Here is a 108,589-nt window from a genome sequence, read left to right as displayed (position 1 = left end):
GTGCTAGTGCTAGGATCTGGGGAAAACATTCTCTCCTGCCTCTCAAGGCTTTTCTCTGGTCCTGTCCCTTTCTTGTTTTGGGGACACACACAGCGATACTCAGGCTTGTGGCCCTGTCTGTGTCCAGAGAACACTCCTGGTGGTGCTGGTGGGATCTTATGGGTTGCTGGGATGGACCTGAGTTGGCTATGTGCAAGTAGCTTACCAACTATAATTTTTCCCTCAAATCTTTCTTTCTCCTTTCCTTCCTTTCCCTCTCTCCCTCCTCCCCTTCCTCCCCCCCTTCCTCCCTTCCTTTCAGGTGGTGTTGAGGGGCTATTCCTGGCTCTGCACTCAGGAATTACTCCTGGCACTGCATAAGAGATGATAATGGGTGTGGGAGATCAAACTTGAGCCCACCGTGTATACTATTACTCCAGCCTTAACCCTCCCCTTGTTTTGAAGTAAGTAGCCACCAATAAATATCTGATGCTCTTAGCAAAAATGCATAATACTGAACTCTCCTTAGTTTGGAATTTTTCTGTGTTCAGGGATCATTCCTGGTGGGGTTCTTTGAACAACATGAGTGCAGGGAATTGAACCTGGGTCAGGTGGTGCGGGGCAAACTCCCTATCCTTGTAATATCACTCCTGGAGTTCTTTTAAAATAACTTTCTAAAAATAAATAACATAAAATAACTTTCTAGGGGCCGGAGAGATAGCATGGAGGTAAGGTGTTTGCCTCTCATGCAGAAGGTCATCGGTTCGAATCCCGGCGTCCCATATGGTCCCCCGAGCCTGCCAGGAGCGACTTCTGAGCGTGGAGCCAGGAGTAACCCCTGAGCACTGCCAGGTGAGACCCAAAAACCAAAAAAAAAAAAAAAATAAAATAAAATAAAATAAAATAAAATAAAATAACTTTCTAGGATGGACTGCAGTTCGATCCCCCCTAGTCCCATATGGTCCCCCAAGCCAGGAGTGATTTCTGAGAGCAAAGTCAGAAGCAACCCCTGAGCATCACTGGATATGGCCCCCAAACCAAAAATAAATAAATAAAATAACTTTTTTTTTTTGGGTCACACCCAGCAGTGCTCAGGGGTTATTCCTGGCTCCAGGCTCAGAAATTGCTCCTGGCAGGCACAGGGGACCATATGGGGCGCCGGGATTTGAACTGATGACCTCCTGCATGAAAGGCAAACACTTTACCTCCATGCTATCTCTCCGGCCCCCATAAAATAACTTTCTAAAAAAGTTAAAATAGGGGCCGGAGAGATAGCACAGCGGCGTTTGCCTTGCAAGCAGCCGACCCAGGACCTAAGGTGGTTGGTTCAAATCCCGGCATCCCAGGAGCAATTTCTGAGCAGATAGCCAGGAGTAACCCCTGAGCACTACCGGGTGTGGCCCAAAAAACAAACAAACAAAAAAAGTTAAAATGGGGCCGGAGAGATAGCATGGAGGTAAGGCGTTTGCCTTTCATGCAGAAGGTCATCGGTTCGAATCCCGGCGTCCCATATGGTCCCCTGTGCCTGCCAGGAGCAATTTCTGAGCACGGAGCCAGGAAAAACCCCTGAGCACTGCCGGGTGTGACCCAAAAACCACAAAAAAAAAAAAGTTAAAATAAAATAATTTCCTGGGCTGATCAGTCTAAACCCAATATTTAATAAGCACAGACATTTCAATTTCTTTTTTTTTTGTTTTGGGTCACACCAGCGACACTCAGGGATTACTCCTGCCTCTGTGCTCACAAATCGCTCCTGGCAGGCTCGGGAGACCATATGGGATGCTGGGAATTGAACCAGGTCCCTCCAGGGTAGGCCGCATGCAAGGCAAACGCCCTACCACTGTGCTATCTCTCTGAACCTACTTTACTTCACAGAACCTACAAGTATTTCTGTTTTATTTTTCTCCTCATTTTGTTCTGAGTCACATCCTGCCATGATCACTCTTGGCTCTTGCTCAGGGATCACTCCTGACCTGGTGACTAACTACACACACAGTATCATTTGAGTACAGGACAAGCACCTTAAATCCTTTTACAGATCATCTCAAAGTCTGCTCTACCTCCTTCAATACAAATTCTGTAAGAGGATTTCTTTTTTTTTTTTTTTTTGGTTTTTGGGCCACACCCGTTTGATGCTCAGGGGCTACTCCTGGCTATGCGATCAGAAGTCGCTCCTGGCTTGGGGGGACCATATGGGATGCCGGGGGATCGAACCGCGGTCCGTCCTACGCTAGCGCTTGCAAGGCAGACACCTTACCTCTAGCGCCACCTTCCCGGCCCCAAGAGGATTTCTTTTTTTGTTTTTGTTTTGATTTTTGGGCCACGCTCTCGCTCCATCCTAGGTCAGCCGCATGCATGCAAGGCAAACGCCCTACCGCTGTGCTACCCCCTCAGCCCCGGATTTCTTCTCCTTTCGTCAATTTCCTTAGTTGCTCTATCCCAAGGGGCGTGTCCAGCACTTGAAAGAATGAATGAAAGTGAAGTACTGACCAACCAGTAGGGGGCGATAACTGAACGGAGAAATGACCGGATATTATATTAAACGACTTCCCAGCGCGCGGCAGGCGCTGTCGGCTCAGTTTGACCTCGCTCGGCCACCGTCGCACGAGGACTGATCTTACTCGGCCACCGTAGCACTGAAACCGGAAGAGAGCGGCACTTCCGATTTCGGCGGTGCTGTACGACGGGCGAGGCTTTGGGCTGTCGGAACCGAACCACTGTGCTGAGGCTGCTCTTCCGCGGAAGTCCGGGCTCCGGCCCAGGGCCCCGGGCCAGGGGGGCCGGCCCCACCGGCGGCGCGTCTGCCGGGGCATCCGGGAGCGGGCCGGGGCGGCCATGGAGACGCCGGCGGGGCTGGAGCGCTGGGTGCAGGACGAGCTGCACTCGGTGCTGGGGCTGAGCGAGCGGCACGTGGCCCAGTTCCTCATCGGGACCGCGCAGCGCTGCGCCTCGGCCGAGGCCTTCGTGCAGCGCCTCAGGGACACCGACACCCTCGACCTGAGCGGGCCGGCGCGCGACTTCGCGCTCAGGCTCTGGAGCAAGGTGCGGCCGGTGCGCGCGGCTGGGGCCAGACCCGGTTCTGAGCCTCGGCTGGACCCTCCTGCTCAGGGATCAGGGCCCTGGTTGGTGCCTTCCTTCCTTCCTTCCTTCCTTCCTTCCTTCCTTCCTTCCTTCCTTCCTCCTCCCTCCCTCCCTCCCTTCTTCCTTCCTCCTTTCCTTTTTATCTCCTTTCCTTTCCCTTTCCTTTTCTTCACACCCATCGGCACTCTCCCGGCTCTGCGCTTAGAAATCCCCCCAGGATGGGGCCCAGAGAGATAGCACAGCGGTGTTTGCCTTGCAAGCAGCCGATCCAGGACCTAAGGTGGTTGGTTCGAATCCCGGTGTCCCATATGGTCCCCCGTGCCTGCCAGGAGCTATTTCTGAGCAGACAGCCAGAAGTAACCCCTGAGCACCGCCGGTGTGGCCCAAAAACCAAAACAAAAAAAAGAACACCCCCCCCCCCCCGGCAGGCTCAGGGGACCACATGGGATGCTGAAGATCGAACCCAGCTCGGTCCTGGTTGGCTGCATTTAAGACAAATACCCTACCACTGTCCTAGCATTTTAGCCCCTTTTGGATAGTCTCGATGAAAGAAAGCAAAGTGACAGATCCAAGACAAATCCAAGACCCCATTTGTCACACACAGGAGCAAGAGAAGAGGTGGGACTACTATAGATTAAAACAGCAAAAGAAATCACAAAATGGGGACTGGAGTGCTAGTACAGCCTTGCATAAGATGCACCCAGTTTCAGTCCCAATTCCCTTATGGCTCTCTGGCTTTTTGCTTTTGCTTTTGCGGGTCACACCCTGCAGCGCTCAGGGGTTATTCCTGGCTCTACGCTCAGAAATCACCCCTAGCAGGCACAGGGGACCATATGGGATGCCGGAATTCGAACCACCGTCCTTCTGCATGCAAGGCAAACGCCTTACCTCTATTCTATCCGGCACCAAGAATGACAGTTTTTATAGGAATGAGTTCATTGCTGGAAAGAACTGAGGCTGAGCAGTTGAAAATGTGTTTGAGGATGTAAACTATAGAGAGCAGGACTTTTGGTCTTTTATTTATTTTGGATTTCTAGTACCGGACAAGTACCTGGTATGTGGGACTACATTAAATCAGTTCAGAACCTGAGAGATCCCATCTAGGCTGTCTTAAAATCAAGACCTTGCATACATTTGATCCATGTTCGATCCTTGGCATTCCATATGGTCAGTCTCCCAGGCCTGCCAGGAGTAATTTCTTTTTTTTCTTTTTTTTTTTTTTTTTGGTTGGTCGGTTTTTGTGTCACACCTGGTGGCCCTTAGGGATTACTCCTGGCTCTGCACTCAGAAATTGCTCATGGCTGGTTCAGGGACCATATGGGATGCTGGGATTCGAACCACCATTTTTCCTGGTCAGCTGCGTGCAAGGCAAACGCACTACCACTGTGCTATCTCTCTGGCCCCATCCCAGGAGTAATTTCTGAGCACAGAGCCAGGAGTAACCCCTGAGTGCCATTGGTGTGGCCCCAAAGCAAAACCAAAAATTAGGTCCTTGGATCAAGAGAGCTCAAAGGGCTGGAGCATATACTTTGTATGTGTTAGACCTAGGTTCAATCCCCAATACCACACAGTCCTCTAGATCCCTTAGAAGGATCTCTAAGCACAGTACCCCTGAGCACTGTGTGGTGTGGTGCAGCGACTCAAGTGCTGCAAGGCTCGCAGGGGCCCCTGAGGCTTGGCTGCTGGTTGGGGGTCTCATGCCCACTTAGGGATGCCAACATGTAGCAACCACCTGCCTGGGACTGAGAGAGAGAAATTGAAGCCAAGTATACTTTGATGGTAATTCACTGGTCACCTCTGGCAGGGAGGGCCTGGGTTCAAAGAAGAAAGAAAAGGGAGTACAGGCAGCATCTCTCCAATGCTTTATCCTCCCTCATCCTCCCCTGTGGACCGGTGGGCACTGCTCTGGTCACTATTCTGGCCCCCCCTCCAACAGTCCAAGATTTGTTTACCCAGCATGACAGAGGTGTGTCCAGGTTCAACATTCATTACAGTTGGAGTATCCAAAAGGTGTGTCCAAGTCCAACTCCCATATAGCGTGACCTAAAATATAAAAATAAAAAGATGAAGTTTTCTAAGCCCTTTTTTTTTGTTTTGTTTTCTTTGTTGTTGTTGTTGTTGTTGTTGTTGAGACACATTCAGCAGTGCTCAGAGATTACTTCTGGCTCTGCACTTAGAAGTTACTCCTGCAGGCTCGGGGGTCCATATAGAATGCTGGGGATTGAACCTGGCCAGGAACATGCAAGGCAAATACCCTACCCACTGTGATATCGCTCTGGCCCAGTCGTCGTCGTCTTTTGTATTTAAGAATTATGAGAGTCCTATAAAGAAGGAAAATTATAATCCTCTTAGCTGGTATATGGGCAACTCCAGAAAGGAATCCTTCAGATCATTTAATATTTTTTTGGCTACACTTGGGGGTACTCAGTGGCTACTCCTAGCTCTTTGTTCAGGAGTGGCCCCTGGTAGTGTTCCTGTGGCTATATATGGTGCTGGGAGTTCAGACTGGTCTGCTAAATGTAAGGCAAGTGCTTCACCCCTATACCAGTGGTCCTCAAACTTTAAATGGGGCCAGTTCACTGTCTCTCAGACGGTTGGAGAGCCGGGCTATTGTGAAAACAAAACGGGAACAAATATGTGGCCCGTAGTTTGAGGACCACTGCAGGCCTATACTTATCTCTGACCCCATGAGTTTTTCTTTTCAGGGGGAGGTTTCTGTTTGTTTCTTTGGATCATCTACCCAGCGATTCACTATTCTAGAAATAGGGTCGTAGATAGGCAGAAGTCAGGGGTAGTTCACATCTTTTTGTTTGTTTGTTTGTTTGTTTATTTATTGGTTTTTGGGTCACACCCGGCAGCATTCAGGGGTTACTCCTTACTCTACGCTCGGAAATAGTTCCTGGGGCGGAGAGAAAGCACAGCGGTGTTTGCCTTGCAAGCAGCCGATCCAGGACCTAAGGTGGTTGGTTCGAATCCGGTGTCCCATATGGTCCCCTGTGCCTGCCAGGAGCTATTTCTGTGCAGATAGCCAGGACTAACCCCTGAGTGCTGCCAGGTGTGGCCCAAAAGCCAAAAAAAAAAAAAAAAAAAAGTTCCTGGCAGGCTTGGGGGATCATATGGGATCAGATTCAAACCACTGTCCTGCATGCAAGGCAAATGCCCTGCCTTCATGCTATCTCTCCGGCCCCATTTTTTTTTTTTTATCATTTTATTTTTGTTTTTTTGGGCCATACCCATTTTACGCTCAGGGGTTACTCCTGGCTATGGGTCAGAAATCGCCATTGGCTTGGGGGAACCATATGGGACGCTGGGGGATCTAACCACGGTCCTTACTAGGCTAGCACTTGCAAGGCAGATGCCTTACCTCTAGTGCCACGTCTCCCACCCCCTATTTTTTATTACTTATTTATTTTTTTGTTTTGGGGACACACATGGTGACGCTCAGGGGTTACTCCTGGCTATACGCTCAGAAATCGCTCCTGGCTTGGAGGACCAAATGGGACGCTGGGGATCGAATGGAGGTCTGTCCTGGATCAGCCGCATGCAAGGCAAACACCCTACTGCTACGCTATTGCTCCGGCCCCCTTTTTATTTTTTATATATATTTTTTGTTTTGTTTTGTTTTTTGTTTTGTTTTGTTTTTTGGTTCACACCCGGCAGTGCTCAGTGGTTACTCCTGGCTGTCTGCTCAGAAATAGCTCCTGGCAGGCACGGGGGACCATATGGGACACGGGGATTCGAACCAACCACCTTTGGTCCTGGATTGACTGCTTGCAAGGCAAACACCGCTGTGCTATCTCTCCGGGCCCTATATTTTGGTTTTTGAGCCACGCCTGGTGGTGCTCAAATTACTCCTGGCTTTATACTCAGGAGTCACTGCTGGTGGGCTCAGAGTACCATATGGGATGCCGGGGATTAAACCTGGGTTGGCTATGTGCAAGGCAAGCGCACAACCCACTGTGCTATCACTTCTGCTCCTCACCATCTTTTTTTTTTTTTTTTTTTTTTTGTGGTTTTTGGGTCACACCCGGCAGTGCTCAGGGGTTATTCCTGGCTCCAGGCTCAGAAATTGCTCCTGGCAGGCACGGGGGACCATATGGGATGCCGGGATTTGACCCGATGACCTCCTGCATGAAAGGCAAGTGCCTTACCTCCATGCTATCTCTCCGGCCCCTCCTCACCATCTTTTTAATTCCCCTCTGCCCACAGGTACCACGGAAGGTGGTAGTAGAAAAGCCAGCTCGGGCAGCTGAGCGAGAGGCCCGAGCTTTGCTGGAGAAGAATCGATCTTACAGGTTGCTGGAAGATAGTGAGGAGAGTGGTGAAGAGACTATAGGTAGGGCTGACAATAGTCAGCAGAAGAAGCGGAAAAAGCGAAAACACCTCAGGAAGAAACATCAGGAAGAGGAGGAAGAAGAGGAGGAAGAAGTCAGTGAGAAAAAGAAGAAGACAGGGTAAGCTGAGCAGGGAAAAAGGGTGGGGCAAGTAGCTGATGGGTGCTGAGCCTTCTGAATGCCCTTATTGCTCCCTCTGGGCTGCAGGGGGAATGCTCAGCAGACAGAGAAGCCAGAGTCAGAGGATGAGTGGGAGCGGACAGAGCGAGAGCGTCTCCAGGACTTGGAAGAACGGGATGCTTTTGCTGAGCGAGTTCGGCAGCGTGACAAGGATCGAACTCGCAATGTCTTGGAGCGATCAGACAAAAAGGTGTGTAAATCCCAGGAAAATCCCTGGGTTAAGCCATGGGTTAAGAGGCCAGGTATAATGCTCAGCCTGGGTTGGAATCACACCACCACCAAAAAAAAAAAAAGAAAAAGAAAAGAAATTGAAATTGTGCATGTTGTGGATTGTGGTCTTAGAAAAAGAAAACCACCTATAAAAATCTGGTCGTCTCTGTGCATCCTGTAGCCATGTAAACTCTGCAAAACCTATAGTTATAGAGAATAATAGCACAAGAAGGACTTTTCTTTGTGCTTCTAATTGGGAGATGGTTGTAGGTATGGGACTTTTGGCCTTAGCCCTGTCTACACTTAGTTTCTTCTCTTAGGCTTATGAAGAAGCTCAGAAGCGCCTCAAAATGGCTGAGGAAGACCGGAAAGCCATGGTGAGTCCTTGTACCTGAGAAGTCCTTGGAAAACGTGAAGATCAACTTGTGGTTAGAGGAGGAGAAAAGTATTCAAAGCAAGGGTATGGGGGTGCTACTGCTTGCCAGGTCTCTGGAGGAGGGTCTTGGGGGCCTGAGAGTTGCTTTGAAAGCTACTACCGAGGAAGGCACCACATTTGGTCTGCTAAGCTTCTCCAGAAGTGATTCCTCAGCACAGAGCCAGTTGTAGGCCCTGAGCACTGCTGGTGTGACCCAGAAACAAGCAAACAAAATAACCTCAGGGCTTTTTTGATTAATTCATCTATGTCCCAACTCACAGAATGACTATAGCCAGAGACTTCTGAGACTTCTCTCAGTGCAAATATGTTCTTATTTGCCTGAATTTAATTGTTATTTTTCTGTCATGACTTTTTCAGTTACACACATGGTCCTTTTTGGGTTACTCCTGGTTCAGGCCCAGAGTATACAAAGTTTGTCGTCTAGCTCTTTGAGCCATCTCCCTGAGAACAAAAAATGATGGTCTTTTCTTTTTTTTTTTTTTTTTTTTTTTTGGTGGGGGGGGCTTCTAGGCAGTGATCAAGGAGGTCAGGGATACAGTGCTTGGCCAAGGACGCAATGCCCTGTAGTGCCAGGAAATTCCCAGGCCACTCCTGGCAGTGCTTGAGGGCCTCTAGGACTATGGTGATGTTTGGATCTCCTTACGCTGTGAATAGAATTGGGTTTTTCCCTATGCTGTGTATGTGCCTTAATCCTACATTATCCCTCTAGCCACTATGTGATGGTCTTTTATTTATCCAGCATATACACTCCTAAAATGAAGACATTTTTCTCTAAAACTACAGTATTCTTTATCACATCCAATACAAAATCCTTTTTTTTTTTCCTGTCTCACATCTGGAAGTATACTGGATCAATCAATATGCAATATGCCTTGCATATCCCTGGAGCCCCATTGGTTCCCTTGATTTCTGAGCATAGAGCCAGTAATAATGCTTGACTGGCCAAAAAGAAAAAAGAAAAATAGGGAAAGAAAAACTTGGCCTTCTTGGGGCCAGGGCAATACTAGGACACTTATCTTGCATGCAGGTGATCCAGGTTCGATCTCCAGCACCCTTTATAGTCCCCCAAGCCTCCCCAGCACTTATCCCTGAGTGAAGAGCCAAGGGTAAGTCTAGATACAGGGGTCCTCAAACTTTTTAAACAGGAGGCCAGTTCACTGTCCCTCAGACCATTGGAGGGTCTGACTATAGTAAAAACAAAACTTACGAACCAATTCTTTTTTTTTTTTTAATATAATTTTTTATTTTGAATTATAAGAACAAAAGATGCAAAGAAAGAGGATAAGGTAAAGTTACAGTGGAAGGACAATCACCCATAACATAATTATCAGAAGAAGTCCCCTTGCTGATATCTTAACTTTGAACTTTCACCAAAGAAAGTTAAGATAAATAAGACAGAATCCATGTGCAATTACTTTGTCCCTCAAGTCCCCAGATTGTAGCACATTATAATATTTCTTAACAGCACACAAGGCAATCTAAAGCCATCAAACTTACATAACTCCTTAAACATTAGAGGCATAGTATTTTTTACATTTCCATGTACATGCATATTAGCTTAAGTTAACCTCAAATTTTAAGTGGGTGCGTTTTAAGGATTAGAGTCAAAGGAGCACAGTAAAAACGGTGTTAGAGTGGCAATTGTTGTTTGCATAGGCCCACCAAAATATGAGAGGCATGGAAAGGAATAACCTTGGCCTAAATACAAAGAGATCCTACCCCTGAAGTTTCCTGGCATAAGACCAGCTCTAGGCCTCAGGAAAGTTATCGTTCGCTCCAAGACATTGAACCAATTCTTATGCACACTGCATATATCTTATTTTGCAATGAAGAAACAAAACAGATACAAATACAATATGTGGCCCGCAGACCATAGTTTGAGGACCACTGGTAGAACTTCACCGCAGAAAAACCCTGGGCCTCCTGCATACAGAGCATGTGCTCAGCCTTTTGAGCTATCTTCACAGTTCTGATACATAATATTCTAAAAATAAGTTTTCTTTTTATTGTCATAGTGTGCAATGCTCAGGTTATTTCTAGTTCACACTCAGGAATTACTCCTGGGGGTGTTTGGGGGATTGTACTGGGGATTGGATGCTAGGCTGCTGTGTGCAAAGTAAGTGCCTTACCCACTGTACTTTCTCTCTAGACCAAGTTTTTAATATTGAGGTGCTGTGTTTATAATACTATTATGATACTTCGATGCATACATTGTCCAAAAGGATACCCACTACCAGAGCGTCCACTGTCCTCCATCATTGTCCCCAGGACTCTCCTCCATCTTCTTGGCCCCTCCTCAGCTCTGTTCTATAGATAAACTATCTAGTTCTGTGGCCTTTGATTGCTTGTTGCTCCCTTACTGTTTCTCGTTTTCTTTTTTGTTTCAGTTTTTGGTCTACACCCGGTGGTGCTCAGTACTTACTCCTGGTTCTGTGCTAAGATCACTCCTGATGGTTCTTGGGGACCATTACTATACCCAGATACCCATATGTAATTCTGGGATGGGATTGAACCTGGGTCAGCTGCATGCAAGGCAAGCACCTTACTCACTGAAGTATCTCCAACCCCCCCTTTTTTTTGTTGAGGGGTCACACCCGGTTACTCCAGCTCTGTGCTCAGAAATTGCTCCTGGCAGGCACAGGGACTGACCATATGGGATGCTGGGATTCGAACCGGGGTCTATCTGTCCTGTGTTGGCCACGTGCAAGGCAAACACCTTATCACTATGCTATTGCTTTGGCCCCTCTCCAATCCCTTTTTAATTTTTGTTTTTGTTTTTGAGCCATACCTGGAGATGCTCAGGGGTTATTCTTGGCTCTGCACTCAGGAATTGCACCTGGAGAGTTTGGGGGATCATATGGGATGCTGGAAATCAAATTCAGATTGTGTGTAAAGCAAGTATCTATCCACTATACTTTCACTCAGGCCCCTTTTTTTATTTTTTAATGGGTAGGACTATAATGTTTGTGTTTTTATTTATTTTTATATTTTTGTTTGTTTGGTTTTCTTTTTTTTTTTGGTTTTTGGGTCACACCTGGCAGCGTTCAGGGGATACTCCTGGCTATATGTTCAGAAATCGCTACTGGCAGATTCAGGGAACCATATGGGATGCCAGGATTCGGATACTCCTGGCTATGTATTCAGAAATCACTACTGGCAGACTCAGGGAACCATATGGGATGCTGGGATTCGAACCATCATTGGTTCTGGGTTGGTCACTTGCAAGGCAAGCTGTGCTATCTCTCCGGCCCCATATTTTTATAGTTTTGGCCACATCTGCTCAGAGTTTACTCCTGACTCTGCTCAGGAATTACTCCTGATAGGGCTGAGATAACCATATGGGATTCTAGGAATTGAACCCAGGTCAACCATGTGCAAGGCAAGCACCCTACCTGCTGTACTCTTCAGTCTTTATGTTTTTAATAATAATATCTTTATTTAAGTACCATTATTATTTCTTCTTTTCTAAATTTAGTTATTATTATTATTATTATTATTATTATTATTTTTGGTTTTTTGGTTACTCCTGGCTGTCTGCTCAGAAATAGCTCCTGGCAGGCATGGGGGACCATATGGGACACCGGGATTCGAACCAACCACCTTTGGTCCTGGATCGGCTGCTTGCAAGGCAAACGCCGCTGTGCTATCTCTCCGGGCCCATATTTATTATTATTGTTATTATTGGTTTTGGGGCCACACCTGGCAGCGCTCAGGGGTTACTCCTATTTTTTCAATTTAAAAAAACATTTTTTGAGCTGTTGGGGACTTGGGGACCATATGGATTGAACCTGGGTCAGCTGTGTACATAGTAATTACCAGCTGCAGTATTGTCACTCTAGCCCAGGTTCTCCTTATTTTGTGATATGTCACATTGAACTCATAATTTTGTTTTTTGTTTTGGAGTCACACCTGGGTGTACTCAGGGCTTACTCCTGGCAGGCTTGGGGAACCATATGAGATGATAGGGATCAAACCCAGGTTGGCTGCATGCAAGGCAAGCGTCCTGTCTGCTGTACTTTTATTTTGGCCCTAATCTCAAATGTTTATTCATTTATTTATTTGGTTTTTGGGTTACACCGGCAGCACTCAGGGGTTACTCCTGGCTCTACACTCAGAAATCGCTCCTGGCAGGCTTGGGGAACCATATGGGATGCTGGGATTCGAACCACCATTCTTCTGCATGCAAGGCAAATGCCTTACCTCCATGCTATCTCTCCAGCCCCTCAAATATTTATTTTAAAATATTTTATAATTGGGGCTGAAGAGAATGTACAGCAGGATGGGCAATGGTTTTTCTGGACTGTATTGGACTAGATCGAGCATTGGAACATTTTGCCATTTTGCCATTGCCATCACATCTCTCCTGGCTTTACACTGAGGGACCCAGACCATCTGGGATACGAGTGATTGAACCTGGGTCAGTTGCATGCAAGGCAAAGACCCTCTATACCTGGGGTCCTCAAACTTTTTAAACAGGGGGCCAGTTCACTGTCCCTCAGACCATTGGAGGGTCTGACTATAGTAAAAACAAAACTTATGAACGAATTCTTATGCACACTGCATATATCTTATTTTGCAATGAAGAAACAAAACAGATACAAATACAATATGTGACCCGCAGGCCATAGTTTGAGGACCACTGCTACTAATTGCCTGGCCCCTTGAACAATTGTTGTTGAAGTAAAAATAAGTTTTATTTGAAATTCTAAGGAATTGGGGCAGTAGAGATAGCACAGTGGTAGGGTGTTTGCCTTGCACGCAGCTGACCCGGGACAGACCCAAGTTCAATTCCCGGTATCCCAGATGGTCCCCCAAGCCTTCCAGGAGTGATTTCTGAGCTCAGAGCCAGAAGTAACCCCTGAGAGCTGCCAGGTGTGGCCTAAAACCAAAAGAGAAATTCTGAGGAAGAAGATGGAGGGGAAGAGAGAGAATACAGGCCTCTCCAAAGTTTGAGAGAGCCTCAATATATGTCCTAATATTAATGTATGAAAGTACACATCTCGAGAGGAGATGCAAGGGTGAAATGTGCTTGGGTACCTAGTATCCAGGCAACACGTGTGCTTTTTGTACAGTTTCTGTTGTTTTTGGATTTTGGGTCACACCCAGCGGCATTCAGGGGTTACTACTGGCTCTGCTCTCAGAAATTGTACCTGGCAGGCTTGGGGGACCAAGCTAGAAATGAACCTGATGGGCTGGAGAGATAGCATGAAGGCGTTTGCCTTTCATGCAGAAGTTCATTGGTTCGAATCCTGGCATCCCATATGGTCCCCCGAGCCTGCCAGGAGCGATTTCTGAGCGTGGAGTCAGGAGTAACCCCTGAGCGCTGCCAGGTGTGACCCAAAAATCAAAAAAAGCAAGCAAGAAAGAAATGAACATGGGTCTGTCTATGTGCAAGGCAAGTGCCCCACCACTGCTATCACTCTGGCTCCATTTTTCTTCTTAATTTGGGGGTCACACCTGGTTCTGCTAGGGTACCGAAAGTGTTGGAGATTTGCACCATGTAACCTGTGGTCCAGCCTTTTTTTTAGCCATCTCTCTGGTTCAGGTAATTTGGTTGTGGACTGACCAGGATGATAATACAGTAAATAGGTATGCCTTTCTTGCAGCCTCCTATTTTGCCAACTTTTTTTTTTTTTTTTTTTTTTTGGTTTTTCGGCCACACCCGTTTGATGCTCAGGGGTTATTCCTGGCTAAGCGCTCAGAAATTGCCCCTGGCTTGGGGGGACCATATGGGATGCCGGGGGGATCAAACCTCGGTCCTGATCCTTGGCTAGCGCTTGCAAGGCAGACACCTTACCTCTAGCGTCACCTCGCCGGCCCCTTATTTTGCCAACTTTGCCTTGATTCCTAGCACCCTGTATGGTCCCTTGAGCCCTGCTAGGAGCAGACCCTGAGCACCACTGGGTATGGTCCTCCAAAAGAAAAAAAAATTTTTTTTGTTTTGTTTTTGGGTCACACTCGGCAGTGCTCAGGGGTTACTCCTGGCTCTACACTCAGAAATCGCTCCTGGCAGGTTCGGGGGACCATATGGGATGCCGGGATTTGAACCACCAACCTGTATGCAAGGCAAATGCCTTACCTCCATGCTATCTCTCTTTCCGCCCCAAAAGAAAAATTTACAAATAATTTAGTGGTCTTTTTGGAGGGGCATCCAATTGTCTCTCAGGCTAGATGGTACAAAGTTAGTCTGTCAGTTGCAACACTTCTTTGGCCACCTCTGCATTGCTTGGAACTGGAGATTTCCCCTTCTTCTGTTGGCACATATAATGATTTCCAGTGTGACTTTGCAGACAGAAGGTGGTGGATACTCCAGCTCCAGCTTCTACTCAGGGAACTTGCTGTTCTTGCAGGTGGGTTGGGAAAGGAGTTGCTGGGAAGATGTGACCATCCTGTCCTGAACCAGGTCCCTGAGCTGCGGAAGAAATCTCGCCGAGAGTACCTGGCTAAGCGGGAGCGGGAGAAGCTTGAGGACCTGGAGGCCGAGCTGGCTGATGAGGAATTCCTTTTTGGGGATGTGGAACTAAGCCGCCATGAGCAGCGGGAGCTCAAATACAAGAAGCGAGTACGGGATCTGGCCCGGGAGTACCGTGCAGCAGGAGAGCAGGAGAAGCTGGAGGCGACAAATCGCTACCACATGCCGGAGGAGACTCGGGGACAGGTAAGGGTCTCCCAGCCCAGGGAGAGAGGACCATGGTGGGTTGGGTTGTGTGCTGGTCTTTTTCCTCGTACTGCCTGGCCTAGTAGCCCAGGGAGTAACTGGAGGCAGGGTCCGGATGGATGACAGCCTACGCATCATGGGTGCTTCTCTCTGTAGCCAGCACGAGCTGTGGATCTCGTGGAGGAGGAGTCCGGCGCCCCTGGAGAGGAGCAGCGGCGCTGGGAGGAAGCCCGGCTGGGAGCTGCCTCCTTGAAGTTTGGGGCCCGAGATGCTGCTGCCCAGGAGCCCAAATATCAGCTTGTGCTGGAGGAAGAGGAAACCATCGAGTTTGTTCGGGCCACTCAGCTCCAGGGTGATGAGGTGAGTGGGCGGGCTTTGGGACATTCTGAGAAGCTCGGGGAGCTGTTCACCCAAAGAGTTCACCCCCTTTCTCTTCAGGAACCGTCAGCTCCACCGGTCCCAACCCAGGCACAGCAGAAAGAGTCCATTCAGGCTGTACGCCGCAGCCTCCCTGTGTTCCCCTTCCGTGAAGAGCTCCTGGCTGCCATTGCTGATCATCAGGTCCTCATTATTGAGGGCGAGACCGGCTCTGGGAAGACCACCCAGATCCCGCAGTATCTCTTTGAGGAGGTACAGCCACCTATACTGTAGTATAGGATTTCTGGGGGGTCTGGGTTGCTGAACTTAGCCTTGTCAGAGTTCTTTTACTTGCTATCAGTAATTACTTACCTCCTGTACTTTTATTTTTTGGGGGGGTGTTTTTGGGCCACACCCGGTGACACTCAGGGATTACTCCTGGCTATGTGCTCAGAAATCGCTCCTGGCTTGGGGGGACCATATGGGAAGCTGGGGGATCAAACCTCGGTCTCTCCCAGGCTAGCGTGGGCAAGGCAGACGCCTTACCCCTTGTTCCACTGCTCCGGCCCACCTCCTGTACTTTTAATCATTTAGTTATTCTACCAAATCATGAAGTTCTGTTTTTGGTGTGGTTGGTGTTCCCAAGTGTTTATGATGTTTGGGGTTCCCACTGGTGATTCTTGGCCAACTGTTCAGTACAATAGTCCAAGAAGATCATGCAACTTGGGCCTTGCAGTATGAGGATGTCTGGTCTAACTCAAAAGTGCTTGGATTCTTCCAGGACTGCAGCCAGCAATGCTCAGGGACATTGTGGTTGGTGGCAGGAATCGAACCTGAGTCAGGTGCATGCTAGGATGCATCCTAACCACTGATTACCTACTTCCTGGTCCTATGAGGTTATTTTTGTTTGTTTTGGGCTTATGCCAGTAGTGCTCCAGCTCTTCAGGGATCCTTATGATGCCTTGGATTGAGCTCAGGCCTCATTCATACCAAGCTTGTGCTTAGCCCATTGAGCTTGTTTTCTGACCCAAGTCATTGGGTTTCTAAGAATAAGAATTATATTCTTAGGTCAGAGAGATAACACAGCGTTAAGGTATTAACTCACATATGTCTGACCCTGATTAATATCTGGCACTGATACCATCCTTTGAGCCAGGAGTAAGCCCTGAGTATTGGCAGTTGTGGTCCGTGTCTGTGTGTACACCAGTCTCTTATCTCTGATTGTGCTCTGGTCATTCCTGGTGATACCAGGACCTGTACTGGGATTGGCCCCATGAAAAGCAGATGATTTGTAGCTGGAGAGATAGCATGGAGATAAGGCATTTGCCTTGCATGCAGAAGGACGGTGGTTCGAATCCCGGCATCCCATATGGTCTCCCGAGCCTGCCAGGAGCAATTTCTGAATGTAGAACCAGGAATAGACCATGAGTGCTGCTGGGTGTGACCCAAAAACCAAAAAAAAAAAATGTATCCATGGCTGGAGTTATAATACAGTAAGGTGCTTGCCCTGCTTGCAGCTCATTTGGGTTCAATCCTTAGTACCCTATATGGTCTCTTGAGCCCTCTAGAAATAGTTTCTGAGGGCAGAGGTTGAATTACCCTTGAACATTGCCAGGTGTGGCCCCAAAACAGAATAATAAAACAAACAAAAATATTCTCCCCTTCTCTTTGTTGTTGTTATTACTTTGATTTCTGGGAGTTGCATACTTGATTATGGCGCATAGGACCACATTTTTGGGAGGTCCATACCTGGCATTTCTCAGGTCTTATTCCTGGCTTAGGGATCATTTTTGGTAGAGCTTGGGATGCCAGAGATAGAACCCAAGTTGACTACATAAACAGTGAGTTCTCTACCCACTATACTATTTCCCTATCAAAGGGTCATATTTAATATGGTCACAAAATATCATTTATTTGTTATAGCACCTGGTATTACAATAGCAGTGCTAAGAATTATACTCAGTTAGGTGAGTTCATGCTACAGATCAAACTTGGGACCTAATACTTACAGAACATTGGGTGATCTGTTACTGAGCCAAATCCCTTGACCCCAGTAATTTTCTTTCTTATTATTTAGGGTTATACAAGAAATGGTATGAAAATTGCCTGCACTCAACCCAGGAGAGTGGCAGCTATGAGCGTGGCTGCCCGAGTGGCCCGGGAGATGGGTGTGAAACTTGGGAATGAGGTAAGATCTGTATGAATTTAGTGGTGAATGGAGTCCCACTAGGGTCAGGTCTTGGTTCACATTATTCTCAGGGTTGTACTCTGTAGGTCTGGATCTGTCACATCCTCTTGCTCCATTTCCTTTTGGAAAACCAGCCCAACCTTTATCATTCTTGCTTCCATTGACAGGTTGGCTACAGCATTCGTTTTGAGGACTGCACGTCAGAGCGAACTGTTCTCCGCTACATGACTGATGGCATGCTTCTCCGGGAGTTTCTCTCTGAGCCTGACCTTGCAAGTTACAGGTGTGTACAGGGAGCACTTGCCTTTATCCCCAAAATCCCAGATGCTTCCTCCATCCTCCTGTCCTGTCGCAGTGCCTTACTCAGGGTTATTTCTCATCTCTGGACTGTTTCCCCTTTCTTTTTTTCTTTTTTTCTTTTTTTTTTTTGGTTTTTGGGTCTCACCCGGCAGTGCTCAGGAGTTACTCCTGGCTCCATGCTCAGAAGTCGCTCCTGGCGAGCACAGGGGACCATATGGGACGCCGGGATTCGAAACGATGACCTTTTGCATGAGAGGCAAACGCCTTACCTCCATGCTATCTCTCCAGCCCCTGTTTCCCCTTTCTTCCCTTTATTTTCACACATCCAGTTTGGCAATTATCTTCTGATTTATCTACTTTTTTTTTGTTTTTGTTTTTGGGCCACACCCAGCAGCGCTCAGAGGTTACTCTGGCTCTATGCTCAGAAATCAGTCCTGGCAGGCTCAGGGGACCATATGGGGTGCCAGGAATTGAACCCAGGTCCGTCCTGGATTGGCCATGTGCAAGGCAAACACCCTACCACTGTGCTATCTCTTCAGCCCCTATCTACCTCTTCTTGCACCTATTTGGTTCCAATGGTCCTAGACCTGACCACCAAGACCATATTGTGGCAGGAAATTGGTTTCCTCCTTTGGTTGTTTCCAGTGTGGTAGAGATGCACAGAACTTGAAAGAGCTGTGTGAAGCTCACTTGAGGAAGTGAAAACTGTTCCACTTAGTGAAGAGGACATCCTGCTGCCCTCTAATATGTGAAGGGTTGTTCCAGGATATGTTCCAGGACTTGCTTTTTGTGACTCTCGAGAGAACACAGAACCAAAGGGAGGCTACAGGGGATATATTTCAGTCCAACACAAAGAACTGTAGAATGTTCAAGATCACAAAGGCCATGGGAGTTCTCTGTTGGAGTCCCTTTGACTCACATCATGTGGCAATGTGGGCTGTGAAGAGTGAATTCTTAATGGACTATGCAGGGTTGAATAAATATGTTGAGAGAAGGGATTCATGCCTAAGATGGAGTGAGTTCAGGCCAGCTGACAAAGATCTACTTTCTCAACTTTGAGGTAGCTGTGAATTTGTAATAGTGAAAGATGACAGTAGGAAGTATGAAAAAAATCTATAAATCCATGAGAACCCATGGAGCCTATAGTGTATGGAATTTCTCATCAAGGGTTAGGCATGAAGGAAGAAGGAAGGAGGATGAGCATCTCCAGGCTTGCTGCCACTCAGAAAGCTAAAGATTAAGACTGGATTGGGGCCAGAGCTGATAAGAAGCCAGACATCTCTGATAGGACAGAAACTTAGAGGCCAGAGTGCATTGTCTGCAGCCTTTCCTGGCTATTCAGACAGTAGTAGCTGAAATCTGGGGACTGAAAACAAGGTTGACATCTTTCTGGATCAGAATAATGAGTGATAAACTCAGCTGAGAAAACTAAAGTGAGGGTTAAAGGACTAGAATAAAGTTTAGGAACCATATACCTGCCAGGGATGAATAGTATTACCAAGAGAACAGCCTAGAAGCTTTCAGAGTACTCTGGGCCTGCTGCTATATGTATTACCATATATACTTGAGTATAAGCTGACACCCCCCCCCCCCAATTTTACCCTAAAAAAAATGGGAAAAATGTAGTGACTCGAGTATAAGCCGAGATGGAAAATGCAGCAGCCATTGGTAAATTTCAAAAATAAAATTATAGGGGCTGGAGCGGTGCCACAAGCCGTAGGGTATTTGCCTTGTATGTGGCTAACCTAGGACAGACTGCAGTTCCATCGTGGTCCTCAAGCCAGGAGCAATTTCTAAGCACATAGCTAGGAGTAACTCCTGAGCGGCACCGGTTGTGGCCCCCCCCAAAAAAAAATATATATATGTATACTCATGAGGCGGGAGAAATAGCATGGAGGTAGGTTTGTATGTATAAGGATGGTGGTTTGAATCCTGGCACCCCATATGGTCCCCCGAGCCTGTCAGGAGTGATTTCTGAGCTTAGAGCCAGGAGTAACCCCTGAGCTCTGCCGGGTGTGATCCAAAACCTCCCCCCAACCAAAAAAAAAAAAAAAAAATATATATATATATATATATATACCCAAAACAATTACAGTAATTGAGGATCAGTAGGTTAAATGTTTTTCAATATCGATTGCTAAAAAAAACTATAAAATAGCAACAATAACTTTAAAACTTTTATCTATTTTTTGGTTTTTGGGTCAATCGCTCCTGGCTTGGGGGACCATATGGAACACCAGAGGGTCGAACCGAGGGTTCTTCCTAGGCTAGCTTGGGCAAGGCAGACGTCTTACTGCTTTCGCCAGCACTCCAGTCTCTCTACCCTGACTTCTTGAGAGCCCCTCCTAGTTCTCCTGCATTCTTTGATTAATTAGTAAGCGCCTTACCTGCTATCCTCTCTCTCCAGTTTCAGCTCTTCCCCCCAATTTCCTCTTGCACTTTTTGTGTCCATCCCTCCCCTCAGGCAGGGTAACAAGAGTCCCCTCCTGCATCCCTGCCTTTCTTCCTCACTGCACCTTTATCTCTTCCAGTGTGGTGATGATAGATGAGGCTCATGAACGGACTCTCCACACGGACATTCTCTTTGGTCTGATCAAGGATGTTGCTCGCTTCCGACCTGAGCTCAAGGTCCTGGTGGCTTCTGCCACTTTGGACACTGCCCGTTTTTCCACTTTCTTTGATGACGCCCCCGTCTTCCGAATCCCTGGACGCAGGTTTCCAGTTGACATCTTCTATACTAAGGTGCCCCCCTCTGGAAGAACAGTTTAACTCTGAAAGAGTGAAGCTGAGGCTTTGTGGGAGTTTGTCCCCAGGGAGGAAAATGGGAAAGGGTGAGCACACAGGGAACTGGGGTGAAGTGTGTTGGCAGGAGCTGAGGCTTCAGTGACAACCTTGTTGTGCCCTCACCCTAGGCCCCAGAGGCTGACTACCTGGAAGCCTGTGTAGTGTCTGTGCTCCAGATCCATGTTACCCAGCGCCCTGGGGACATCCTGGTGTTCCTGACTGGACAGGTACAACATATGGGGGGAGGCAGGAGGGATGTGTGTGTGTGTGTGAGGGGAATGGCTGGCAGATGGGCTTTCTCTGACTCTAGACTGCTATTTCCACACCCACATATAGGAAGAGATTGAGGCAGCCTGCGAGATGCTCCAGGATCGCTGCCGCCGCCTTGGATCCAAAATCCCTGAGCTCTTGGTGCTGCCTATTTATGCCAACCTGCCTTCTGACATGCAAGCTCGAATCTTCCAGCCCACTCCTCCTGGGGCTCGGAAGGTAAGTTAGGGAAACCTGAATTCTTTGGCCTTTATACAGCTAGCATGAAAAGCAGATGTATGTCTGCCTTGTGCCTGGTGTGCTGTTCAGCTCGAAGGCTCAGCTGGTCCCTCATCCTTAGAGCTATGGAGTGTGGAAGAGTGTGGATGATCTGGAGCACACATGTAGGAACTTTGGGTACTGGATCTCAACCTTTAAGAAAAATGGTGTCAAAAAACAAAAAAAAAAAAAAAAAAGAAGGGGCCGGGCGGTGGCGCTGGAGGTAAGGTGCCTGCCTTACCTGCGCTAGCCTTGGAAAGACCGCGGTTCGATCCCCCGGCATCCCATATGGTCCCCCAAGCCAGGAGCGACTTCTGAGCGCATAGCCAGGAGTAACCCCTGAGCGTCACCGGGTGTGGCCCAAAAACAAAAACAAAACAAAAAAACAAAAAAAAAAGAAAAATGGTGTCAGGCCAGAACAGTAGTACAATGGGTAGGGCATTTGTGGCTGACTTGGGTTCAGTCCCAGCACCCAATGAGCTCTGCCAGGAGGGATTCCTGAGAACAAAGCTGGAAGTAAGCCCAAGTACCACCAAGTATGGCCTAAAAACTTTATTAAAAAAAAAAAAGAATCAACAGAAATTTTACTTGTGGGGCCAAGAAGGATCCCTCCCTCACTGATAAGGGGCAAATGAAGCCTGAATGAGGTGGGGAGGGAGCCCAGCAAATGCTGGAAGAAGAGTGTGGCCAAGCAGAGGGGACAGCTTGTGCAGGGCCACTTGTTAGTGGGTGGCAGCCTATGGTAGTCCAGCGAGGCTCTGTGCTTAGGAGCAAAGGCTTTGAAAGGTCACCAGGGATAGAGAACTCAGCTCTGAGGGGCTATGATAGAATTTTCCTGTAGAGTGGATGAATGAGGGATGGGCTGATTTATCTTTTATTTACTTGATTTGGGGACTGTATCTGGCTGGACACTGGGCTTCCTCATGACTCTTTGCTCAGGGCTACTTCTTGTAGTGCTGGTGAGAGGACTCTACGGGCTCCAAGGAGTAAACCTAAGCTGGCCATGTGCAAGCCAAGCCACTACTGGTTTTATACTTTTTTTTTTTTTTTTTTTTTTTGGTTTTTGGGCCACACCCAGCGGCGCTCAGGGGTTACTCCTGGCTGTCTGCTCAGAAATAGCTCCTGGCAGGCACGGGGGACCGAGATTCGAACCAACCACCTTTGGTCCTGGATGGGCTGCTTGCAAGGCAAACGCCCTGTGCTATCTCTCCGGGCCCCGGTTTTATACTTTTAAAGCATGGTTCTGTGGCCAGAGAATACAGTGAATAAGACACTTGACTTGCACATGTCTGGCTTGCACATGTCTGGAACTGATTCAGTTGCCACATCTCATGATCCTTGAACACCACAAGGAGTGATCCCTGATCACTGCCCACAAACAAACAAACTAAAAGAAAATACGCAGGGCACACAAGATGGAGAGATACAGTAGGCAGGGCACTTGAACCCTAGCTGAGCACAGTGTGATGCAACCAACACTGCCACCCACAAAGAAAAAAAAATTGTGGTGGTATGTATAGAGCTGGAGTAGAAGTAGCAAGGAAACCCATCAAAAGCTATTATATAGGAAGTGAGTGAGAAAGTGAATATGGAAGAATGGGGGAAGACAGAACTAATCATTTCATCTCTGGACAACTCTAAATCTTCTTTAACATTGGGGTATAAGAACTGTACTCAGAGGGCCGGAGAGATAGCATGGAGGTAAGGCGTTTGCCTTTCATGCAGAAGGTCATCGGTTTGAATCCCGGCATCCCATATGGTCCTCTTGCCTGCCAGGAGCATTTTCTGAGCATGGAGCCAGGAGTAACCCCTGAGCACTGCCGGGTGAGACCCAAAAACCACAAAAAAATTAAAAAAAGAACTGTACTCGGGCCGGAGCAACGGTTCAACGGTAGGGTGTTTGCCTTGCACACGGCTGACCCAGGATGGACTGCGGTTCGATCCTCAGTGTCCCATATGGTCCCCCAAGCCAGGAGCGATTTCTGAGCACAGAGCCAGGAGTAATCCTTGAGCATCACCGGGTGTGGCTCAAAAAAAAAAAAAAAAGAAAAAAGAAAAAAAAGAACTGTACTCTTGGGGCTAGAGAGATAGCATGGAGGTGGAGTGTTTGCCTTGCATGCAGAAGGACGGTGGTTTGAATCCCAGCATCCCATATGGTCCCTCAGCCTGCCAGGAACAATTTCTGAGCATAGAGCCAGGAGTTACCCCTGAGCGCCACCAGGTGTGGCCCAAAAACAAACAAAAAAAACTACTCTGGCTATAAGAAAAGACAAAATCTGGGCCCTGGAGAGATAGCATAGTGGTAGGGCATTTGCCTTGCACACATCTGACCCAGGATGAACCCGGGTAGGGCATTTGCCTTGCACACATCTGACCCAGTATGAATCCGGGTTCGATCCCTGGCATTCCATATGGTTCCCCAAGCCTGCCAGGGGCAATTTCTGAGTGCAGGGTGAGGAGTGACCCCTGAGCACTTCCGGGGTATGGCCCCCCGCAAAAAAGTAAGATAGTAAAGAAACAAATATTCAGAGGCAACCAGAGCTGAAAGGGTCTTTGTTTTATTTGCTTTAGTGCTTTTGGGGTCATACCTGGCAGTGCTCAGGCTTAATCCTGTCCACCAGGGATCATGCCTACCTGGTGGTTTGTTTTTGGGTGTTTTTTTTTTTTCAGGGTGGGTATACCTGGAAACCATAGGAGGTGTCAAGGATCAAACACTGGTCAGCCATTTGCAAGACAAATTCCCTATCCATTGTATTATCTCTCTGACCCTGTATCAATTCTTTTTTTTTTTTTTTTTTTTTTGGTTTTTGGGTCACACCCGGCAGCACTCAGGGGTTACTCCTGGCTCCCTGCTCAGAAAATCGCCCCTGGCAAGCATGGGGGACCATATGGGATTCGAACCACCTTTCTTCTGCATGAAAGGCAATGCCTTACCTTCATGTTATCTCTCCAGCCCCTGACCCTGTATCAGTTCTGATGGTTTTAGTAGATTTTAGGTTTTAGGGTACTGGGGATAGACCCCAGTTAGTCCAGGTCCAAGACAAGTAGTACCCTACTTACTGTTCTGTCTCTCCAGTCCCAAGAACTGGTCTTTATTTTTCACTGAGTAGCAGTGAATTATAAAGTTACAGGGTTATTCATGGTTGAGTTTCACCTGTACCATGTTCCAAGACCAGTCCTTCCTCCAGTGTCCACTTCTTTCCACCAATGTTCCCAGTTTCCCTCCTGTCCCCCAGCATGTGTCTGTGGAGATACTTTTTTCTAGTTACTTCCCCTCCCATTACCCCTACGAAGCACTGTGCTGTGCAATACTGTTACATAGAGTATCATGCATCTCTCTTTTCCTCCTTTCAGCACCCAGTTCTCATCCAGAGTGACTATTTCCCTCTATTATATCCTAGTGGTCCCTTCCAGTGACAGGCTTCCTATTAAGGGCTGAGAACTGTTTTTTTATTTTTTTGTTTTTGGGTCACACCCGGCAGTGCTAAGGGATTACTCCTGGCTTTATGCTATCTCTCCGGCCCCTGAGAACTGGTTTTTAATGGAAAGCATTATCACTCTATGGAGGATAAGATGGGGTGGGAAAAGCTTGGGTATATTGAAACATGGTAGAGAGAAACTGACACGCTAATGGAAAGTGTGGTGTTGGAGTGTGTTATTTTGTTTTGTTTTTCATGAAACCCTGCTATTACCAATATTGTAGATTAAGTATCTAAAATAAAACAAATAGTTAAAAAATTAAAATTATGAATTCACTTCTTCCTCACCCTTCTACTCACTGTGGCAACTAATCCTCTCCGCTTCTACTCTGTGCCTGCCTGCTTCTCTACTCTGAAGCATCCAGGATTATCATTTCTTAGTTAATATATGGGTTGGGTTACTGGATGAACCATCCATATTATCTCACTCAGGTGGTTGTGGCAACAAACATCGCAGAGACCTCTCTCACCATCGAAGGCATCATTTACGTGCTGGATCCAGGGTTCTGTAAGCAGAAGAGCTATAACCCCCGCACAGGCATGGAGTCGCTCACCGTCACACCCTGTAGCAAGGTGGGCCTACACTCTAGCTGGATCTCTTCAAGGGGGTTGGGACAAATCTCACCACAAGGGCTAGCTTGAGTCTGTGGGGGCTTCATAGGGCATAGGGTGTAAGCTGTCCACATCTTCTCAGATTCTTTTCCTGAATACTGTTCTTTTTTTTTTTTTTTTTTTTTTTTGGTTTTTGGTTTTTGGGTCAACACCTGGCAGCACTCGGGTTACTCCTGACTCTATGCTCAGAAATTGCTCCTAGCAGGCTGGGGGGGGGGGGGGCAGATGGGATACTGGGATTTGAACCAATGACCTTCTACATGAAAGGCAAACGCGTTACCTCCATGCTATTTCTCCGGCCCCTCCCTGAATACTGTTCTATCTGTTCTCACAGTTAGCTTTCAGCCAGCTTGCATCTCCTTTCTTTCCAGGCCTCAGCCAATCAGCGAGCTGGTCGGGCAGGTCGAGTGGCTGCTGGGAAGTGCTTCCGCCTCTATACTGCTTGGGCATATCAACATGAGCTGGAGGAGACCACTGTCCCTGAGATCCAAAGAACCAGCCTGGGCAATGTTGTGTTGCTGCTGAAGAGCTTAGGTGATTGGGGTGCCCAGTGTTACTGGCAGGAGGGTCGAGGGAGGGGGCTGGTGGCACTAGTCCTTGTGAAGGAACACTGCTCTAACCACTCACATTTTTCTGTAGGAATCCATGACCTTATACATTTTGATTTCTTGGATCCACCACCATATGAGACCTTGTTGCTGGCTCTGGAACAACTGTATGCTTTAGGAGCCCTCAACCACCTTGGGGAGCTTACCACGGTGAGGTGGGGGACAAGAGGGACTGGGGAAGGACAGAGGGGATCAGAGTAAGCTCTTGGGTAATGGAGGATCACTTAAAGGAGGGTAAGTGTCAGCTCTCATCTTTTCTCTCCTTAGTCTGGTCGAAAGATGGCAGAGCTTCCTGTGGACCCCATGCTATCTAAAATGATCCTGGCCTCTGAGAAGTAAGTCTCATATTCTGACCTGGCCTCCAGCATATAAACTGGCCATACTGGTCCTCCCATCTCTAAGGTTCATACTTCGTGTGGGTTTTTTTGTTTGATTGGTTTATTTTTGGGTTTGAACTACACCTTATGATGCTCAGCACTTAATTCTAGCTTGCAATCAGGAGTCACTCCTGGCAGTGATAGAGATATAGGCATCACTATTGATATGTTATCTCCTTCTTCTTCTTCATACTATTTTGTTTGTTTCTTGGATTTTGTTTCGTTTCATTTTCTTTTCTTTTTTTTTTTTTTTGTTTTATTTTTTTGTTTAGGTTTTTGGATCACACCCGTGGCACTTGGGTTACTCCTAGCTCTGCCCTCAGAAATTGCCCCTGGCAGGCACAGGGGACCATATATTTGAACCACCGTCAGTCCTGAATCATCTGTATGCAAGGCAAATGCCTATCGCTGTACTCTCTCTCCAGCCCCATGTTTCTTGTTGTTTTTGAGTGATCACACCCAATAGTGTACAACTAATCTCGGGGACTGATGTAGTACCTGGGATTGAAAATGGGCCTCTTGCATGTGAAGGTGCTTCAGTCCTTCCTGCTATCTTCTGGCCCCCTTCCATACTAATCATTAACAAAAAAAATATGGTTTTGGAGGCTGGAGAGATGGTATAAAGAGTAGGGTATTTGACTGGCATTGGACCAAACTTGGTTCACTCCCCAGCACCCATACAGTTCCCTGAGTCCCACTGGGAGTGATCCTTGAGGAGTCAGCCCTGATTACCACCAAGTATAGCACCCCGCTCCCCCAAAAAACCCACAAACCAAAACACTGAAAAATAGTTCATTGACTTGATGCTGCTCAAGTCTTGCTCCTGGCTCTGTGCTCATGAATCATTCCTGGCAGGCCCAGGGCATCATATAAAGTACTAGGAAAGTGTGTGCTCATCTCTCTAATCTCTGTTTTGTTTGTTTGTTTGTTTATGGTTTTTGGGTCACCTGGCTCTATGCTCAGAAATCGCCCCTGGCAGGCACTGGGAACCATGTGGGATGCTGGGATTCGAACCACCGACCTTCTGCATGAAACACAAATGCCTTACCTCCATGCTATATCTCTGGCCCCCCAATCTCTGTCTTTTTTTTTTTTTTTTTTTTTTTTTTTTTTGGTTTTTGGGCCACACCCGGCGGTGCTCAGGGGTTACTCCTGGCTCTGCTCAGAAATAGCTCCTGGCAGGCACAAGGGACCATATGGGACACCGGGATTCGAACCAACCACCTTTGGTCCTGGATTGGCTGCTTGCAAGGCAAACGCCGCTGTGCTATCTCTCCGGGCCCCCAATCTCTGTCTTAAGGAGTCTGTCTCTCTTGTTCTTTTCCATTTTGATTACAGTGTGTCTTGGTGTTTTTTCATATGGATGGTGTTTTTTCATATTTTGTTGGGTATTCTTCTAAATGTCAGATATGTTAAATTCTCTTCTTTATTGGGGTGTGAGTGATAGTATAGTGGGTAGGGTACTTTCCTTGCACTTTCCTGAGTGCAGAATCAGGAAAAACCCCTAAATACTGCTTGGTGTGGCCCAAAAGAAAGCCATAAAATTTATTTTTAGAAATTTCTCTTGTAGTTGAGGTTCTGGATCTTTGTCTTTGTCCATTTAGTTACAGAATTCCTTACTATTTTTCCATTATTCTTGGCCCTACATGGAGCTAAAGGTAGCCTGAATAGTCATTCAGTGCTCCCAGGCATAAGGCTGATGCTTGAGACTCCTAATCTCTGGTTGTCCTAAAAGCTCTTCTATAACATTTTAATAACCTGGGCTGTCACAGCCTGAAAATTTAGGCTTGTACATAGGTAATTGTGCACTAAGTTCATTCAACCTTAGGGAACAAAGCATGAAAACAAAACCATCCCAGGTCTAGAGAAATAGTACAGCAGGTAGGGTGCTTGCTTTGTCTACAGCCAACCAAGTTTGAGTCCTCAGTATCCCAAATTATTTCTCAAATCTTCCAGGAGTGATCCTTGAGTATAGAGCCAGGAATAAGCCCTCAGCACCGCTATAGCCAAAATAAGCACCGCCATAGCCAAAATAAGCACGGCCCCCCTCCCAGGCAGAACTATCCCAAGTGCCTGAGTACTGGGAAGACCTGATTGAGAAGTAGGGGCTCATATCCAGTGCTTAGCAGACTGCTGTGTTCCGGCCTCTCACTTTGTCTGCATGCTCGGCCTTCTCACTTCTGAACTATATAAACTAATAGCAGCCTGTTTCTTACTGCTCTCACAGTAGCACACACACTTATGCTTTCCTGCTTCTTAAATCTGTGAGGCTAATATTACCTGCTCTCCCCAAGTGTTCTGTGACCCTCAACAGCACATCTGATTCTAAATGACCTGGAAAGTGTGTTCTGATGTGTATTTCTCAGATGTTCAAATGTGCCTCCATCACCTCATAATAAATGTTTGGGGGTGCATCTGCTGGTCTACCTCAGCAGCTTTTCTGTCCTCAGCTACTACCCCCTGCATGCTTTCCGAAACCCACTGGCTCCTGCTCCTTCCCCTTGGGAGTGGGTGAACAGAACCCAGCTGTGCCTCCAAATGCCTTCAAGTTTTCACTTGAGTAGTACGTGTGCTAAAATTGAGTAAGTCACTGTGCATGGGTGACACAAATGTGTGAAGTATTCCAAGATTTTAAAAAAAAATAGGGCCAGGGCCGGAGAGATAGAATGGAGGTAAGGCATTTACCTTTCATGCAGAAGGTCATCGGTTTGAATCCCGGTGTCCCATATGGTCCCCCATGCCAGCCAGGAGTGATTTCTGAGCATAGAACCAGGAGTAACCCCTGAGCGCTGCCAGTTGTGACCCAAAAAACAAAACGAATACTGGATAGGGCACTCATCTTACATGCATTCCACCCTGGTTTGATCCACAGCATCCCATATGGTCACCTGAGGCCTACCAAAAGTGATCCCTAAATACAGAACCAAGAGTAAGTACTGAGCACCATTATGTAGGACTCAAAAAAAAAATAAATAAATAAATAAAATAAATGAAAACTATAAAAACAACAGAAAACCGAAGCCTTTTCCATCCAGTCCTCCCAGGAGCTCAGCAAGTTGACTTGGTGCTGAGGTACTGAGAGCTGCCCACTCCTCTTCCCTGCTGGGACATGAAGGGAGTGACCCTGGGCCTCCTGGTGCTGGCTGGCCTGCCTGCCCTGGAAGCCAATGAGTTGGTTGATAAAAACAGCCCCCTATTTTGACTGGGAGACACTGCAGCTGAGCAGGACCATCTGCACGTTCATCCTGTGCATTGTGGGAATCGGCTTTCTCCTGAGTCATCAATGCAAATGCAAGAAGAAAGAGAAACCCAGCCTTACCCGAAAAAGCTGGTCCATTCATCACTCCAGGCTCTGCCAGTTCCTGCTGAGTGTGTGGTGATGCTCCCAGTGCTAATCCCCAGAATTGCCTCCCCAAGTGGGGCAGGTCTTAGCTTTTGTCATAGCCTTTCTCTGCAAAGGGCCCCCTCCAGATGGGAGCCTGTCAAAGCTGGTTTGTAGATTAAACTGTTCTCACTGCTAAAAAAAAAAAAAAAAAAACAAAAAAAAACAGAAAACCAAATGCTGACCTACCAGATTCCTTTTCATTTGGGGGGGTTGCATACCTGGTGCTCAGGCTGATTCCACTCTGTACTCAGAGATCACTCCTGGCAGTGTTGTGGCGGAAGGGACCATATGGGATGCTAGAGTTAAAACCTAGGTTGGCCATTTACAAAGCAAGTGCTCTACCCACTGTACTATCACTCTGGACCCTGATCTATTACATTTTTTGGGAGAGATAACTTGTAGCTAGTCACTGGTCTCTGATTTACCTTCTGGTCTAAACCACCTTTACATGTCTTCTGGTTTGTATTATTTGTTTTGGATTTTTAGGTCACACTAAGCTCTGCTCAGACTACTCTTGGCTGAGTTTAGTGGTAGCTCCTAGTGGTACTTGAGGGATTATTACTGGAGGCTTTGAACCTGGGTCTGTTGCTTACAAAGCATGGGCTCACTCCATCTAGTTCTCTCTGGCCCTAGATGCCTTTCTTCAGTAGGAATTGAAGTCAGAGGTCATTAACATGAACTTACAGGAAGAACCTTTCCTCACTGCTTTCCTGTCCCTGCCTTTTTGGATATTCTTTGTATGTTAGTTTCATCTAAAGCCTCTACCTTCTTGGGCCAGAGTGGTAGCACAGTGGTAGGGAGTATGCCTTGTATGCGGCTGACCCAGGATGGACACAGGTTCGATCCTGGCATTCCATATGGTTCCCCCAAGCCAGGTGTGATTTCTGAGCGCAGAGCCAGGAGTAACCGAGTGCTGCTGGGTGTGGCCCAAAAGAAACAAACAGAAAAAGCCTTTATCTTCTTAAACTTTGTACTTCTGCTGTTGCCATCATAATCTATTCTCTGACACCACAATCTGAGCCGCTCATATTTGTAGCCATGATCCTGACCAGCAATGTCCCTGTGAAAAATACCCATCACAGTGACAAGGGCATCTAGAAGGACATCTAGGTATCTTGCTTTGAACTAGTATGTTTTCCCTCTTTTACCACAGGTACAGCTGTTCAGAAGAGATCCTGACGGTGGCTGCCATGCTTTCTGTCAACAATTCAATCTTCTACAGGCCCAAGGACAAAGTTGTCCATGCTGACAATGCCCGTGTCAACTTTTTCCTTCCGGGTGGGGACCATCTGGTTCTGCTTAATGTTTATACACAGGTCATTGGGCTCAGAGGGAAATGGGAATGAGGGAGATATGGGTCTCTTCTGTCGTGCTGAATACTTATTCATTCTTTTTTAATGCTTTGTTCAGTGGGCTGAGAGTGGTTACTCTTCTCAGTGGTGCTATGAAAACTTCGTACAGTTCAGATCAATGCGCCGAGCGCGGGATGTACGCGAACAGTTGGAAGGACTTTTGGAACGTGTGGAAGTCAGTCTCAGTTCCTGCCAGGGGGACTATATACGTGTACGCAAGGTCAGCATTTCTTTAGTCTGCCATCCACCAGTATTTCCCAGGGAGCAAACTTCTGATATCCTGTGGCAGTCCCTCTTGCTAACAGCAGCCCTTTTCCCCTAGTGATAGGAGTCCTGAGCTTCTTGTCCAGAGAACTATAGCTCTCTCAGTGAGCTCTTCCTGTACTACTTAACTCCTTGCCTTTATAGTTTTCATAAAGCCTGAATGAGAATAGTAAATGTCAAGGCTTCCTGGATGTCTGAGTTTCTCTTGACTTTCTTTCCTGCCTATGCCTTAGGCCATCACTGCTGGTTACTTTTACCACACAGCAAGGTTAACACGCAGCGGCTATCGAACAGTGAAACAGCAGCAGACAGTGTTCATTCATCCCAACTCATCTCTCTTTGAGGAAATGCCACGCTGGCTGCTCTACCATGAACTTGTCTTGACTACCAAGGAGTTCATGAGACAGGTGAGTTCATTAGACAGTTGCCTAAACAGCTGGAGCTTGTGCGGGGAGGTAGTATTCTAGCAGCCTAAAATTCTAGGTTCATGGGCTGGGAGAATAGCTAAAAGGCTTGTTTGGCATACTTCCCATGCAGGAACCCTGGGCTCAGTCCCTAGTACCATATGCTTCCCTGAGTAACACAAGGTTGTGGAACCCTTAGAAAAGCTTTTTTTTTTTTTTTTTAATCACAACTGTCTTAGCACCTATTAGGATTTAAAAAAAAATTGTAATTAGGGCTGGAGAGAAAGACAGTATAGTGGGTAGGGTGCTTGTATTGTGGCTGTCCCGGGTTTGATCCTAGAGCCTTGTATGGCCCCCCTAAGCCATACCAGGAATGATCCCTAAGCAGAGACAGGAGTAAGTCCTGAATACTGCTGAGTATAGCTCCAATCCTTCCCCCCCTCCCAAACACACCAAAACATACTCAATAAATTTTGATCTATAGAATTGTGTATGTGGTGTTGGGGATTAAACTCAGGACTTCACACAGCTGAGTCATATCCTATACTGTCATATACATCCCCAGCTCAACACTTGAATGCTGAGGTTTGAGGCTGGAACCATAATAGCAAATATAGCAAATATATTATTGTCTGGAATGTACTTTAAAGACTGCTTCCTTGGGATCTGGGATAACGAAGTATTATATTTCCTGTGGTAATATAGCATCTTTTTCTTTACTTTTGAAGTTAAAAAAAAAAACCTTTTTGGGGTGTGTGTGCTAGAGATTAAACCCAGGGTTGCAGATATGCAAGGCAGGTATTTAACCATCCGGTGTTTTTTTTTTTCTTTTTAATTGGTTTTTAGGCCAACCCTAACAGTGCTCAAAGATCACTCCTGGCAGTCTTGGGAAACGAACCATATGGGATTCCAGAGATCCAAATCAAGTCAGACACATGCGTGACAAATGCCCTACCCACTGTACTTTTAAAGCTCAGGCCCCTTAACCACCAGGTTTATCTCCAACCCATTTTGTTTTCTTTCGGGTCAGACCAGGTGGTGTTCAGGGATCACTCTTGGTGACGCCATGGATCCAACCACAGCCAAGTGAAGGGCAGATCTTATTCACTGTTCTATCCCCAGCCCTAAAGAACCTTACATTAGAATTTAGGTAAGAGGGGCTGGAGAGCTAGCAGTGGTAGGGTGTTTGCCTTGCACGCGGCTGGCCAGAACAGACCTGGGTTTGATTTCCATTAATCCCATATGGTCCCGAGCCTGCCAGGAGCAATTTCTGAGCACAGAACCAGGAGTAAACCCTGTGTGCCAACGCCAGGGCAGGCCCAAAAACCAAAAAAAATTTAGGTAAGAAAAAATAAAATCTAATTCTCTTTTAGGTACTGGAGATTGAGAGCAGTTGGCTTCTGGAAGTTGCTCCCCACTATTATAAGGCCAAGGAACTAGAAGATCCCCATGCTAAGAAGATGCCTAAAAAATTAGGCAAGACACGAGAAGAGCTAGGATAAAAAGAAAAGGACATAAAGGGGGCCAGAGCAGTGGTATGTAGTGGTATGGCTGGACAGCAGTTCGATCCCCCAGCGTCCCATATGCTCCCCCAAGCCAGGAGCAGATTTCTGAGCACATAGCCAAAAGTAACCTGAGTGTCACCGGATGTGGCCCAAACCCCCCTCAAAAAAAAAAGGACATAGAGCCTGACAACAACTCCTTTCCTTTTGTATTTATGTTAATAAAAGTATTTTTGGAATAAAGTTTATGAGGACTTTGTATCTAGAGAAAGTGACATGGAAATCAAAGCTTACATATTCATTTAAACTTTATTATTTACAAGTTAAATTACACAGCAGCTGCATGAGATGGAAGAATAAACAAAGAAGAGAGAAGGGAAGAAATCGGCTCCTGAGATTCTTGGCAACTCTACCTCCTCCTCCCCATGTGCGTAGTAGAGTCTTAAGTGCTGTCTCCACCCCAGTTGCTGGGTCAGGCCTCACGACACAAATTTAAGTTGGATTCTGGTTCTGACAGCCCCAGCGTTACCAGGGCTCCCACTAGCAGTTTCTTCACAGGCATTGGGGGTGAGTGTGAAGGCATCAGCTGCAGGGAGAAAGGTTAATGCCAGGTGTCAAGATGTTTAAACCTTTCACCCAAACCCAGCTTGAGGACTCACTTTGTCTAGGTGGTGGCGACAAATGAGGCCGTCGGAATTCAGGTAGAAAGTGGAATAGGCATCATAGGACCTGGTGAAGGAAGGGAGAATAAGATTTTATTAAAGAGGTAAAAAGATAGTCCCAGGGGCTGGCGATCTAGCCCAGTGGCTAGGTGCTTGACTAGCAAGCAGCCTGTGAACCTAAATGGTTCACAAGCAGCCTCTGAACCATTCAGGTTCGAAGCCCGGCGTCCCATGTTAGGGTACACCTCTTAAAAAAAAAAGTCCCAAAGTTCATCAGAGAATCTAGTAGTTCCAAATATTACTAATATTAGGTCACTGGGAAACTTGATAAAGTTCTGATATCATGTTACCTGTCCATATTAAATCAGAATGTCTGACACCATATATTTATTTTTTGGTTTTTGGGTCACACCCAGCAGCACTCGGGTTACTCCTGGCTCTATGCTCAGAAATCACTCCTGGCAGGGGGACCATATGGGATGCCGGGATTTGAACCACCATCCTCTGCATGCAAAGCAAACACATTATCTCCATGCCATCTCTCCGGCCCTGACACCATTTTTTCGGGGCTTGGGGCGAAATTAAGCTTTGCTCAGAGTGTATTCCTGGCTCTACAATCAAGGATCATTCCTAGCCAAGCTTGGGGGATCATGTGGTGCTGAGGATGGAAGCTGAATATCAAGTGTTCACTGTGTGTGAGGCAAGCATCTTAACTGCTGTACTATCTCTCCAGCCCCAGTACCAACATTTATAAAAATTCTTAGATGATCTCACTGTGCAACAGTTTGAGAACAATTAGCTTTTTTAATTTTTAGTTTTTTTTTTTTTTTTAATTTGGGGGGGGCGGCCACACCTGGCAGTGCTCAGGGGTTACTCGTGGCTATCTGCTCAGAAATAGCTCCTGGCAGGCACCGGGGACCATATGGGACACCGGGATTGGAACCAACCACCTTAGGTCCTGGATCGGCTGCTTGCACGGCAAACGCCGCTGAGCTATCTCTCCGACCCTGCTTTTTTTTATTTTTTAACCAGATCTTTTAAAGTTTTGAATTTTCATTTAATAGGCATTTGGGTATCTACAAATGTCAGGTAATATATATATATCTATATATATCTATATCTATATCTATATCTATATATATATCTATATATATATATATATATATATATATATATATAAATCAATTTCAGAGGCTTCTTAAAATAACTCATATTTGGAGCCGAGCGGTGGCACTAGAGGTAAGGTGCCTGCCTTGCCTGCGCTAGCCTAGGCGTCCCATATGGTCCCCCAAGCCAGGAGCGACTTCTGAGCACATAGCCAGGAGTAACCCGAGCGTCACCAGGTGTGGCCCAACAACCAAAAAAAAAAAAACAAACCAACAACTCATATTTGTCACATTAAAAACAAGATTTTAGGGGCCAGAGAGATAGCATGGAGGTAAGGCGTTTGCTTTTCATGCAGGAGGTCATCGGTTCGAATCCCGGTGTCCCATATGGTCCCCTGTGCCTGCCAGGAGCAATTTCTGAGCCTGGAGCACTGCCGGGTGTGACCCAAAAACAACAAAACAAAAAAAAGATTTTATCATAAAAGAGCCTGCAAATAAAGCAGACTAGATAGGGATTTTCTAGATTAGGTTTGGTCATTTATGTCCTAAAAGATTAGGAAATGTTTCGTAGATTCTCACTTTTACCTGTAAAGGTCTTCCTTGTCACGCTTGTAGAAACGCAGAAAGAGCATATGAATGGGCAGCCCCACAAGCCGCCAGCGGGCTTGTAGAGTCCAATTTTCAGGGTGGCGGGTCAGTTGTAGAATCTCCAACCGAAGCTGTGCAAAATAGTTCCAGGCTAGGAAGCGGCATAGCGTCAGTGACAAAATGTACCATGTCCGGCCCCTGAGAAGGGTGGGAAAGAAAGCTTGTGATGGTGCAATGCAAAAACCACATGGTCTCTGAGGAATAGGAAGGGTTAGGAGAAGCCGCCTAGGATCTTCTCTGGTAAATGAAAAAATTAAGTGTGTGACACTGCCCTTTCCCCCCCAAGATCCTACCAGCGCCTGGATTCTCACTTGGTACGCATGTTCAGTATTTCATTGATGAATTCCACATCTGTAGAGTAGAGTGTGTAGTCATGCGAGTGAATGAAGAGATTGGGAAGCTAGGTAGAAGAAGGAAGTGTCAGCCCAGAGAGAAATGATCGCTTTTTCAGTTCTATTTTCAGTGCCTATTTTCCTCTGAATAAAGATCATCTCATCTGCTGGGGGCAGAGCAATAGTACAGTGACTAGAGCACTTGTCTTGCAGGCTGCCAACCTGGGTTTGATCCCAGGCATTCCATATGGTCCCTTGAGTATTACCAGGTGTAATTACTGAGTGCAGAGCCCGGAGTAACTTGAGCAACACCAAGTATGACCCCCCAAAAAATAAACAATAAAAACATTATCCTATGTTTAACTTCCCCTAATTCAAGTTGAGCATCCTCTTTTGGAGGTGGGGGGGTCAACACGTGGTGGTGCTCAGCATTTTACTCCAGCTCTGTGCACAGGGATCGTTCTTGGCAGGCTTGGGAGACTTTACAGGGTGCGTAAGTCTGCGTGCAAAGCAAATGGCCTACCAGTTGTACTATCGTTCTGGCTCCTGAGAAACATCTTTTCATGAGAAATGTTTATAGCATCATTTTATGCACACCCGAGGAGTCTAAAAATGCAACGAACTGTTTCTATTACCTACCCCAACCCTTCCATAAGCAACAAAGATAAAAGTAACTGGCAACTGGCATACCTCTTGTCTTAGTCTCTCATACATGACAGCCAGGTGCTCCTCCATACTTGGATCTCCCGATGGAGTGGCAGGGGAAGGGCAGGTGAACCCAGGGGCTCGGAATGGTATCAGAGCCCCAGGAGAGGGACAGGGAGGTCCCTCAAATAGGCTCCTAAGCCCATCAAGGCAGCCACTATGCAGCTCAGGCCCTGGGCCCTCCTCCCTCTTTCCTGGCGGGAGAACCACCCATGGTGAGTTGAGAGCTTGGACCTGGGGAAGAGGCTGAGGGGGAACTCGGGGAAAAAGCAGGGTGGGAGTGGAGGGAACTGAGGGAGACCGGAGGGAAGAAGATGGAGAAGTGGTTGTCGCGCCTTGGGGCCAAAGAGGTGGGAATGGTAGTGCCCGTGGAGAAATCTGGTCCTGAAGATGAAAAACACAAAGGAAGAAATTATGTTAGATGGAGCAATAGTACAACGAGTAGGATGCTTGCCTTGCATGCAGACAACCAGGTTCAGTCTCCAGCATCCCAAATGATCCTGAACAGCATCAGGAGTAATTCCTGAGTGCAAAGCCAAGAATAAGGACAAACATCACTGGGTGTGGCCCCCAAAAAACAAGAAGTTGGCTGCCTAAGGCCCTCATCCACCCTGATCTTTTTTTTTTTTTTTGGTTTTTGAGTCACCGTCAGTGGCGCTCAGGGGTTACTCCTGACTCTGCGGTCTGGGTGGTTAGCACAGTGGTAGGAAGTTTGCTTTGCACATGGCTGACCTAGGACAGAAATGGGTTCAATCCCCGGTATCCCATATGGTCCCCTGAACCTTAGCTCCGCTGGGTGTGACCCAAAAAACAAAAATAGAATAAGGCTGGAGCGATAGCTCAGCGGTAGGGCGTTTGTTTTGCACTCAGCAGACTCACGACTGACGCTGGTTCCATCCCTGGCATCTCAAGGGTCCCTTGAGCCTGTCAGGAACAATTTCTGAGCGCAAAGCCAGGAGTAACTCCTGAGTGCAGCTGAGTGTGGCCTAAACAAAGCAAAAAAAAAAAAAAAAAAAAAAAAAAAAGCCGCCGATAAAACCCAAAAAACATTAAAACATTCCCTAGGTTGGAACAATAATACAGCAGGTAGAGCAGAATGCACTTGCCTAGTGTGCAGCCAACCAGTTCGGATCCCTAGCACCCACTAGTGATCCCTGAATGCAGAGCTAGGAGTAAGTAATCCCTGAGGACCGCTGGATGAGGACGCCTCAAAACCAATCAAATATTAGCAAGCACCCTTATATTCATAAAATCCAATACTGAGGACAATTTTATCTTCCTGAGCAAGACTATGTCATGAGGAGCAGCTTGGATAGTCAACCCTGTGGATGAAAAGTAGCCTACAACATAACTGCTATCTAGTGCAAGAAAAGAAATCGCGAAGAACGTCCACCCTGGTGAGGTGCCACCTGAGTTTCAATTGTACCCTTCAAGCCCCGTAGTCCTGGTGTGTCTTTTTTTTTTTATTTTTTTTGTAATTTTTGGCTTCTCCAAATGGCCTGTGGAGGAGGACGTTGAAGCCACCTGCAGTTAAGACGGGCGTGGCAAGATAACTGTGATTAAACTCTGTGACCCATAAAACAGCAGCCGTAAAACGCGTGCCCCGATTTAATGCCCCAAAGCGGGCTGGGGTTCGGCCGGACTTCGCTCTCCCGGGGGGCCCGGCCGGTCACGTAGCGCCCGTGGACGTGACTCCGGGGCGGGGCCTCGCGGCCCGGCCTGACCCCGACGGCGACCCCGGCGCCCTCTCGCGGGGGCGTGGCTACCCTCTCGCCAGCTCGGAGCGGGAGTCGGGGCTCGCGGGCGCCTGCCCTTCAAGTCACCTCCAGGCGCAGGGCAGCGGCGGAGAGCGGGAGCCGCGGGCGGTCCCGTCCCGCGCAATCCAGTCGCCGCCGCGCCTAGCCGGCCCGGACCCGCCAGAACCGGTTTCCACGAGCCCCCACGCCCCCCCTCAGCCCGGCTCCGCGCCGCGCCGCTCCGCGCACAGGTGGGAAGGGGCGGCCGAGGCCACCGCACTGCGCCTGCGCGGGACGCCGCGCGCTCCGCCCCGCCCCGCTCCGAGGGTCCCTCCCGCCCCCTCCCCGCTCGCTCACCTGAGGCCGAGCCTGGTAGGCGCGCAGGCACGGGCCCAGGCGCCGGGCCGCCCCCCGGCTGCGCTGGTACATGGTCTTCCGGGATGGGAAGGAGCGAGTGCGCGCTCGCTCGCTCGCTCGCTCTCCCACTCGCTGTGCGGCCTCCGGGCTCCTCCCGGGGACCAGCGCACCCCGGAGCCGGCTTCGGAGAAGGGGAGGGGATGCGAGGGGGGGCGAGGAAAGGGCCCGAGGGCAGGGAAACGGAGATGGTCGGCGCGTGCGCACTGCGGCTTCCTGAGCGCTGGTTGCGGCGCTCGGGCTGCGGCAAGGACGCCGCTCGCTCGCTAGCCCGCTGCCTCGGAGCACGGCGCCTGCGCAGTAAATGAGCGGCACAGGCACCGCCACCGCCACCCCCCCCCCCCCCGCGTGGCGCTTGCGCAAAAAAAAAAAAAAAAAAAAAAAAAAGTGACAACTACGGGGCAATGTTGAGGCCCCAGTGGGTGCATCTAGTGAGGGGTGGCATCGAAATAAATCAGATATTTCCCAGTAGTTCTAGTAGTGATAAAATATTTTATTGCTGTTAAAAATAAGATAAAACGGGGCCGGAGAGATAGCATGGAAGTAAGGCGTTTGTCTTGCATGCAGAAGGTCGGTGGTTTGAATCCCGGCATCCCATATGGTCCCCCGAGCCTGCCAGGAGCTATTTCTGAGCATAGTGCCAGGAGTAACCCCTGAACGTTGCTGGGTGTGACCCAAAAACCAAAAAAATAAAAACAAAATAAGATAACCTCAGAGGGAGCACCCCCCAAAAAATGGGGCCAGAGAGATAGCACAGAGATAGGGCGTTTGTCTTCCATGCAGGAGGATAGTTTGAATCCAGGGTTCCATATGGTCCTCCAAGCCTGCCAGGAGCGATTTCTGAGCATAGAGCCAGGAGGAACCTCTGAACACCACCGGGTACGACCAAAAAAACCAAACCCCCCTGCCCAAAAAAAGTTAACACATGGGGCAATGTTGAGGCCCAATTGGGTGCATCTAATGAGGGGTGGGACTGAAATAAATCAGATTTTTTTCAGTAGCTCTAGTGATAAAATAAATATTTTATTGCTGGTAAAAAATAAGATAGCATAATTTGGCACTGAAACTGCCTGTTGAATGAAGGAATGAATAAAAACATGGGGTGGGGGGGTGTCTTGTGTATTTCCCTAAAATGAGAGATTAAAATAATACTGACTTTGAAGTTAAGAGTTGGCGACCTTGGTCACCAAGGCCTGGTGCTACGACGTTCCTGCAAGTTTCGAATGAACCTGGCGTTGAACGTGTTCCCACCCAGGGTCCAGGCCCGGGCAGGCGGTGGTGATGCCTGTGCCTGTGGAGGAAGTGTGTGTGGGGAGTCCGCTCCGGACCCGTCCTGTGACAGGATCTGCTCCTCACTGGCAGACCTGGGAGTGGGAGGGAGATGGAGAATGAGCGACAGGGATAATAAAATGGAAATCACAACCAGAGTCCTCATCTGTCTGGCTTTTAGGGTGAAGATACAAGGAAACATTGGTGCTAAGCTAAGCCCACATTTGAAACCCACCAGAACTGAAGTTCGAGGGAAAGAGAGTTGTAGGATGGTAAGCAGGATGTTAGGGTGTGGAAAGAAAGAGCTGGGGTCCAGTTCAGAGATTAAGACTTTAGCAGGTGGGAGAGCTGAGAGTGATGCAGGAAAAGAAGTTAGGCGAAGGGAAGCTGGCAGGGGAAGGGCTAGGACCTCACCTAGTCTCTGTTTCCTCATCACCCTGCTTTGACTCTTGGTTGCCTGTGAAAATACCAGGCGTGTGCATAGGAAAGCTACGGCAGGTCGTGAGTATGTCCTATTTGAGTGTAAAGAGCAATGCATACTTACCTGTATTGAGGGATGAGGAATTCAACCCCCCGTGGCGGCTGTAGCAGCAGCTTTGAGCTACCAGCTCTGGGGGAGTTCCCCTGTAGAAGAAATGGGAAATGATGGGGAAGATGATACAGGATGTAAGATGAATGGGTCATGGAAGAATGGGAGGAGAGGACGAAAAGGAATAGTACAGTAATAAAGAGGAAGGGGTAATTATTGTTCCTATGGGACTTTAACATAAACTGTGCCCTATCCAAGGGGAGGGAACTTACTTTGTTCTCCAACATTTTTCTGGACCTGACCTGATTTGTTGCATTATATTCTAGTTGAGTTCATGTGTTAAAAAGTTAAATAGGATCCGAATCATGCCAAAAGAACAGACTCAGCAGCAGGCAAAAAAGAAATTTGTTGGATCAGGTACCTCGATTATCTAAATTATAGAATACCTCAGCCAAGTGAGATAGCAATGACAAAAATTCAATTTAGGAGAAGATGGTAGGGAGTCTTTGAGGAGGGGTGATACTGTTGGACTCTGAATGGACATAAGGGATTGTCTTGAGAGGTTCACAAGTTTAGTGGGGGAATGTGAGGAAATAAATCAGTTAAATGAATCCGGGGAACAATTAATTAGAGAATGTTATAGAGAGGCAAGTAGTGGATTACAAAATACTGGTACATCTTGACATTTCTGCAAGAAATGTCCCGGCTGGAGAGAAAGGGTAAAAGTAATTGTGGAGGGCAACAAAGTGATGATAGTATAGCAGTTAAGGCACCTGCCTTGCATGCAGCTAACCTGGGTCAGATCCCCGGCAACCCATATGTTCCCCCGCCCACCCCAAGCTCTGCCGGGAGTAATTATTGAGAGCAGAGCCAGGAATAGCCCCCAAGCATCACTGGGTGTGCCCAAAAACAACAACAAAAAGTAATTGGGGACTTGGGAATTTTCTAAAGGAAATAAGGGAACAGACAGAGAAACCCACATAGTGGGATCCAGCAATTCCCATGAGGAGATAAATGCATCAGTAAACATCCAGCAATCAAGATGGAGAAGGGCAGAGAGCAAGAACTCTCAGAGCTCTTGGCCTGAGATCTGTAGATCTCAGCAGTGGGGAAGATGGGAAGAACAGAGATTTTTGAGATCCCAGGAAAATCAAGGATGACGCATAAATGAGACTGAGACTTTTTTTTTTTTTCATTGAAAATGTCCGTTTAAAAAACAGAAAAAAAAACTCACACTTTATTAAGAGGGAGACAATATTAGAGGGAGGAAAAATAAAGGAGTGACAGGAAAGGGAGATCCTGCTCCCAAGGATTTGGGGAGAAAATGTGGGGGTACTGACCTACCATTCAGAAGGCAAGGAAGGAAGATATTCTATATCCTGGGTATGGTGCAGGAGAAAAGGTTCTTGCTATGGAGTAAGAAGGCAGACAAAGTAAGGGTTTCCCCATTATCACAAGACAATCTCACAAGACAGGACTATGTCAGCAACTAGCTACAGGAAAGATGGATGTGAAAGAGATTCTAGGAGCCAATGGGTCTTGAGACTCAAATCTTTAGATTTGTATCTTCTGAAACATGGCTAAAAGTGATCCGAAGGTGCTTGCTGGGATCTACTGCCAGGAAACAAACTCTCTCAGAATTTGGGGAGAGTGGTATGTCTTTAGAAAAGTGGCTAATCACCAAGCCCTAGAGGAGACATCAGCTTGGGGATTCCCTGACACATAAATACACTAAAATGTTTAAATCAAGAGTTTGGCAATGTTGAATGGATCCTTTTGGGGAGCTGGTATATCCCTGTCCTAAGTAACTGGACTGCTCTGAAGAGATGCCAGAAACTTATGAGCTGGCATCAGCAGGCTGAAAGGCTGAGTGTAGTAGACAGCACAAAAGCATTACTAGAAATATCAGTAGACACTGTGGAGGAATTATGGGATTTATTCCATGGACATAGGTTTACCTGGTAGAGGTCGCCCTTGGAACTTTAACCTTATTCTAGAGTCTGACAGCAAGCAAGAGTGTGCTTTTTCTGGGTAATTAATATCAGTGGCGTAACCAAAGGATGTGATAGCAAATTGGGCTGACTAGGAAACATTCAGAGCCCAAAGAAGGAGTGCTTCTATTTTAAGAAAAGTGGAAAAGTATGAGGTCATCTGGACCCCAAAAGCTCAGCTTTCTAAGAAAAGGGAAGAGGAAATCCTGTTTCAGGTCCCAGTGGATCCATGGGAATGCAATGGAAGAGTAAGTCCAGGGATTTCAGAGATAGGGGTCACTGCCCACCCCATGCCTCCCAGGGATGGTTGGGGGTTAACTGTCTGTCAATATCGACTCTCATCAGATCGGGGAAGGGAGCTATGGAAGGATGTTATGGACAGAGGAAAGGGTGAGGGAAAATGGGAGAGAGAAAAACAAGAGAAGTCAGGTAAAGAGACAGCGAGGGAGAGAAATCCAGGAGATACCTACGCTTCCTGGTGGAATGGGTTCCTGCTATACCAGGTACTGACCTAAAGTCAGTAGCCCCTGAAACTGTCAGACACATTAATTACCCCTTTCCAGCAAGTATTAAAACCAAGATCTCAAGCTAGAGAAAGGCAGGGATTAAGCTGCTTGCTTTAATGCAGCCAACTCTGATTCAATCCTCAGCAACATTTGATTCCCCCAAAAAACTACAGAGGTTAAGCAAAGAGTCAGGAGTAGCCTGAACCCTGTTGGGTGTGATAACCACCCCCTCCTTCAAATAGCCACTCACAAACAAAAGTAAGATATCCCTAATCTTGGAAGCTCAGCCCAGGACCTCTCTTCTGCCCACCTCGAGGATGTGTGACGTTTCTACCTTCCTCATACCTCACATGTAAAGTCCTAGCCTGCTTTCTCACTCTACCTTATTTCCAAACCACCACCACAGATATTTTCTAACCTAATTCTTCTTGAAAGGTGTTAGGACTCTCTTCTTCCTCTTGTCCTATTGTTTCCTGTCTCTGAAGGAGTCAAATGGCCTCTGCCATTTCTAATGTCCTGACATCTTGAAGCTCCCTGACTATCCAACTCTTATTACCTGGTACGGCGACGCTGGGTGGGGCTGCCTCCAGGGTCGGCAGCCAGCAGGAGGCGGGCGGTGGGATGGGGGGGACAGAGGCGCAGGGAACGCAACAGCTCCTGCTCTGGCACAAAAGGGCGGAGGGGACCCCGTTCTGGTGAGTTCCCTAGGCTGCTGGAGCAGGGAGGTGGGTGGGCGGGAGGTGTAGCACGGCGAGGGGCCCTGTTCAGGGGCCAAGGAGGTTCCACAGCTACCTTCAGGACTAGGGAAAAAGGATAAAGCACAAGACAGAGAAAGAAGAAAAAAAGAGAAAATCATGACAACAATAATTCAGGTAAGAAAAAAATTAGAATCTTTACAGAAAAATCCTTACCCCTTGCCCTTCAATCAAGCCCCCCCACCCTCACCCAGGGCATGCTACCTCTGCCCTCTTACATTCTCGGTCACTAGAGGAGTAGGGCTTAATGTCTCCCTCTGCTCTCTTGGGAGGCAGCTTCCTTGCTGGAGCTGGTGGTGAAAAGGACACAGGCAAGTAAGCATTAGGGAACCTATTTTGTACGCCCTCCTCTCAGTCATTCCTCCCACATTCTGGCATTAGAGTTCCTAATGGGGAAGGAGAGTTGAGTTCTGTTGTAGAAGCAGCTGAGGCAATGCCATCACAGCAAAAGGAATTCAGGAGCACTTTTGAGTAGAGCCAGAAAGAACAGCTTGAATGCAGGTTTGGTGGTTGGGGGAGGGTAGCTCCAAGCTCCAGGGCTTGGGATATGTAGAAGGCAGCCAAGGGAGGTGAGCTCTTACTGTTGGTGGGTGCTGTCAGAAACCCCTGGGATTCTGGGGCAGGAGAATGGTCCCAGCTGGGTCAAGGAGGACCCCAGGTTCCTCTAGAGGAGATGGACAAAGTCCTTAGTTAATCAGAAATTGCTTTGAGGAGATTCGGGAAGATCAAGTGGCATGAACCTTTCCTAGTACAAAGTTTTTTTTATTAGTAGGGGTAAAGGGTGAAGATAGAATCGACATCTTAAAGGAGGTATGAATAAGTAGGAAGTTAAAAGCCTGTCCAAGCTCAACAGAGCTAGAAGTTGCCACTGAGAACTGCCCTGTATGGCCCAATCTCACCATCAAAACAAAAGACTAGCCAAGCTCATGTCCCAGTCCATCACTTCTCTACCTGCGCCTGTTCCTTTCCTTCAAGAAGTGCAAGTTAGGAACTCTGCAAGTGAGGAACTTCTCAGAGTTCCCATTTATGTTTCATGCCCTCCCCCTATGGGCCTGGGCACGACTGTCCTTGATGGCTGCCCCCTTCTAGCCTATAGAGGAAGCCTGGGAAGCCAAGTGAGTCACAAAGCAAGCTCTCAGTGCCTGACTCTGGTTGATGAAGAGAATAGCTGAAAAGAGACTGTCTATTGGGTGGTGGTACTCTGTCCTGGTCAGAGAGGAGGTGAGAATTGGCTGCTGAGTGAGCACAGGAAGGGGTCCTACATGCAAGCAGGCCTGCAGCCTGCAGATGGCTGTGCCTCTCCGCCTGCCTTTGGGGGGCAATGTGAGAAAAGACTGAGGCTCAGATTGGCAGGGTATGTCCGTGTGGATGGGAACCTGAGCAGAACTGGAATACCTCCTCCTACATTTGGTTTCTTTAAATCAAATCCATTATTTGATTGGGAAAAAAATGTTGTTTTTTTGGGTCACACCCTGCGGTGCTCAAGGGTTACTACTGGCTCTGTGCTCAGAAATTGCTCCTGGCAGGCTTGGAGGACCATATGGGATGCTGGGAATCGAACTCGGGTCTGTCCTGGGTTGGCTGTGTCCAAGACAAACGCCGTGCTGCTGTGCTATCTCTCTGGCCCAAGATTGGAAAATGTTATAGCAGCTGTATATTAGCTTTGGAAGCTAATATTTATTTTATTTATTTGTTTGCTTGTTTATTGTTTTTTGGGGATCACAACCAGCAGTGCTCAGGGGTTACTCCTGGCATGATTGGGGCGTCATATGGGATCCAGGGATCAAATGCCTTGCAATACCCGCTGTGGATTTATACAGCCTTGAAAGCTTTTTTTTGTTTGTTTGATTTTGATCCATACCCAGCAGCTCTCAGGAGTACTACTGGCTCTATGCTCAGAGATCGCTCCTGGCAGACTCGGGGAACCATATGGGATGCCAGGCATTGAACCCAGGTCCATCCAGGTCATCTGCGTGCAAGGCAAATGCCCTGTTGCTGTGCTATCACTCTGATCCCTGGAAGCTAATATTTAAACTGAATCATTTTTATTTTTAAATTTTTTATTTTTATTTTTTTGCCTTTTAGGCCACCCCTGTGACGCTCAGGGGTTACCTGGCTATGCACTCAGAAATCACTCCTCGCTCCGGGAACCTTATGGGATGCCAGGGAATCGAACCAAGGTCCTTCAAGATCAGCTGTGTGCAAGGCAAACGCCTTAACACTGTGCTATTGCTCCAGCCCCTAAAATGAATCTTTTATGTCCTACTTGATGACAGGACAGGAAATGAAAGGGATGACTGAATCTGCCTGTTCCTCACTGTCAGTCAACAAAGGAACATAGCTGCCACCTACTTGGTGGAACAGAAAGCAGCATCCATCAACAGCCAGGGGCTGGGGAAAATAGCTCAAAGGAATGGAATGCAGGCCAGCCACGTGCAAGGTGTGGGGTTTGGCCCAGTGTGCCTTACCCCTCCAACCAAAACAAAACTTCCTTGTTTAGTTAGCTGTCTTAACAAGCATAAAATTCACTGAGCTCCCCACAAGGGCACAGGCAAATGCGCAATGACAGCTGCAGGCTTGAACTTCTTTAGAAGTCTCCTCAAAAAGTCTCCTCAGTAAGCCAAATTGCACTGTGCTTCTAGTCTCCAGAGTATATGCAAAATAATTTTAAGTCCATAGACAAGAATCCACCCAGTCAGTTGCATTTACCAGCGGGCGTAGGATCAGCAGCACGAGAGTGTCGAGTTGCCCTCAGAGAGGGAGCAGGGGGCCCTGTGAGGAAGGAAGCGGTGGTGCCCCTCAATGAGGAGCCAGTGGGGATAAGAAGCACCTTTTTCTTTCCCCTCACCCCAGCTACTTGACTAACATACAAATGACGAGAAAACTTACGATGCTGATGGGCAAAGAAGCCTTCAAAAATCACAAAGTTGTTCACCTGTAAAACAAAACAAGCAAAACGTATTTGTCTACTCAGCCATGCAAAAAATATTTGTTTAGGGCTGGAGTGATACTATAGTGGATAGGGCATTTGCCTTGCAGGAGGCCTAGCATCCCATATGGTTCCCTGAGCCAGCCAGAAATAATTTAATTCTCAAACAGTAGGCTTTAGTCTGTGTTTTCTTTGGAACATGTATTTCTCCCTCTCTCACATCTTTTGTTTGTTTGGTTGGTTTTTGGGTCACACCCGACAGCACTCAGGGGTTACTCCAGGTTCTACTCTCAGAAATCGCTCCTGGCAGGCTCGGGGGACCATATGGGATGCCGGGATTCAAACCACCGTCCTTCTGCATGCGAGGCAAACACCCTGTCTCCATGCTATCTCCCCAGCCCCTCTCTCACATCTTTCTAATAAGTTTTAATAAAAACGTTCTTGCTTCAAGAATGTTTTCTTGCAAGGAAAAGAAGAACTTGTTTTTAAAAAACACTGCTAGAATATTCAAAACAATGTTAAAAAAGAAAAAGACATTACCAGTTGGAAAGATAGCCACGATTCAGCATAGGGGCTGAGCAATAGTACAGTAGGTCTGACACTGCCTTGCCTTGCATGCATGTGGGCCAGCCTAGGTTCAATCCTTGACATCCCATATAGTCCCTTGAGTGCACCATATGTGATCCCTGAGCACAGAGTAAGGATTAGGCCCTGAGCACTGTTGGCTGTGGCCCGAAAACAAACAAAAAAGATTCATCAGAGTGATAGTATAGCATGTAGGGCTTTTGCCTTGTATGCAGATGATCCGTGTATGATCCTCAGCATCCCATATGATTCTCTGAGCATCACCAAAAGTAATTCCTGAGTGCAGAGCCAGAATAATCCTGGTGTATGTCTCAAACACACACATTCTCATTTTCATTCTCCCCTCCTCTCTCTTTTCTCACACAAGATTCAGCACTTTACTTATAAGAGGTTTAGAGTCTGATTCAAGTGCCATATAATCTCCCCTAAAAAGGACTAGGTTGCTCCATCTACACACTGCAAGTCTGACTCCAAAACAAAAAGAACGATGTTCAATAGTCACATGAGATGCCAGGGATCAAACCTAGGTTAGCTGTATGCAAGGCAAGTGCCCTATGTGCTGTACTATCTTTCCAGCCCAAAGAACCTTCTCTTTAAAAATGGGACAAAATGAAAAAAAAAAAAAAAAGGACAAACAAGGGCTGGAGAGATAGCATGGAGGTGGGGCATTTGCCTTGCATGCAGAAGGACGGTGGTTTGAATCCCAGCATCCCATATGGTCCCCCGAGCCTACCAGGAGTGATTTCTGAGTGTAGAGCCAGGAGTAAAACTTGAGCACTGAGGGGTGTGACCCAAAAAAAAAAAAAAAAAAAAAAGGACAAATATATATTAATATGTGGGTTATTTTTATTAAAAACAAAAAAATAGGGCCCGGAGAGATAGCACAGCGATGTTTGCCTTGCAAGCAGCCGATCCAGGACCTAAGGTGGTTGGTTCGAATCCCGGTGTCCCATATGGTCCCCCGTGCCTGCCAGGAGCTATTTCTGAGCAGACAGCCAGGAGTAACCCCTGAGCACCGCTGGGTGTGGCCCAAAAACCAAAACCAAAACAAAAAAACAAAAAACAAAAACATAAAACTGGGGCCAGAGTGATAGCAGTAGAGTGTTTGCCTTGCACATGGCTGACCCGGGACTGACCTTAGTTCGACCCCGGCGTCCCATATGGTCCCCAAGCCAGGATTGATTTTTGAATGAATAGCCAGAAGTAACCCCTGAGCATCACCAGGTGAGCCCCCACAAAAAAAAAAAAAAAAAAAAAAAAAACTGAACCAGAGAGATAGCATCAGGTAGAGCATTTGTCTTGCATGCAATCAAGTTCGATCCCTGGTATACCCTATGTTCCCAAGTGTTGCCAGGATTGATTCCTGAGTACAGAACCAGGAATAACCCCTAAGTACCACCAGGTGTGACCCCCTCCAAATAAACCCCCCAAAAAATCCAAAACCATAATGAATTTGGACTGCTAACTCCAATCATTCACAAAAAAAACAAAAATTATGAAGAAAAGACTAAAGAATTAAGAGGTAAAAATATTTAACTCTTTGAAGAAAACACAAGTAAAATTTTTACTTTTTTGGGTGTGTGTGTGTGGGGGGTGGTTTAGGCCACACCTAGCTGTACTGTGTCAGGGATCATTTATTTATTTATTTATTTATTTTGTGGTTTTTGGGTCACACCCGGCAGTGCTCAGGGGTTTTTCCTGGCTCTGTGCTCAGATATTGCTCCTGGCCGGCACGGGGGACCATATTGCAACCTCCCGTGGGAGACCCCCGACCCGCGGGGGTGTGGAAATGAAGGTTGCTAGTTATTAGTGGGTTCACTCGAGCAGAACCGACCTGTAAAGAAGAACTAGAGAAATTAGTAAGAGAAGCCTTCAAGACCAGGCATGCTGTTCAAAAAGGGAAGTTTATTGTTGGGGGATCAGCTTTTAAGGGCTGAGACACGTCAGAGGTGTTACAAGTTTTCAACCAATCACAGTTACAAGCATCCATTAGCATAAACTGGGGCAGGTAATAGGGAGGGGCAAAGAGGTAGACCTGAGCACGTTTTACTAAAAGGCATAAGATTCAAACAGAGTTCTATAAATTATACTCAACAAGTATAAATAGAACATCAGCTATAATCTTAATAATGTTTGCTAACACAAAGGCAAGTTCTATATCTTTCTTTCTGGCTGGATATATTGGGCTGCTCTGAATTACTTTATTTGTCTATTTCCTTTGTCCTCAAGGCATGGGCGCTTTTGGTAACGTGGGTGACCAGATTAGGAATTACTGAGGTGTCTTTATGTTCTAGGTTTATCAGCTAGGCTCCCCACACCATATGGGATGCCGGGATTCGAACCGATGACCTTCTGCATGAAAGGTAAACACCTTACCTCCATACTATCTCTCCGGCCCCAGGGATCATTCTTGGTAGGGCTGGAGGAACCCTATTGATTGCCGAGAATTGAACCCACATTAACTGTGTGCAAGATAAGTGCCTTACCGTTCTATTTCTTTGGCCCAGAAAAAAACAACTTGTTCTGTTTTATTTATTTTGAAGCCACACCTGGCAATGCTTGGGTGGGTTACTCTTTTTTTTTTCTTTTTTTTGGGTGGGTTACTCTTGGCTATGAACTCAAGAATTACCCCAGACAGTGCTTGGTAGACCACATGGAATGCAAGGGATTGAACCCAGGTCAGCTGTATGCAAGGAAGGCAGTACATACACTCTGTACTGTACCTTCAGTCCTACAAAATCTTAATGACCTTAGATGGAGCAATGGTTTCTTAAATGTAACACCAAAAGCATAAGCAACAATAACAAAAAAAATTAAACTTCATCAAAAGTAAAATTTTTTTGTTTGTTTTTGGACCATACCCAGCATTGCTTGGGGGTTACTCCTGGCTCTGTGCTCAGAAATCGCTCCAAGCAGGCTCAGGAGACCATATGGAGAGAGCAAGAAAAAAAAAAAGAAGAGAACATACGGAATGTCGGGAATTGAATGCAGGTCGGCCACGTGCAAGGCAAACACCCTATCTGCTGTGCTATCATCACTCTACAGCCCTTTTCCTTTTTTCTTTTGGTTATTAGGCCACATCTGGTGGTAGAATTTGGGAAACTATTATTTACTGGCTGTGCTCAGGGAACACTTCTAGTAGTGTGTAGGACTACATGGTGCTGGGGATCAAAACCTAGGTCTTCTGCATACAAAGCTCGTATGTAACTCAATCCTCAAGCTATCCCTCTAGCTATCAAAAAAAAAATCTTTGTGTTTCAAAAGACATGACAGAGGGGCTGGAGCAGTGGCACTAGAGGTAAGGCGTCTGCCTTGGAAGCGCTAGCCTAGGACCACAGTTTGATCCCTGGTGCCCCATATGGTTCCCCCCCCCCCCCCCAAGCTAGGAGCGATTTCTGAGTGCACAGCCAGGAGTGACCCCTGAGCATCAATGGGTATGGCCCAAAAAACAAAAGAAAAACTAAAAACAAAAGATTCGACAGGGACCAGAGAGAAAGAGTACAGAGGTCAGGGTTGCCTTGCACATGGTTGGCTTGGGTTTGGTTCCTGGAACTCATATATCCCGAGTACCACAAGGAGTGATCCCTGAATGCAGAGCCAGGAATAAGCCCTGAGCACCACTGGGTAAAGCCCCAAAATTAAACAAAACCAAAAGGGGGGAAATAAAAAGGGGTCATGGGTTAGAGAGACAGAAGAGGGGTTAAGGAACTCACCTTGTACACACTGGATCAATCCTAGCACCACATATAGTTCCCTGAACACTGCCACAAGTAAGCCCCGAGAATTCCAGATGTGACCCAAACAAGAGTTAAATATATGATCCAGCAATTCCATTATTGTGGTAGAAAATTGGAAATATATGTGCATGGGCTAGAGAAAGGCTCAGTGGCAAAAAGTCCCTGTTATGCAAACAAACAAACAAACAAACAAACAAACAAACAAGACAGGTGCCCAATCCACTATATCATGGCTCTGTCAATCTGTCACTCCCTTGTCAATCATTTTAGAGCGACTTGATTATAAAGCAAGTGCACTGAATTTGGCCTTCACATCAATTGGGCCCTTGGAGCCATTATTTTGTCTCACTTGCGTGGGGGACATAAAGGTTGGTGTGGCAAGGTCTACTCTCATCTCAATGCTTGGGATCACTATCAGATACCTGGGACTGAATTAAGCCTTTATCACACCCCCTTTTAACTATCTCATTAGTTATTTTGGTGGATGAAGAGAGGACAGGTTTTGAGTTAAATCTGTCCATGCTCAGGGGACCATATGTTGTGCATGGGAACAAAATATAGTACAGGAGTTAAAACACCTTGTCTTGAATGCAGTTGATCCTGATTCTTATCCTTAGCACTAAATAGGGTTTGTTGAGCACCACTAGGGGTCACTTTCTCTCTCTCTCTCTCTCTCTCTCTCTCTCTCTCTCTCTCTCTCTCTCTCTCTCTCTCTCTCTCTCTCTCTCTCTCTCTCTCTCATCTCTCTCTTTCCTCTCTGTCTCTGTCTCTCTCTCTCTCTGTCTCTCTCTCGGGCAGGCACCACTAGGGGTCACTTCTCTCTTCTCTCCTCTCCTCTCTCATCTCTCTCTCCTCTCCTCTCCTCTCTCCTCTCACTCTCCTCTCTCTCTCCTCTCTGTCTCTGTCTCTGTCTGTCTGTCTGTCTGTCTGTCTGTCTGTCTATCTGTCTGTCTCTCTCCCTCCTTCCCTCCCTTCCCCCCTCCCTCCCTCTCCCTCTCCCTCTCCCTCTCTGGGGGCAGGCACACCCAGCAGCGCTCAGGGGTTAGTCTTGGTTCTGTGCTCATGGGATGCCAGGGATTGAGCCTGGGTTGGCTGCATGCAAGTCAAACACCCTACCCACTATGCTATTGCCCTAGCCCCAGGGGGTCAATCCTTTTTTTTGGGGGGAGGCACACACCCGATGATGTTCAGGGGTTACTCCTGGCTATATGCTCAGAAATCGCTCCTGGCTCAGGGGACCATATGGGACTCCAGAGGATCGAACCACTGTCCATCCTAGGTCAGCGTGTGCAAGGCAAACACCCTACTGTTTGTGCCATCGCTCTGGCCCACCACCAGGTTAAAAAAATAAAACTTGGGGCCAGAGTGCGTAGGGCATTTGCCTTGAACGCAGCTAACCCAGGACTGATCCAGCATCCCACATGGTGCCCTGTGCTTGCCAGAAGTGATTTCTGAGTGCACAGCCAGGAGTAACCTCTGAGCACCACTGGATGTGGCCCAAAAGCAAAAATAATACAAACAAAGCAAGTACCCTACCTGCTGTACTATCTTTTCAACCATAGGAAATATATTTCAAAAATCATTTTTGAGGGCCGGAGTGATAGACAGCAGCAAGGCATTTGTCTTGACGCAGCCAACCCAAGACATACCCAGGTTTGATTCTGGGCTTCCCATATGGTCCCCCAACCCTGCCAGGAGCTGTTTCTGAGCACAGAACCAGGAGTAAACCAAGCGATGCCGGGTGTGGCTCAAAAACAAAACAAAAATCATTTTGTGCTGGGGTTGTACCCAGCAATGTTCCAGATCTATACTCATATTCTTGGGAGATTACTTCTGGCTGTGCTGCTATGCTAAGGAGACCATCAAACATGGGCCTTCAGGTACCAAAGTATACACTTAAATTGCTCAGTAATTTCTCTGCCCCATGAAAAGCACTTGACTATTTATTTTTGCGTTTTGTTTGGATGGCACGCCTAGTGGTTCTCAGTGCTAATTCCTAGCTCTATGGTCACAGACTGCTCAGGAGGTGCTTGGGGACCATATGCAGTACTAGGAATTGAATCTGGGTAGGTTATATGTAAAGCAAGTGCCTTAACCCTGTGTATTATCACTTCAGCCTTATTTAGTTTAGGGGCCACACCAGCTCTATGCTCAGGGATCACTCCTGGAAGAGTTGGGGGACCATATGGGATGCCAAGGCTACAACCCAGATCAGCAACATGCACTGTAGTATATCATGGGGTGCCAGGAGTTGAACAGACTGTGGAAGACTTGCAAGGTTGCAAAAGCAGTACACAAAACAACCTCCAAGCGCCAAGCTAGGTATAGCCTCAAGTCTTCTCCAGTGTAAATAAATAAGAACAATGTGCGGCTGGGGAGGTGGAGCTAGAGGTAAGGTGTCTGCCTTGCAAGCGCTAGCCTAGGATGGACCACGGTTCGATTCCCCCGGTGTCCCATATGGTCCCCTCAAGCCAGGGGCAATTTCTGAGCTCTTAGCCAGGAGTAACCCCTAAGCATCAAATGGGTGTGGCCCGAAAAACAAAAAAACCCAAATAAACAATAAATAAATAAATAAATAAGAACAATGAAAAAGCCTATCTAGGCCAGGGAAATGCTGAAGTACATGCCTGATGGTCCTGAGTTCAGTTCCAGGCATCATATGGTTCCTGAAACCTACCAGAGGTTATGGAGGCCCCAGTGCTGCTGGTCCCAAGCTGAATAGTACAGAGCTAAGTACTAGCAGGAGGAATCCTCTGGTCTCTTGAACACAGCTTTAGAGATCCACCCTTCCACACACAGATATCCTATTTTCTTTTTTTTTTTTGGTTTTTGGGCCACACCCGGTGATGCTCAGGGGTTACTCCTGGCTATGCGCTCAGAAGTCGCTCCTGGCTTGGGGGACCATATGGGACGCCGGGGGATTGAACCGAGGTCCGTCCAAGGATAGCGCAGGCAAGGCAGGCACCTTACCTCTAGCGCCACTGCCCGGCCCCAGATATCCTATTTTCTGAAGGGGGTGAGAGGAACCACACCTGGCAATATTTAGGGATTACTTCTTGTTCTATAATCAGGGATCAGCAAGATTTGGGGGACTATGTGAGGTGTCAGGGAATTGAATCTGGGTCAGTTAAGTGTAAGGCAAGTACCTTCCCTAATGTACTATCTCTCCAGCCCACCTATTCTTGCTATCCCTAGTTCCTAGCTTCTCAATTTCTTTTCTTTTCTTTTCTTTTCTTTTCTTTTTTTTTTTTTTTTTTTGTGGTTTTTGGGCCACACCCGGCAGTGCTCAGGGGTTATTCCTGGCTCCAGGCTCAGAAATTGCTCCTGGCAGGCAAGGGGGACCATATGGGACGCCGGGATTCGAACCAATGACCTCCTGCATGAAAGGCAAACACCTTACCTCCATGCTATCTCTCCGGCCCCATTTCTTAAAACTCATTTCTTCCTTCTAGGCTTCCCTGCACCACTGTACTAAAATTGCTAAAGTTCCCTAGTGGCCTCAGATAGTTTAATATGATGGTCACTTCTCAGAGGACATCTTTTTTTTTAATTTATTATTTTTTTATTTTTCTCAGAGGACATCTTACTTCACCAGTCAGCAGCTTTTAACTAGTAAGCTAGTTCTTCCTTGTACCTAAAAACACTTCCAGATTATCTTACAAATTTTCATCTACTTCACCAGTCACTCCTTGGTGACGCTTGCCAAGTTCTTCTTTCCTGGACTTCTTTTTTGGGCCATATTTGGCAGTGCTCAGGGGATGCTCCCTGAGAATACATTGTTAGGGCACCATGCAGTGCTCTGTCTCCCCATGCAATGTGCATGGACCCTGGTAGGCTTGGAGGACCGAACATATGGGATGCTGGGAATCAAACCGGGCTCCATCCGGTGTTGGCTGTGTACAAGACCAATGCCCTACTGCTACGCTATCTCTCTGGCCCCCATCTCTAGACTTAACAGTGCCAGAGTTGCCTCTAGAAGAAGACCAGACAGCTAGCACAGAGATTAAGGTGTTCATCTGCCCCAGTTAGAATCCTGGCACCATATCCCTACCATGCCATAAAGATCTTTTTGTTTTGTTTTGGTTTGTTTTTTGGGTCACACCCTGCAGCGCTCAGGGGTTACTCCTGGCTCTACGCTCAGAAATTGTTCCTGGCAGGCTCAGGGACCATATGAGATGCCGGGATTCGAACCACTGTCCTTCTGGATGCAAGGCAAATGCCTTATCTCCATGCTATCTCTACAGCCCCCCCCCCTTTGTTTTTTTGTGTTTTTGTTTGCCATAAAGATGTTTAAGCAGAGTCAATAAACTCTAGGCACAGATGTGTGTGACCCAAAACAAAAGTAAAATGTGCCTGAGTCCCTGGACCACATTAAGTCCTACTTCTTGGTGAATTTATCCTGTATCACTGTTTCAATACATTTTTGTTTTGCTTTTGGTTTTAGGCCATACCCAGCTGTCCTCAGGGGTTACTTCTGGCTCTGTGTTCAGAAATTGCTCCTGACATGCTGGGACCATATAGGATGCTGGCAATTGAACCCAGATCTGCCCTGGGTGGGCACATACAAGGTAATTGCCCTACTGCTGTGCTATTTCTCCAGATCCTCAATGTTTCAATAGTTTCTTAAAATTTCTCCACCATGCTTCCACTCAACATACACTTTTTTTTTTAGGGGGAGGAGTTTGGGTCACACCCGGCAGCACTCAGGGGCTACTCTGGCTCTATGCTCAGAAATCGCCCCTGGCAGGCTCGGAGGACCATATGGGATTTCGGGATTCAAACCACCGATGCCTTACCTCCATGCTATCTCTCTGGCCCCTCAACATACACTTTTGACAGATATATCTCTAGTTCACATAACCAAAATAAAATAATTTTTTTTTAAATAAATTCTTATTTTCTCCCAAAGCTGTGCCACCTACTGTCACAATTAATACAACTCCACAGACTAACAATTTTGAGATTATTCTTTTTCTTTTTTGGTCGAGTACCAGGAACTGAACCTGTGTGTGAACACTCACACAAAGTATATGCTGTACCACTGAGCTATATTTCTTTTTTCTTAGTTAAAAGCTACAGTTTTTGCAATAGCCTGAAAGACCAGAAATGTCTTTCCTCCCCCAATTACTTCTCTGATTTCCTCTACCATTCCCTCATCACTTATGCAGTTCTAGTCAAGTCAGTCAATTTTCTTTTCAGAGTACAACCCCAGATCATGATCTTTGCATCAGCCATTCTGTCTGTCTAGGAGACTCTTTCCTCCAGTGATACTCAAGCTTTGATCCCCACACTGGAGAAATAACGTGGAGGTAAGGCATTTGCTTTGCATGCAGAAGGACGTTGGTTCAAATCCTGGCATCCCATATGGTCCCCTGAGCCTGCCAGGAGCAATTACTGATCCAGAAGTAGAGCCAGGAGTAACCCCTGAGTACTGCAGGGTGTGACCCAAAAACCAAAAAGTAAATAAATAAAATAAAATAAATTTTGCTCAAATGACATTTTTCTCAGTGAGGCTCTCTCATCCAAATTTAAACTCACTACCCCACACATTCCCATTCCCACTATAATACCCCAAAGCCAGTATTGATGGGCGCAAATGCCTTCCAAATCCTACTACATGCTCTTGTTTTTCAAAGCCCTAATTATCTACAATATAGTATTTATCTGCTTATGTTTGTCTAACTTACCAACTAGAATATACGCTTCATAAGGACAGACTCTTTTTCTTGTTAAGTATTCCTAGTGCCCCAGATAGTGTTTGATTCTCAGTAAATATTTGTTGAACAAATGGAAAGCACTGACATTAAATTGCACCTAAAGTCAACAAACCACCTTCTCATATTAGACTACAGCAGCCTGAAGAGGAAGAATGTATTATTTGGGATCCTTAATATATGTTGATTGACTAAATACTGGCCAGTGTGAAAACAAGGAAGAAAAATATGAACTGGCTATATCTAGGGCACAAGTACATTATTTGGTGTACAAAACAGTCCATAATGAGGGCCTGGAGAGATAGCACAGCGGCGTTTGCCTTGCAAGCAGCCTATCCAGGACCAAAGGTGGTTGGTTCGAATCCCGGTGTCCCATATGGTCCCCCGTGCCTGCCAGGAGCTATTTCTGAGCAGAGAGCCAGGAGTAACCCCTGAGCACTGCCAGGTGTGACCCAAAAACAAAACAAAACAAAAAAAAACACAAAAAACAAACAAAAAAAAAACAATCCATAATGAAGCACCAAAAGCAAAATAGGAATAGAATTAGAGATGATGCCATTTCCCTCCAAAACAAAAGAACCAAGTATAAAATGAATCCTATTTGACAAGGAATAAAGAACACCTGGGAAGTGCTATTTGTATGACCCCATTAATAAGCAGTAATATTCAGTAAGGACCTATCCTCTAAAGCCTCTGACCTGTGGGACTGTGGTCTCCAGGTTGTAGTGTTTATTCAGAAACTTTAGCAGCTTCGGTGAGGGTCGATCAATGGCCAGCTGGTGTGGTTCAACACGCTCTTTCTGCAAAAATAGGAAATTCAAGGTAGGAGGTGGTATGGTGAGAAAAAGAAACTCAGTTTGGGAAGAGAATATACAAACAGTGGGATGGGAGAGTATGAAGTTAGGGATTCTGCAAGGGCTCAAAGCAAAGGGGCCTTTGCTTTTTTTGGGGGGGTGACTTTTGGGTCATGTCCAGCTGCTGTGCTCAGGGCTTACTGTTCTTGGGGTTCTGTGCTCAGGGATTACTCTTGGTGGTGTTGGGGAACATATATGGTATAGAGATCAAACCCAAAGGCAGGCACCTTACCCCAGCACTATCTGGCCCCAACCTCCATTTGGGCAGGCTAGTGAAATAGTACCTGTAACATATGCTGGAAGAGTTCCCGCCCATGGCCATGGCGTTGAAGTGACTCATGGATATAAAAGTCCAGGATGCAAAGGGGTTCAACTTCATTGTGAGCCTCACGATCATCCTAAGAACAAATAATAAAATCATAATAATAAATAAATATATTTTGGGCCGAAGAGAGAGCACAGCGGTAGGGCATTTGCCTTGGATGCAGCGGACCCAGGATGAACTGCGGTTTGAATCCTGGCATCCCATATGGTTCCTCGGAGCCTGCTAGGAGTAATTTCCGAGCGCAGAGCCAGTAGTGACCCCTGAGCACTGCTGAATGTGACCCAAAAACTATATATATATATATGTATATATATATAGGGACACAGATAATGTTGACACCTCATCCTTCAGCACTTTTTTCTTTTTTTAAATATAATTCTTTTTTGTTTTGGCTTCTGGGCCACACCCAGTGATGTTCAGGGATTTCTTCTGGCTATGCACTCAGAAATCCCTCCTGGCTTGGGGGACCATGTGGGACACAGGGGGATTGAACCATGGTCCGTCCTAGGTTAGCGCATAGCAAAGCAAACACCCTACTGCCACTGATTCCGCCCCAAATATAATTAATTCTTTAAGTGAGTCACTTAAGTTGTTCATGACTGAGTTTCACCACCCATTCCTTCACCAATACACATTTCCCACCACCAATGTTTCCTGTTTCCATTTTCCTCCTGCTCTCACCACTCCTTCAGGTTTTTTTTGTTTTTGTTTTTGTTTTTGGTTTTTGGGTCACACCTGATGATGCTCAGCGGTTACTCCTGGCTATGCACTCAGAAATCGCTCCTGGCTTGGGGGACCATATGGGACGCCGGGAGATTGAACCGAGGTCTGTCCTAGGTCAGTGCATGTAAGGCAGATGCCCTACCGCTTGCACCCCATTCCGGCCCTCCTTTAGCACTTTTAAATTTTGATTCAGGGTCACATCAGTAGTGCTAAGGGGCCTATCTATACTTTTTGTTTTCTACTTTGAATACACTCCAAGTGGTACTTAGGACCATAAAAAGTGCCTGGACTCAAACCTAGGCCTCCCTCTTTTTTTTCTTGTTTTTTGGGCCACATCCGGTGGCACTCAGGGGTTACTCCTGGCTCTACATTCAGGAATCACTCCTAGCAGGCTCTGGAGACCATATGTGATGCTGGGAATTGAACTCAGGTCAGCTGCGTGCAAGGCAAATGCCCTTTCCAATGTGTTATTGCTTCTGCCCTTTGAGTTACTTTTCTAATGTTCTTATTTGTGGTGCTCAACGGCTATTCCTACCTCTGTGTTTGCCCCTGGCTACAGTGCTCAAGGACTACTCAGGGTCAGCTCCCTTACCATCTGTTCTCTATTAAATACCCAACAATTTTATATTGTTTTGGGGCTCAGGAGTAGAGCTGGGAATCGAACCTAGGCCTCCTGCATCGGAGCATGCAGAGCTTATATTTCAGCCCTTCCAGCTATCTCTATGGGGGGCCAGAGTGATAGCACAGTGGTTGGCATTTGCCTTGCACACTGCTGTCCCAGGACGAACCCGGATTCAATCCCCAGCATCCTATATGTCCCCCAGACTGCCAGGAGTGTCTTCTGACTGAAGAGCTAGGAGCAATTTGAGCACCAAATAGTGTGGCCCAAAAACCAAAAACAAACTAACAAACCAGCTATCTCTATGGCTCCCTGAAGCACTTTGCCTTAGAAAGTTGAATGCTGGGGCCGGAGAGATAGCATGGAGGGTAAGGCATTTGCCTTTCATGCAGAAGGTCATTGGTTCGAATCCCGGCGTCCCATATGGTCCCCCAAGTCAGCCAGGAGCGATTTCTGAGCATGAAGCCAGGAGTAACCCCTGAGTGCTGCCGGGTGTGACCCAAAAACAGAAAGTTGAATGCTGGGGCCGGAAAGATGCACAGTGGGTTGGACCTCTGCTTTGCACATGGCCAACCAGGGTTCGATTCCTGGCATCCCATATGGTCCCTGGAGCCTGTGAGGAGTGATTTCTTTTTTTCTTTTTTGGGTTTTTGGGCCACACCTGGTGATGCTCAGGGGCTGCTCCTGGCTATGCGCTCAGAAATCGCTCCTGGCTTGGGGGACCAAAAGGGATGCCAGGGATCAAACCCAGATCTGTCCTGGGTGGGCTGTGTACAAGGCAAATGCCCTATTTGCTGTGCTATTGCTCCTCCTCCCGCCTTTGTTTTTAGAGGCGTGATTTGTAAGTGCAGAGCCAGGAATAACCCTTGAGTGTTTGCTGAGTGTCACATACACACACACACACACACACACACACACACACACACACACACACACACACACACACAAAGAAAGTTGAATGCCATGTTTCCAACACTTACCAAAACAAAGAGTTTCTTGTATCCAACTTTGAGGAAACCAACAATGGCTCCTTTTCCAGCCCTGTAGGATGGGGAAAATAATAAATAAGCTAGTCACAGTTATGTGAAGCATATAAGAGTCAAAAAACAGAGAGGAGTTGGAAAGAAAGGAATTAAGTACATTCAGATGAAGAGCATTTAGTACTCACGGTCTTGCTGAAGTGTCTTTGAGCACATAAATAACATGGCGGTTACTCTGCATCCTTGATGCACTAGTAATGGGAGCTGGAAGATGTTGGGCCTAAGAGATAGAGAATTACAGTTCAAATCTTTTTTAAAGGACCCAGACCTCCATTATTTATCGTCCCCATAGAAGCCTCCCCTTTACTCCATCTAGAGACTCTCAGTACCTTGGCAGAAGCCTTGCCCAATTCATCAATAATGGTCATAATTTGTTGCTGCAGATCAACACTACAGGAAAAAGAAATAAGGTCAGATACTGACTTTTAGGGTCGTTGGGCAATCACTTCCAGGAAACCTGGGCCTCAACCCCAATCCAAGTTCAATACTTAAGGACCTCTGTATTAATCTTGGGATTCTTTCACAGTTTTATCAGCCACACTCATGTCCAAACTTGGGCCAAACCCTCAACCCAGGTTATAGTGGTAACCAAGAAGGGCCAGGCAATCCCTTTGGTTGGGACCACATAGTGAGCCAAGAGATGAAAGGTGATAAACACTGATCAACCCCTCTAATCTAAGGTCCAAGGTTACAAGGCTGAGCCAGGACATCCAAAAGCAGAGCAGCTAGTGAGAAGGGGGCGTGGTGCCTGGACCACGTTTCGCTGAGAATTGGGAGAGGAAGGGCCCGGGGCGGGCTTGAGATGTCACCGGGCCGGCGTTGTGGTTCCGGGTCGGCGGGCCGGGGGCCGCAGGTGCTGGTCCAGCACCGTGATCCGCTCCGGGAACAGCGCGTCCACATCGAACGGGAACTCCATGGCCCATTGTGCGCGGCGGGACCCGCCCACGCGACGTCACTTCCGCCCCGCCCCGGAGACTTGTCTTTCCCTGCGCCTGCAGGCCAGGACACGCCCCCGAGGGCCGCCCACCGCCGCCCCGCAGGCCCAGTTTATTGGACGGAAGCAGCTGTCTCCGTGAGGCCAGGCCCCTCGCACCTGCCCCTCACAGCAGGGGTGCCTTGGCAACACATATTCCTTCCTCTGTGCTTACTAGGGCCTCCTGCTCCAGCCTTTTAGTCCCCGCAGTGAACAGTGGCTCTGGGAGAAATATTTTGCGTGGGCCACAAAGGAGGTGGAATGGGCCCGGAGAGATAGCACAGCGGCGTTTGCCTTGCAAGCAGCCCATCCAGGACCAAAGGTGGTTGGTTCGAATCCCGGTGTCCCATATGGTCCCCCGTGCCTGCCAGGAGCTATTTCTGAGCGGACAGCCAGGAGTGATCCCTAAACACCGCTGGGTGTGGCCCAAAAACCAAAAAAAAAAAAAAGGAGGTGGAAACATTTGCCACCCCACACAGCTTCAGATCAGGGGAGTCTACACACACAACACTCCTCTCCACAGAGACAAGTTTACAGTGTGAAGGGCTGGAGAGAAAGCAAAGCGTAGGGCGTTTGACTTGCACATAGCTTCCGGGAAAGACCCTGTTTGATTCCTGGCATCCCATATGGTCCCCCAGCTTGCTGGGGCGATTTCTGAGTGCAGAGACAGGAATAACTCCTTAGCATTGCTGGGTGTGGCCCAAAATATCAATCAATCAATCAATAAAAAAATAAGTTTACAGTATGACATGCTCCAAGTGTTTATTTAGACCATCTATTTACAACGTATCAGAATTGGGGGTTCCCACACATCTGTGCTCTCTCCCTCCATCCCAGATGTATTTTTCCCTTTCACTAACAATCATTTACTTTTTCTGGCCAAGAGGTGACAGTCACAAACACAACTTTGCAGAGTGATTTTCATCAAGGAATTTGTAGTCATGATCTCCTAACCATGTAGGCTTGCTTTTCACTTTATTGTGCTTAAGGAGTACTTTGGGAACTTGTCTGCTCAGGGGTAGAAGCTTCAGCTGAGGGTGTGACAGGCAACTGTGGCATTTTCTCAGGAGGGGGCCCACTCTCCTCTCGGAGATGACCCTGATAGAGCCGACGAAGGCGGGACAGCTCTCTCTCTGGTGGCTGTGTCCAGGCATACCAAGGGTACCAAGGGTCACCTGAAACCAGTGCGGGTGCTGGTGGAGTAGTACTAACAGCTCCATGAGAGGTACTGAAGTCAAGGTCCCGGGGTTCAACCTGAGGAATGTGGTAACTGAGGAGACCTAGAGGATTTAAGGGGAAAAAAAAGGTAAAGCTGGAGAAGCAAGTATAGTTTGCATTAAGACAGGCAGTAAGTAAAAGAAAAAAAAGAGGAAGGCCCAGTCAGAGCCACTGGAAACATTTTCACACAACATGCATTTCTGCACAAAGTACCTGGTTTGGGGGGGTGCTGAGTATGGACTGACAAGTACAGGCTTGTCACCAAGTCCAAGCTGTACACCCTGACTCACTACTACAAAGCTGAATATACCCTAAACCTTTTCATTTTGGGTGATGGCATGATTTATGCTACATCCACAAGTGCTTGTAGGTCACTTCCAGTGACTGGGGAAATCATATGGTATCAGTTATGGAGCTGGCTGCATGGAAGTGTTTTAGCCCCTGTAATATCATCCCAACTCTCCTTTTACTTTCTTTTTTGGTTCTTGGACCATACCCAACTATAATCAGGGATCACGCCTGTGGTACTGGGGGAATCAGACATGGTACTAAGGATCAAATCCTGGTCAGTTGTATGCAAGGCAAGAGCCTTCCTTACTTGCTGTTCTATCTCTCTACTTCCCCTAGTCTCTTTCTAAGTTGTGCAAAGATGTCAAGGAATCCATTTACACAAAGATCCTCCTATGACTTAGGGATGGCAATGGAAGAAAGAGATACAAAACTGAAAAGGAAAGATAAGAGCAGAAAGAAGGGGCCAGAGCAATGACAAGGTAAGAGACTCAAGAGAAGAAACGGGCAGGCGAGTTAGAAGATAGACTTGAAAGACATTGGTATTTTCTTCTCAGATAGCGAGTGTATATCAATATGTGAGAGCTTTTATAACCAGCTTCTAGTCCTATGTTTCTTTCTCTGTCTAATAAAACTACCCTGTGCCCCTTTAAAACCTCACCATGATCTCTGGCTTTCTGGATGGCCTGCGTCAACTTCTTGTGTTGCTTCATACAGACTCCTGTATGGAGGGAAAATAGTTAACGCAGCATATCTATAAGGAATAAAAATTGTTTCCCATGGAAACAAAGGGCTGGATCTAAAAGATCTGGTTCTAACTACCCAATTCCCTTGATACTTCCAAGGGCCTAAAATTTCCCTTTTGCCCAATAGAAAGTCACCTGCAGTTCTTAGATGGGAAATGAAGACTTAGGAAGGTATAGCCACTAGAGAGATTCCATTTAGTGGTTACGACTCCAAAACAGGGGCCAGAGAAATAACCTGGAGGTAAGGCATTTGCCTTGCATGCAGAAGGAGAGTGGTTCAAATCCCGGTATCCCATATGGTCCCCCATGCTTGCCAGGGGGTGATTTCTGAGCATAGATCCAGCAGTAATCCCTGAGCGCTGCCAGGTATGGCCCAAAAGCCAAAAAAAAAAAAAAAAAGACTCCAAAACAGCAGAACACAATCCCAATGAAGTGTGAGGTTAACCGAATTTCACTTCATTTTATTTTTTTTTTTTATTTATTTATTTATTTATTTATTTATTTATTTATTTATTTATTTATTTATTTATTTATTTATTTTGGTTTTGAGGCCTCACCTAGTGAGAGGCTCAAGGGTTACCTCTGGCTATGCCACTCAAAAATGGCTCCTGTCTTAGGGGGGACCATATGGGACGCCGCTGGGAATCGAACCCAGGTCTGCCCTGGGTCAGCTGCTTGCAAGGTAAATGCCCTACAGCTGCGCTATCGCTCCAGCCCCATGGTTAACTGAATTTGAGTCAGACAATCCACAGAGAAAGATTTAATGGAGGAAAAAAGAAGGCAAAATGAAAGTGTAGCTAAGCACTCACTTTTTCAATTTGCTTAAGAAACAACTCTGAGGGCCCGGAGAGATAGTGCAGCGGTGTTTGACTTGCAAGCGGCCAACCCAGGACCAAAGGTGGTTGGTTCGAATCCCGGTGTCCCATATGGTCCCCCGTGCCTGCCAGGAGCTATTTCTGAGCAGACAGCCAGGAGTCACCCCTGAGCATCGCCGGGTGTGGCCCAAAAACAAAAAAACAAAACAAAACAAAACAAAACAAAAAAAAGAACAACTCTGAAACACTGATAAAATTCCACTGGTCCTGCTACTACCCCAAATGGTAGATTCAGATGTTTTTTTTGCCACCTTATCTTGCTTTAAAGCAGGTATTGACCCAAATTTTCTGTGTCTTAGTCTTAGCTACTTAGTACAGAACTGTTGCGTATGTAAATATTTTGGGGGATTACTATGTTGCTCACCCTAATCTGATTAGGTGATTGTGCCCTACCCTAGGGTGTGACCTGGCATTCTGCCCCCACCCTAGGGTAGGACCTGATTCTGCTTCCACCATTGGTTGGTATCTGATCCCACCATTGGGTGGGACCTGACTCTGGACTATAAGAGCAAGGGTCTGTGGAAGGCGAGAGGCTTTTTGCTGGCTGGAACTGAATCGGAGTCTTTGGACTTCAGTTTTGTCCATCCGAATAAAGCAAATATTTCCACGAGCCTGATTGTCTGCGAGCTGTTTACCCGCCGTTTCACCTCAGAACCGTGGGCTAGACAGGGTGGCAGACACGTGCTCCGAGCTGGAAGAAAAGGGCCTCATTCTCCATCCTTCCATCAGTCAACCTCTTCAGGGGCTGTCCTGCTACACAGAACTACTAAAAGTTCTGTACTCAGGAATTACTCCTGACAGTGCTGGATGGAACATATGGGAAGCTGGGAATCTAACCCGGGTCAGGCACAAGTAAGCACCTAACCACTGTACTATCGATCTCTCCAGTCCCCTTGCATGAATCTTTTACCCACAGGTAATTGTTGCAGCTGTGAATATCCCTTTTAAAATTTCTAAAAGCTCAATCCTTTGATATGCCATAAAGAGGAATCACCAAAGACATATGGCCTGGCTGCATGAAGTGGTACCCCAAAGAAATGCTATTGGGGGTGCCAGATAGATAGCATGGAGGTAGGACATTTGCCTTGCATGCAGAAGGACAATGGTTTGAATTCCGGCATCCCATATGGTCCCCCAAACCTGCCAGGAGAGATTTTTAAGCGCAGAACCAGGAGTAACCCTTGAGTGCAGCCGGGTGTGACCCAAAAAACAAAAAAATAAAACAAAATAAAAACAGAAATGCTATTCAGGTAGTGAAAGGGATGATGGGCTAACCTGTATAAGGAGCATGGAAAATGATACCAGTGTGGGCGCAGATGAATTGTTCCAAGAGCTTCACGTTCTGTAAGATAAAGTAATTAATAACCTAATGAGAGAAGCAGTGGAGAATAGCAAGATCTTTTAAAATTTATTTTCCAGGCCCCAGAGAGATAGCACACCGGTAGGGTGTTTGCCTTGTACGCAACCAACCCAGGACTGACGGTGGTTCGATTCCTGGCATTCCATATGGTCCCCCAAGCCTGCCAGGAGGGATTTCTGAGCACAGAGCCAGGAGTAACCACAGAGCACCACTGGTTGTGATTCAAAACAAAAACTCCAGCGAACTCTTCCTATTCCCCAGTCTTTTAACCATTTCATATGTACATAATTTGTTCATGAGACTCACATACTATGTAATAGTGTAAAGTATATAGTATTGTGGGGCTGGAGTGGTGGTGCAGTGGTAGGTTGTCTTGCACACAGCTGATCTAGAACGGACCGCAATTTGTTCCCCAGGAGACCCATATGGCCCCCCAAGCCAGGAGTGATTTCTGAGTGTGTAACCAGGAGTAACCCCTGAGCGTCACTGGTGTGGCCCAAAAACCAAACAAAAACAATAATAAAAAAATAAAAATGTATATAGTATGTATATATTTATATATAAAACTTACTTTACCATTTTTATTGTGTTCTGGGCCATATCTGGCAGTGCTCAGGGGACCATATGAGATGCTAGATTCCAGCATCTCCAGGTTGGCTATGTGTAAGGCAAACATCCTATCCACTGTGCTATTGCTCCAGCTTCTTATAACCACTTCACTTTATTATTTTAGTGGGGGGAGGGGTTTGGATCACACCTAGCTCTGTGCTTAGGAATCACTCCTGGCAGGCTCACGGGACCATACGGGATGGCAGGGATCAAACCCAGAAAGGCTGTGTACAAGGCAAAGGCTCTACCTGCTGTGCTATTGCGCTAGTCCCCTTATAACTATTTTTTAATTATAAAAACATTTTTGGGTGCCATAGCAATAACACAGTGGATATTTAAATCCCTGGCACCCCCTATGGTTCCCCCAAATCTGCTAGGAGTAACCTGAGCGCCATCAGGTATGGCCCAAAAAGGGGAAAAAATAACTCTTGAGATAATTTGTGACCATACTAATCAGTGCTCAGGGGATCGTATGGTTCCAGGTATCAAACTTGGACTTCATGGATGCAAAGTATGCACTCAGCACATTGAGAACCCCTTCAGCCCTATAAAAGCAACACTAGTATTAGTTAGGTAAAATGACTCTGAACTGGGTTAATCAACATAAGAATGTCAAGGAAGGGGCCAGAGTGATAGTACAGAAGGTAGGGTATTTGCTTTGTATGCCTTGACTTGGGTGACTAGTGGCTCCCCAAATGATCCCCTGAGCCAGCCAGGAATGATTCCTAAGTGGAAAGCCAGGAGTAAGTCCTGAGTGCCACCAAGTATGGCCCCAGACAAAATAAACAAAAAGACTCCCAAAGAAAAATATAGGTACACTGCAAAATGAAGCTGTAGGCAGCCTTGCACGCGGCCAACCAGAGTTCAATCCCCAGCATCCTATATGGTGCCTCGAGCCTGCCAGACGTTACTTCTGAGTGCAAAGCCAGGAGTAACCTGAGAGCTTGCCAGGTGTGGCCCAAAAACCAAACAAAAACAAACAAAAAAAAACACCAACAACAACAACAACAACAACAAAATTGGATGTCGAGGGGGGCCAGAATAATAGTACCATGGGTAGGGTGCTTGCTTTGCATGGGGACAACTCATGTTGGGTCCCTGGCATTCCGCATGGTTTCCTGAGCACCTCCAGAGAAATTCCTGAGTGCAGAGCCAGAAGTTACCCTTGAGTGCTGCCAGGTGTAACCCCAAACACAAAACAATAAAAACTTTTTTGATTTTTTGGGCCAGGTGGTTTGAATCTGTAAGCATTCTACTCATGGGATCAGACATCACCAGCATCTACTACATCTGAGATAAACTTTCTCAGTGCATGATAAATTGAGATAATAAACTGATTAAAATCATCCACAAGCCACTTCAGGGAGATAAACTGATTTACTTTAGGTGGAAATGGGATTTTTTTTTTTTTGGTTTTTGGGCCACACCCGGCGGTGCTCAGGGGTTACTCCTGGCTTCATGCTCAGAAATAGCTCCTGGCAGGCACGAGGGACCATATGGGACACCGGGATTCGAACCAACCACCTTTGGTCCTGGATCGGCTGCTTGCAAGGCAAACACTGCTGTGCTATCTCTCCGGCCGGGGAATGGGATTTTATAATATTCCTGAGCCAATCAGATTAGGGGAAAATAGGGTGTGCACTATGTATTTAGGGGATTGGGGGAAATCACAGTGTGTTCTGTGTGTTTAGGGCAGGGTCTTCAAACTTTTTAAACAGGGGGCCAGTTCACTGTCCCTCAGACCACTGGAGGGTCTGACACAGTAAAAACAAAACTTATGAACGAATTCTTATGAACACTGCATATATCTTATTTTGCAATGAAGAAACAAAACAGATACAAATACAATATGTGGCCCTCGGGCCATAGTTTGAGGACCACTGGTTTAGGGGATTAAGGGAAAGCAAGGTGTGTGCTCTGTGTGTTTACGTACATGCACCACATATTGTCCCCCAAGGAGAGCCAGGAGTGATTTCTAAGCATAAAGCAGAGTAAAATGTGAGCACAACTGAATGTGGTTTAAAAAACAAAAATAGGGCCCGGAGAGATAGCACAGCGGTGTTTGCCTTGCAAGCAGCCGATCCAGGACCAAAGGTGGTTGGTTCGAATCCCAGTGTCCCATATGGAGTCTCGTGCCTGCCAGGAGCTATTTCTGAGCAGACAGCCAGGAGTAACTCCTGAGCACTGCCAGGTGTGGCCCCAAAACCAAAAACCAAAAAAAAAAAAAAAAAAAAAAAAATAATAATAATAATAAAACAATTAACTTTGTTTTATTTTTTACATGTTTACAAATAAGTAACTTTCATAGGTAAAATGTAAGAGAGCTTTGTAGGGCTGGAGTGATACAGTGGTCCTCAAACTATAGCCCGCGGGCCACATATTGTATTTGTATTTGTATCTGTTTTGTTTCTTCATTGCAAAAAAAAAAAAAAAAAAAAACCCTAAGCAAACCATCACGCGACTCGCCTTTCCCGAGCCACAAACGTACAAAACTGACCACAGGACTCTTAAGATACAAATAAGTGGGGGGCGGGGGTGGAGGCAGAGCGATAACACAGCAGTAGGGCGTTTGCTTTGCATGCTGCTAACACAGGATGGATGGTGGTTTGAATCCCGGCATCCCTTATCGTCCCCTGAGCCCACCAGGAGTAAACCCTGAGCACACTGTTGGGTGTGACCCAAAAGCCAAAAAAACAAACAAACAAAACCAAATAAGTGTGGGGAGGGGCATAACGGGTAGGGCTCTTGCTTTGAACATTTAATCGCCACATCCCATGTGGCCCTTAAGAATGATTCCTGGGGGCCGGAGAGATAGCAAGGAGGTAAGGCGTTTGCCTTTCATGCAAAAGGTCATCGGTTCGAATCCCAGCGTCCCATATGGTCCCCTGTGCCTGCCAGGAGCAATTACTGAGCATGAAGCCAGGAGTAACCACTGAGCACTGCCGGGTGTGACCCAAAAACCACAAAAAAAAAAAAAAAAAAAAAGAATGATTCCTGATTGAAGAGCCTGGGGTAACCCTTGAGCACCACCAGGTGTGGTCTAAAAGCCAAAACTAAAACAAACGAACAAAAAAAGTGTAAGACTATCAATAATTAGGTATTTCCTTACCCTAAAGTCGACGTGCAGCTTGTGATCCCTGCAGATGGGGCAAGGGTTCCCAGCAACCTTATTTTTTCGCTGTAAAATAAACAAACAATAAAATCTGGCAGGTGAGTATACTTAAAGCTTTACCAGACCACAAAAAAAAGTGCTTCTGACACTATGGCCTCAAGCTCCACTCCACATCCCATCCACTTATAACTCTCAGAAACTCACAATACACATCTTTCGGGTCCTCTGTTGAGGTATTCCACCTTTGTGGTTGCGTCGGTAGTTGGCCCATACTGGATTAGATCCATAGCGTTCCTGGTATTCTGAAGTGAAAAACCACAAAAGTTATTCCTGGATGGAGGTAGAGAAGTATCCATTTATCCACTATGAATATTAATTATTAATATTTCCCCTTTGCACATTAAGAGGTACCTTCTGAATCCAGGTATTTCCAGGGTTCATCTTGATAAGGGGAAATGGGAACCTCATGTGAAGTATCTTCCTCAGGAGGGGCTTTGGTACAGAGATTCTTGTGGGTAACCTATAGTAGGAAAAGTGAAGAGTGAATGAAAGAATGAGTTCAAGAAAGGAGCAGACTGTTCTGCTAACCACACCATGGGGAGAAGTATAAGTGATATATACATCCATTAGTTAATGGAACATCGGTGATGTTAGTACTTTGTTTGACAGATATCATCAATCTCCACTCTCCAAATCCAGCTGGATCTGAAAGTACTGTCAGAATAGGTGACTTGAAGGAAATTTGATAGAAAAGATAACTTACAAATCTTTATACTAGGAACTGATTAGAGGGAGTAAAAGAGAGAAGATGAGCATCTACTGTGGGCAGATCAGAGCCTGCTGCTTACAAAAAGCTGAAGGTCAACATTCCACAGGGCAGAACAAACGAGTCCTAACGCTAGCTTTAAAGCTACCAGATCTGTTATTAACTAAGTAGTGACCCCTGTCACCACGCCACAGTCCCAGTTTAGGGAGTGGCAGCTGGGAAGCCTTTCAACTCACAGTGCCCGACCAAGAATCTGCCCTGTCCTACCTACCAAGAACTTCCAGGGAGGTGAGTACGTGAAGCTGGTGTGAAACCTCAATCCAAATGCCTTAAGTTTTTAATGTATGGCTGCTCTGATAAAAATGAATGAGTGAGATGTAGAGAGCTGAGAAAACTGGTCCCTAGGTGGTAAGAACGTATCCTGGTTTCTATTTGGGGGGGATGACAGCAGGAGATAGGTAGGTATAAAGGAACCCAAAGACACTCCACAGCTGCCTCCTTTACCGATTTATATTTAGTTGAAACAATGACTTGAGAAGAAACTGACCCTGGTGGCCCTTTGCATTTGGCTCGTAAGGAGAAACCACCCAGTACTGAATGTACAAGGAGAGAGCAATGCCAATTGTCCTGCAGAGGAGTAAGCATTTGGAAAGTTCCTAAATTCCCAAAAGTCAGCCACGATCTGAAGAAAGCATAACTATGAGAGGGTTGTGCAAAAAAGTGCTCCAACCAAGGAGTTACCTGAACTCCGTAGGTCCCTTTGAAGGGCGAAATAACAGAAAGGCGGCTCAGTTGCCTACTCAACATGGAGGCCGCCATCTTGACACATGCCCGAAAGGCGACGGACTGCGCATGCGCAAGGCAACTAACTCCGGGAGGTCCAGGGACGAGCCCGCAGTGCGGAAGGCGGTTGCTGCGCCATTGCGTCAGAAACGGAAGCGTGGGAGGGGCGGGGCTAAGAGGAGGTGACCATAATTTCAATTGCGTCACAATCGACTTGGGCCTCCGAATCGTTTTGTTTCTATTCTTTGGGCCGAGCCAGTCACTACCAATCTTCTATCTAATGGTATGAATTTGCCTTTGAAGTAATTCGTACGGAGGCAAATTTTAATTGAGGGGGCTTCTCTACGCGCGTGCGTAGATCCTTCCCACATGTTCTCGAGGGCGGAAGTGATGCCGGAGAAGGAAAGGGCGGGGCTTAAGCGAGCAGGTCACGCGCACGCAGGCTGGGGGCAGAAAGAAGGCGGAAGAAGGCGCAGGTGGGGGAGGGGCTATGCAGACAGAGAGGGAAACCAACCAATCACCGGGCGAGATATCTTTCGGGCTGGCCAATGACGTCGCGCCTCGCGCACAACGCAGCGCGCAAAGGGCGTTTCCGAGCACGTTGGGGCGGCGTCTGGGTATAAAAGGTTCCGCCCGAGCGGGCGTCCGCCATTCTGGGGTTCGTTTAAAGGTAAGTTTCGGTATTTTGTCCGTTAGGGTCGGGTGGGGCTCAGAGTGGGCGTTGAACGTTTCATTTTTTATACTCGGGTTAGACGTTGCGGGGCCTTGCAGAGCCAAGCGATGACGTTCGGGATGGGGCCTGGTGTCACTGGGGACAGGCAAAGTGGAATCGAGGGTGTTTTTCAAGCCATCCGTACTGATTGTTGTATCTTTCTCCCTTGTGTTCCTTTTTTTATCCCAGGTTTGAATTTTATCGGAGAAAGACCGGCCGGTCACAAGGAAAACGAAACAAAAAAGAGCCGCAGCGGTCGTCTTAAAGCCCTTGAAAAGGATCCAGAGAGAGGGGGGAAAGGGAAAACAAACAGCAGCCACCAGCCCAACCACTTGTGTCTTCTACCACCCCTTCCTCTACCTCTCTTGCCCACCACCCCACCAGCCCACGCTGCTTGGGACTTGCAAAATCTGGCCGAAGGACCGTCACCACATAACTGCAAAAAATAATCAACCACCATCCCTGCCCCCCAACCCATCCAAAATCCACTCATCCAGCGTTTACTTTTTCTTTTTTGAATCCATTCAACTTTTTTGTCTTTTCCTGCGACCCCCCTCCCTAAACGGAGTTGGGTGGGGGGAAATATGAATACTGAATTGGCCTTGCTTTTTCAAGAGACTTTTTGATCCAATGAGGCCCCCCAAATAATCGGGTTTTGGGTCCTGGTTGGTTGTTTTATTTTTTTCTCTCCAAAGTTTTAACCCCGTAATCCCCCCCTTCCCCTGAGTCCGAGGTGCTGACGTCGCATAAAAATTGGATAGTAAGTGTCGAATTTTCAAAAACCAGCCTTGCAACAAGAAAATCAACGTTTCCCGTTGTGAAACCAAAGATATGAGAGGAAGAATGAGACCATAGAACTGGAGAAAGGACCAAGCCGGTCACTTAATCTCCATTAAAAAAAAAGGGGGCCTTTGGTTTAAACAGACTTGTTCTCTTTCCCTGCCACCTACCTCTTCCCTGCCCCGCTGCAGGCAAGGAGAGGGTGGCCGGAGGGCCGCAAGTGAGGATTTTGACGGTTAACCCTTGGTAATCCAGCCAATTTCCAGACTGCCAAAACCATAAGTGTTTGCTTTATATAAGGAGGATCGGTTGCCTTCCTCTCGTTAGCTGCAGTCTTCAAAAGGGTTAATGAGCTCACATACAAAAGATGGTGGATCTTGTGGCCCAAAAGTCCCACTTCTTTGTGTGTGAGACAAGTAGGGCGCCTTTCAATTTGCCAGACTAATAAGCAATCTGTACATAAAGATTGCAGGGTAAGGAGATGGGCAGCGAAAAATGACTTTAAATGATTGTTAAATCCTCTCAATTTTAATGTATTTGCTTGGGATATATTTGTGTAGCTAATCTAGGTGGCAATCTAGGAATAAAGATTGCAAGACACTTAAAATTTAGGACAATATATAATCTTAGAGCCAGTACATACAAGATAGTCGGGAGGTTAATGTTTGTAATTGTTGTAGGTTGCATAGTCTCTTAAAGGCAAAAACTTAACATTTTAACGCGGTACTTTATGGGTTGGGGGGGGGTCTCAGTTTAGACGAGGGTGGAAAGCTTTGAAATGTGAAGTCCAGTAGTATAATTTTTTAAAGCCATTTAGTGCAATTGAATGTTAGCTTTCTAAAAAGATTTGTGTCTTTAAAAGGAATTTTTTTCTTCCCTGCTACAATATGGCGACTTTCTTTGTCCTTTTGTCTTCCAAGCGGCGATGCAGGTTGTCTTGACCCATTTTTCTCCTGTCCTCCCACCTGCACCCTATTTGTCGAGAGGGGTCCAAGTCCTCCCCCTTTACATAGAGCGGTGGGGTGGGGGGTGGTCGGTGGTAGCTTATTGAACCTCAATTGCAAATTTCAATTCTTCCCTGCAGAAAATGGTTCTCTGGTATTTCAATTGCTTTTTATTTCCACGTTAATCGGCTTAACTCAATGGAAAGCTTATTCGGGGTGGGCAGCTATTTTTATATTTTTCTCTTGAGTGTTTTTCTTTAATGCAACTATCTCCAGTGGAGCCGGGTTGGGTTTTTCAAGTTTCTTCTTCTCCATTACAAGATGGCGTCCCTGCTTTGTTGTTTTTGTCCCCCTTCTGCCATGCACGGCTTAGGGCCGCCCTAGAATCTTGGTCCAGGGGGCGGGGCAGCGCTGGAAGGTGATGTAAGCAGCTTCCTCCGCCCTCTGGAGGCCCCACCCACTCCTAAGCAGATGGCTTCTGGACTCCGTGCTCACTGCTACTAGACAGGAAAAAATACATGCTTCCCTTTTCTACTCGGTCTTTAAAAGAAATCAGATCTTGCAGAAATTAGTTCTTGAAGCTGCCTATCTCCTTGGGTAGCTGCACTTTTTTGTAATTTAGCCGATTGCTTTAGTTTCACCTTTCATCACAACTGGAAGTTTCCCCCCCTTCAATTGCCAGGGTTGGAAAGTCAATTAAGCCAACTATTTAAAACTGGGACGCTTTAGGGTGGGAAAGTATGTGAGTGTGTGTATATGTGTTGGGTGGTACTGGGCAAAGGCAGGAACTTTTGTGGAAGGGTAACTTAATAGACAAATGGGATCCTAAGGACACAGGACAAGTGTCTTCTCAGGATTTAGTCCTTGGGCTTCCTGCATTTGGTGGCTTTGTATTCTAAGACTCTGGCTCAGGGTAGATACTTAAGTTTCTTCTAAATCACCCTTATTCCCACCCATGCTGGGATTAAACGCTTGTGTTCAGTGCTGTATCACGTTCTCCAGTTGCTTAGCTCCTGTACATTGGTGCTAGGATGAGAAGTGAAGCTTAGGAAAGGAGGCTGCAGTTGTAAACTCAAGGCAGGGGGAATCAAGCTACGGTTTCTGGTAAGCAAAACCTTTCTGGTATTACATTTCACAACCTTCATTTCTTTTATCCAAACGGCCACCTTTTTTGAGTTTCTTTTCCCTTCTAAAAGAAATTCCTTAAGGATATTAGAAAAGTAATGTGCTCTCATTTTCCAACTTGGGCAGTACTGTGGCAGTTGGTGCATGTTCGAAAGCTAGGCCCTACCTAAGGGAGGTATTGGAAGTCCTGTCCCTTCCAACTATTTCCAAATCCAATCTTTATCAGACTCCGAATACTTTTCATTTTTCTAAAAGTCCTTTCTTGAAGCTTGGATAATTCTAGGCAGAATTGGGAATTCATTTTGTACGACTGTCCGTGGTGATGGGTTCAGGGCTGATTTTCTACTGGGTATGGGTTCTCAAAACTTCTGGATTGAATGGGATTCCACATGTCTATTGACCACAGTTTTTTATCTTTTAAGCAGTTTGCCATGTGTCTACAGCATACCTTCCTTGGGAGCTGAACATTCTACCCACTCGGGTTCCTGCTATCTAGTGAGCAAGAGATTATTAAAAAGAAGATCTTCCTAAATATGGGAGATAGGAAACAAGTCTTCCTAGGGGAACCAGTGCCATCCAGAGAACCTCGGAGAATATGATCCTTATGATCTTTACAGTGCACTATTCTGAGATCCTTTGCTGTTAGGTGGAAAGGAAGAATACTTTTACATTATTTATAGGCATATAAGCTTTGGGGAAAATTATGTACCAGGTTTTCAAAATGATTTGGCAAATACTGAAAAAGAGAAGTATACATCTTATAAATCACCCAATGAACTCAGTCTTGCTATTATTGAGTCACATCTAGGGAATGCTTCAAACGCCCCAGAAAGAAAGGGAATGTATGGGGTTAGGTAAAAAATATTTTAGTTTCCAGAAGTTAGCCTTTACATGAAGGTGAACTTGGACACTTATTAGAATAGTATTGTGATTTTTAAGAGATTCTGATTTGCATAGACTTGATGCTGAACTCATTCAATTTTATTTGGTAGCTGCTGGGTATAGAATAACTTCACTCAAGCTAGATGTTTATCTCTGCATTGAAATTCACTGGAGGCAGAAGTCTGATCATTTCAGGGTTTTTATTACATAGTAAGGGTAGGAAATGTCCCCCATTTCTCATGTTAGGAGTACACTTTCCCTTCAACATTGTCCGTAAGAAAAGCACAGATTAGAATAAGGGAGATAAGACCAGGGATTACTTTTCCTCCTCCCTTATGTATGTCCTGCTTTCAATAATATTAAAGTATAGCATGCCCTGGATTTTATTTGGCTCCAGAAAGCTTCCTGAGGCTTTCCTTCCAGCTCCAGACATGAGTAGGTAATGTATGACACTTGGCCACCACTCCTCCCAGGTCACTTCATTCCTATCCAGGAATTTCGCCTCTGTTCCTTTCCACTTAGGTGTCTTGGAATTTTTTCAAAACATTCACAATAAGGAAATGAGGTTGTAAGACATGATTTTAAGTGAAAAATTGGAGAAAAACCATTTAAAATATCAATTGGTGCTTGTCAACTTAATTTTTTTTGTATAATTTCTAAAATATAAATGTACTGGAAGATGAGTAACAGTTCTGCTTTTTGTCTCATTTTTATCCCCCAGCCTCTTAAGCTAAGGAACATTTTGAGGCTAGTTAACTTTTTGTTTGCAAAGGCAGTTGGAGTGCACAGACCCTTACTGAGTTGGCAATTTGACTCAATGGGGTCAGTTTTATTTAGGAGCAGATCTGCAGTGGTGCCAGGTTAATTGAAGGCACTTTATCAAATTTGTCTTTATTTTGGTTGCTGATGATTAGTGTTTGGGTTTATGGGCCTACCTACATGGAAAAGTTACTGTTTCCCCATGTCTCAGTAAAAAGCCACACATGGGTTGATTTAACCATGTGAACTCAACTTGGATTCTACTTGAATGTTTTTCCCTCTGATCTTAGGTTGTACCTGTCCTTAAGGAAGTTCCAGGGTAGCAGCAAAAAATGAATCCAGATTTGCTCTCTCCACATTTCTTAACTCATCTACTCTATCCATATATTCAGGCCACAGGTTATTAGTTTTCCTGCTTCTGCCTCTAGGCAAAGTTAAGCCCTTTTTTAGGAATTCATTGACGGTTCGAATATTTTTTTTTTAAAGAAGCAGAGCTAGTTATGAGAATCTTAATCTCTTCTCACAAAATAGTTACTTTGTAAAACTTATTTTTCCACCTTTTGACTAGAATCCTGTTGTCTCTACCAGAAGTAAGATGTTTCTCCCTGGCTGTCTACTTAGTTTTCATTTCTCAAATGCAGACCGACATCATAGAGCTGGTTTTGTTTTGGTTTTCAGAAGCCAAGCAAAATTTAGAGAGATTATGGACAAATGTGCTAATCAAACTCCTGCTTCTATACTGCCTTTTTAGAACGTGGGTACTGGTTTAGAAATTACATCACTTTTCCTGTCCTATATAATACATCAGTTTAGCTTTTAATTGACTCTCCACCTGGTTAAAATTAAAGCTGCTGGCTGGTTCCTTTCGGTACTAGAACTTCTTTCAGGGCACTGATGGATAGTGCTATTGATGTTCAGGAGAAGAATGTTTCTCAACTGGGCTTTTGGAACCACATTAACCTTAACACTTAAATGAAACAAAAAGTAGTGTTTGGTTAATGAGTGACATTCTGCTCAATGTTTAGGAGTCTTGGCTTTGGTCTTTTGTCTTCATTGCTCTATTTCTAGGAGACACCAATTTGGAAAGTTCTGTTTTCAGGTTTTCTTCGTTTATTTAACTACTTTTAGGTAGTTGTCTACTGGAGTAAACAGCCTGGCTTGATACTTGGACTTTTAATGGGTTAAAATATGGGATTTACTTAAATTGCAGTAGTTTTTAGTGTAGTGGTTTTTTTAAGCTAGGTATATCAGCAACTAAGAGACCAAAACTTAAAATAATAAAGCATCCTTGGGAAACTGGGTATTTTATTATGGGACTGTATCTTAGCTTTAATACAATCTTGTGAAGTTCACCTGTCCCAGGATGGTTGTAGCTGGGTGGGAGGGGCAGTGTGCGTGCAGCCTGATCTTCCCATTCTGACTTAACTCTAGGCTTTACTTGTCAGTGCTATTTTCTCAGTGGTGACACATCTATTTTTCTTAATTTACTGGGTTTTTTTTTATTAGAAAATGGTGTTAGTTGAATATAGGTGAAATATATTTTGTCAAATGTTAAAATGAAATTTATTATGGGCATAATAGAATGTCCTTGCCATCCGTTTACTCTCTGGATTTGTTTTGTTCTTTTAGAAACCTCAATCATGGGTTCCGGTCCTATAGACCCCAAAGAGCTGCTCAAAGGTCTGGATAGCTTCCTTAATCGAGATGGAGAAGTCAAGAGTGTGGATGGGATTTCCAAGATCTTCAGGTGAGTCTACCCTCTTTTGGCTGTGAGTGAGAATTATTTCATTGTGATCTGACTTTAATTTACCCAGACAGCAATTAGTGTTTTGGAAAGAAAAAAAGGTAGTGTAATAGAATTAAAACTCAGTAGTTTTATTTTTATTTTCGAACCACTCAGAGATGCTCAGGGGTTACTCCTGGCTCTGAATTCAGGAATCTCTCCTAGTGGTACTCAGGGAAATGGTATTGAACCTGGGTCAGTCACCTGCAAGGCAAGTGCCCTACCCGCTATACTCTCCTTTTGGCTACAGATTCAGTCATTTTAGAATAAGTGATAGGAAAAGATTCCTGGGATATGACTGTTGGAAGATCCATAGTCCCAAGAAAGTTTCATTTCAGGATTGAGATGTCATAATTCCTGATGATATGACTGTTGGAAGATCCATAGTCCCAAGAAAGTTTCATTTCAGGATTGAGATGTCATAATTCCTGATGCCTTTTAGATTTTGTTCTAGATATCAAAGCTTGTTTTCATCAGAAACCCTAAAATTTTCCCCAGGGAAAGAAATAACTAAGCCAGTCCGACATTAAGAAAGGATTATTGAGGGTCTTGACTCCTCATCTGGATGCAGAATCAGGGGGCCTGTGCATGAGGGAAACAGTGATACTTGCTTGCTTAGATTAGTCTTTAGTTTCTCTGTAGTTAGAAGGTAACAGGCGAGATAGCACAGCGGCGTTTGCCTTGCAAGCAGCCGATCCAGGACCAAAGGTGGTTGGTTCGAATCCCGGTGTCCCATATGGTCCCCCGTGCCTGCCAGGAGCTATTTCTGAGCAGACAGCCAGGAGTAACCCCTGAGCACCGCCGGGTGTGGCCCAAAAACCAAAAAAAAAAAAAAAAAGGTAACAGGCTTCATTTTCACTGTTTCATTGTTGTTGTTTTGTTTTGGGGCCACACCCAGCAATGCTCAGTGGTTACTCTTGGCTCTGCACTCAGGGATTATTCAGGGTTGAATCATGGAGTGCTAAGAATTGAACCTGTGTCAGCCACCTGCAAGCCTAGTATCCTACTCATTCTATCGCTCCAGCCCCTCAGCTCTATTGGAAATTTGTCAGGGAAAAGGTACTCAATATTTCTGTCATTAATATTTTTACATATTTCTTACAGTTTAATGAAGGAAGCACGAAAGATGGTGAGTCGATGCACTTACTTGAACATTCTCCTGCAGACTCGTTCATCAGAAATATTGATCAAGTAAGTGGGGGTCTGGGTTACTAGAATAAGAAGATGGAGACCAAGGAGGGTGGTCAGTCAATGGCAGGGGTGACTTAGTGTGGGATATGGAATTCCCCAAATCAGGGATAACCTTACAGATTCTCCTCTTTTGCATTTACAGATTTATTGATGTTGGTGGCTATAAGCTTCTCAATAATTGGCTCACATATTCCAAGACAACCAACAACATTCCCCTCTTGCAGCAAATCCTACTGACTCTGCAGCACCTACCACTCACTGTGGACCATCTCAAGCAGGTACCTTGAGTATTGTCTTTCCAGTATTTAAGTTTTGGTTTAGTCTTAGATGCAGTATTCATGCTGAGAGATGTGGCTGTACTCTTACTGTCAGGTAGAAATTGGGACGAAAAGGAAGAGAAGACTTGATTCACTTTGGTCTTTAATACATATGTGGCTTGGTTCAGGCCATGTCTGAGCCTCAGTTTCATCTGTAAGTTGGAAATAATTACGTAACTAGATGGATATAGAATTAAGTAGGAATATGGCTACAAAGGCTTTGTAGGTAGAGGACTGTATTTTTTGCTCTTTAAAGATACACCTGACCATAAGACACGCATAGTGTTTAGATACTCTCCTCCCCTGCACTCTAGGTGGCATTCACTCCATAAGACACACTGTGATGGGGAGGGGGCGTCTTATGGTACTAAAATTACAGTACTTTATTAGTGTTAGTCACAATCAATAGATTGTGAGTGAGTTTGTGGGGGTGGTTATCTCTGAGTTTACTCTTTATTTTTCTCCTGGCATTTTGATTATTGTTTCGTTGTTTCCCATCTCTCTCAGAACAACACAGCCAAACTGGTGAAACAACTGAGCAAGTCAAGTGAAGATGAAGGTAGAAGCCAGTTCTTCCTCTCTGTCCTGAGCCTTCCACCAATACTTCCATTTAATTATCTTTGTCTTTCTCTTCCCATCTTTGGATTGTTAATCCTTCTTCCTTGTTTTTTTGGGGGGCGGAAGCCATACCCAGCATACTCCTTATTTACCCCTGGCTGTGCACTCAGGGATGGAACCTGGGTCGTGCACAATGCAAGTGACTTAACCCTGAATTAACTTCTGAAAATGGTCTCTACTTTTTTTTCTTTTTTATTTAATAATGTTTTTTGGGTGGGTTGGGTCATACCTGGTTGTGTTCAGCACTTAATTTGGCTCTACACTTGGATCATCCCTAGTAGTGCTATGGAGGACAGGGGATCTTTTTTTTTTTTTTTTTTTTTTTTTTTTTTTTGGTTTTTTGAGCCACACCTGTTTGATGCTCAGGGGTTACTCCTGGCTAAGCGCTCAGAAATCACCCCTGGCTTGGGGGGACCATATAGAATGCCTGGGGATCGAACTGCGGTCCTTCCTTGGCTAGCGCTTGCAAGGCAGACACCTTACCTCTAGTGCTAAGGGAATCTTGCTGTGCTATCCAGCCCCTGCTTTTTTTTTTTTTTTTTTTTCATTCAAAAATGTGTTTCTCCTATTCCTTTACTATTTATTTATTTATTTATTTATTTATTTATTTATTTATTTATTTATTTATTTATTTTTTGGTGTTTGGTTTTTGGGTCACATCCAGCAGCGCTCAGAGGTTACTCCTGGCTCTATGCTCAGAAATCGCTTCTGGCAGGCTTGAGGGACCATATGGGATGCCGGGATTCGAACCACCGTCCTTCTATGTCTAAGGCAAACGCCTTACCACTGTGCTATCTCTCCAGCCCCTCCTTTACTATTTTCAATTTAGAATGGAATTTACCCATTTCTCCTCTATTGAATATAACATAACATTCTTTAGCAGCTGATTCTTAAGATCTCTAGGTATAAAAGGCATGCATAACTTAATTTTTTTTTTGTTTAGGGTAAGGGAGTGACCAGTGTTACCCTCCTAGAGGGTCTCATAGTTACTTCTGATTTTCTAAATAAATACAGTATCTTCTGGACCTTTAATGTCTGCTACCAATATGTATTTTCCTTTAGGCCATGGACGGGATATAGGTTAGCTTTGACAACAGATCCTTTTCTGAGATAGAAAGGGATTTGGAACTCTTGGAAGTGGTCATAAAGTTCTTGCTTAAAGACAAAGTCTGAGTCTAGAAATTCACAACTTTTTCTTTGGAGATGGATTTTCTCTTTCCTAAGAGACCAGGAGCCTAAGATACTAGTGTTTCACAAGTGAATGTTATTCTACCAGATGACATGTGTCTCAGCTTGCTGATTGTACCAGATCCTTTGGAAAAGAGGTTCTCACATTTTGGTGTGGGGAAACAGCTAGAATTTGCTAAGCTTATTTCAGGTTCAAGCTTTTAGGGGCATATTCTATGTCAATGAACTATATCCCCAGCCCATAATATATATGACACTATAACTCAGAATAGGGCTTTTAAATATTTGTGTGTGACCCAAAAACTGGAAAAGGGATAAAAAGCTAAGGAAATCAGTTCTGTTTTTTCTTTGTTTTGTTTTGGGTCACTCCTGGCAAGCTCCAGATTATATGTAATGCTGGGGATTGAACCCTGTTCAAATTATTTTCTTTGTTATTTAAGTTTTCGTTACATTTTTTTTTTCAAATAAACTTCTTCCCAACCCTAAAGTAATCTTTTTGTTTTGTTTTGGGGTTATACCCAGCAGCACTCAGAAATCTCCTGGCAGGCTCAGGGGACCATACAGAATGCCGGGGGATCGAACCCAGGTCCTTCCGAATGCAAGACAAACCCCCTACTGCTGTGCTAAAAGTGATCTTTTTGTTTTTGTTTTTGGTTCACACCTGGCAGCACTCAGGGTTTACTCCTGGCTCTATACTCAGAAATCACTCCTGACAGGCTTGGGGGACCATATGGGATGCCAGGATTTGAACCACGACCTTCTGCCTGCAAGGCAAATAACCTACCTCCATGCTATCTCTCCAGCCCTTTTCCATCCTTCTAAAATTGACTGATTTTATTTTTACTTACATATTTGTATGTTGGGGGCCAGAGCTATAGTACAGAGGGTAGGGTATTTGCCTTGCACAGGACCAACCTGGGTTCGATCCCTGGCTTGACATATGATCCCCCAAGCCTGCCAGGAGTGATTTCTGAGTATAGAGCCAGGTGTGATTCCTGAGCGCCTCTGATGTAACCCAAAAACCTAAAAATAAAATCCATAGTTGTATGATTGTTTGGGCCACACCTGGTGGTGCTCAGGTTTATTCCTTGTACTATTCTCAGGGATCACTCCTGCTGAGGCTCAAGAGACCATATGGGTTGTTGAGGGTAGAGCCTGGGTTGAGGGGCCGGAGAGATAACATGGAGGTATTTGCCTTGCAGCCTTTACATGAAAAAGGATGGTGGTTTGAATCCGGCATCCCAGATGGTCCTCCCCCCCCCCCCCCCCCAGCCTGCCAGGAGCGATTTCTGAGCGTAGAGCCAGGAGTAACCCCTGAGCGCTGCTGGGTGTGAAACCCCGCCCCCCCCAGAAAAAGAACCTGGTTGAACTTGCAAGTGCCCTACCTTGGCTTTACTGTTTCTTTAACCTCTAAAATTGAAAACCATTATTAATGGTTATGCAGTATTCTACAGGTAAAGGTTGTCTAAAAAGTAGTTTTTACTTCCTGTAGACCTAAATACGCAGCCTACTTGAAACTTTTGTGTGAAGTTTGCACAAACAGCAAAGAAAAAATATTGTCTTTTTTACATTTTTTTTTATCGTGAAGTGCTGGGGATAGAACCTAAGTTCTATAAAGCATGAGCTGTGTTTTGAGTATCTTTTTCAATCTTAAAATCCAATCTTTAAAGAATCTAGTAGCAAACAAAAAAAAAAAAGTATTGGAATTAAACTACAGTCATGAGAAACAAACCTGTCAACTTCTTGTAACCAACATAGCTGAATCCATCAAAGTAAGAGTCATGCTTGAAGCAGCAATAATCTAATAGTTAGATACTTTGAATACCCCCTGTCTTTCTGAAAAACTTTAGTGGACTGTTCTTATAATAAGTAGGGTAAGAACATGAGCACTAAGTATAGTCTGTCATTTTCTAGGGGATTTTTGTTTGTTTTTGGACCACACCTAGGAAGAGGTCTTAGTCCTGAGGAAGAGGTCTTAGTCCTGACTCTGTGCTTAGGAATTATTTCTGGCAGTGCTTGTGGGACCACATGGAGTGCCAGAAATCAAACCCAGGCTGGCAGATACCCTCCACTCTACTATTGCTACAACCCCACCTTATAGTTTTGTGACTCTAAACGCTGCTTTGATATTATTGTCTAATTTGTGCAGTGTACCCTGTATAAAGGCTACTGGTTCAGAGGCCAAACAGTAGAGTAGGTGAGGAACCCCAGCACCTCCTAGGTCTTCCAAAGCCCACCAGCAGTACAGAGCCAGAAGTATGCTCTGAGTACGGCTGTGTATGTGCCTCTCTTACTCACCCTGCTCCCCCCAAAAAGAGCTCGTTTTATGCATAATGTTAAATTTATCTGAATAGAAGAGTGTTGTGATTCATTGTCATTGTCAAAGAAGCAGTTTTGGACTAGGGAGATAGCACAATGGGCTTCGCATCCAGGAACCCTGGGTTTAATCCCTGACACTGTATGATCCCCTGAGTACTATCAGGCATGGCCCAAGCCCCTTGGCCTCCCCTTGGAAACACTGGTCTTTAAGTTAATCTCATTTTCTTTTTAAAGTTATATTCCTGAGTCATAGGCATACTACAGGGGTTAAGGTACATGCCCTGTATGCAGCCAACCTTGGTTAGATTCCTAGCATCATATGATCCCCCTAGGCTCTGCTGGGAATGGCCCCCAAAAGCACACAAAATGCCCTCTCTTAATTACATGTTTTTACAGTATATTTTAAAAGTCTCTTTTGGGGGAAGAATAATACAGTATTTCCCCTTGTGTCACCTGCAGAGCTTCGAAAATTGGCCTCAGTCCTTGTCAGTGACTGGATGGCTGTCATCCGCTCCCAGAGCAGTATCCAACCTGTTGGTAAGCACCTTAGACCTTTAATCTTTAGGCCACTGAGCCTTGTGGACCTCAAGCAAACAGTCTCTGATTCAGTAAAATCCATTTTATTTTCCACAACAGAGAAAGATAAGAAGAAGCGTAAAGAAGAGGGAAAGAGTCGAACCACTCCTCCTGAGAGACCTTTAACGGAAGTGAAGACTGAAACCCGGGTAGAGGAGGCCCCAGAGAAGAAGAAAGAGAAGCCCAAGTCCCTTCGAACCACAGCTCCTAGTCACGCCAAGTTTCGTTCCACTGGTAAGGCTGTTGGCTGCCTGAGGAGGGTCTGTGCACATGTGGTTGACTTTCTGATCTATGAGAAACGTGTGGGAGATGAGTGAGGCAAAGGAGGCATTGTGATAAATAAGCTGGTAGGAGTGGGGAGGGGGAAAGCAGTTGGTTGTAGGTTTATCACCAACATTGTGGCTTCCCCTAGGACTTGAGCTGGAGACCCCATCTTTGGTGCCTGTGAAGAAGAATGCCAGTGCAGTGGTTGTTTCTGACAAGTACAACCTGAAGCCCATCCCTTTGAAGCGTCAGAGGTAGGCACCACGTTCTGGGCTCCACATGGACTGAGGCTTCACTCAGATGGGGGTGTGGGAGTGGTGGTAACTGTTCCTCTGCCAACAGTTCTGCAGCTGCTCCAGGAGACACTGTGCCTCCTGTAGAGAAGAAATACAAGCCACTCAATACAACACCTAATGCCACCAAAGAGATCAAAGTGAAGATCATCCCACCACAACGTGAGTGTGAATTGAGAATAAGTTATTTTCACTGAACAAAGGTGAAAAGGTTCCTTCTCTTTTGCTTTCTTTATATCCTATAATTTTTTTTGTTTTGTTTTTTTTTTGGCCACACCCATTTGATGCTCAGGGGTTACTTTTGGCTATGTGCTCAGAAATCGCCCCTGGCTTGGGGGGACCATATGGGACTTTGGGGGATCGAACCACTGTCCGTTCCTTGGCTAGGGCCTGCAAAGCAAGACACCTTAACTCTAGCGCCACCTCGCCGGCCCCATGTATCCTTTAATTTTTTGCACTACAAAAACTTTTCATAGTATTACTTGAATATCATTTTTTGTTTTTTGTTTGTTTTTGGTTTTTGGGTCACACCCGGCAGCGCTCAGGGGTTCCTCCTGGCTCTACACTCAGGAATCACTCCTGGCAGACTCGGGGGATCATATGGGATGCTGGGATTCGAAACATCATCCTTTTGCATGCAAGGCAAACGCCTTACCTCCTTGCTTTCTCACCAGTCCCGTTTTTTGTTTTTTTTTTGATCCACAGCTGGTGGTGCACTGGGACTACTCCCAGTGCCATATTCAGAGGTTATTCCCTGGTAGTGCTCAGGAAACAGATCATATGTAGCTGGGGATCAAATCTTTTTACATATATGTGTGTGTGTATATATACATATATATGGGCAGGTAGTTAATTTATATGTCTGGAACTTTTCAACCACATGTAGGCCCGAGACTGCTGGGTGTGGCCAAAAAACCAAACCAGTCATTCTAAATATCTTCCTAGTCACCTCAACATAACACCATCACTGTAATTTGTACTCACTAAGCCACAGCCAAGTGTCAGCTATTGGTGGAACATAACAGTGTCAACTATTAAGCTTATTGTGTTCGGTGCTCACTTCAGCAGCACATATACTAAAATTGGAATGATACAGAGAAGATAAGCTTATTGTGTTCGAAGTTGAGATAGGGTCTCCAGTGGCCCATCTTTTGCTCAGGTTTTGTCTGTTAAGCATAAGTTATTGAAGGAGGTCTGATGATTTCATTTTGCTTTTTTTCTTTTGTAGCTATGGAGGGCCTGGGCTTCCTAGATGCACTCAATTCAGCTCCTGTTCCAGGCATTAAAATTAAGAAGAAGAAGAAAGTGCTGTCACCTACAGCTGCCAAGGTATGGGCCGGCACAGTGGGTTCAGTGATAGGGTATAAAGGTAAATTGAAGTGTAGAATAGCCTGGAAAGAAAGGGTTTTGTCGTTGTTTATTTGGGGGTGGGGGGTTACACTTGACAGTTTTCAAGGAGCACTATGAGCTCTGTGCTCAGGGTGTTCCTGGTGTTGTTCAAGAAACCAGGAGGTGCTGGGATCAAACCAGGCCTCCTACATATGCAAAGCATATACTCCAGCCTTCTGAGCTATCTCCCTGTCCCTATGAATTTTGTGTCATGTACAAGTGATGTACATGTCTTTCTTTATAGAAAGAATGGGATCCTCTTAGTTACCACACTGGTTGCCTTTGCCTAACCTTGACTTTTTGTCACCTGAATTATATCACTATAGCCAAGTCCATTTGAAGGGAAAACGAGCACAGAACCAAGCACAGCCAAACCTTCTTCTCCCGAACCAGCACCTCCTTCTGAGGCTATGGACATAGACCGTCCAGGGACCCCAGTTCCTCCTATTGAAGTTCCAGAGCTTATGGATACAGGTAACTTTAACAGTGGGGATCGGAGAGATAGCACAGCCATAGGTGTGCCTTGCACACAGCCAATTCAGACAGTGTTTCGAATCCTGGCATCCCATATGGGTCGTGTGTGTCTTGTCCCTACCCACCCTCACCCACTCCGTGCCTGCCAGGAGTGATTTCTGAGCGAAAAGCCAGGAGTAACCCCTGAGTGCTGCTGGGTGTGACCCAAAACAAAAACAAGTTTAGCAGTGGGTTCAGATTTGGGGATTTTTTGCAGGAAAGTACATAGATCTGAGACCTCTCCTGTTTACAGCCTCTTTGGAGCCAGGAGCTCTGGATGCAAAGCCAGTGGAAAGTCCTGGAGATCCAAGCCAGCTAACACGGAAAGGCAAGAAGAGGAAAACTGTGACCTGGCCCGAGGAGGCCAAGCTGAGAGAATATTTCTACTTTGAACTGGATGAAACTGAACGAGGTGAGAGACTTTTTTTTTTCCTAGGGGAGGATGGTCGGAGAGGATGGGGGCATTCTAAGTGAATTTTTAACACATTGCTGCATAGTTCCCAAGGTAGCAGGGTTCTGGGGGCATACCCAGTGTTCAGTGGTCATGTGGTGCCAAGGATCAAACCAGTCTGCATTCAAGTCAGGCAACTTCACCCCTGTACTCTGAGATTGTATTTTCTGCCTGCTAATTGGAATCCAAAAAGACTATCCTGTAAAAAGATTTTGTTTACCTTCTCTCTTGTTTTCTTACTAGTGAATGTGAATAAAATCAAGGACTTTGGTGAGGCTGCGAAGCGAGAAATCCTGTCAGACCGACATGCATTTGAGACTGCCCGGCGTTTGAGCCATGACAACATGGAAGAAAAAGTGCCCTGGGTGTGCCCCCGACCTCTAGTCCTGCCCTCACCTCTTGTCACCCCTGGAAGCAATAGCCAGGAACGATATATCCAGGCTGAGAGGGAGAAAGGAATCCTCCAGGAACTCTTCCTGAACAAAGAAAGGTGAGGAGAATGGGCTTCATGCCCTGGGTATGAATATTAAGGGGTGGAATTTAAGGTTCGAATAAATAATTTTACTCTTGTTCTTTTTTTCCCTCGTCACCTGTATCATTTCTAATAGTCCTCATGAACCTGATCCTGAGCCCTATGAACCTGTACCCCCAAAACTCATCCCCCTGGATGAGGTAAGTGTATTCTGTATGGCAGTGAGGTTGTGATAGATCCTCATGCTTATTTCATGTGAGCATGTCTTTATCTGTTAGTTAGTCTTGATCTCTTTTCTTCTTTAAGGAATGTTCCATGGATGAAACTTCCTATGTTGAGAGCCTGGAACCTGGCGGTGCTGGTGGCTCACCTGATGGTGCAGGCGGCTCCAAATTACCTCCTGTTTTAGCCAACCTTATGGGCAGCATGGGTGCTGGAAAGAATGCTCAGGTTCCTGGAGGAGGAGGCATCAATGTCCAGGAGATCCTCACCTCCATCATGGTACTTCCTTCAGTCTTCAGCTTCCTGCTTCCCTTTCCATTTCACTGCATGTTCTCTTGCTTTCTGCTCTCTGCTAACCTTGCTTTCTGTTCACCTTCCCCAACAGGGCAGTCCAAATAGTCATCCCTCAGAGGAATTGCTGAAACAACCAGACTATTCCGACAAGATTAAACAGATGCTGGGTAATCACCAAGCTCTCTTGATCTACGTGTTTGGGGAGGAAACTGCATAATGTTGGGAGAAAGCCAGGGATATTGCTCTGCGATAGCAATGCATGGCAGGGGAGGGCTGAATGACATGGCCTGCCTCTGCCAGGATAGTCTGAGGATGCCATCTGGGCATGCCTAAATGAAAAATCATGTCATTCTTCCAGAATTCTCTTACTGATATTTCTTTCTTTACTAACAGTGCCACATGGACTCTTAGGACCTGGTCCAATAGCCAACGGTTTCCCACCAGGTGGCCCTGGGGGTCCCAAAGGCATGCAGCACTTCCCTCCTGGTCCTGGAGGACCTATGCCAGGTAGGTAGTGAGATGGAGCCTAATGACAGTGCAGGGGAGGAGCCAGAGCGATAGCACAGTGATATGGCATTTGCCTTGCACGTGGCTGACCCAGGACGGACCTCAGTTTGATCCATGGTGCCCCACATGGTTCCCCAAGCCAGGAGCGATTTCTGAGCACATAGCGAGGAAGGAGTAACCCCTGAGCATCACTGAATGTGACTCAAAAACCAAAAAAAAAAAAAAAGACAGTGCTGGGGAGATGGAGTGGGTTGGGAATGGATGTCCCTGAGAGTATAACCGGTAGCTGATCTCGTCTCCCCTTTTTCCCCCTACAGGTCCTCATGGAGGCCCTGGTGGGCCAGTGGGTCCACGTCTTCTGGGTCCTCCACCCCCTCCTCGTGGGGGTGATCCCTTCTGGGATGGTCCTGGTGACCCCATGCGGGGTGGCCCAATGCGGGGAGGTCCAGGACCTGGTCCTGGACCATACCATAGAGGCCGTGGTGGCCGAGGAGGAAATGAACCTCCTCCACCTCCACCTCCATTTCGAGGGGCCAGAGGAGGTCGCTCTGGAGGAGGACCGCCAAACGGACGAGGAGGCCCTGGTGGGGGAATGGTTGGAGGTGGTGGGCACCGACCTCATGAAGGCCCTGGTGGGGGCATGAGCAGCGGAAGTGGACATCGTCCCCACGAAGGCCCTGGAAGTGGCATGGGTGGTGGACACCGCCCCCACGAAGGCCCTGGCGGTGGCATGGGTGGCGGCGGACATCGCCCTCACGAAGGTCCCGGCGGTGGAATGGGCAGTGGCAGTGGCCATCGTCCTCATGAAGGCCCAGGCGGTGGCATGGGAGGAGGCAGTGGACACCGACCCCACGAAGGCCCTGGTGGGAGCATGGGTGGAAGTGGTGGACATCGTCCCCATGAAGGTCCTGGACATGGGGGACCCCATGGCCACCGACCTCATGATGTCCCCGGTCACCGAGGCCACGACCATCGAGGGCCACCCCCTCATGAGCACCGTGGCCATGATGGCCCTGGCCATGGAGGAGGGGGTCACCGAGGGCACGATGGCGGCCACAGCCATGGAGGAGGTGAGGAGGCTCTCTTTCCTCATTTGGCTTTTGGTGTCCCATACAGATTTCTGGGGAATGTCACTACCTCGGGTATGCCTGGCAGAACATGAGGTCTACCTGTTCCCAGCATGCATCGCAGTTCATAACCGTTGCTTTTCCCTCAAATACCCGACTTACTCGCTGAAAGGAATGCTCAGGGTGACGTAGAAAGGGCGGTGGGGAGGGGGTCTGAGGGTGGCATTGACCTCTTAGCCATTTCCTATCTAACCATTCCACCATCATTCCCACAGACATGTCAAACCGCCCTGTTTGCCGACATTTCATGATGAAGGGCAACTGCCGCTATGAGAACAACTGTGCCTTCTACCACCCGGGTGTCAATGGGCCCCCTTTGCCCTAGGGACCACCTGCCTACCCTACCCACACACACCCCTGTGGACTGCAGCCTTGCTCCTTCCACCCTGTTATGGCTTCTGTGAGGCCCATTTACCCCTTTCCCAGCTGATGAGGAGCCAGCCCCTCAGTTCCCACCTGTTTGGGTTCCTGGGGGTTTTCTGATCACTGGTGCACATTGATGTACATATTTTCCTCCAGTCTGGGGAGGAGAGAGACTGGACACATACTGTACCCTGGACTGCTGAAGAAGAGACCCAGTTGGCTTCACTTTTTGAGGAGATTTGCCCTGTCCCCTAACTCATTTCCAGTATTACCTTTCCGCCTGAGAACCTAACGCTGGTTATTGTGGAGATCACCTCTGCTCTCCTACTGTGGGCCCTCCACATGCACACAACTCTGACATGGGATCAGCTGCACTTAGGAAATCCTCCCTGCCACACTATTGCCCCCTGGGGTGGGGAGATGAAGGGATAGAGTCTATCCCACTGCACTGAGAGGACTCAATCAGGCTGGACTTGAGTTCTGGAACACATCGGCCCCACTCCTCCCTGACACAAGCTTTATGTTCTGGGTCTTCAAGATTTCGACCTTCCGTGAATACACATGTTTGCTGGGTTCAATGATGGCAAATTCACGTCTGCATACAGTGAGGTTTAATTGGCAGGGTGAGGCCGGTCATGGGTCTACGCTTGCCTGCAGATCATTGTTGAAACATACATTTGCGAGAGCAGCTTTTCATCAACTTGAGCCTGGCATGCTGGGCCTGATAGTCACACTACATGCACTGCCTATGGAGTTTGCGCACTCCTTGTCCCCGCCCAGAACCTGTCTGGATGAGGTCCCAGCCACCTTGCTCTGGCAGCATCTCTGAATCCCAGCCAGGTGCCTCCCTGGGAGGGTTCAATGAGGTGCCCTGCCCTTCCATAGCCCACCCTTTACGTGTCTCGGCTTCAATTGTTTTCTATGAAAACAGTGGACTGGTTGGGGTTTGTGCAGGGTCTTGGGTTAGAGCCACAATGGATTTGAGGATGAGTATTTTCTTTTTCTTTGGTTTTGTATATTTTGTACATTAATAATAAACAGTGGAAAGAGAAGCAGCTTATTTAACTCCTGCTGTGCTAGAACTCTTTGTTAAGGAACTAAACCCCAGTCACTTGGCTATTTGGAGAAATCTTTTCCGATCCTTTGCGTTCTTTCTCCAAGCCTCAGGTAGGATTAGAGGACATTCTACAGAAATTCTACAAATAAACATCTCACTGAGCATCTGGGAGTATAGCTTGAAATTTCTGTGACTGCAAATAGGTGGCAAGGCAATTTTGGCTGAATTTTTCCAGCGTTGAAGTTATTGATTTGAGGACTCCTGGAAAAGCAATTCCAATGGGGAAACCTCTCCAGGAAAGGAGCTTTGCTGAGGACCTAGGCCTGTGGTTGCTGTAGGATCTTGGTTTTGGTTTTGGAGCTACACCCAGTAGAGCTCAAGGATTTCTCCTTGGCTCTGCACTTAGAGTTGCTCCCAGCGGTGTTCAGGAACTATGTGGGATGCCAGGGATCAAACCCAGTCACACAAGCACTTTACCTGCTGTACTTGTACTATCACTTCAGCCCCAAATCTAGATAACTCATGGTTGAGCATGTACCTAGTGTACCTAGTAAGTGCAATGTCCTGGGGTAACCACTGGAAATGTGTGATGCGTGCAGTGCTATTGAGTACATCCCGGGTGGCCCCTAAGCATCAAGTTGACTGAGCACCTACAGAACAGGGACTCTAGCACTAAGCCACATAGCCAGCCACCAGTCTGTGTGGGGTGCACACCCAGCAACACTTGGTTTATTCCTGGCTCTGCACTCAGAAATTACTCCTGGCAGGCTCCTGGAGATAATATGGGACCCTGGGGATTAAACTCAGATTGGCTGTGTATGCAAGGCAGATGCCATACATGCTGTGCTATCAGTTTGACCCTAACAAAACATCTTTAAAAAGGTTATAAAAGCTGGAGCCGGGCGGTGGCGCTAAAGGTAAGGTGCCTGCCTTGCCTGCGCTAGCCTTGGACGGACCGCGGTTCGATCCCCCGGTGTCCCATATGGTCCCCCCAAGCCAGGAGCAACCCCTGAGCGTTACCGGGTGTGGCCCAAAAAAAAAAAACTACTAACTGCATGCATGGCAAACACCCTACCCAATGTACTATTGCTCCAGTCCCACCTCTGGCCCCTTTTAACTACACCCAGTGGTGCTTAAATTGAACTCAATGTGACTGCCTGCTAAGCATATGCTTCAGTCCTTTGAGACATCTTTTTTTTTTTGGGGGGGGGGGTGAGTGGGATGGTTGGACCACACCTGGTGGCGTTCAGAGGTTACTCTGGCTCTCTACTCAGAAATCGCTCCTGGCAGCATGGGAGACCATCTGGGATGCCGGGATCCTAGATTAGCTGCTTGCAAGACAAACACCCTACCGCTGTGTTATTATTTCTCTGCCCGCCCCCCTTTGAGATATCTTTAGCCCACTTTTTTTTTTTTTTTTTTAAGGGTCACATCGGGCAGCATTCAGGGGTTACTCCTAGCTCTAAACTCAGAAATAGCTCCTGGCAGGCTCGGGGGACCATATGGGATGCTGGGATTCAAACTACCATCCTTCTGCAAGCAAGGCAAACGCCTTACCTCCACGCTATCTCTCCGGCCCTTTTTTTTTTTTTTTTTTTTTGGTTTTTTGGGCCACACCCGGTGACGCTCAGGGGTTACTCCTGGCTATGCGCTCAGAAGTCGCTCCTGGCTTGGGGGACCATATGGGATGCCGGGGGATCGAACCTCGGTCCGTCCTAGGCCAGCGCAGGCAAGGCAGGCACCTTACCTCCAGCGCCACCGCCCGGCCCCTAGGCCCTTAAGGTTAGGTATTAAGTGGATGAAATAAAACTTATGGAGACAGGAGGTTTGGAGATCAACTTGTTAGGTTTAGTAATTCTTAGGAAAATAAGTTTTCCTAAGAAAATTTTGATTTAGGCAATTGTCATTTCTAAAATTATGATTGTTTTGAAGGACAAAACAAACAAACAAACCTGGGTCTTGTGTACTTCCATGGAGCTGTTTTAATGTTAACTGGGAAGTTCTGCTGTTATTGTTGGGGCCACACCAACAGAATTCAGGGTTTACTCCTGGCAGGCCTCAAGTGACTGCAACTGGTATTGAAACGGGACAGAGCAACGTGCCTGTACTATCTCTTTGATCCAACTCTTCCTCGATGGAGCTCAGGGGTTACTCCTGGCTCTGTGCTCAGAAATCACTCCATGGGCCAGAGCAATAACACAGTGATAGGGCATTTGCCTTGCATGCAGACAACCCGGGACAGACCTGGGCTCAATTCCCAGCATCCCAAATGGTCCCCCGAGCCTGCCAGGAGCGATTTCTGAGCATAGAGCCAGGAGGAACCCGAGTGTTGCCAGGTATGATCAAAAAACAAAAACAACAACAAATTAAAACAAAGCCAGGACTACAGTGATATGGTATAGTACATCAGGCATTTGCCTTGCACTCACCAGACCCATTCAATTCTCAGCATCTTGTAGGGTCCCCCAGATTCCCACCAGGAATGATTCATGAGCTTAGTAAGCACAGAGTAACTACTGGGTGATTCACCTTGCCCTCCTCCCCCAAATCTTACCTTATAAGACCAGTACTGGGCACTGGGCCGGAGAGAAAATACAGACATTAAGGCACTTGGCTTGCATGTTTATTGCTACAGCAACAGTTGTCACAATGGAACCTTGGCAATACACATGGTCCCCAGCACCACCAACTATGGCCGCTGAGCACAGCCAAAAACAAAAAAGTATACACACAACCCCCAACTTTCAATTTCTTTGCACTGAACTAGTATTTACTATTATTTGACAAACTTTCTCGACTCCTGGCACCAAATCCCAAGGTGACCCTATCTAATGTACCTAAAGCAGTGGTTCTCAAATAGTGGGCATTTGACCTCGGCAAACACTGTCAAAACAAGCTAAGCCTTCTGTTTTAAGTCTCTGGAGCTGAAAGTTGCTGTGTCCTGCTTCAAACCCCGCTTCGAAAAGCTATGCATTGCAAAACGTGCTCATTGTAGCCATTAATCCAGACGTCACCTCTGATTAAAAAAAATCAGCTCAAATTATTTTATATATATTTTTGTTTTGAAGGTTAAAGGTTTTTTTTTTCTTTTGGTTTTTGGGTCACATCCGGCAGTGCTCAGGGGTTACTCCTGGCTCTATGCTCAGAAATCGCTCCTGGCAGGCTCGGGGGAGCATATGGGATGCCGGGGTCCTTCTACGTCTAAGGCCTTACCGCTGTGCTATCTCCCCGGCCCCTAAAGTTTTTTTAAATATGCTATCTACAGTTGTACGGGGGGTGTGAAAAATGTCTTCTTCCTAGGGGGGCATGACAGAAAATAATTGAGAAGCACTGGCCTAAAGAGTAGGGAGGGTCCACCTTGCAGTGCTCAATTGCTGTTACAACAGTTATTTTAGCACTTCTGACAGATTCTAAGTACTGCTGCTGTTCAGGAGTTGAAAAACCACCACTCTAGGATAGCCAGTGCAGGGCCTGGGCTGTTAGACGACAATAGGCTCCCTTTCACACTCCCAGGTCATAATGTGGGTTCTGTTAGGTCACAGAGTACTTACTTAAGTTTTGGTTTTTCCCATTGCAGCACTCTTTTCGCTTAAATTGCCTATTTAATAGGTGACTATTATGCACCTATCCTTTGGTCAAGTGTCCACAGTCTACATTTCATGGTTTCCCAAGACACTGGAGTGTCTTTATCAAAAGGGCTGTTTTGGGAACATCTGTATGGGACGGGTGATCATAGGAACTGTGTCTTTTAATTTTGGTCCTATCCACTGATGCTCAGGGGTTATTCCTGGCTCTGTGCTACTCTACCTAAGTCGGATTAGTATGGTCCCAGGGAATTGAACCAGATGGCCACTTGCAAACAAGCATCCTACAGCTGTACTATTTTCCTGCCCTCCTCCTTGCCCTCAAGTCTGTTTTGTTCATTCATTTGAATATTTCCTTATTACCTTTGCCACTTGACCAAGCAAGATAGTCTTATAGTTTCTGTAATTTTTTGTGTATAAGGGGCACACCTGGTAATGCTCAAGGGTTGGTTATTATTGGCTTTACACTCAGGGTTGGTTATTATTTGCCTACCACTCCTGGTGGGTTCAGGAAACCATATGGGATGCCAGGGATCGAACAGGGGTCCCTCCATGTAAGTGCCATATCTTCTGTACCATCTCTCTCAGCTGGCTAGTCTTATTTTAATTGAATCCTGGTGAGATAGTTACGAAGCTGTTCATAATAGTCAGACAATATTCCAAAATCCATTTCTTCACCAATAAACATTTCCCCTCCATCAATGTCCTGTTTGTCAGAAGTACCCCCCCCCCCCCATTTTCCCAGACCCACTCTATGGTAGACAGTTCTTCCTTCTGGGCACTGTGGTTTGCAATACTGTTACTGAAAGGGTATCACACATATCATATGCCTCTTTTCAGCACCCAGTTCTTGTCCCCAGCGGTCATTTGCAACCATCTTTGTCACGTAGTGGTCCCTTCTCAGTCCTTTTTTTGGGGGGGACTAAACCTCGGAGGTACTCAGTGGTTATTCCTGGCAGGCTTAGGGGACCATATGGGATGCTGGGGATCAAACCTGGACCATTACGGGCCGACCATGTGCAAGGAAAAGTCCCTACTGCGTGCTATCATTTCAGCCCTTTCTTCTCTGTTCTAATTACACTACCACAACCCTCCAGTGGTAAGCCGCCTACCATGGATTCTTGCTCCTGGCCCTTGTTTCTACTGTCTCTGTGTATTATTACTATACATTTGTTTTATAACCCACAAATGAGTGGGTTAACTAAGTTTGTCTGTCTTCCTCTGACATATTTCACTCAGTGTGATACTCTCCACGTCTACCCATGAATAAGCAAAATTTTCTCTTAGAAAGATGTAAAATAGGGCCCGAAGAGATAGCACAGAGGTAGGGCGTTTGCCTTGCATGAGGCCTAGTCAGGACTGATGGTGGTTTGAATCCTGGCATCCCATAGGGTTCCCCGTGCCTGCCAGATTTCTGAGCACAGAGGCCAGGAGTAAACCCTAAGCACTGCCGAGTGTGAATCAATAACAAAAAAAACACAGGAGTAACCCCTGAGCATTGCCAGGTGTGGCCCCCCAAAAAACAAAAAATATAAGAGATGTGAAAAAGAAATCAGCTGTGTGGCCACAGTTGGTGGTGCTCAGGGAACACTGCTGGAGATCAAACATTCTGCATGTCAAGCATGCACATCTGCCCTTTGAGGCACTCGTAACCTCCCTAATCACCCATATCTAGATATATCTAGTGGTGTTTGGGGGCTACTTCTGCTCAGTGATTAGATCACTAGGTACTGAGTTAGAGCTTCCACATGCAAAGCATGTTCTCCAACCCTGAGTTATCTTCCTGTCCTTCATAATACTTTTCTTTAATATAAAAAAATATCTTGGGGCCAGGCGGTGGCGCTAAAGGTAAGGTGCCTGCCTTGCCTGTGCTAGCCTTGGACGGACCGCGGTTAGATCCCCTGGTGTCCCATATGGTCCCCCAAGCCAGGAGCAACTTCTGAGCACATAGCCAGGAGTAACCCCTGAGCATTACCGGGTGTGGCCCAAAAACCAAAAAAAAAAAAAAAAAAAAAAAAAAAATCTTGAGGCCAGAGTGATAGCATAACAGTAGGCTTTTGTCTTGCAAGCGGATGATCCAGGACTGACCCAGGTTCGATCCCCAGCATCCTTTGAGCCTGCCAAGAGCAATTTCTGAGCACAGAGCCAGGAGTAACCCAGGCAGGCGCTGCTGGGTATGGCCCAAAACCCAAACCAAAATCTTTGATATACATGCTTCTAGGGCTAGGAGATAAAACTAGTGGTAGCACTGCTGACTGTAGCCCAAATGTACTGGCCTTCTCTAGATTTGTCATAAAGGCAGAACTTGTCTTTCACTTCCTGGTTTTTGAGCCACATCTGGGGGACAGTCAGGTTATCCTAGCTTTACAGTCAGGGATCACTCCTGGCAGGGCTTGGGGGGACCTATATGCTGTACTCTCTGGCCTTTCTTTTTATTTGGGGTGGGGGGAGGGCGCACCTGGTGATGCTTAGGTGTTTCACTCCTGGAAGGCTTGGGGGACCATATGGGATGCTGGGATCTAAATCGGATCTGTCCCGGGTTGTCCACATGCAAGGCAAACACACTACCGCTGTGCTATCACTCCGGCGTGTCTTTTCTTGTATAATCTCAATCCTCCACTCGCCCAAACCCTGCCATAATTCACAACCATTGTATGGAGAAGTAGCAGAGGACCAAAAATTTAGTCATTCGAGATCCAAGACTTTTTTTGATGTTAAAAAGTTGTAGAGCACTTGCCTTGAACCTGTTTAACTGCTGACACTGTAATTGGGGAAGAAAAAAAAAATCTATGTGGATATCCCAGAAATGGAAAATATGCAGCTCTCCCTACGTGCCTGAAGATTGGCAAAAGAAGACTAGGGACCGGCGAGGTGGCGCTAGAGGTTAAGTTTTTTTGTTTTTTTTTTTTGGTTTTTGGGCCACACCCGGCAGTGCTCAGGGGTTACTCCTAGCTGTCTGCTCAGAAATAGCTCCTGGCAGGCACGGGGGACCATATGGGACACTGGGATTCGAACCAACCACCTTTGGTCCTGGATCGGCTGCTTGCAAACGCCGCTGTGCTATCTCTCCGGGCCCAGAGGTAAGGTTTCTGCCTTGCAAGCGCTAGCCAAGGAAGGACCGTGGTTTGATCCCTCGGAGTCCCATATGGTCCCCCCAGCCAGGGGCAATTTCTGAGCACATAGCCAGGAGTAACCCCTGAGCATCACCGAGTATGGGCCAAAAAGCACAAAAAAAAAAAAAAAAAAAAAAGGCCGGAGAGATAGTATGGAGGCAGGGCATTTGCCTCTTGCATGCAGAAAGATGGTGGTTCGAATCCCAGCATCCCATATGGTCCCGAGCCTGCCAGGAGCGACTTCTGAGCGTAGAGCTAGGAGTAACCCCTGAGTGCTGCCAGGTGTGACCCAAAAACCAAAAACCGGAAGAAGAGAAAAAAAAAAGATGTTAAATACACCAGTATTAGAATATAATTGATAGAAAAATAGAAAAAGAGCCAGAGGGATAATACAGTGGTTAGGACATTTGCCATGCATGCAGCTGATCTGGATTTGATCCCAGTATCCTATATGGTCCCCTGAACACCACTAAATGTAGAGCCAGGAGAAACCCCTGAGCAGCACCAGATGCGGCCCTAAAACGAAACAAAAATGCTAAAAAATAAAACCAATCAAGGCAACCTTGGGGCCAAAGAGATGACATAGCAGAGTGCTTGCTCTGCATGTGGTTGATCAGGGTTCAAATCCCAGTACACTATATGGTTCCTGGAGCCCCACTGCAAGTGATCTTTTTTTTTTTATTGGTTTTTGGGCCACACTCGGTGATGCTCAGGGGTTACTCCTGGCTATGCGCTCAGAAGTCCCTCCTGGCTTGGGGGACCAAATGGGACACCAGGGGATTGAACCGCAGTCCGTCCAAGGCTAGTGCAGGCAAGGCAGGCACCTTACCTCTAGCACCACCGCCCGGCCCTGGAAGTGATCTTTGAGCTTAGAGCCAGGAATAAGCCCTGAGTAGCATCAGGTGAGGTCCCCAAAAGCAATATGAAATAAGAACAGTTCCAACCTTATGTATCTCCAGAAAGGACATGGAGGCAGTAATTCCTTTATTTCTTCCCCTTGTAAAGGGAAATTCAAATTGAGCAGCATTTCATTCCTGCCCACCAAGTCCTGAACTGGATGAGACTGCAGGTACTGAAGGAACTCTCCTCTAGCTCGGAGTTGTGTCAGTCAGCATTCAATCCACCAGAAAAGAACAGCACTACTCAGAGACCAGAAGGCAGCACACTGACAGCTTACAGGTGGACCAGAGGCAGGTTTCTGAGTAAGCTGAGTCTCAAAACAGTTAGTCACATAAGCATGACCAAATGTACCCCATAATTACTATCATCTCTGCTTGCATAAAGGTGTTATTAAAGACAAGGCCAGCTCAATTTTCTGAAGGAAGTTAACAGTCTTTCAGAAAAAAGGACACATTAAACTGGCATCCTAGTCATCATAAAACCTTGTTCCACCTTCACATGCCCAAGTAGTGGCTGTGTCAGTCGTAGATCAGAGGCAACTTGCACGTGAAGAGAGGGAGACACAAAGAACTTCTAGGCCACACGAAGTCATCTTCTATGAAACTTCCAGAAAGGAAAGTTCACTCTCGTGGCCGGTTGACTATGACTTCTCCCAGGGCCTCCAACACCTCACGTTTGTAGTCCTCAAAATCACCATCAATTTGACTGACACTTTGCTCCTCCACCACCCACAGCTGGCAGTTAGTTTCAGTGATGAGTCTGGCATCATGGCTGACAACAATCACAGCTTTGAAGGAAGATGGCAAAAACGGGGCAAAGAGAAGAAGAAGAGGATGTCAAATTTTGTGATGAAGCCTCAGGTGCAGAAATGGGAGCTTCCTTCTCAAAGATGGCAGGAGGAAGGGATACTAAAAGAGCTGACTTACCACCCTTGTATTCATTGATAGCCTCCCCCAGAGCATCAATAGACTCAATATCCAAGTTATTGGTGGGCTCATCCTACAAAACAAAAGGGTCACAAACCTTCATGTCTTGCTATCATTCTTAGCTCCACTGTCCCACACATGATATATGTAGAATCCAGCTCACTCACCAATATGAGGACATCAGGCTCCCTACAGGCCAACTCTGCAAACACAACTCGTGCTTTCTGACCACCTGTAGTATAGAAAAAAAGTCCATCCTTACATCTTTTATTGCCCAACATCTATTTTGTTTATTTTGGGGGGTCATACCCAGTAGTGTTTGGAAACCATGTAGGATGCCATGGATTGAACCAGGGTAAACCATGTGGAAGGCAAGCATCCTACCCACTGTACTATCTCTCTGGCCCTTACCCTACATTTCTGCATGTGCTGAGGTCACCCAAAGTCCTTTCAGCCCACAAGTGGAGAACACCCTCCCCATTTCCCTATAAATGATACCAGAAAGTTTGCAGATCTGGATGGTATGGGCATGACTCTCAAGGCCAAAGCGGCCCAGACATTTCCGAGCATCCTGGTAGGGTAGGTTGAAGCACCGCTGCAGGTACTCAGTGGGTGTCTCCTCCATGCGCAGCTGCTCCGCATATTGCTGGTTGAAGAAGCCAATTTTCTGTCCCAGAGAAAAGGGAGGTGGTTAGAAGTTGCACTTTATCTACTGGTCTTATTCCCTCGTTTCCCAAGCCAACTTACCAGTCGATGGTTCTTTCTCATTTCCCCACGAGTCTGCAAAGAAAGATAAAGTGTGAAAATAAGGGAAAGGGAAAATGTATTGTAAGCCAATCTCAGTGTGCCTGAAGAGGAGCAATATTAGAATGCTAAGAACAAGAAATGTTAGAGGGAAACACTAATTGAAGAGGGCACCCAGCTGCTGTCAGGGCTTACTACTGGCTCTGCACTCAGAGATCATTCCTGACTAGTTTGGTACCATATAGGGCAGTGATGGCTAACCTTTTTTTTTTTTTTTGGGTCACACCCGGCAGCGCTCAGGGGTTACTTCTGGCTCCATGTTCAGAAATTGCTCCTGGCAGGCTCGGGGGACCATATGGGATGCCGGGATTCAAACCAATGACCTTCTGAATGAAAGGCAAAGGCCTTACCTTCATGCTATCTCTCCGACCCCACGCCGGCACCGCATATCTTAATTGCGGACACCTTCCCGCGTGCCAGTAGAAAGCCCTGAGAACAGGCCAGTGTGGCGCAAAAACATGAAACCTGGTTCTATAGTATCTCTTGGGGCCATGAATTATTTCTGAACGGATCTACATTTACTTTCACTATAATGGGACTCCTGCTTTTTTAGCTCAAGTGGAGAGTCATACTGCCAAACTCACATCACCCCCCACACTCCCACCCCTGCTCCATCTGGCCCCCAAGGACTCACTGGTGTCAGCTTGCCTGTCAGCAGCAACAGCAATGTGCTCTTCCCCACTCCATTAGGTCCCACAATACAAACTGCCAAAGGAAGACCAGTGTCAAAGAGGTCCTCAGAAAGTCACCCTGTAGCCACAGAGTCTGCTCCACACCCTAAGCCTACTGACACCAACTCACTCCTTGAGTCCATATCGATGCCAAAATCCAGATTCTTAAAGAGTGATTTCTGCCCCTCGTAGCCAAATGTCACACCTGAGAACAAGGAAAAGCAGTATTTTCAGATCCTTGAATGTCATGGCAATGTTAGAGGAAAAGAGCAGGATTTGGGGGTGCTGGTGAGATCTGTAGCTACTTACAATGAAGGCCCAGCACAGGAGGGCTGAGAGGTGGAGGGTTGGGGAATGTGAAGCGCACAGTGTACTCTTTCGGGCGTTTCAAGAGCTCAGGGGCTTCCTGCGATTCCTCATCTTGGTTTTTCCGTCGGCATTTCTGCTGTTTCCTTGTCAGGGCCTCCTTTGTTTGCTTTTCCTGAGAAAGGGGAAGAAAGAATGAGCATCTTTTGGAGCAGTCCAAGAAAAGGCCCCCAACTCAGAAAAAAACCCATATACTTACTGCCTGCTTGGTGGACTTGCCACCTGCCTTGAGCTCCTTTAGTTTCTTCTCTTGCTTCTCATATTGCTTAAGCAGTTCTTTCTGCTTCTGCTGATACATCTTCTTGAAAGTCACTGTGCAGGAGACAGGGAAAGGGAGCAATCATTGCTCTTTAAACTAGCAAAGCCTTAACTAGGCTTGGATAAGAGTGAGCATCACTGTTGCCTTTCCTGAAAAGATTCCACAATTACCACATCCCTGTGGGCCCTTCCACCTGGCCTTTCTCAAAGTTCTATCACTTTCTTTTACTCACAACCCATTCTACTTACTGTAATTGCCTCTGTAGTAATGAAGCCTCTGGGCATCAAGATGAATAATATCTGTACAGACATCATCCAAAAAGCCCTGGTCATGGGAGACGATAAGTAAAGTCTTCCGCCAGCCCTGGAGGTAGCTAAATTTTACAGAGTGTAAAATATCAACAATGGTCAAGTTAGGGTTAAGTCAGGAGAAATGGATAATAGGGGAAAAGGAGGGAGGAAGATAGATAGAAACTCACTTATTAAGCCAGATGACAGCATTGAGATCCAGGTGGTTAGTGGGCTCATCCAACATCAGCAATGTGGGTTCCATGAACAGTGCCCTAAAGTAGGGAGGCAGCAGAATACAGGGTCAGCAAAGAAAGATCCTGAGTCTGAAAAACTCTTGAAAATAATCCTTCCAAGAACTCTCCTAGAAAAGTTCCTGTGCAAGAGACACTAGTAAGACTACACCACTTAGAAGCTAAAGAAGACCCTGCGGCTGGAGAATAGTAGCAGCAGGTAGGGCGCTTGCCTTTAAATGCAATGGGTTCAATCTGTGGGACCTTATTGGTTCATGGAGCTCTCCCAAGAGTGGGAGACATACAGATGGAAAGTTAGCCTTCAACCTCCCCACTCACTAGTGAAGAAAGGCAAATCTATGGGTGATTGAAACTGGAAGGAAAGGAAAGGAAGACAGTAACCTACCTGGCAAGGGAGACACGCATGCGCCAGCCCCCTGAAAATTTCTGTGTGGGCCGATTCTGCATTTCAGGGTCAAAGCCCAGACCAGCCAGGATTCGTCGAGCTTTAGCCTCTGCAGCTGCTGCTCCAGTAGCCCTTAATTCCTCATATACCTGGGAGGATGGAGAAGAGAACACATCTCTAAAGTTCACACAAACTTTTTTTTGTTTTGTTTTTTGGGTCACACTTGGCAACGCTCGGATTCCTCCTGGCTCTACACTCAGAAATCGCTCCTGGCAGGCTCAGGGGACTATGTGGGATGCCAGGATTCGAACCACTGTCCTTCTGCATGCAAGGCAAACACCCTATCTCCATGCTATCTCTCCAGCCCCAGAACCTCTGAGTCTTAACCCATGTTTTCTGTGCCATTTTCTTTACCTTCTCTAGTCTCTCAGCAGCCATGTCATCCCCCTGCTCCAATTGTCCCTGTAGTCGACGCTCCTCTTCCAGCAGCTTCAACCGCTTAGTGTCAGCTCGAAGAACGGCCTGAACTGCAGGTGTCTCATCTGCTACCACCTCTGAGGGGCAAGAAAAACATCCCAAGGCGATGGTTCCTACTTCCTCAGATTCATTTATGATTTTCCTGACCCCACCAGCTTTGTGCTTGTTCCAAATAACATATTCCCCTGCCAAGTATGTCATTTGATGTTAAAGTGGAAGTCTTACATGCACAAAACATGGGTTTGTTCCTTGGCACCACAAAAATAAACAAGCTAACAAAATATTCTGAGTTCCTCATTCTTCTCTCCATTTTTAAAATTTTTGTCTTTGGGCCATACTCTGCAGGCTCAAGGATAATATATGGGATGTGGGGGATCAAACCTGGGTCAACCACGTGCAAAGTAGGTGCCTTAGCCACTGTATTATCACTCCAGCCCTCCTCCCTTTCCATAGTATCCATTTGCAGGCCCCTTTCAAATGCACAGACACCATTTCTTCTATCTTGGTTGACTCTTCCACCCAAGCTGCCCTTCCTCTTAAGCTCCTAAATTTCACCTCCCCACCAAGTCCCACCACGGGCCTCACCCTGCTCACACAGCAACACATCAATGTTGGGAGGGATGCTCAAGGCCCGGTTGGCAATGTGCTTGAGGAGAGTGGTCTTGCCCTTGCTGAGGAATGAGAGCTATCAAGACCAGGCCGCCACTGAGAATTCTCTCCACCCTCTCCCTTCTATCCCTCTAGTCGCCCCTATCCTCACCCATTGGGCCCCACTAGTCCATAGCGGCGGCCAGCTACAATGTAGAGATCTGCGTTGACAAATAATTCCTTGCCATGGGCTGAGATGCTGAACTTCTCCAACTGCAGTCAGGGGAAAGAACAGCAGAAGAAACAGGCATATGAGAACACTCCATTCAGAAACTGAAAACTCTTCCAGCAGGAAAGCTACAAAAAACTACAATCTCTGACTTAACACATTTCTCCCATGCCAAATCCCTCTTCCTTGGACCTCCCAAATCTTAGACCAATACAGTTTGTCTGGCACCACTTCCTTCTAAATGTGAACCTTTCTTAATTTTTGTTTTGTTTTGTGGTCGTGCTTAGGGCTTTGCACTCAAAATCACACTGGTGGATTTAGGGGACCATATGGGTTGTCAGCGATCAAACCAGGTCAATCCCGAGCAAGGTAAGCATCCTTCCCGCTGTGTTATCACTCTAGCCCCTGTGTAAACTTTTCTACTTCAAAATGAGATTAGAGAGGAGAGGAGAGGGGAGGGGAGTAAAAAGTAGAGAGGAGCAGAGACATCCCACTGAGTCCTGGTTCTATGCCCAGAAGTTACTCTTTGGGAACCATATAGAATGTCAGAAATTAAATGTAGGTTCGCTGTGAGCAAGGCAAGTATCCTACTGTGCTGTACTGACTCTTCTGCCCCAATCTATTTTTCTATTTTGTTAGTTTGGTTGGTTTTCTTTGGGGAAGGTTGGGCCACACCCAGCGGCACTCAGGGTTACTCCAGGCTCTGTACTCAGAAATTACTCCTGGCAGGCTCAGGGGACCATATGGGATCCTAGGGATCGAACCCAGGTTTATTCCAGGTCAGCCACGTGCAAGGCAAACACCCTACTTCTGTGTTATTGCTTCGGCCCTGTTTGTCTATTTTCTTGCCCAGATTAGGAGAACTCAAAATGTGGAGAATACGTCTAAGCATCTTTGCCCAAACTAAAAACTCAAATATGCTTTCTTAATTGCTATAGTCACAAAAATGAAGAGGAGAAAATTAGCAATTCCCTGGGCAAGCTGGGTGGGAGGGATTCCCTGAGACCTTACCTTGATGTCCGATGCATTTTCTAACATGGCCTGGCGGGAGGACACCTCTGCTTGTGACACAGAAAAGTCATTCTCAGCAGCATTGGCTGCTTTTAATGAAGCCACTTGGCGCTCATAATCCATCTGAGAAAAAAAGGGAAAATACCTGATTCCAAGTCACTGCCAATTTTCTATCACCATGATAGAGCCTCACATCACCACATACTTAGAAAGGCACATACAACCCAAGTGTTTTCTCTTCTCAATTGTTTTACTTGCAGTAGCCCTTCAAAACTCCATCTAATCACTGAATTCATATCCCACAGTTGAAATAATAAAAAAGACAAAACAAAACAAAACAAAACAAAAAAAAAAACCTCCAAATTCTCAGACTGGGAATGTGAATTACCAACAGAGTACTTGCCTGGCATGTGTGAGGCCCTGAGTTCTATTCCCAGAACTTCCAAAGGAAAACAAAACCAAAAATAATCAAATTATTTTATGCTAACCATGAAGAACCCCAATCTCACCTGTTTCTTTAGCTTTTTCTTCTCCTTTTTGCTAAGATGAGCATAAGGATCATCAGCTTTAGACTCTCCCTCTTCCTCTTCTTCCTCTGAACCCTGAAAAAAATGAGACATTTAAACACACACAAAATAATTCAAGGGTAGGGCAGAGTGATAGTATAGGGGGTGGGCGCTTGCCTTACATAGTGGTTGACCCAGTTTCAAGCCCCAGTACCCTAAAGGGATCCCTGAGCACAGAGCCAGGAGTAGGCCCTGAAAACTGCAGGGTGTGCCCCTCAAAAAATAAAATTAAGGGATCTGATTTTATTAATAGTTAATAACCAATAGCGGTTAATTAAGGCAACTGCCCTGCATGTGGCTCACCCCAATTCTTTCCCTAATCCACAAACATGGCCACGTGAGTCTCCTGAGCACAAGGTGTGGCCCAACCCCCCCAAGATTCAGATTTCCTAATACCTACCACCCCAGTATTATAGGAGTTCGTTAGTTTATTTATTTTGGTTTTTGGGGGCATACCCAGTGGTGCTCAGGAGTTACTCCTGGCTATTTGCTCAGAAATAGCTCCTGGCAGGCTCAGCGGACTATATGAGAAGCTGGGAATCAAACCTGGGCCTGTCCTAGGTCAGCAGCTTAAAAGGCAAATGCCCTACCACTATGCTATTATTGTGCCCTTTATAGGAGTTCTTTACCCAGAGTCCTAAGATTGCTGGAGGGTCCTAACTTTCATACTGACTCCTGGTCCCCGTATAATCCCTTATCACTACTCCTGGTCCCCGTATAATCCCTTATCACTGCCACCAGAAAATAAAATAGATAGCATGAATATATATGTGTGTGTGTGTGTGTGTGTGTATATATATGTATAACGAAAGAATGTGTACTTTCTAACCATTAATATAACTGAAGGTGCGGGCCCGGAGAGATAGCACAGCGGTGCTTGCCTTACAAGCAGCCGATCCAGAACCTAAGGTGGTTGGTTCGAATCCCGGTGTCCCATATGATCCCCCGTGCCTGCCAGGAGCTATTTCTGAGCAGAGAGCCAGGAGTAAACCCCTGAGCACTGCTAGGTGTGACCCAAAAACCAAAATATATATATATATATATATATAACTGAAGGTGCAATAAACTCCGTGATTCTTGGCTTGGTGCCTGGGAGGACTATGAAGTACAGGGAACAAATTCAGACATCTTGCATGCAAAACATGTACTCCAACACACTGAGCTATTTTTCTAACCCCTACACTGTTCGATTGTTTTCCTCATGTATCAAACAAGTTTCTGTGGTTTCCCTGGTTAAAGAAAAGGTCTAAAGGTGTCTTAAGACTGTGGCCCAGTGATAAAGTGCTTGCCTTGCAAGTTTGAGACCCTAGATTCAATACTGGCAACACAAAAATAAAGCGAGGCAGAAATCTGGAAGCCCTAAGAAACAGCCTTTGGGGCCGGAGAGATAGCACAGCGGTGTTTGCCTTGCAAGCAGCTGATCCAGGACCTAAGGTGGTTGGTTCGAATCCCAGCATCCCATATGGTCCCCTATGCCAGCCAGGAGCTAATTCTGAACATATAGCCAGGAGTAACTCCTGGTGTGGCCCAAAAACAAAACAAAACAAAACAAAAAAGAAATCTGGAAGCCCTTACATGCATCCAAAACAGAACTATAAAATGTGTGGGAGCTGGAGCAGTTAAGATGTTTGCCTTGGGCCCGGAGAGATAGCACAGTGGCGTTTGCCTTGCAAGCAGCCAATCCAGGACCAAAGGTGGTTGGTTCGAATCCCGGTGTCCCACAGGGTCCCCCGTGCCGCAGGAGCTATTTCTGAGCAGACAGCCAGGAGTAACCCCTGAGCAATGGGTGTGGGTGTGGCCCAAAAACCAAAAACCAAAAAAAACCAAAAACATGTTTGCCTTGGGGGCCGGTGAGGTGGTGCTAGATGTATGGTGTCTGCCTTGCAAGCGCTAGCCAAGGACCGTGGTTCTGTGGTTCGATCCCCCGGCGTCCCATATGGTCCCCCCAAGCCAGGGGCAGTTTCTGAGTGCTTAGCCAGGAGTAACCCCTGAGCATCAAACGGGTGTGGCCCCCCCCCCAAAAAAAAGATGTTTGCCTTGGGGCCAGAGAGATAGCATGGAGGTAAGGCATTTGCCTTGCATGCAGAAGGACGGTGGTTCGAATCCCGGCATCCCACCTGAGCCTGCCAGGAGCAATTTCTGAGCGTAGAGCCAGGAGTAAACCCTGAGCGCTGCCAGGTGTGACCCAAAAACCAAAAAAAGATGTTTGCCTTGAATACAGCCAACCTGGGTTCAACCCCCAGCACCCCAAATGTTATTCTACTCAGAACACTGCCAGGAGTGATCCCTGAGCACAGAGCCAGGAATAACCACTGAACACTGCTGAGTATGGCTCAAAAACAAACAACCAAGGTATCGGAAAATTTGAAAATGGTAATAAGTACAGAGAGGACCACAGAGATCATTAGACTTGCATCACAAAGATAAGGTTGGCTGAGACATGAGAAGGTAAAAAGGTCACAGAGCCAGGGAGTAGCACAGTAAAAACCTAGATTGTCAGAGCTAATGTCAGGATACTTCTTCCCTTTTTTTTTAATTTTTAATTTTTTTTTTTTTTTTTTGTTTTTGGTCACACCGGCAGCACTCAGGGGTTACTCCTGGCTCTACGCTCAGAATTCACTCCTGGCAGGCTTGGGGGGATTCGAAACACCAAGTTTCTGCATGCGAGGTAAACACACTACCTCCATGCTATCTCTCCGGCCCCTTGAAAAATTTTATTTTTAATTTTTTTTGGGGAGATACTTTTTCCCTTTACTCCTGGCTTTGTACTCAAAAATCACTCCTGGAAGCTCGGGGGACCACATGGGATGCTGGGGATTGAAACCCTGTGTCAGGGGCCGGAGAGATAGCATGGAGGTAGGGCGTTTGCCTTTCATGCAGAAGGTCATCGGTTCGAATCCCGGCGTCCCATATGGTCCCCCGTGCCTGCCAGGAGCAATTTCTGAGCATGGAGCCAGGAGTAACCCCTGAGCACTGCCGGGTGTGACCCAAAAACCACAAAAAAAAAAAAAAAAAAAAAAAAAAAAAAGAAACCCTGTGTCAGTTCGAGGTTGGCCACATACAAGGCAAACACCCTACCTGTTGTGCAATCCTGAG

General features: G+C 46.4%; 6 protein-coding genes and 1 pseudogene across 10 annotated transcripts in view; 3 read left to right on the top strand and 4 right to left on the bottom strand.

Moving 5' to 3' along the window:
* The first annotated feature begins 2,656 nt into the window (after positions 1-2,656).
* On the top strand, positions 2,657-33,062 carry DHX16 (DEAH-box helicase 16). The gene is made up of 20 exons (XM_049765325.1): positions 2,657-3,021; positions 7,270-7,514; positions 7,602-7,764; positions 8,105-8,161; positions 14,624-14,878; positions 15,035-15,238; positions 15,317-15,508; positions 17,313-17,423; positions 17,591-17,706; positions 20,255-20,465; positions 20,636-20,734; positions 20,844-20,996; positions 24,947-25,087; positions 25,498-25,660; positions 25,766-25,884; positions 26,002-26,069; positions 30,650-30,812; positions 30,907-31,068; positions 31,346-31,519; positions 32,890-33,062. Exons 1-20 carry the CDS (start codon positions 2,815-2,817, stop codon positions 33,016-33,018), a joined length of 3,132 nt encoding a protein of 1,043 aa, XP_049621282.1. The 5' UTR covers positions 2,657-2,814; the 3' UTR covers positions 33,019-33,062.
* LOC125996241 (FXYD domain-containing ion transport regulator 4-like) lies at positions 29,221-29,480 on the top strand (annotated as a pseudogene).
* Positions 33,063-33,308: 246 nt separating the features above from the next.
* C18H6orf136 (chromosome 18 C6orf136 homolog) lies at positions 33,309-38,667 on the bottom strand. Its single transcript, XM_049765415.1, has 6 exons — positions 38,565-38,667; positions 36,457-36,855; positions 35,746-35,834; positions 35,372-35,572; positions 33,678-33,747; positions 33,309-33,604 (listed from the first exon to the last, which is right to left on the bottom strand). The coding sequence occupies exons 1-6, from the start codon at positions 38,634-38,636 to the stop codon at positions 33,491-33,493; spliced, it is 945 nt and encodes a 314-aa protein (XP_049621372.1). The 5' UTR covers positions 38,637-38,667; the 3' UTR covers positions 33,309-33,490.
* A 968-nt stretch (positions 38,668-39,635) lies between these two features.
* Positions 39,636-61,153, bottom strand: ATAT1 (alpha tubulin acetyltransferase 1). Of its 4 annotated transcripts, XM_049765411.1 has the most exons (13): positions 61,007-61,153; positions 60,527-60,587; positions 60,326-60,417; positions 60,138-60,198; positions 57,775-57,888; positions 57,335-57,436; positions 46,561-46,606; positions 46,381-46,443; positions 43,890-43,961; positions 43,473-43,716; positions 40,435-40,514; positions 40,305-40,347; positions 39,636-39,985 (listed from the first exon to the last, which is right to left on the bottom strand). In XM_049765411.1, exons 1-13 carry the CDS (start codon positions 61,111-61,113, stop codon positions 39,805-39,807), a joined length of 1,266 nt encoding a protein of 421 aa, XP_049621368.1. In that variant the 5' UTR covers positions 61,114-61,153; the 3' UTR covers positions 39,636-39,804. The 4 variants fall into 4 exon arrangements, with proteins under 4 accessions (XP_049621368.1, XP_049621365.1, XP_049621366.1 ...); XM_049765408.1 differs by lacking the exons at positions 39,636-39,985; positions 40,305-40,347; positions 40,435-40,514 and adding an exon at positions 41,633-42,769; XM_049765409.1 differs by lacking the exons at positions 39,636-39,985; positions 40,305-40,347; positions 40,435-40,514; positions 46,381-46,443 and adding an exon at positions 41,633-42,769.
* A 753-nt stretch (positions 61,154-61,906) lies between these two features.
* Positions 61,907-70,963, bottom strand: MRPS18B (mitochondrial ribosomal protein S18B). The gene is made up of 7 exons (XM_049765422.1): positions 70,886-70,963; positions 69,790-69,898; positions 69,583-69,680; positions 69,376-69,444; positions 65,573-65,639; positions 63,338-63,397; positions 61,907-62,450 (listed from the first exon to the last, which is right to left on the bottom strand). Exons 1-7 carry the CDS (start codon positions 70,961-70,963, stop codon positions 62,155-62,157), a joined length of 777 nt encoding a protein of 258 aa, XP_049621379.1. The 3' UTR covers positions 61,907-62,154.
* An 869-nt stretch (positions 70,964-71,832) lies between these two features.
* PPP1R10 (protein phosphatase 1 regulatory subunit 10) lies at positions 71,833-91,068 on the top strand. The gene is made up of 19 exons (XM_049765328.1): positions 71,833-72,399; positions 77,759-77,876; positions 79,017-79,103; positions 79,246-79,381; positions 79,928-79,979; positions 84,005-84,082; positions 84,182-84,355; positions 84,534-84,639; positions 84,728-84,840; positions 85,907-86,007; positions 86,394-86,541; positions 86,834-86,992; positions 87,275-87,521; positions 87,640-87,703; positions 87,810-88,004; positions 88,111-88,186; positions 88,413-88,526; positions 88,844-89,596; positions 89,869-91,068. Exons 2-19 carry the CDS (start codon positions 77,770-77,772, stop codon positions 89,976-89,978), a joined length of 2,820 nt encoding a protein of 939 aa, XP_049621285.1. The 5' UTR covers positions 71,833-72,399; positions 77,759-77,769; the 3' UTR covers positions 89,979-91,068.
* Positions 91,069-98,715: 7,647 nt separating this feature from the next.
* Positions 98,716-108,589, bottom strand: part of ABCF1 (ATP binding cassette subfamily F member 1) — a 141,161-nt gene continuing 131,287 nt past the window's right edge. For both annotated transcript variants that reach the window (XM_049765333.1, XM_049765332.1), the window contains 17 exons: positions 105,437-105,529; positions 104,928-105,050; positions 103,860-103,960; positions 103,685-103,770; positions 103,037-103,176; positions 102,623-102,771; positions 102,175-102,258; positions 101,945-102,069; positions 101,637-101,749; positions 101,381-101,552; positions 101,202-101,276; positions 101,035-101,105; positions 100,344-100,376; positions 100,095-100,263; positions 99,764-99,828; positions 99,597-99,669; positions 98,716-99,457 (listed from right to left, as the gene is read on the bottom strand). In XM_049765333.1, coding sequence (XP_049621290.1) covers positions 99,291-99,457; positions 99,597-99,669; positions 99,764-99,828; positions 100,095-100,263; positions 100,344-100,376; positions 101,035-101,105; positions 101,202-101,276; positions 101,381-101,552; positions 101,637-101,749; positions 101,945-102,069; positions 102,175-102,258; positions 102,623-102,771; positions 103,037-103,176; positions 103,685-103,770; positions 103,860-103,960; positions 104,928-105,050; positions 105,437-105,529 — 1,839 coding nt within the window. In that variant the 3' untranslated portion in view covers positions 98,716-99,290. The remainder of the gene's footprint in view (positions 99,458-99,596; positions 99,670-99,763; positions 99,829-100,094; positions 100,264-100,343; positions 100,377-101,034; positions 101,106-101,201; positions 101,277-101,380; positions 101,553-101,636; positions 101,750-101,944; positions 102,070-102,174; positions 102,259-102,622; positions 102,772-103,036; positions 103,177-103,684; positions 103,771-103,859; positions 103,961-104,927; positions 105,051-105,436; positions 105,530-108,589) is intronic.

Source organism: Suncus etruscus, chromosome 18, assembly GCF_024139225.1.
Source record: "Suncus etruscus isolate mSunEtr1 chromosome 18, mSunEtr1.pri.cur, whole genome shotgun sequence".
NCBI classification, from domain to species: Eukaryota; Metazoa; Chordata; class Mammalia; order Eulipotyphla; family Soricidae; genus Suncus; species Suncus etruscus.
This window is presented reverse-complemented; position numbering and strand designations above follow the sequence as displayed.

Bases quoted from the DNA above. Each gene is read 5' to 3' on its own strand.
- C18H6orf136 (XM_049765415.1), bottom strand. From the start codon at position 38,636: ATGTACCAGCGCAGCCGGGGGGCGGCCCGGCGCCTGGGCCCGTGCCTG. The intron at 36,856-38,564 runs GTGAGCGAGCGG...TTTCATCTTCAG, and splicing joins CCTACCAGGCTCGGCCTCAG to GACCAGATTTCTCCACGGGC. The intron at 35,573-35,745 runs GTGAGAATCCAG...CACCCTTCTCAG, and splicing joins ATACTGAACATGCGTACCAA to GGGCCGGACATGGTACATTT.
- MRPS18B (XM_049765422.1), bottom strand. From the start codon at position 70,963: ATGGCGGCCTCCATGTTGAGTAGGCAACTGAGCCGCCTTTCTGTTATT. The intron at 69,445-69,582 runs GTGAGTTTCTGA...TTTATTTTACAG, and splicing joins GGACCCGAAAGATGTGTATT to CGAAAAAATAAGGTTGCTGG. The intron at 65,640-69,375 runs GTAAGGAAATAC...TTTATCTTACAG, and splicing joins AGCTGCACGTCGACTTTAGG to AACGTGAAGCTCTTGGAACA.
- PPP1R10 (XM_049765328.1), top strand. From the start codon at position 77,770: ATGGGTTCCGGTCCTATAGACCCCAAAGAGCTGCTCAAAGGTCTGGAT. The intron at 79,980-84,004 runs GTAGAAGCCAGT...TGTCACCTGCAG, and splicing joins CAAGTCAAGTGAAGATGAAG to AGCTTCGAAAATTGGCCTCA. The intron at 84,083-84,181 runs GTAAGCACCTTA...TTTCCACAACAG, and splicing joins GAGCAGTATCCAACCTGTTG to AGAAAGATAAGAAGAAGCGT.
- DHX16 (XM_049765325.1), top strand. From the start codon at position 2,815: ATGGAGACGCCGGCGGGGCTGGAGCGCTGGGTGCAGGACGAGCTGCAC. The intron at 8,162-14,623 runs GTGAGTCCTTGT...GTCCTGAACCAG, and splicing joins AGGAAGACCGGAAAGCCATG to GTCCCTGAGCTGCGGAAGAA. The intron at 30,813-30,906 runs GTCATTGGGCTC...TGCTTTGTTCAG, and splicing joins TGCTTAATGTTTATACACAG to TGGGCTGAGAGTGGTTACTC.
- ATAT1 (XM_049765411.1), bottom strand. From the start codon at position 61,113: ATGGAGTTCCCGTTCGATGTGGACGCGCTGTTCCCGGAGCGGATCACG. The intron at 60,588-61,006 runs GTGACATCTCAA...TTTTTCCTGTAG, and splicing joins GGAACCACAACGCCGGCCCG to TGTTGATCTGCAGCAACAAA. The intron at 46,607-57,334 runs GTCAGAGGCTTT...TTTGTTTTACAG, and splicing joins TGGAGACCACAGTCCCACAG to GTGAACAACTTTGTGATTTT.